The 144,179-nt window shown below is 43.8% G+C and overlaps 1 pseudogene; it reads right to left on the minus strand.

Moving 5' to 3' along the window:
* Nucleotides 1-13,290: 13,290 nt before the first annotated feature.
* LOC139580270 (general transcription factor II-I repeat domain-containing protein 2A-like) lies at nucleotides 13,291-76,133 on the minus strand (annotated as a pseudogene).
* Nucleotides 76,134-144,179: the final 68,046 nt, after the last annotated feature.

Raw genomic sequence — 144,179 nt, forward strand, 5'->3', positions numbered from 1 at the left:
TGGAGTCATATAGAACTGACCTATAGTAGTGGAGTCATATAGAACTGACTAATAGTAGTAGTGGAGTCATATAGAACTGACCTATAGTAGTGGAGTAATGGTGTAGAACTGACCTATAGTAGTGGAGTCATGGTATAGAACTGACCTATAGTAGTGGAGTCATATAGAACTGACCTATAGTAGTGGAGTCATATAGAACTGACCTATAGTAGTGGAGTCATGGTATAGAACTGACCTATAGTAGTGGAGTCATGGTATAGAACTGACCTATAGTAGTGGAGTCATATCAATCAATTTTATTTTATATAGCCCTTCGTACATCAGCTAATATCTCGAAGTGCTGTACAGACACCCAGCCTAAAACCCCAAACAGCTAGTAATGCAGGTGTAGAAGCACCTATAGTAGTGGAGTAGTGGAGTCATATAGAACTGACCTATATTAGTGGAGTCATGGTATAGAACTGACCTATAGTAGTGGAGTCATGGTATAGAACTGACCTATAGTAGTGGAGTCATGGTATAGAACTGACCTATAGTAGTGGTGTCATATAGAACTGACCTATAGTAGTGGAGTCATATAGAACTGACCTATAGTAGTGGAGTCATGGTATAGAACTGACCTATAGTAGTGGTGTCATATAGAACTGACCTATAGTAGTGGAGTCATGGTGTAGAACTGACCTATAGTAGTGGAGTCATGGTATAGAACTGACCTATAGTAGTGGAGTCATGGTATAGAACTGACCTATAGTAGTGGAGTCATATAGAACTGACCTATAGTAGTGGAGTCATGGTATAGAACTGACCTATAGTAGTGGAGTCATATAGAACTGACCTATAGTAGTGGAGTCATGGTATAGAACTGACCTATAGTAGTGGAGTCATATAGAACTGACCTATAGTAGTGGAGTTATGGTATAGAACTGACCTATAGTAGTGGAGTCATATAGAACTGACCTATAGTAGTGGAGTCTTGGTGTAGAACTGACCTATAGTAGTGGAGTCATGGTGTAGAACTGACCTATAGTAGTGGAGTCATGGTGTAGAACTGACCTATAGTAGTGGTATAATCCTAGTGTTTCCTAGTGTTTCCTAGTGTTTCATGTTCTAGTTTGTGTACTTGCTTCACAGCAGCTTCGCTGTGCCACAGGGCACAAATTAATTTGTCTCTGTGGTGGTGAAAGCTGTATCCATGGAAAGCAGTAACCATTAAGATGTGTCTGGCGGTCGTCCTAGTGTGTGACACATCGTTGGTGGTGTGTGTACTCGTGTGTCATATCTTTGACACCTCTCATGAGTCACGACTTCCTTTGTGTCGTTGGCCTTTACCGCGGCAGCCTCCAACTGTCATGCAGCTAGTCTTCCAGCGTTTTCTCTGCCTCTCTCTGGGCCCAGGAGGAGACTAGTTAGCGCTGTGTGATATACATACTCAACACTGCTCTCTCTGTTTAGGTGTTCCCCAGATGCATCATTACCACCGACATGCTGCTACAGCCACTGTACGAAACAGTTAGGGACTCCCTGAAATCTCACAGGACAGTGAGGAGAGGGGGAGCGGTCGAAGAGTGAGGAGAGAGAAGGGGAGGACATGGAGGGGGGGTGAGAGAGGGAGTGAGGAAGGGGATGATAGAAGGAGTGAGGACATACACTATAAAATGAGGGTTGCTCACGGGGTTCATTAGGAAGGGTGATGGTTCTATGTGGAACCATACTGACCCAAACAGCCCTATGAGTCCTTCAGTGGTTCGTTGTTGTTCAAAAAAATGGTTCCTTCCTCTTTGAGTGATTATTCAAATGTGGTGGGCGGTGGCTCATTCGAATATTTGGAGGCGTGGTTTGTTCACAGCTCTTTTAATGCACCCGTCCAGTTTATGTGAGGTTGTGTTATGCCATTACATGTTATATAGGACCATAACCAGGGATGGTGTCCTGTGAAAGTCTCACATATGGCCTGTGTTAAATGAGAACAGTTGACTAAGTTACTAGTTCTCTTTTCTCTCCTCAGGGACCCCCCCCCCTGCTGTTCCAGAGCCACCATACCTGATTCAACTAGTTAATAAACTATAGTAAAATCTATGGAATTGTATTAATGTAAAACTGTTAATAAACCATTAAAAAAACTATGTGATTCTTCAAAGAACCTTTGAGATTGAGGAAGCTTCTTTATAGAACCATTCTCCATAAAGGTTCTATAAAGAACCATTAAAAAGGGTTCTATAAGGCCCCCAAAAGGGTTGTAACCATAGCGGATCCCTGTTTTGGTGCTATATAAAATATATATTTTTTCTTTATAGAACCTTTATAGTTCTTTATAGAACCTAAGGAAATAGTTCTTTATAGCACCATACAGGTTCTGTTTAGAACCTTATGACCATGGTTCTTTATAGAACCTTCAAAAATATGTTCCATATAGAACCAACGAGGGTTCTGCTATGATTAAAAGCCAAAGAACCCTTATTAGGCACTATGTAGAACATTTTGTTTTTTATGTGTGTATGAAAATGGACAGAGGACTTAAAGATGCACTCTAAACCTTTGTATAATTTCAGACAGTAGTTTTGAAAGTGGTGCTCACGAGCCAGAAGTGGTCCCCCTGGTTTTTTGTTGTTGTGTAGTACGTCATGCAATATTGGTTTACTACATCATCCGTTTTGTGTGACATGTCACACATTTTCATAATCGTATGATATCATACGAATTTGCAATTTGTGTAATATGTTACAAATCCAATTTGTGCAGTATGTGATGATTGTGTTGTTCTTAGGATCCCAGAGCGCCTCTTTAAAGAATGAAGTGAATAGATGTCAAATGAAGTGCGTGGGAGTTGGAGAAAATATTAACTTGTTTAATATATAGTATTTTTCCTCGATATTTCTATGTATTTGCATACTGTACATTACAAATGAAGTGCTAAGACGAAATGTGAGAAAAGGTGAAGAAACATATGCTACTGTAAGTTATGTCTAGTTATGATGATGTTTTTTGGCATAGTTCACTGAGCACGGTATTGTTGTTCATCGCTACACATACGGTGTGTTTCAGCATACAGGTACATGTGAAATGACGGGCTTTAATGTAGGCCAGGGAAATCAGGAGACAATGTGTCCTTCTCCTCTCCTCCTCTCCTCTCCTCTCCTCTCCTCTCCTCTCCTCTCCTCTCCTCTCCTCTCCTCTCCTCTCCTCTCCTCTCCTCTCCTCTCCTCTCCTCTCCTCTCCTCTCCTCTTCCTCTCCTCTTCCTCTCCTCTTCCTCTCCTCTCCTCTTCCTCTCCTCTCCTCTCCTCTCCTTTCCTCTTCCTCTTCCTCTTCCTCTTCCCTTCCTCTTCCACTTCCTCTTCCTCTTCCTCTTCCTCTTCCTCTTCCTCTCCTCCTCTCTCCTCTCTCGGACACACATTAGCACCTGCCATACTTGACGGAAGAGCATACTTAGTGGTAATAATGGAGGCTGTAGTAGGCTGGTATCCATTGTGGTATCCAGTGTGATGCAGTTTCCCTGAGCCTTATTAAATGAAGCTACTTACAGTAGCTGAGACCATCTATACAACAGCTTTGGTTGTCATATATCATCAGCAATAATTCCACAGCCCTAAAAAAACTAAAAACAAGAACATGCAGTCCACAATCAATCAAAATGCATTTTATAAAGCTCTTTTTTCTTTCTTCACATCAGCAGTTGTCACAAAGTGATTTATAGATTTCTGACTCTTGTTTTTCCCCTTTTTTCACAGAGACAAAACTGCTCCTTTAAAACATTTTCAAGCATTTCCTCTTAGATCCTGAACCTGTACCCCCTAGTGTGCTGTACCTCCCACAGGCGTGACAAATAGACCACTTCACTAATCACAACAGACAGACAGACTGTCAACTCAGTGTGGTTCTGATGACTTCCAACCTGATCTGACCCACAGGGAATCAGTGCACAAGGTCTGAGGGCTGGAGGGGTGGATGGGTAGAGTGACTGATAGATGATAAGAGGGGTGGATGGGTAGAGTGACTGTTAGAGGAGGGGAGGGGTGGATGGGTAGAGTGACTGTTAGAGGAGGGGAGGGGTGGATGGGTAAGTGACTGTTAGAGGAGGGGAGGGGTGGATGGGTAGAGTGACTGTTAGAGGAGGGGAGGGGTGGATGGGTAGAGTGACTGTTAGAGGAGGGGAGGGGTGGATGGGTAGAGTGACTGTTAGAGGAGGGGAGGGGTGGATGGGTAGAGTGACTGGTAGAGGAGGGGAGGGGTGGATGGGGAGAGTGACTGTTAGAGGAGGGGAGGGGTGGATGGGTAGAGTGACTGTTAGAGGAGGGGAGAGGTGGATGGGTAGAGTGACTGTTAGAGGAGGGGAGGGGTGGATGGGTAGAGTGACTGTTAGAGGAGGGGAGGGGTGGATGGGTAGAGTGACTGTTAGAGGAGGGGAGGGGTGGATGGGTAGAGTGACTGTTAGAGGAGGGGAGGGGTGGATGGGTAGAGTGACTGATAGATGATAAGAGGGGTGGATGGGTAGAGTGACTGTTAGAGGAGGGGAGGGGTGGATGGGTAGAGTGACTGTTAGAAGAGGGGTGGATGGGTAGAGTGACTGTTAGAGGAGGGGAGGGGTGGATGGGTAGAGTGACTGATAGAAGAGGGGAGGGGTGGATGGGTAGAGTGACTGTTAGAGGAGGGGAGGGGTGGATGGGTAGAGTGACTGATAGATGATAAGAGGGGTGGATGGGTAGAATGACTGTTAGATGAGGGGAGGGGTGGATGGGTAGAGTGACTGATAGAAGAGGGGAGGGGTGGATGGGTAGAGTGACTGTTAGAAGAGAAGAGGGGTGGATGGGTAGAGTGACTGTTAGAAGCGGGGAGAGGTGGATGGGTAGAGTGACTGTTAGATGAGGGGAGGGGTGGATGGGTAGAGTGACTGATAGAAGAGGGGAGGGGTGGATGGGTAGAGTGACTGTTAGATGAGAAGATGGGTGGATGGGTAGAGTGACTGTTAGATGAGAAGAGGGGTGGATGGGTAGAGTGACTGTTAGATGAGAAGAGGGGTGGATGGGTAGAGTGACTGTTAGAGGAGGGGAGGGGTGGATGGGTAGAGTGACTGATAGATGATAAGAGGGGTGGATGGGTAGAGTGACTGTTAGAGGAGGGGAGGGGTGGATGGGTGGAGGAGGATTAGATTTCTAAGCCCCCCCCCCCCCACCCTACTGTTACTACAGACCAACCCTCCACCACCCTACTGTTACTACAGACCAACCCTCCACCACCCTATTGTTACTACAGACCAACCCTCCACCACCCCCTGTTACTGCAGACCAACCCTCCACCCCCCCCCCCCCCCGTTACTACAGACCAACCCTCCACCACCCCCCTGTTACTACAGACCAACCCTCCACCACCCTACTGTTACTACAGACCAACCCTCCACCACCCTACTGTTACTACAGACCAACCCTCCACCACCCTACTGTTACTACAGACCAACCCTCCACCACCCTACTGTTACTACAGACCAACCCTCCACCACCCCCCTGTTACTACAGACCAACCCTCCACCACCCCCCTGTTACTGCAGACCAACCCTCCACCACCCCCCTGTTACTACAGACCAACCCTCCACCACCCCCCTGTTACTACAGACCAACCCTCCACCACCCTACTGTTACTACAGACCAACCCTCCACCACCCCACTGTTACTACAGACCAACCCTCCACCACCCTACTGTTACTACAGACCAACCCTCCACCACCCCACTGTTACTACAGACCAACCCTCCACCACCCCACTGTTACTACAGACCAACCCTCCACCACCCTACTGTTACTGTAGACCAACCCTCCACCACCCTACTGTTACTACAGACCAACCCTCCACCACCCTACTGTTACTGTAGACCAACCCTCCACCACCCTACTGTTACTACAGACCAACCCTCCACCACCCTACTGTTACTACAGACCAACCCTCCACCACCCTACTGTTACTACAGACCAACCCTCCACCACCCTACTGTTACTACAGACCAACCCTCCACCACCCTACTGTTACTGTAGACCAACCCTCCACCACCCTACTGTTACTGTAGACCAACCCTCCACCACCCTACTGTTACTACAGACCAACCCTCCACCACCCCCCTGTTACTACAGACCAACCCTCCACCACCCTACTGTTACTACAGACCAACCCTCCACCACCCCCCTGTTACTACAGACCAACCCTCCACCACCCTACTGTTACTACAGACCAACCCTCCACCACCCTACTGTTACTACAGACCAACCCTCCACCACCCTACTGTTACTGTAGACCAACCCTCCACCACCCTACTGTTACTGCAGACCAACCCTCCACCACCCTACTGTTACTACAGACCAACCCTCCACCACCCCCCTGTTACTACAGACCAACCCTCCACCACCCTACTGTTACTACAGACCAACCCTCCACCACCCTACTGTTACTACAGACCAACCCTCCACCACCCCCTGTTACTACAGACCAACCCTCCACCACCCTACTGTTACTACAGACCAACCCTCCACCACCCCACTGTTACTACAGACCAACCCTCCACCACCCCACTGTTACTACAGACCAACCCTCCACCACCCTACTGTTACTACAGACCAACCCTCCACCACCCCCCTGTTACTACAGACCAACCCTCCACCACCCTACTGTTACTACAGACCAACCCTCCACCACCCTACTGTTACTACAGACCAACCCTCCACCACCCTACTGTTACTACAGACCAACCCTCCACCACCCTACTGTTACTGTAGACCAACCCTCCACCACCCTACTGTTACTGTAGACCAACCCTCCACCACCCCCCTGTTACTACAGACCAACCCTCCACCACCCTACTGTTACTACAGACCAACCCTCCACCACCCCCTGTTACTACAGACCAACCCTCCACCACCCTACTGTTACTACAGACCAACCCTCCACCACCCCCCTGTTACTACAGACCAACCCTCCACCACCCTACTGTTACTACAGACCAACCCTCCACCACCCTACTGTTACTACAGACCAACCCTCCACCACCCTACTGTTACTGTAGACCAACCCTCCACCACCCTACTGTTACTGCAGACCAACCCTCCACCACCCTACTGTTACTGTAGACCAACCCTCCACCACCCTACTGTTACTACAGACCAACCCTCCACCACCCTACTGTTACTGCAGACCAACCCTCCACCACCCTACTGTTACTACAGACCAACCCTCCACCACCCCCCTGTTACTACAGACCAACCCTCCACCACCCTACTGTTACTACAGACCAACCCTCCACCACCCTACTGTTACTACAGACCAACCCTCCACCACCCTATTGTTACTGCAGATCACTGAATGAAAGGAGATTGGGCCAAATTAGCAGATATGTAGAAAGCGAACAAGGAAGAGAGGTGCAGCTAGGATACAGACAAAGTGGATATTTCTAGATAAATTGCTCTTTGCTAAAGGGGTTAATTGGACCACAGTAGCAGATTTTGTGATTTGGGCAGACACCTGTCACGTGACGGCAGCAGAAACACTACTTACAGAGGAGGGAGGGAGAGAGGGAGAGAGGGAGAGAGAGGGATAGAGAGAGGGATAGAGAGAGGGAGAGAGAGAGGGAGAGAGAGAGAGGGAGAGCGAGGGGGGGAGGGAGAGAGGGAGAGAGGGAGGGAGAGAGGGAAGCAGAGGGATATTATGTCTAAGCTGTCATCTTCTGCAGTATGTGTGTGTGACTGATATGCTACATGTCTCTAGCCAACCTGACATGTTTCATGTTTCACGCCTTACGGTGGATCACAGGATCCTGTGTTGAGTTGCATGCTGGGATCACAGAATCCTGTGTTGAGTTGCATGCTGGGATCACAGAAACCTGTGTTTAGTTGTATTTTGGGATCACAGAAACCTGTGTTGAGTTGTATGTTGCGATCACAGAAACCCGTGTTGAGTTACATGCTGGGATCACTGAAACCTGCGTTGAGTTGCATGCTGGGATCACAGAAACCTGTGTTGAGTTGTATGTTGGGAATGCTGTAGCTTTGTTTAACATTGGCTGCTTCTGAAAGTCAACAATCAAATGAGCCTTCCTCATCCTTGCATTTTAAAAGGGATTTAAATGTATATTTGTAGGGTTATAGGTCTGTTAAATGTATATTTGTAGGGTTATAGGTCTGTTAAATGTATACATGTAGGGTTAAAGGTCTGTTAAATGTATATTTGTAGGATTATAGGTCTGTTAAATGTATTTTTGTAGGGTTATAGGTCTGGTGTGTATATTTGTAGGGTTATAGGTCTGTTAAATGTATTTATGGAGGGTTATAGGTCTGTTAAATGTATTTATGGAGGGTTATAGGTCTGTTAAATGTATATTTGTAGGATTATAGGTCTGTTGTGTATATTTGTGTAGGGTTATAGGTCTGTTGTGTATATTTGTAGGGTTATAGGTCTGTTAACTATATTTGTAGGGTTACAGGTCTGTTAAATGTATATTTGTAGGATTATAGGTCTGTTAAATGTATTTTTGTAGGGTTATAGGTCTGTTGTGTATATTTGTAGGGTTATAGGTCTATTAAATGTATATAGGTATGGTTATAGGTCTGTTAAATGTATATATGTAGGGTTATAGGTCTGTTAAATGTATATATGTATGGTTATAGGTCTGTTAAATGTATAGGGTTATGTCTTTGGCATCTGACTTTGTGTCCATTCAGTCATGTAATTGTGGTGTTTGAGTCTTTGTTAGCATGTCAATGTTTTTTAATGTGAAAAAAGTATAAAGTAGTATGTGTCTTTATCATGTGGTGTGTGTGTCTGCGTGTGTCTCATGTCTGGACATGTGTGTGTGTGTGTGTGTGTGTGTGTGTGTGTGTGTGTGTGTGTGTGTGTGTGTGTGTGTGTGTGTGTGTGTGTGTGTGTGTGTGTGTGTGTGTGTGTGTGTGTGTGTGTGTGTGTGTACGTACGTGTGTGTGTACGTGTGTGCGTACACACACAACCCTCTGAGAGAGAGAGAGAGAGAGAGAGAGAGAGAGAGAGAGAGAGAGAGAGAGAGAGAGAGAGAGAGAGAGAGAGAGAGAGAGAGAGAGAGAGAGAGAGAGAGAGAGAGAGAGAGAGAGAGAGAGAGAGAGAGAGAGAGAGAGAGAGAGAGAGAGAGAGAGAGAGAGAGAGATCAGCAGGCCTGCTCTGCATGCATCCTCTTTTTAAGTGCTGGTTGGTCATTTGGCATCCATCACCCAAAACCTAAATAGGCTTTTCGGGTTGCATCCCAAATGACATCCTATTTCCCTTTATAGTGCACTACTTTTGACCAGGACCCATTGGGCGATATAAGGGAAATAGGATGCTTTTTGTGACCCTCCTCAGAGTAGAGTAAACTCAGAATGGACATACACATTAGCCGTTGATAGCAGACTCAGTCTTCTCTCATTAATATTCACTTCCTCCTTTTAAATGATCTCGCTGGGCCACAGTAGAAATAGCTTTTCATAGTTTTAATAGTGCTGCTGTTTTACGAAGGAGTCATAGGAGGGGTCTTAAACTTGTATTATTTTTTATTATCTGTAATTGGGGATAGTGTTATAACTTCTCCTCTCCGCTGTGACGCAATTATAAAGAAGACACCAGGAATTGCGTTTTTTTGTGTCTGCTTGAAATGCCAGGCAAGCTCCATCAATCACAGCTGAAATATTTAAAAAAAATGAGTTTAAATAGTATTTAAACCCAGGTCTGACTCTGCAAATGTTAGCTAGAGTTGTTAGAAGATCAGAAGAGGTTCAAACAGCGAGGAGAAAGGTTATGTGTCGGAGTGGCTAGTTAACCCTTTTGCTTCCACCTCCCTCCCCTCTTTCCCTTTTGTCCTCCCTTGTGTCGGAGTGGCTAGTTAACCCTGTTGCTTCCACCTCCCTCCCCTCTTTCCCTTTTGTCCTCCCTTGTGTCGGAGTGGCTAGTTAACCCTTTTGCTTCAACCTCCCTCCCCTCTTTCCCTTTTGTCCTCCCTTGTGTCGGAGTGGCTAGTTAACCCTTTTGCTTCCACCTCCCTCCCCTCTTTCCCTTTTGTCCTCCCTTGTGGCTAGTTAACCCTTTTGCTTCCACCTCCCTCCCCTCTTTCCCTTTTGTCCTCCCTTGTTTTCTCCCCCTCCCTTACTTCTCCGTCCCCAGTCCCTCCTTTCTGCCTCTGCTACCTTTCCCAGACTCCACCTGCCTCGAACACACATGCACGCACGCGCACACACATACAGACACACACACACAAATATACACACAAACATGTTTTACTGCAGAGCTTTATGTTCCTGCATACATCTGTGTGGTTTAACCACCATTTAGAAGATCGGCTGTGCTGATTAGAAACGTAAAGCGGTGTGTGTCTGTGTCTGTGTCTGTGTCTGTGTGTGTGTCTGTGTGTGTGTCTGTGTCTGTGTCTGTGTCTGTGTCTGTGTCTGTGTGTGTGTGTGTGTGCGCGTGGGTGTGTGTGTGTGTGTGCGCGTGGGTTGGTGCATGCGTGTGTGTGCGTGTGTGTACGTGTGTGCGTGCGAATGCGTGTGTGTGTGTACGTGTGTGTGTGCGTGTGAGTGTGTACGTGCGTGCGTGTGTGTACGTGTGTGCGTGCGAATGCGTGTGTGTGTGTACGTGTGTGTGTGTGTGTGTGTGTGTGCGTGTGTACGTGCGTGTGACTGGCTGGGATTTGTGTGTGCAACAGTAGGATCTCGTCTAGCAGTTAATCTGTATCCTAGATGTTTGTGTTGTCTGAACATAATTCTCTAGATTAGGCTGAATCTCCAGTGGCGATGAATCAACCTAGTATTAGTCTACTTCCCTGATTATTTGTTCATAAACTGTGATGAATGATGGTGTCTAGTGGTGTCTGTTGCAGTCTGTCTGGAGCCCTGAATGAATACACATACCGTACGCGCACACACACGCACGCACGCACGCATGCACACACGCACCCACACACACACACACACAAACACACATAAGTGTTTCCTCTCCCATACTCCCACATACACAGATCAGCACCTTTCTATTTAGGAGGGAAGTTGTTAGAGTCCGTCCATACACCCTTCAAAACCTCTTTCACATTTCCAGGCCAGATGAATACCAACGGAGGCCAAAGGTCCTGCATTATCCTGGCCCCGGGGTTCACACAGATTGTTGGGAATGTTTTGTTAGACTTCAGTGCGGTTTTTACACAGTCTACTGCTGGAAAAATGTATGTGTTTTGGTTTTACACCCTCTGCCATATGGTGGATAAAGAGTTACGTACCTGCCTCTCCAACATAATCCAGGTAGAATCAGGAATTCCCCAGGGCAGCTGTCTAGGACCATAACCTTTTTCAATCTTTACTGAACAACATTCCACTGGCATTGAGTAAAGCCAGAGTTTCTATGTATGCAGATGACTCAACACTATACATGTCAGCTACTACAGCAACTGAAATGACTGCAGCACTTAACAAAGAGCTGCAGTTCATTTCAGAATGGGTGGCAAGGAACAAGTTAGTCCTAAATATTTCCAAAACTAAAAACATTGTATTTGGGACAAATCATTCACTAAAACCTAAACCTCAACTAAATCTTGTAATGAATAATGTGGAAATTGATCAAATTGAGGTGACTAAACTGCTTGGATTAACCCTGGATTGTAAACTGTCATTGTCAAAACATATTGATACAACAGTAGCTAAGATGGGGAGAAGTCTGTCCATAATAAAGCGCTGCTCTACATTCTTAACAACACTATCAACAAGGCAGGTCCTACAGGCCCTAGTTTCTACCTTCTTAACAGCACTATCAACAAGGCAGATCCTACAGGCCCTAGTTTCTACCTTCTTAACAACACTATCAACAAGGCAGGTCCTACAGGCCCTAGTCTCTACCTTCTTAACAGCACAATCAACAAGGCAGATCCTACAGGCCCTAGTTTCTACCTTCTTAACAGCACTATCAACAAGGCAGGTCCTACAGGCCCTAGTTTTGTCTCACCTGGACTACTGTTCAGTATTGTCAGGTGCCACAAAGAGGGACTTAGGAAAATTGCAATTGGCTCAGAACAGGGCGGCATCGCTGGCCCTTAAATGTACACGGAAAGCTAACATTAATAATATGCATGTCAATCTCTCATAGCTCAAAGTGGAGGAGAGATTGATTTAATCACTACTTGTTTTTGTAAGAAGTGTTGACAAGCTGAATGCACCGAGCTGTCTGTTTAAACTACTAGCACACAGATCAGACACCCATACATACCCCACAAGACATGCTACCAGAGAACTCTTCACAGTCCCCAAGTCAAGAACAGACTATGGGAGGTGCACAGTACTACATAGAGCCATGACTACACGGAACTCTATTCCACATCAGGTAACTGATTAAGCAGTAAAATGTAATTTAAAAAACAGATAAAAATACGCCTTATTGAACAGCGAGAGACACACACAGGTACAGACACACGCATACGTATACGCACACACAAACGCTAGCACTCTACATACACGTAGATTGAAATAACATTGTATGGTGTTATTATAGATGTTGTATTGTAGATATGTAGTGGTGAAATAATGTTATATGATGTACTGTTTTATATTTTGTTTTAAGTGTAATGTAAATGCATTGATGTTTTTAGACCCCAGGAAGAGTAGCTTCTGCCTTGGCAGGAACTAATGAGGATCCATAATAAACCCCAGGAAGAGTAGCTTCTGCCTTGGCAGGAACTAATGGGGATCCTTAATAAACCTCAGGAAGAGTAGCTTCTGCCTTGGCAGGAACTAATGGGGATCCATAATAAACCTCAGGAAGAGTAGCTGCTGCCTTGGCAGGAACTAATGGGGATCCATAATAAACCCCAGGAAGAGTAGCTTCTGCCTTGGCAGGAACTAATGGGGATCCATAATAAACCCCAGGAAGAGTAGCTGCTGCCTTGGCAGGAACTAATGGGGATCCATAATAAACCCCAGGAAGAGTAGCTGATGCCTTGGCAGGAACTAATGGGGATCCATAATAAACCCCAGCAAGAGTTGCTGCTGGCTTGGCAGGAACTAATGGGGATCCTTAATATATACAAATACAGGGGCCAGAGATCCTGACAGGGCAATTTTTTGTTCTTTCTCTGTGTTGGCAGTTGACAATAGCCCCCCTGCAGGGCGTCAGGTCCTCTGCAGGGGGGACCTGACGGCCTCTCACACCGCGCCCTCTCACACCGCAGGCCAGTGGTAGGGGTTAGCCCTGTGACCAGGTGGCGTTAGCCACGTTAGCCTGATGAGCGCTAATCTTGACTGGTCTTCCTTTAGAAGCTGTTTATCTCCAGGTTTATTACCGGGCTGAAACACAATTTAGAGAAGGTGAGGAGACTTGAGATTATGTCATAGTGTAAAGATAGGGAGTTTATGGTAGTGGAGTGGGGAGGGGTTAGCCCTGTGACCAGCGATGTTAGCCACGTTAGCTTGATGAGTGCTAGTTGGGGGGTTAAAGGCTAGGAGACGTGGGTTTGGTGGAGGCACTAGGCAGAAATAGGATAAGTCACGTTGACTGATATCCAATACTCCACCATGCTGTATAACGGATATCATTTACTGGGTCATAACAAGGGTTTAGTGACCCATGGAGCAAAAATATCTTTCTTTTTTTCTTACAACCTGTTTAACTTGTGCGTTAATGCCTATTTAGAGAGAAATGCACAATTCACTTAGCTATAATATAAGCGTCTAAAGGAACTGATCTACCGAATTATTACTATCCATCCATAAAACTTCTCGAAGTTGATCAACCCAACCATTTGATTTGATGTGGGCAGCAAGAGTTTTGTAACAGCAGGTAAAAGGATCCATGTTCACCGACATGTGAAGTTCACAGGTGACCCGTTTCAGGAAATGTCGCCGGTCACTACTTCACAGGAGAGCCGTTAGAACGTAAACTTAAAAAAAAAAAATCGAAATGCTTTTTTTTGGCACAAATGCCTTCTCGAACATGTGAACTTTCATTTGCCTTAATAACAAACCTGTATGCCATCTGTAAATATGAATACAATTGTTAAATTACGAGCCTAGTTGGTTAAGCCACAGAAAGATACAGCAACCTTCCCACTAGCCATGATTGGCTGAGATAATGAGTGGGCTGGACATGCAGAGAGATGAGTTTGGATTGGTCTGCCATATAGCTCTCTTCTGTCTATTTAGCTGGTCAGTATGTGTTGGTAATCCTGTCTAACGCTGTTTATAGTTAATCTGTATAAGTGTTGCTCTCCACTTTCTGGAAGACCAAGTTTTTATAACACTTTTATAACACTAACATATAACACTCCGGATTACATCTTCAAACTAAAGGCAACCATGGCATCCGTGACAGGAGACACGTACATCTATGATGTAAGATAGTCTAGCTAGCTACATTTTCAGATATTACACATTTCTAATTTTGACAGAAAGTGGTTTCATTTCAAGTTAAAGCGTACTGTTAACTAGCTAGCTAACGTTATCTAGCTGTCTCGCTAGCTAACGTCATGTGTATGATCTAGTTATAGCGTAATGTTAGCTAGCTAACGTCATGTGTATGATCTAGTTATAGCGTAATGTTAGTTAGCTAACATTACGTGTATGATCTATTTATAGCATAATGTTAGCTAGCTAACATTGAACCTGGTTAGCTAGCTACCTGCAGATTCATACAGGGTAGTAACGTTATGAGTTGGGATTATGGTTCATTGTTTAGGCTAGCTGACTAGTCAAATGTCTTAACAAAAGACTCCACTATGCAAGTAACCATTTCGGGTGCATTCGTAAATTCAGTCTGGCCATCTACTCCGATTTCAGAGCATTCTCATCTGAGTCAGACTAGTCAGCCAGAACGCAGAATAACTGATGAATTGACGACCGCTCAACATCCGTTGAATATGGCCGGTGTCAGTAAAAAGCGTAATTAAATTGTTGCCGGCAGCACAGTCACAGTCACCAACTCTCTGGATAACATGAAAACATCCTAACCAGCTCTGCTAGGGTGGGGGCTAAAGCTTAGGAGAGTGTTAACGATGTAAAATGGGTGTTGACAAAGAAGCTACCAAAAACATTCAAAGGCCATATTTTCAAAAGTGAGGTTACAAGTTTATCAACTTTCAAAGCAGAATTACTTTCCCCATTATTCCTCAAATGCAGTGTATGTTAATACCATTTTGTAACTCTGTGTCTCTGCTTTTATCCAATGTAAAAAACACCATTTCAAATGTTGCTTTTATCCATGTTGCTTCATAAGACTGGATCGAGCCGGTCATATAGGTCAATGTCAAATGAAAGCTAAAAGTCTATATTCCTCTCCTTCCAGTTTATACATACTATTTACATTTTACGGACACATTATACAATACAATAGTTATCTTTTGATTCTTCTTAGTCCCATCCTTCAGCTCCACTCAACCTCTCCCAACTATCTCTGAACACCATCCAGGTTTTATTTCTATTTGACACATATTGTAGATATCTGAAGATATCTTTGATGGAAAGAATACTATTTTTTCGTTCACGGAGCGATGCTGAATTTGAAACACTTACCCCACTCTATCCTACAGTAGAGTACAGTAGAGTACAGTAGACTGCAGTAGACTACAGTAGAGTACAGTAGACCACAGTAGACTACAGTAGAGTACAGTTGAGTACAGTACACCACAGTAGACCACAGTAGACCACAGTAGAGTACAGTAGTGTACAGTAGACCACAGTAGACTACAGTAGACCACAGTAGAGTAAAGTAGACCACAGTAGATCACAGTAGACCACAGTAGGCCACAGTAGACCACAGCAGAGTACAGGAGACAACAGTATACCACAGTAGAGTACAGTAGACCACAGTAGAGTACAGTAGACCACAGTAGACCAAAGCAGACCACAGTAGAGTACAGTAGACCACCGTAGATTACAGTAGACCACAGTAGAGTACAGTAGACCACAGTAGAGTACAGTAGACCACAGTAGACCACAGTAGAGTACAGTAGAGTACAGTATACCACAGTAGAGTATAGTAGAGTACAGTAGACCATAGTAGGCCACATTAGACCACAGTAGAGTACAGTAGACAACAGTATACCACAGTAGAGTACAGTTGACCACAGTAGACCACAGTAGACCAAAGTAGACCACAGTATAGTACAGTAGACCACAGTATACCATAGTAGAGTACAGTAGACCACAGTAGAGTACAGTAGACCACAGTATACCACAGTAGAGTATATGGCAAATATATGGCAATATATGGCAAAATTCGAAAACATAATGTTAATTTTCACTGCTATGCGGATGACACAGCTGTACATTTCAATGAAACATGGTGAAGCCCCAAAATTGCCCTCGCTAGAAGCCTGTGTTTCAGACATAAGGAAGTAGATGGCTGAAAACGTTCTACTTTTAAACTCGGACAAAACAGAGATGCTTGTTCTAGGTCCCAAGAAACAAAGAGATCTTCTGTTGAATCTGACAATTAATCTTGGTGGTTGTAAAGTCCTGTGTGAATTTAAGTATGCTCTCTCTAATTCTCTCTTTCTCTCTTTCTTTGTCTCTCTCAGAGGACCTGAGCCCTAGGACCATGCGTCAGGACGACCTGGCATGATGACTCCTTGCTGTCCCCAGTCCACCTGGGTGTGCTGCTGCTCCAGTTTCAACTGTTCTGCCTGCGGCTATGGAACCCTGACCTGTTCACCGGACGAGCTACCTGTCCCAGACCTGCTGTTTTCAACTCTCTAGAGACCGCAGGAGCGGTAGAGATACTCTTAATGATCGGCTATGAAAAGCCAACTGACATTTACTCCTGACGTGCTGACTTGCTGCACCCTCGACAACTACTGTGATTATTATTATTTGACCATGCTGGTCATTTATAATCTCCACCCGGCACAGCCAGAAGAGGACTGCCACTCCTCATAGCCTGGTTCCTCTCTAGGTTTCTTCCTAGGTTTTGGCCTTTCTAGGGAGTTTTTCCTAGTCACCGTGCTTCTACACCTGCATTGCTTGCTGTTTGGGGTTTTAGGCTGGATTTCTGTACAGCACTTTGAGATATCAGCTGATGTAAGAAGGGCTATATAAATACATTTGATTGTATTTGATTTAGAGTACAGTAGACCACAGTAGACCACAGTAGAGTACAGCAGACCAGAGTAGACCACAGTAGAGTACAGTAGACCACAGTAGACCACAGTAGAGTACAGTAGACCACAGTTGAGTACAGTATATCACAGTAGATTATAGTAGACCACTGTAGACCACAATAGAGTACAGTATACCACAGTAGACCACAGAAGACCACAGGAGAGTACAGTAGACCACAGTAGACCACAGTATACCACAGTAGACCCCAGCAGAGTACAGTAGACCACAGTAGAGTACAGTAGACCACAGTAGACCACAATAGAGTACAGTATACCACAGTAGACCCCAGCAGAGTACAGTAGACCACAGTAGACCACAGTAGAGTGCAGTAGACCACAGTAGAGTACAGTAGAGTGCATTAGACCATGGTAGATCACAGTAGAGTACAGTAGACCACAGTATAGTAGACCACAGTAGAGTACAGTACACCACAGTAGAGTACAGTAGACCATAGTAGACCTAAGTATACCACAGTAGACCCCAGCAGAGTACAGTAACCCACAGTAGAGTACAGTATACCACAGTAGACCACAGTAGAGTACAGTAGACCACAGTAGAGTACAGTAGAGTACAGTAGACCACAGTAGAGTATAGTACATTACAGTAAAGAAAAGTAGAGTTCACTCCTGTACAGTAGAGTAGAATAGATTGGGATAGAGTTCAATACAGTACATAATTTACTGTACTGAACTAATTCTACTGCGCTGTAATGCACTTTACTGAACTATACTGTACTACACTGTACTGAACGATATTATACTGCAGTGTACTGTACTATACTATACAGAACTATACTGTACTATACTGCACTGCACTATATTCTACTGTACTGTGCTATACTGTTCTGAACACTATTCTACTAAACTCTACTCAACTGTACTATACTATACTGCACTATACTATACTGTACTGCACTATATTTTACTGCACTGTACTATACTGAGCTGTACTGAGCTGTACTATATTGTACTGCACTATATTTTACTGCACTTTGCTATACTGTACTGTACTGAGCTGTACTATAATGTACTATAATGTACTGTACTGTACTGAGCTGTACTATAATGTACTATAATGTACTGTACTGTACTGAGCTGTACTATACAGTTCTGTATTGAAATCTACTCTACTGTTCTGTACTGTACTGTAATGTACTCTACTGTTCTGTAATGTACTGTAATGTACTCTACTGTTCTGTACTGTACTGTAATATACTCTACTGTACTGTACTGTAATCTACTCTACTGTACTGTACTGTACTGTAATGTACTCTACTGTTCTGTACTGTACTGTAATATACTCTACTGTACTGTACTGTAATCTAATCTACTGTTCTGTAATGTACTGTAATGTACTCTACTGTTCTGTACTGTACTGTAATATACTCTACTGTACTGTTCTGTACTGTAATATACTCTACTGTACTGTAATGTACTGTAATATACTCTACTGTTCATTGATGTAACATAGACGTCTATGATTGATTCAGACAAAATCTGAACCAAATTAAATCAAACTTTATTGGTCACTTACAAGTGTTCATTAGCAGATGTTATTGAGGGTGTAGCGAAATGCTTGTGTTTCTAGCTCCAACAGTGCAGTAATATCTAACAAGTAATATCAAACAATTTCACAACATATACCCAATACACACAAATCTAAGTGAAGTAATGGAATTAAGAATATATCAATATTTGGACGAGCAATGTCAGAGCGGCATAGACTAAGATACAGTAGAATAGGATAGAATACAGTATATATATATGAGATGTGTAATGCAAAATATGTAAACATTATTAAAGTGACTAGTGTTCCATTTATTAAAGTGGCCAGTGATTTCAAGTCTATGTATCTAGGCAGCAGCCTCTCTGAGTTAGTGATTGCTATTTAACAGTCTGATGGCCTTAATAAGATAGAAGCTATTTTTCAGTCTCTCGGTCCCAGCTTTGATGCACATGTACTGACCTCGCCTTCTGGATGATAGCGGGGTGAACAGGCAGTGGCTCGGGTGGTTGTTGTCCGTGAATATATTTTTGGCCTTCCTGTGACATCGGGTGCTGTCGGAGTCTTGGAGGGCAGGCAGTTTGTCCCTGGTGATATGTTGGGCAGACCGGACCACCCTCTGGATAGCCCTGCGGTTGAAGGAGGTGCAGTTGCAGTACCAGGCGGTGATACAGCCCAACAGGATGCTCTCGATTGTGCATCTGTAGAAGTTTGTGAGGGTTTTAGGTGCCAAGCCAAATTTCTTCAACCATCTGACGTTGAACCATTTTAGTTTATCAGTGATGTGTACGCTGAGCAACTTGAAGCTTTCCACCTTCTCCACTACTGTCCCGTTGATGTGGATAGGGGCGGGAGCTGCTCCCTCTGCTGTTTCCTGAAGTCCACGATCATTGGACTCCTTTGTTTTGTTGACGTTGAGTGAGAGGTTATTTTCCTGGCACCACACTCCCAGAGCCCTCACCTCCTCCCTGTAGGCTGTGTTGTCATTGTTGGTAATCAAGCCTGCTACTGTTTTGTCGTCTGCAAACTTGACGATTGAGTTGGAGGCGTGCATGGCCATGCAGTCATAGACGCCTATGTTTCACAAGTTTGGACATCAATGTACAGCACAGTAGAGCTCAGTAGAGCAGCCAACATTTGGTTAATTATTAAAATAATAGAGTGTAGAATAATAACAAAATATTCAAATGAGGATGTTTATTTAAGATACATCACCGTGAAGAGAATGACATTCTTAATTATTATTATCTATATAATTATGTATTTCTGTGTAGTACAGATCATGGACCCATGATGTCATTCCATCATTCTATTACTGGTGTTTAATCTCCTTCACTTACTGTAGTTCAATAACCAAAATATATATTTTTTCCAACAAAAGGTGTCATTTCATAGCGGCCACCCCATTATTTCTGAAGTAAATTGTTAAACGTAGTCCTTGTGGATAGAGTTGTACGGTTTGTTAAACTTTGAAGTCAATATTTTTAGTGTGGCATACATTTCAAGTGAACAAAATAAATTCCGTTATCGTAGAATTACCCACTGAGGCTTTTGGGTTGACCAATTATTATCTACGTCTCCCACCCATAAAACTGTGTCAAAGTTGATATACTTTGCTCTCTACACATCGGTGTGAGTTGATGTGGACGGCAAAAGTTAGAAACTGTAGCAGAACTATGTGGATATTGAAGGATTATAAATTAGTGCTAGAAAGGGTGCATCCCAAATGGGACCTTTACCCCCTGTGTACTACACTACTTTTGACCAAGAACCCATAGGGCTCTGGTAAAAAAGTAGTGCACTATATAGGGAATAGTGTGCTGGGATGAAGCCCAAATCCTCATGCTAAATGGAGTGGGTGTCTGTTTCTGCCCTTTATGACTGTGAAATGAATCAGCATGGACACAAATTATATTTAAGAGTAGTTCATTAATTAAACGTTCTACACAAAATAGATGTAATTGTTATAAAAAAAGTATCCCATGTTTTCTCTCTCTCTCTTTATCTCTCTTTCTCTCTCTCTTTCTTTCTTTATCTCTCTCTCTCTCTCTCTCACTCTCGGTCTTCCTCTCTCTATCTCTCTTTATCTATCTCTCTCTTTCTTTATCTCTCTTTATATCTCTCTCTCTCTCTCCTTCTCTCTTTCTATCTTTATCTCTCTCTCTCTCCTTCTTTGTAATTTAATGAAACTCTAATGTAACATTTCTGTAAGTTTCTATACATTTCTATAAAGTTCTATATTTTAATGAGATTATTGGGTTTAGAATGTAAGTAGTTGTGAGGACACTAAACAGATGTTGTCTCATTTTGATTCTAGATAAACAATTAATACCTGTTTAGAAACTAATATTAAAAACAGCTTGCAGGCAAATGTTTTATTATATGAATAAACTTCATTAGATGAACAGCAGGGTTAGGTGGGACATTATTAAATCCTATGGATCGTTATGATTCGCTTGATTGAAAATAACTAATGCTACATGGTTTGGGTCTTTTACTTTTGATTAAAATGTATGGGCAGCGGATCATTAGAATATTTTTTGGGGCGTGGTGCAAATGTGAATGAGAGTGTTATTCCAGTTTATCTAATCTGTTGAGTTACGCTGGTTACATGTTAAATATGATTATGGCCAGTGATAGTGACATGTAAAATAATCACGTATTGGCCTTGTGTCAAATGAGAACTGTTGACTAAGTCACTAGTTCTCTCTTCTCTCCTCAGGGACCCCCCAGCTGTTCCAGAGCAACCATACCTGATTCAACTAGTTAACAAACTAAAGCAAGTCGGTTAGGACATCTACTTTGTGCATGACACAAGTAATTTTTCCAACAGTTGTTTAGAGACATATTATTTAACTTATAATTCACTGTATCACAATTCCAGTGGGTCAGAAGTTTACACACACTAAGTTGGCTGTGCCTTTAAACAGCTTGGAAAATTCCAGACATGTTGTAATGGCTTTAGAAGATTCTGATAGGCTAATTGACATACTTTGAGTCAATTGGAGGTGTACCTGTGGATGTATTTCAAGGCCTACCTTCAAACTCAGTGCCTCTTCGCTTGACATCATGGGAAAATCAAAAAATTGCAGCCGTCATACAGCTCAGGAAGGAGACGCATTCTGTCTCCTAGAGATGAACGTACCTTGTTTGCGAAAAGTGCAAATAAATCCCAGAACAACAGCAAAGGACCTTGTGAAGATGCTGGAGGAAACAGGCACAAAAGTATCTATATCCACAGTAAAACGAGTCCTATATCGACATAACCTGAAAGTCCGCTCAGCAAGGAAGAAGCCACTGCTCCAAAACCGCCACAAAAAAGACAGACTACGGTTTGCAACTGCACATGGGGACAAGAGATCGTACTTTTTGGAGAAATGTCCTCTGGTCTGATGAAACAAAAATAGAACTCTTTGGCCATAATGTTCATTATGTTTGGAGGAAAAAGGGTGAGGCTTGCAAGCCAAGAACACCATCCCAACCGTGAAGCACGGGGGTGGCGGCATCATGTTGTGTGCGTGCTTTGCTGCAGGAGGGACTGGTGCACTTCACAAAATAAATGGTATCATGAGGGAGGAAAATTATGTAGACATATTGAAGCAACATCTCAATATAAGAAGTTAAAGCTTGGTTGCAAATGGGTCTTCCAAATGGACAATGACCCCAAGCATACTCCAAAGTTGTGGCAAAATGGCTTAAGGACAACAAAGTCAAGGTATTGGAGTGGCCATCACAAAGCCCTGATCTCAATCCCATAGAAAGTTGTGGTCAGAACTGAAAAAGCGTGTGCGAGCAAGGAGGCCTACAAACCTGACTCAGTTACACCAGCTCTGTCAGGAGGAATGGGCCAAAATTCACCCATCTTATTGTGGGAAGCTTGTGGAAGGCTCCCCGAAACATTTGACCCAAGTTAAACAATTTAAAGGCAATGCTACCAAATAGTAATTGAGTGTATGTAAACTTCTGACCCACTGGGAATGTGATGAAAGAAATAAAAGCTGAAATAAATAATTCTCTCTACTATTATTCTGACATTTCACATTCTTAAAATAAAGTGGTGATCCTAACTGACCTAAGACATGGAATTTTTTACGAGGATTGAATGTCAGTAATTGTGGAAAAATGTAGTTTAAATGTAATTGGCAAAGGTGTACGTAAACTTCCAACTTCAACTGTAGCTACTGAGACTGAGGTTAGAATCGTGTTTCTATGACGACCCAGTGGACGTGTTGGTGATAGATAGTCAGGGTTTTATTGACTAGTGTGGCTCGTCAGGACATTGGGTCTGTGGAGTTGGTCTCGTTCAAACATACAGTTCAATAGCAGACAATAGGAAACATTTTTGTAGAGGTAAGAATACTGTCCTTCATAAGAAACCAAAATATGTCTACCAAATCTGTAGTAGTACATCTGTAGTAGTACAAATCAAAATATGTTCCTATTTACCTGTTGTCATACTGTACAGTGGTGAGAGACCTTTGAACCTGTCCGTATTTCATATTCATGAAAAAATGCCACATTATGGCATTTATTGAACATCCGTATGGCTTTTATAGCAGAACCTCATGGCGTTCATAGAAGAACCACATGGCTTTTATAGCAGAACCTCATGGCGTTCATAGAAGAACCTAATGGCTTTTATAGCAGAACCTCATGGCGTTCATAGAAGAACCACATGGCTTTTATAGCAGAACCTCATGGCGTTCATAGAAGAACCTAATGGCTTTTATAGCAGAACCTCATGGCGTTCATAGAAGAACCTAATGGCTTTTATAGCAGAACATCATGGCGTTCATAGAAGAACCTCATGGCTTTTATAGCAGAACCTCATGGCGTTCATAGAAGAACCTAATGGCTTTTATAGCAGAACCTCATGGCGTTCATAGAAGAACCTAATGGCTTTTATAGCAGAACCTCATGGCGTTCATAGAAGAACCTAATGGCTTTTATAGCAGAACCTCATGGCGTTCATAGAATAACCTTATGGCTTTTATAGCAGAACCTCATGGCGTTCATAGAAGAACCTCATGGCTTTTATAGCAGAACCTCATGGCGTTCATAGAAGAACCTAATGGCTTTTATAGCAGAACCTCATGGCGTTCATAGAAGAACCTCATGGCTTTTATAGCAGAACCTCATGGCGTTCATAGAAGAACCTAATGGCTTTTATAGCAGAACCTCATGGCGTTCATAGAAGAACCTAATGGCTTTTATAGCAGAACCTCATGGCGTTCATAGAAGAACCTAATGGCTTTTATAGCAGAACCTCATGGCTTTTATATAAGAACCATATGGCTTTTTGTTACTCTTTTCCCTCCAATTCATCTAATATTGGAATTGATTAAAGTATTAAAATGGACCATTTAACCCTTCGACACGGCACATGTGTCCTAATATCATTATTAACACTGTCTGAATTCCAAATGGAACCCTATTCCCTACATAGTGCACTACTTTAGCTCAACAGGTCCTGGTCAAAAAGTAGTGCACTAAAAAAAAGAATGAAGTGCCATTTGGGACACTGACGGTGTGTGATAGTAACATCACCCTGCACATAACTCCCATATGGCGAGCAGGGCAGGCGAGAGGCGGTGGTTGGAATTGATCCCCCTTCAGCCATCAGGACAGTTTCAGTAGTGGTATGTGTGTGTGTGTTGTGTGTGGGGGGGGGGGGGGGGGGGGTTGTCAGGTTTTTAGTGGTGCTCTGCGCTCGTTCAAAGCCCAGTTTAATAAGGTAAACCAGTCATGAGCCGTTAAACCGGCAGAGAAAGAATAAATAAACAGATGTGCCCTGTCCCTAGTAACCCTTAAACAGAGATGCCCTGTCCCTAGTAACCCTTAAACCGAGATGGCCTATCCCTAGTAACCCTTAAACAGAGATGGCCTATCCCTAGTAACCCTTAAACAGAGGTGTCCTGTCCCTAGTAACCTTTAAAGAGAGGTGCCCTGTCCCTGGTAACCTTTAAAGAGAGGTGCCCTGTGTCATGTAAAAATCTTCCCAGCGTGAACTAGTTCCCAATCGCTCTGATCGTGTTCTGGATGTAATATCATGCTGTAAAATGTTCCCAGTTCAATAATTGCACGCTCATCTCTTTATGTGGATGGCTGAGCTCATCTCTTTATGTGGATGGCTGAGCTCATCTCTTTATGTGGATGGCTGAGCTCATCTCTTTATGTGGATGGCTGAGCTCATCTCTTTATGTGGATGGCTGAGCTCATCTCTTTATGTGGACGGCTGAGCTCATCTCTTTATGTGGACGGCTGAGCTCATCTCTTTATGTGGATGGCTGAGCTCATCTCTTTATGTGGATGGCTGAGCTCATCTCTTTATGTGGATAGCTGAGCTCATCTCTTTATGTGGATGGCTGAGCTCATCTCTTTATGTGGATGGCTGAGCTCATCTCTTTATGTGGATGGCTGAGCTCATCTCTTTATGTGGATGGCTGAGCTCATCTCTTTATGTGGATGGCTGACCTCATTTCTTTATGTGGATGGCTGAGCTCATCTCTTTATGTGGATGACTGAGCTCATCTCTTTATGTGGATGGCTGAGCTCATCTCTTTATGTGGATGGCTGAGCTCATCTCTTTATGTGGATGGCTGAGCTCATCTCTATATGTGGATGGCTGAGCTCATCTCTTTATGTGGATGGCTGAGCTCATGCGGATGATTCTCTCAAACCTTCCCTCGACCTTGAAAATCTGTTCTGTGGACGTGCGCATTTGCTTCACACATCTGCCAATCAATGGTAGCCAGGAGTATTGACTCTGACCAATCAAGGAGCTTGATGAGGTGTGAGGTCAGCGTATAAATACCAGGACTCGCTCGTCAAAGTGCTGAGGGTTGATTTGAGGAGAGATTTGTTTTTGCGATTGCAAAGACTTGGGTACTACGTATTTTTGATACTTAGTTGGTTAGTTATTTAGCTACAGAAACAAGTCAGAACGGCACACCTATGAGAATAAGCCATCTCGACCAGTTTACAACTAAGTATGCCAGTTAGCTAGCTAAATAAAGGGCAAGGGGGGGTGGTGTGAGAGAAACAACCACAGGAGCTCAGCCATCCACACAGACTCACGATGTGAAACATTTTACAACAAATTTATACAATGGGAAGATTTTTACATGACACCCTGTCCCTAGTAACCATTCAATAGAAGTGACCTGTCCCTGGTAACCATTAAAGAGAGGTGACCGGTCCCTGGTAACAAAGAGAGTTGCCCTGTCTCTGGTAACCATTAAAGAGAGGTGACCGGTCTCTAGTAACCATTAAAGAGAGGTGACCGGTCCCTAGTAACTGTTAGAGGGATTCGTTTCTATGAAGCAGTTGCCTGTAGCGGGCTGCAGAGAGCCAATGCGGTAAGTACTGTCGGCAAGCAAACGCTTGACAATCCTAACGGCCTTAAGACTTCTGCATGCTTCCCATCTGAAAGAGTTTGGCGTGTATATTATACATTTAGGTTTGTTTCGGTGTTCGGCTGTTCGTGCACATTGTTTTTTTTTCTCTGGAGCCGAAGTCTACGCCCCTTCGTCTGTGATTGGTCAACAGTAGAGATTCGTCAATAAAGTGTTTGTTGTCGTTCAACGATAGACGACTCGTTTTCATGCACATTTTTTCACTCTAGATATACTGCACCAAACATCTTAGTTAGATGTAAAATAGGGCGACTAAGATCACCTCGGCAAAAACGTCAACATTACAGATTTCTTAAATTATCTTAGATTAATTCAGACTATTTTATTGGAAGTGGCTACGGCGTCTCAAGAGGGAAAGTACAGTACTGTCGGCCCTTTTTTAAAGTTTTTCAAGCGAAGATCTTTTAAGGGGTAATGCGAGGCACAGACGTCCTCTTGGCCTAGCCGACTTCTGCTAGGAGAAAACTTGGCACAGGTCTGGCAAAACCTCTGTTGCCAGACTTTAAGGGTTACCGGGGACAGGGCACCTCTGTTGCCAGACTTTAAGGGTTACCGGGGGACAGGGAACCTCTGTTGCCAGACTTTAAGGGTTACCGGGGACAGGGCACCTCTGTTGCCAGACTTTAAGGGTTACCGGGGGACAGGGCACATCTTTTGCCAGACTTTAAGAAGTCCTGGGGACAGGGCACCTCTGTTACCAGACTTTAAGGGGTCCCGGGGACAGGGCACCTCTGTTGCCAGACTTTAAGGGTTCCCGGGGACAGGGCACCACTGTTGCCAGACTTTAAGGGTTCCCGGGGGACAGGTTGTTGTTTGATGTGGGTGTTTCTCGGTTGTGTCTATGCCACAATTATGACACACCCAATCTGTCAGAACCCCCCCCCCCAACCTACTCAATCACAACAACAAACATAACCTCCTACAGGTTGAGTTCAATAACTGCAGGCAGATGTACGGTGAGATGCCAGAAGAAGCGTTGAATATGTTGTAGTAACAGGTCCATGTAGTATACGCCAACCCTTTACATAACACCATAGAAGAAGTGTTCTGCTAATATACCAATGTGAACCTTTCATTGTCAATCCCAGCCGATACAGATACTGTGTCTATCAGCATGTTGTCTGGTGGTAACGGGGCTACCTTGGCCAACATGCTATAGATACAGTAGCTAGCTTAATTGCTGTCCTTCCTCCACAACCACCTTCAGATGAAACAATAGCCTACCTGTTGGTTGCTCGTTTTCTTTTTTTTTTTCTTTTTTTTTACCTTTATTTAACTAGGCAAGTCAGTTAAAGAACAAATTCTTATTTACAATGACGGCCTGGGAACAGTGGGTTACCTGGCTTGTTCAGAGGAAAAACTACATATTTTCACATTGTCAGCTCGGGGATTCGATCTTGCACCCTCTCAGTTACTAGTCCAACGCTCTAACCACTAGGCTACCTGTCTCTAACCATTAGGCTACCTGCTCTAACCACTAGGCTACATGTCTCTAACCACTAGGCTACCTGCTCTAACCACTAGGCTACCTGCTCTAACCACTAGGCTACCTGCTCTAACCACTAGGCTACATGTCTCTAACCACTAGGCTACCTGTTCTAACCATTAGGCTACCTGCCTCTAACCACTTTCAACTCTTAATGATCGGCTATGAAAAGCCAACTGATATTTATTCCTGATTATTATTTGACCATGCTTGTCATTTATGAACATTTTGAAAATCTTGGCTCTCTCTAATTCTCTCTTTCTTTCTCTCTCTCGGAGGACCTGAGCCCTAGGACCATACGTCAGGACTACCGGGCATGATGACTCCTTGCTGTCCCCAGTCCACCTGGCCTTGCTGCTATTCCAGTTTCAACTGTTCTGCCTGCGGTTATGGAACCGCCACCTGTCCCAGACCTGCTATTTTCAACTCTTAATGATCGGCTATGAAAAGCCAACTGAAAATTATTCATGATTATTATTTGACCATGCTTGTCACTTATGAATATTTTGAACATCTTGGCATAGTTCTGTTATAATCTCCACCCGGCACAGCCAGAAGAGGACTGGCCACCCCTCATAGCCTGGTTCCTCTCTAGGTTTCTTCCTAGGTTTTGGCCTTTCTAGGGAGTTTTTCCTAGCCACCGTGCTTCTACACCTGCATTGCTTGCTGTTTGGGGTTTTAGGCTGGGTTTCTGTACAGCACTTCGAGATATTAGCTGATGTACGAAGGGCTATATAAAATAAACTTGATTTGATTTGATTTAGGCTACCTGCTCTAACCACTAGGCTACCTGATCTAACCACTAGGCTACCTGCCTCTAACCACTAAGCTACCTTCTCTAACCACTAGGCTACCTGCTCTAACCACTAGGCTACCTGCCTCTAACCACTAAGCTACCTGTCTCTAACCACTAAGCTACCTGCTCTAACCATTAGGCTACCTGCTCTAACCACTAGGCTACCTGCCTCTAACCACTAAGCTACCTGTCTCTAACCACTAAGCTACCTGCTCTAACCATTAGGCTACCTGCTCTAACCACTAGGCTACCTGCTCTAACCATTAGGCTACCTGCTCTAACCACTAGGCTACCTGCTCTAACCATTAGGCTACCTGCTCTAACCACTAGGCTACCTGCCACCCCACTAGCCTACTAACCACTAGCCTACTAATCCCTTCTCATTTATCTAACTTTTAATTCCCTCATTTTATTCCATCTTGCATTACATTAGTGAACTCTCACTCCACTTGGTACACATTGATCCTCTTTGCAGCTTTGATTGTCCAACAAGTTATCGGTCGGCTACTGGTCTTTTTATGGGTGGGGCACACTGTGCACGTCATTAAAAAAAATACATTAAAACGTTTGTTTGATCATTTGAAATGTCATGGTATATCCTTGTAAGTAACAATGTCACATTTTCATTACATTTAGAAAAAGCCTTTTTCCTGTTTAACAGTGTTAAACTGACATGTTGTGTTGCTACCATGTTGTTGGGATAGGTCTCTCTTTATGTAGTGTTGTGTCTCTCTTGTCGTGATGTGTATTTTGTCCTACATATTCTTTTATTTTTATTGTTAATCCCAGCCCCCAAGCACACAGGAGGCCTTTCTCCTTTTGGTAGGCCGTCATTGTAAATAAGAATTTGTTCTTAATTGTTCTTAACTGACTTGCCTAGTTAAATAAAGGTTAAAAAAAAAAATATATATATATATTTTGGTATACTCACACAAGTATTCGAATTGAAACGTTCATTCGAAAATTCGGATAACCGTGCACATCACTATTTATGACAAAAATGTTCTTAATACACTTTGCAGTCAATTTTGACACAATCATAAATGTTTGACTAATATCGATGGCACATAGGCTGTTTTAAAGGGATTAGTTGGCTTTCAGGGTCAGTCGCTCTTTAACGGTTACCAGGGACAGGGCACCCCTCTTTAATGGTTACCAGGGACAGGGCACCCCTCTTTAATGGTTACCAGGGACAGGGCACCTCTCTTTAATGGTTACCAGGGACAGGACACCACTCTTTAATGGTTACTAGGGACAGGGCACCTCTCTTTAATGGTTACTAGGGACAGGGCACTTCTCTTTAACAGTTACCAGGGACAGGGCACCTCTCTTTAACAGTTACCAGGGACAGGGCACCTCTCTTTAATGGTTACTAGGGACAGGGCACCTTTCTTTAATGGTTACCAGGGACAGGGCACCTCTCTTTAATGGTTACTAGGGACAGGGCACCTTTCTTTAATGGTTACTAGGTACAGGGCACCCCTCTTTAACAGTTACTAGGGGCAGGGCACCTCTCTTTAATGGTTACCAGGGACAGGGCACCTCTCTTTAATGGTTACCAGGGATAGGGCAGCTCTCTTTAATGGTTACTAGGTACAGGGCACCTCTCTTTAATGGTTCCAGGGACAGGGCATCTCACTTTAATGGTTACTAGGTACAGGACAACTTTCTTTAATGGTTACCAGGGACAGGGCACCACTCTTTAATGGTTACTAGGGACAGGGCACCTCTCTTTAATGGTTACTAGGGACAGGGCACCTCTCTTTAACAGTTACCAGGGACAGGGCACCTCTCTTTAACAGTTACCAGGGACAGGGCACCTCTCTTTAATGGTTACTAGGGACAGGGCACCTCTCTTTAATGGTTACCAGGGACAGGGCATCTCTCTTCAATGGTTACCAGGGACAGGGCACCTCTCTTTAATGGTTACCAGGGACAGGGCAACTCTCTTTAATGGTTACCAGGGACAGGACACATCTCTTTAATGGTTACTAGGGACAGGGCACCTCTATTTAATGGTTACCAGGGACATGGCACCTCTCTGTAATGGTTACTAAGGACAGGGCACCTCTCTTTAACAGTTACTAGGGACAGGGCAACTCTCTTTAATGGTTACTAGGGACAGGGCATCACTCTTTAATGGTTACTAGGGACAGGGCACCTCTCTTTAATGGTTACCAGGGACAGGGCACCTCTCTTTAACAGTTACTAGGGACAGGGCACCTCTCTTTAATGGTTACTAGGGACAGGGCACCACTCTTTAATGGTTACCAGGGACAGGACACAACTCTTTAATGGTTACCAGGGACAGGGCACCTCTCTTTAACAGTTACCAGGGACAGGGCACCTCTCTTTAATGGTTACTAGGGACAGGGCACCTCTCTTTAACAGTTACCAGGGACAGGGCACCTCTCTTTAACAGTTACTTGGGACAGGGCACCTCTCTTTAACAGTTACCAGGGACAGGGCACCTCTCTTTAATGGTTACTAGGGACAGGGCACCTCTCTTTAACAGTTACCAGGGACAGGGCACCTCTCTTTAACAGTTACTTGGGACAGGGCACCTCTCTTTAATGGTTACCAGGGACAGAGAGAGAGAGAGAGAGAGAGAGACAGAGACAGAGACAGAGACAGAGACAGAGACAGAGAGATATGGAGGAATGGACAGACAGACGAGGAGCAGTGAAGGAAGCTAGTTGGTTGGGAATGTTTCCAGGATTATCTGAAATAGAATCATCCTAAATGCTCCCAGAAGCTGAAGGTAAACGCATCTCGTTGCCATAGCATTTTGAATTGGTGATCCGAACGGCAAAATACTGTGTACGTATTTCCTGTGTATTTACCAAACAGAATGATTATATTTCCAGTGTTCTATTTCCAATGATTAACTTGGTTTTCATGTCACCTTGCGTTGCCCATATATGAAGGAACATGCAACTATAGGGGGTCTAGGTATCCTGTTCTCCTATTCACCTTACATGATCACCCAGCAATTATGTTTTGAGCAATACATCCCTCTTCTCTTCCTGGTCTGAAAAAATAATTGAATGCATTAGTGTGAGAAACAAAACGAACCAGCGTCAAATGGAGCACTCTACTTTGATTATAGGCCTGCGTTCCACCCATCCTGTCTGTCTGTCTGTCTGTCTGTCTGTCTGTCTGTCTGTCTGTCTGTCTGTCTGTCTGTCTGTCTGTCTGTCTGTCTGTCTGTCTGTCTGTCTGTCTGTCTGTCTGTCTGTCTGTCTGTCTGTCTGTCTGTCTGTCTCTCTCTCTCTCTCTCTCTCTCTCTCTCTCTCTCTCTCTCTCTCTCTCTCTCTCTCTCTCTCTCTCTCTCTCTCTCTCTCTCTCTCTCTCTCTCTCTCTCTCTCTCTCTCTCTCTCTCTCTTTCTCTCTGCTCTATGTCTCTCTCTCTCTCTCTCTCTCTATCTCTCTCTCTCTCTCTGTCTCTCTCTCTCTCTCTGTCCCTCTCTCTCTCCTTTCTCTCTCTCTGTTTCTCTCTCTCTCTCTCTCTCTTTCAATCTCTCCTGTCTCTCTCTCTCTCTCTCTCTCTCTCTCTCTCTCTCTCTCTCTCTCTCTCCTTTCAATTCAATTCAATTAAATTTGCTTTATTGGCATGACTTAACGTTGTACATATTGACAATGCTTACTTTTACTTATATTTACCATACAAAAATAATAAGAATCAAAATTGTCAACGGGACAACAGTAACAACAATAACCAAGGATCAGAATAACCAGACATTCAACAATAACAATAAGCATACAGTAGAGGACATGTGCAGGTTGATTGGTCTGTCAGACACTGTCCCTCATCTTATGGCAGGCAGCAATCTAGTGCGCTGCCAACCCACAGCTCTCTGCATCCTCCCCCAACAGGACGGGTAGCCTACTCTCATCAGAGAGGTCTTTGAAACCTTGAATAAGGGTTTCAAATTTGGGGAAATGGCACTCTCTAATCATTTTATATTTTTGACATTTTTCAGGAAATGCACCTGTGATCAGGTTCTGCTGTTGTGCAGTGGTTACACAGCCTTTCCTCTACAGGGAGCCAGGTTTTCCTGTGTCTACCCTTCTCAATGGCAAGGCTGTGCTCACTGAGCCTGTACTTTGTCAAGCTTTTTCTAAGGTTTTGATCAGTAACCATAGTCAAATAGTTAGCCACGGTGTACTGTCGATTTAGGGCCAGATAGCACTGCATTTTACTTTGTGCTTGTGTTTCCCAATAAGCAATGTAGTTTTGTTTTGACTGTGTTGTAATTTGTTTTATTCTGATTGATTGGATGTTCTGGTCCTGAGGCTTCAGTGTGTTAGTAGAACAGGTTTGTGAACTCAGCCCCAGGACCAGCTGGATTAGGGGACTATTTCCTTTGCTCAGCTCTTGGCATTGCAGGGCTTGGTAATGATATGAGAGGGGGTCACTGTATTTTTGATGTTTCCAAAACTTAATTGCTCTTTTTTGAGTTTTTATTATTAGTGGATAATGGCCTAATTCTGCCCTGCATGCATTGTTTGTAGTTTTCCTCTGGACATGTAGGATAATCTTACAGAACTCTGCATGCAGGGTTTCAATGGGGTGTTTGTCCCATTTGGTGAAATCTTGTTTGCAAGTGGACCCCACACCTCGCTGCCATAAAGTGCAATTGGTTCAATGACACATTCAATTAGTTTTAGCCAAATTTGAATAGGTATTTCAATTTTTATTTGTTTATTAATGGCTTAGAATGCCCTGCTTGCTTTCTTTCTCAGTTCATTCACTGCCTCATTAACGTGTCCAGTTGAGCTTATTTTTAAACTTAGCTAATTTTTGTGTGTGCAGTACTCTATATATGTTGTACCAATTGAGAACTTTGGTCTAATTCCCTGAGATCTGAATCTTCTCTGGAAAATCATTATTTTAGTATTTTTGGGGTTTACTGCCAGGGCCCAGGTCTGGCAGTACTGCTCTAGCAGGTCCAGGCTCTGCTGTAGGCCATGTGCTGTGGGTGACAGCAGGCATAGTTCCTCTGCGAAGAGTAGGCATTTAACCTCTGAATTGTGGAGACTAACACCAGGGGCTGAGGATTTTTCTAAAATTGTGACCAATTCGTTGATGTAAATACTGAAGAGTGAAGGGCTCAGATTACAACCCTGGCGAAGGCCTCACCCCTGGTTAAATAATTATGTTATTTTTTTGCCAATTTTAATGCTGCACGTATTGCCAGTATACATTGATTTATTTATGTCATATGTTTAACCCCCCATACCACTTTCAATAACTTTGTAGAACAGTCCTGTATGTCAAATAGAATCAAATGCTTTTTGGAAGTCGATAAAGCAAGCATAAATGTTGGTATTATTTTGGTGGACATGTTTATCTATCAGGGTCTGTAGGGTGTAAATATGATCAGTGCTGTCACTGTTGTTTCTATGGGGGAGATTAAGACAGTTAGACACAGTATGGCCTGTAATAAAGCTGTCCCCTTGTGTGGTCGTTACATCAGGTAGTGTTCCTGTGAGCACATTTGTGTCCCCACAGATGAGGCCTGGGCCTGGAAATGGCATGTCTCTTCCTCAAGGATGGGGAAGATCTTCTCTAAGTAATATGGGGATTCTGGGGGGGGGGGGGGGTATATATTGGGTGGGGAAGATCTTCTCTAAGTAATATGGGGATTCTGGGGGGGGGGGGGGGTATATATTGGGTGGGGAAGATCTTCTCTAAGTAATATGGGGATTCTGGGGGGGGGGGGGGGGATATATATTGGGTGGGGAAGATCTTCTCTAAGTAATATGGGGATTCTGGGGGGGGGGGGGGGATATATATTGGGTGGGGAAGATCTTCTCTAAGTAATATGGGGATTCTGGGGGGGGGGGGGATATATATTGGGTGGGGAAGATCTTCTCTAAGTAATATGGGGATTCTGGGGGGGGGGGGATATATATTGGGTGGGGAAGATCTTCTCTAAGTAATATGGGGATTCTGGGGGGGGGGGATATATATTGCCCAAAGGAACACATATTTTTCTGTCAATACAATATCTTTTTTTCAGTTTTAATCAAATGTGATATTTACCAATTTTGAGGGGATCAATTAGGTTTTCTAGTTCGGCTTTGTACCAAATGATCAGTCCTCCAGAGTCTCTGCCTCTATTGACAGAGCTGTGTTTCGGTGATGGCACAATTACCTCTCTGTAGCCTGTGGGGCAGTGAGTGACAATGTCAGCCTTACACCATGTCTCCTGCAGAATGATGACGTCAACATCTTTAAGATTTTTGTTGAACTCCAGTGATAAACTCTTCAGTCTGTAGGTTGATGAGTTTAGGCCCTGAATGTTCCACATGCTAACTGATAGGTTGATGGGTTTAGGCCCTGAATGTTCCACATGATAACTGATAGGTTGATGAGTTTAGGCCCTGAATGTTCCACATGCTAACTGATAGGTTGATGAGTTTAGGCCCTGAATGTTCCACATGCTAACTGATAGGTTGATGAGTTTAGGCCCTGAATGTTCCACATGTTAACTGATAGTGATTTCATGTTGCAAAAAGAAAGAATAGCAGTCAGAAATACAGTAACATACTCCTTAGCCAAATACATTTAAACTCAGTTTTTCACAATTCCTGACATTTAATCCTAGTAAGAATTCCCTGTCTCAGGTCAGTTAGGATCACCACTTTATTTTAAGAATGTGAAATGTCAGAATAATATAATAATAATACCTCTACCCCCCTCCCCCTATCCCTCTATTCCCTCCCCCTATTCATCTATCTCCCTCCCCCTATCCCTCTATACCTCTATCCCCCTCCCCCTATCCCTATATCCCCTCCCCCTATTCCTATATCCTCCTCCCCCTATCCCTCTATCCCCCTCCCCTATACCTCTATACCTCTATCCCCCTCCCCCTATACCTCTATCCCCCTCCCCCTATCCCTATATCCCCTCCCCCTATTCCTCTATCCCCCTCCCCCTATCCCTATATCCCCTCCCCATATTCCTCTATCCCCCTCCCCTATACCTCTATACCTCTATCCCCCTCCCCCTATCCCTCTATCCCCCTCCCCCTATACCTCTATCCCCCTCCCCCTATCCCTCTATCCCCCTTCCCCTATACCTCTATCCCCCTCCCCCTATCCCTCTATCCCACTTCCCCTATTCATCTATCTCCCTCCCCCTATCCCTCTATCCCCTCCCCCTATCCCTCTATACCTCTATCCCCCTCCCCTATACCTCTATCCCCCTTCCCCTATCCCTCTATCCCCCTCCCCCTATCCCTCTATCCCCCTCCCCCTATACCTCTATCCCCCTCCCCCATCCCTATCCCACTTCCCCTATTCATCTATCTCCCTCCCCCTATCCCTCTATCCCCTCCCCCTATCCCTCTATCCCCCTCCCCCTATTCGTCTATCCCCCTCCCCCTATACCTCTATACCTCTAACCCCCTCCCCCATTCATCTATCCCCCTCCCCCTATACCCCTATACCTCTATCCCCCCCCTATCCCTCTATCCTCCTCCCCCTATACCTCTTTCCCTCTATCCCCCTCCCCCTATCCCTCTATCCCCCTCCCCCTATCCCTCTATCCCCCTCCCCCTATACCTCTACCCCCCTCCCCCTATACCTCTATACCTCTACCCCCCTCCCCCTATCCCTCTATCCCCCTCCCCCTATCCCTCTATCCCCCTCCCCCTATACCTCTACCCCCCTCCCCCTATACCTCTATACCTCTATCCCCCTCCCCCTATTCCTCTATCCCCCTCCCCCTATCCCTCTATCCCCATCCCCTATTTTTTTTATCTCTCTCCCCCTATACCTCTATCCCCCTCCCCCTATTCCTCTATCCCCCTCTCCCCCGCTTCCTCTATCTATTCCTATCTCCTCCTCTATTCCTATCTCCTCCTCTATTCCTATCTCCTCCTCTATTCATATCTCCTCCTCTATTCCTATCTCCTCCTCTATTCCTATCTCCTACCTCTATTCCTATCTCCTACCTCTATTCCTATCTCCTCCTCTATTCCTATCTCCTACCTCTATTCCTATCTCCTCCTCTATTCCTATCTCCTCCTCTATTCCATTCTCCTCCTCTATTCCTATCTCCTACCTCTATTCCTATCTCCTCCTCTATTCCTATCTCCTACCTCTATTCCTATCTCCTCCTCTATTCCTATCTCCTCCTCTATTCCATTCTCCTCCTCTATTCCTATCTCCTACCTCTATGCCTATCTCCTCCTCTATTCCTATCTCCTCCTCTATTCCTATCTCCTCCTCTATTCCTATCTCCTCCTCTATTCCTATCTCCTACCTCTATTCCTATCTCCTCCTCTATACATATCTCCTCCTCTATACCTATCTCCTCCTCTATTCCTATCTCCTCCTCTATTCCTATCTCCTCCTCTATTCCTATCTCCTCCTCTATTCCTATCTCCTCCTCTATTCCTATCTCCTCCTCTAATCCTATCTCTTCCTCTATTCCTATCTCCTCCTCTATTCATATCTCCTCCTCTATTCCAATCTCCTCCTCTAATTCTATCTCTTCCTCTATTCCTATCTCCTCCTCTATTCATATCTCCTCCTCTAATCCAATCTCCTCCTCTAATTCTATCTCCTCCTCTATTCCTATCTCCTCCTCTATTCATATCTCCTCCTCTATTCCTATCTCCTACCTCTATTCCTATCTCCTCCTCTATTCCTCTCTTCCTCTCTTCCTCTCCCGTTTATCTGGCTACACTGACCTGGACTGAAGCAGAGTGATTGCATGCTTTCAGCTTAGTAACAACGTCATGCAAAACACCATTACCCTGGAAGGGACACTCAAGCATTGCGAAGCAGGTCAAGTACTATTTTTGAGGGGGGGGTTTTAACGAAACCATTATACAAAACAACTACAGCCAGCCATGTTTTATTTATTTGTATGTCTCTTCAGTGGAACGCTTTAGAGAGAGGAGAACATGTGGCTTGAATAATGGCTGAATTAAGGGCTAGTTAAATTCCCTGGTAATTGCTGTTTTTATTTTAGAGTAGGACCACTTAATTTAAAAGCCTTGAAAAAGAAGGAGATCCTCTTCAACAGCTCTCTTCATCTCAGTCCCAAATGGCACCCTATTCCCTATGTAGTGCACTACTTTTGAGTAGGGCTCTGGTCAGAAGTAGTGCACTACATACGGAATAAGGGTGCCATTTGGGATGGATCCTCTTGCTTCTGTTCTGGTTTGTCTGAGATGATGTAAAACATAAAGAGGGTATTGTGATGGAGCGCTGTGTTTGCTCAGGTCTCTCTCTCTCTCTCTCTCTCTCTCTCTCTCTCTCTCTCTCTCTCTCTCTCTCTCTCTCTCTCTCTCTCTCTCTCTCTCTCTGAGGATAATGAAGGAACTCTTACAACCAGATGTTTCCTCTTCATCAAGAAGCATCTCGCAAGGACCCTCTCAGAGAGAAACAAAGACGGAGGGAGGGGCAGGGAGGGTTGAGAGAAAAATAAACAGGCTTTTTGTTAAAGAAAGTACTAGGCAGCCTACCAACAAACAGAGACCATTCTAGGGGCCTCTATAGGCACTAAGAACCAAGGACCATGACACTAGGTGTGGACAAGACAGATCCCTAACCTGACTAATGATAATCAAACAGCCATCTATCCCAGTTAATGCTTTAGCAGACACGTTGATGACTCAGACCTGCTGTGGGCCTGAAACTAACTCAGACCTACTGTGGGCCTGAAACTAACTCAGACCTACGGTGGGCCTGAAACTAACTCAGACCTACTGTGGCCTGAAACTAACTCAGACCTGCCGTGGGCCTGAAACTAACTCAGACCTGCTGTGGGCCTGAAACTAACTCAGACCTGCCGTGGGCCTGAAACTAACTCAGACCTGCCGTGGAACTGAAACTAACTCAGATCTACTGTGGGCCTGAAACTAACTCAGACCTCCTGTGGGCCTGAAACTAACTCAGACCTACTGTGGGCCTGAAACTAACTCAGACCTGCCATGGGCCTGAAACTAACTCAGATCTACTGTGGGCCTGAAACTAACTCAGACCTGCTGTGGGCCTGAATTCACTAACTCAGATCTGCTGCTTTTTAAGGATCCCCATTAGTTCCTGCCAAGGCAGCAGCTACTCTTCCTGGGGTTTATTATGGATCCCCATTAGTTCCTGCCAAGCCAGCAGCTACTCTTCCTGGGGTTTATTATGGATCCCCATTAGTTCCTGCCAAGGCAGCAGCCCACCCTGCATACCACTGTTGGCTTGCTTCTGAAGCTAAGCAGGGTCGGTCCTGGTCAGTCCCTGGATGGGAGACCAGATGCTGCTGGAAGTGGTGTTGGAGGGCCAGTAGGAGGCACTCTTTCCTCTGGTCTAAAAAATATCCCAATGCCCCAGGGCAGTGATTGGGGACACTGCCCTGTGTAGGGTGCCGTCTTTCGGATGGGACGTTAAACGGGTGTCCTGACTCTCTGAGGTCATTAAAGATCCCATGGCACTTATCGTAAGAGTAGGCGTGTTAACCCCGGTGTCCTGGCTAAATTCCCAATCTGGCCCTCAAACCATCATGGTCACCTAATAATCCCCAGTTTATAATTGGCTCATTCATCCCCCTCCTCTCCCCTGTAACTATTCCCCAGGTCGTTGCTGCAAATGAGAACGTGTTCTCAGTCAACTTACCTGGTAAAATAAAAAAATAAAAAAATAAAAACTCTTCCTGGGGTTTATTAAGGATCCACATTAGTTCCTGCCAAGGAAGCAGCTACTCTTCCTGCGGTCTGGAAAAATTAAGGCATTTATACAATTTTAAAAACATTACAATACATTCATAACATATTTCACAACACACTAAGTGTGTGCCCTCAGGCCCCTACTCCACTACCACATATCTACAACACAAAATCCATGTGTACGTGTTTGTAAAGTGTGTATGTTTTTCATGTGTGTGTATGCATTTGTCTGTGCCTGTGTTTGTGTTGCTTCACAGTCCCCGTTGTTCCACAAGGTGTTTTTGTATCTGTGTCGTCCCATAGTGTGTTCTGGACTTGGGGACTGTGAAGAGACCTCTTGTGGCATGTCTTGTGGGGTATGCATGGGTGTCTGAGCTGTGTACTAGTCGTTTAAACAGACAGCTTGGTGCTTTCAACATGTCAATACCTCTCACAAATACAAGTAGTGTTGAAGTCAATCTCTCCTCTACTTTGAGCCAGGAGAGATTGACATGCATATTATTAATATTAGCTCTCTGTGTACATCCGAGGGCCAGCCGTGCTGCCCTGTTCTGAGACAATTGCAATTTTCCTAAGTCCTCTTTGTGGCACCTGACCACACGACTGAATAGTAGTCCAGGTGCGCTAGGACCTGCCTTGTTGATAGTGTTATTAAGGCAGAGCAGCGCTTTTTCATGGACAGACTTCTTTCTCCCCATCTTAGCTACTACTGCATCAATATGTTTTGACCATGACAGTTTACAATCCAGGGTTACTCCAAGCAGTTTAGTCACCTCAACTTGCTCAATTTCCACATTATTTATCACAAGATTTCGTTGAGGTTTAGGGTTTAGTGAATGATTTGTCCCAAATAAAATGCTTTTAGTTTTTGAAATATTTAGCACTAACTTATTCCTTGCCACCCACTCTGAAACTAACTGCATCTCTTTGTTAAGTGTTGCAGTCATTTCAGTTGCTGTAGTAGCTGACATGTATAGTGTTGAGTAATCTGCATACATAGACACACTGGCTTTGCTCAAACCCAGTGGCATGACGTTAGTAAAGATTGAAAAATTGATGAGCCTAGAAAGCTGCCCTGGGGAATTCCTGATTCTACCTCGATTATATTGGAGAGGCTTCCATTAAAGAGCACCCTCTGTGTTCTGTTAAACAGGTAGCTCTTTATCCACAATATAGCAGGGGGTGTAAAGCCATAACACAAACGTTTTTCTTGCAACAGACTACAATCGATAATGTCAAAAGTCGCACTGAAGTCTAACAAAACAGCCCCCACAATCTTTTTTATCATAAATTTCTCTCAGCCAATCATCAGTCATTTGTGTAAGTTTGGAGCGAGTGGTCGCATTTCACATTTCCCTCCGCAGGTAGTATTACATTTCATTACAGTACAACGGTCTGATCTTAGCTAGCTACATAGCCGTCTTTGTATCAAAGATAATTGTGTAGTTTAGAGTAATTATCGTAATTACCGAGCTAGCCAGCTATTTTCATCCTAACGTAGTCAACGTAGTCAACACTGCTAGCTGCTAGCAGCTAGCCAGCTAGCCAACGTCTACCGTCTACCAAATAGCAGCACTGTAGGAACTTTTACATTACAACGGATTGTGTTAGCTAGCTACATAGTTGTCTTTGCTGTCTTGTATCCAAGATAATTGTGTAGCTTAGAGTAATTATCGTAATTACCGAGGTTAGCTAGCCAGCTATTTTCGTACTTCTAACGTAGGCAACACTGCTAGCTGGCCAGCAGCTAGCCAGCTAGCCAACGTCTACCGTCTACAGAATAGCAGCACTGTAGAAACTATTACATTACAACGGAACGACTTGATTAGTGTAGTGTTAGCTAGCTACATAGTTGTCTTTGCTGTCTTTGTATCCAAGATAATTGTGTAGTTTAGAGTAATTGTCAAGGTTACCTAGCCAGTTACCGAGGCTACCTAGCCAGCTACACTTTCAAACTAAGTCAACAACGCAGCCACTGCTAGCTAGCCTACTTCACCAGCCAGCAGCACTGTATCATTTTAGTCAATAAGATTTTTTGCAACGTAAGCTTAACTTTCTGAACATTCGAGACGTGTAGTCCACTTGTCATTCTATTCTCCTTTGCATTAGCGTAGCCTCTTCTGTAGCCTGTCAGCTATGTGTCTGTCTATCCCTCTTCTCTCCTCTCTGCACAGACCATACAAACGCTTCACACCGCGTGGCCGCCGCCACTCTAACCTGGTGGTCCCAGCGCGCACGACCCACGTGGAGTTCCAGGTCTCCGGCAGCCTCTGGAACTGCCGATCTGCGGCCAACAAGGCAGAGTTCATCTCAGCCTATGCTTCCCTCCAGTCCCTCGACTTCTTGGCACTGACGGAAACATGGATTACCACAGATAACACTGCTACTCCTACTGCTCTCTCCTCGTCTGCCCACGTGTTCTCGCACACCCCGAGAGCTTCTGGTCAGCGGGGTGGTGGCACTGGGATCCTCATCTCTCTCAAGTGGACATTCTCTCTTTCTCCCCTGACCCATCTGTCTATCGCCTCCTTTGAATTCCATGCTGTCACAGTTACCAGCCCTTTCAAGCTTAACATCCTTATCATTTATCGCCCCCCAGGTTCCCTTGGAGAGTTCATCAATGAGCTTGACGCCTTGATAAGTTCCTTTCCTGAGGATGGCTCACCTCTCACAGTTCTGGGTGACTTTAACCTCCCCACGTCTACCTTTGACTCATTCCTCTCTGCCTCCTTCTTTCCACTCCTCTCCTCTTTTGACCTCACCCTCTCACCTTCACCCCCCTACTCACAAGGCAGGCAATACACTTGACCTCATCTTTACTAGATGCTGTTCTTCCACTAATCTCATTGCAACTCCCCTCCAAGTCTCCGACCACTACCTTGTATCCTTTTCCCTCTCGCTCTCATCCAACACTTCCCACACTGCCCCTACTCGGATGGTATCGCGCCGTCCCAACCTTCGCTCTCTCTCCCCCGCTACTCTCTCCTCTTCCATCCTATCATCTCTTCCCTCTGCTCAAACCTTCTCCAACCTATCTCCTGATACTGCCTCCTCAACCCTCCTCTCCTCCCTTTCTGCATCCTTTAACCTTTTGTCAATAGGGGGAGCTGTTAGCATTATTTATTTCTTGACGTCTCCAAATTAAACTGCCTCATACTCAATTCTTGCTCGTACAATATGCATATTATTGTTATTATTGGATAGAAAACACTCTCTAGTTTCTATAGGCGTTTGAATTATGTCTCTGAGTGAAACAGAACTCATTCTACAGCACTTTTCCTGATATGGAGTCAGACATTTTGGCCTCTGGTCCCAGGTCAGTTTTAAAGTTTCTGTAATTCCTATGAGGATACAAACACTGCCCATGCCTTCCTCTAGATGTCAGTAAGAGGTGACAATTTGAATGGAGTCGATTGCGCAATCAGGGCCAGTATAAAAGAGAAAAGACCGGAAGGAGCTGTCTTTTCCCTGCTGCGTCTTGCGCGCGATGGACGTCGGATTTGCACTCTTTTCAAGCGTTGGTTTAGCCACTTATATATCGCCGGTCATGTTTTTACTCGTTCTAGGTGTTAAAAACATCATAAGGTAGTTAATTTAAACCGTTTTATAGCAATTTATATCCGTTTAGTGCGATTTTGAGGCATTGCTTTGTGATGCATATTGAAGCACCGGGCACGTTTCGGGGTCCCGGTCGAACGTTAGTGCTCATTTCGACGGACAAGAGGACAGCTTTCGACCAAAAGAAGATTAGACCCAAGAAAGGATACATTGCCCAAGATACTGATGGAAGAACAGCTCACAGTAAGAACTATTTATGATGATAAATCGTTGTTCTGTCGAAAAATTTAATACGCATATTCCGCCATTTTGTTTTGTGTAGCTTCGCTTGGCGAACCCTGTATTGCACAGTAAGGATAATTTTAGAAATGTTATTCAGCGATTGCATTAAGAACTAATTTGTCTTTCGATTGCTGTCCACCCTATATTTTTTAGTCAAGTTTACGATTAGTTATCGATTAGACTAGATCACTGTCCAAAATGGCCCCCGACATTTTCAGGCCAGTTTTGCTATTATTGTCATGTTATAACCACGTTTTTTTGTGGCTAAATATGCACATTTTCGAAAAACTGTATATGTATGTTGTAAAATGATGTTACAGGAGTGTCATCGGAAGAATTCTGAGGTTAGTGAAAAAATTTATACATTTTGGCGATGATTACGTTATCCCTCTCTTTGGCTTGTATCAATGCTCGGGTAACGTTTGCACATGTGGTATGCTAATATAACGATTTATTGTGTTTTCGCTGTAAAACGCTTAGAAAATCTGAAATATTGTCTGAATTCACAAGAACTGTGTCTTTCCATTGCTATGCTTTGTCTATTTTTATGAAATGTTTTATGATGAGTAAATTGGTAATACACGTTGCTCTCTGTAGTAATTCTAGTCGCTTTGGGGAGATTTGTGATGGTGGCTGCAATGGCAAACTATGATTTATACCTGAAATATGCACATTTTTCTAACAAAACCTATGCTATACAATAAATATGTTATCAGACTGTCACCTGATGAGGTTTTTTCTTGGTTAGTGGCTATTTATTTCTTTATTTGGTCGAATTGGTGATAGCTAGTGATGGAGTGGAAAAATAGTGGAGTAAAGAAAATGGTGTCTTTTGCTAACGTGGTTAGCTAATAGATTTACATATTGTGTCTTCCCTGTAAAACATTTTAAAAATCAGAAATGGTGGCTAGATTCACAAGACGTTTATCTTTCATCTGGTGTCTTGGACTTGTGATTTAATGATATTTAGATGCTACAATTTACTTGTGACGCTATGCTAGCTATGCTAGTCAGTGGGGGGTGGTGGGGGGGTGATCCCGGATCCGGGTTTCTGAGACAGTAAAAGTTAACTCTCTATGTCCCCTATCCTCCACGCCGGCTCGGTCCTCCCCTCCTGCTCCGTGGCTCGACGACTCATTGCGAGCTCACAGAACAGGGCTCCGGGCAGCCGAGCGGAAATGGAGGAAAACTCGCCTCCCTGCGGACCTGGCATCCTTTCACTCCCTCCTCTCTACATTCTCCTCTTCTGTCTCTGCTGCTAAAGCCACTTTCTACCACTCTAAATTCCAAGCATCTGCCTCTAACCCTAGGAAGCTCTTTGCCACCTTCTCCTCCCTCCTGAATCCTCCTCCCCCTCCTCCCCCCTCCTCCCTCTCTGCGGATGACTTCGTCAACCATTTTGAAAAGAAGGTCGACGACATCCGATCCTCATTTGCTAAGTCAAACGACACCGCTGGTTCTGCTCACACTGCCCTACCCTGTGCTTTGACCTCTTTCTCCCCTCTCTCTCCAGATGAAATCTCGCGTCTTGTGACGGCCGGCCGCCCAACAACCTGCCCGCTTGACCCTATCCCCTCCTCTCTTCTCCAGACCATTTCCGGAGACCTTCTCCCTTACCTCACCTCGCTCATCAACTCATCCTTGACCGCTGGCTACGTCCCTTCCGCCTTCAAGAGAGCGAGAGTTGCACCCCTTCTGAAAAAACCTACACTCGATCCCTCCGATGTCAACAACTACAGACCAGTATCCCTTCTTTCTTTTCTCTCCAAAACTCTTGAACGTGCCGTCCTTGGCCAGCTCTCCTGCTATCTCTCTCAGAATGACCTTCTTGATCCAAATCAGTCAGGTTTCAAGACTAGTCATTCAACTGAGACTGCTCTTCTCTGTGTCACGGAGGCGCTCCGCACTGCTAAAGCTAACTCTCTCTCCTCTGCTCTCATCCTTCTAGACCTATCGGCTGCCTTTGATACTGTGAACCATCAGATCCTCCTCTCCACCCTCTCCGAGTTGGGCATCTCCGGCGCGGCCCACGCTTGGATTGCATCCTACCTGACAGGTCGCTCCTACCAGGTGGCGTGGCGAGAATCTGTCTCCGCACCACGTGCTCTCACCACTGGTGTCCCCCAGGGCTCTGTTCTAGGCCCTCTCCTATTCTCGCTATACACCAAGTCACTTGGCTCTGTCATATCCTCACATGGTCTCTCCTATCATTGCTATGCAGACGACACACAATTAATCTTCTCCTTTCCCCCTTCTGATAACCAGGTGGCGAATCGCATCTCTGCATGTCTGGCAGACATATCAGTGTGGATGACGGATCACCACCTCATGCTGAACCTCGGCAAGACGGAGCTGCTCTTCCTCCCGGGGAAGGACTGCCCGTTCCATGATCTCGCCATCACGGTTGACAACTCCATTGTGTCCTCCTCCCAGAGTGCTAAGAACCTTGGCGTGATCCTGGACAACACCCTGTTGTTCTCAACTAACATCAAGGCGGTGACCCGTTCCTGTAGGTTCATGCTCTACAACATTCGCAGAGTACGACCCTGCCCCACACAGGAAGCGGCGCAGGTCCTAATCCAGGCACTTGTCATCTCCCGTCTGGATTACTGCAACTCGCTGTTGGCTGGGCTTCCTGCCTGTGCCATTAAACCCCTACAACTCATCCAGAACGCCGCAGCCCGTCTGGTGTTCAACCTTCCCAAGTTCTCTCACGTCACCCCGCTCCTCCGCTCTCTCCACTGGCTTCCAGTTGAAGCTCGCATCCGCTACAAGACCATGGTGCTTGCCTACGGAGCTGTGAGGGGAACGGCACCTCCGTACCTTCAGGCTCTGATCAGGCCGTACACCCAAACAAGGGCACTGCGTTCATCCACCTCTGGCCTGCTCGCCTCCCTACCTCTGAGGAAGTACAGCTCACGCTCAGCCCAGTCAAAACTGTTCGCTGCTCTGGCACCCCAATGGTGGAACAAACTCCCCCACGACGCCAGGTCAGCGGAGTCAATCACCACCTTCCGGAAACACCTGAAACACCACCTCTTTAAGGAATACCTAGGATAGGATAAAGTAATCATTCTAACCCCCCCCCCCTTAAAAGAGTTAGATGCACTATTGTAAAGTGGTTGTTCCACTGGATATCATAAGGTGAATGCACCAACTTGTAAGTCGCTCTGGATAAGAGCGTCTGCTAAATGACTTAAATGTAAATGTAAGTGCTGTGCATGTTGAACGTCCTTCCCTATAAGCGTGCTGAAAGTCTGTTGTCTATTTGTTTACAGAAAAATGGCCTTGTATCTGTTCAAAACATTTTTTTCCAAAAGTTTACTAAGGGTTGGTAACAGGCTGATTGGTGGGCTATTTGTGCCAATAAAGGGGGCTTTACTATTCTTGGGTAGCGGAATGACTTTAGCTTCCCTCCAGGCCTGAGGACACACGCTCTCTAGTAGGTTTAAATTGGAAATCTACCCATGTGGTCACTAGGTCATTTGACTGCAGGAAAGGGTTACACAAACACATGCACACACACATGCACAGACACACGCACAGACACACGCACAGACACACGCACAGACATAGTATAGGGTTTTATATTAAGCAGAGAATTACCCTCGTTGTTTTTCTGTGTTTTATGAACAGGTTCAAATGGGAAAAATATAAATTTCCATGATCTGAAACAGGCAATCGGCAATGAAGTATTGTTCTTCTTTTACGTGCACTGACACACCTAAACACACAGACACATGGACATAAAATGGAGGGTTCTGTAGCTTGGTGAGTAGAGCAGCATGGTGTTCTGTAGCTTGGTGAGCAGAGCAGCATGGTGTTCTGTAGCTTGGTGAGTAGAGCAGCATGGTGTTCTGTAGCTTGGTGAGTAGAGCAGCATGGTGTTCTGTAGCTTGGTGAGTAGAGCAGCATGGTGTTCTGTAGCTTGGTGAGTAGAGCAGCATGGTGTTCTGTAGCTTGGTGAGTAGAGCAGCATGGTGTTCTGTAGCTTGGTGAGTAGAGCAGCATGGTGTTCTGTAGCTTGGTGAGTAGAGCAGCATGGTGTTCTGTAGCTTGGTGAGTAGAGCAGCATGGTGTTCTGTAGCTTGGTGAGTAGAGCAGCATGGTGTTCTGTAGCTTGGTGAGTAGAGCAGCATGGTGTTCTGTAGCTTGGTGAGTAGAGCAGCATGGTGTTCTGTAGCTTGGTGAGTAGAGCAGCATGGTGTTCTGTAGCTTGGTGAGTAGAGCAGCATGGTGTTCTGTAGCTTGGTGAGCAGAGCAGCATGGTGTTCTGTAGCTTGGTGAGTAGAGCAGCATGGTGTTCTGTAGCTTGGTGAGCAGAGCAGCATGGTGTTCTGTAGCTTGGTGAGCAGAGCAGCATGGTGTTCTGTAGCTTGGTGAGAAGAGCAGCATAGTGTTACTGTAGCTTGGTGAGCAGAGCAGCATAGTGTTCTGTAGCTTGGTGAGCAGAGCAGCATAGTGTTCTGTAGCTTGGTGAGCAGAGCAGCATGGTGTTCTGTAGCTTGGTGAGCATAGCAGCATAGTGTTACTGTAGCTTGGTGAGTAGAGCAGCATGGTGTTCTGTAGCTTGGTGAGCAGAGCAGCATGGTGTTCTGTAGCTTAGTGAGCAGAGCAGCATAGTGTTCTGTAGCTTGGTGAGCAGAGCAGCATAGTGTTCTGTAGCTTGGTGAGTAGAGCAGCATGGTGTTCTGTAGCTTGGTGAGTAGAGCAGCATAGTGTTCTGTAGCTTAGTGAGCAGAGCAGCATAGTGTTCTGTAGCTTGGTGAGCAGAGCAGCATAGTGTTCTGTAGCTTGGTGAGTAGAGCAGCATAGTGTTCTGTAGCTTGGTGAGCAGAGCAGCATGGTGTTCTTTAGCTTAGTGAGTAGAGCAGCATGGTGTTCTTTAGCTTGGTGAGTAGAGCAGCATAGTGTTACTGTAGCTTGGTGAGTAGAGCAGCATGGTGTTCTGTAGCTTGGTGAGCAGAGCAGCATGGTGTTCTGTAGCTTGGTGAGTAGAGCAGCATAGTGTTCTGTAGCTTGGTGAGCAGAGCAGCATAGTGTTGTGTAGCTTGGTGAGCAGAGCAGCATGGTGTTCTGTAGCTTGGTGAGTAGAGCAGCATAGTGTTCTGTAGCTTGGTGAGCAGAGCAGCATGGTGTTCTGTAGCTTAGTGAGCAGAGCAGCATAGTGTTCTGTAGCTTGGTGAGCAGAGCAGCATAGTGTTCTGTAGCTTGGTGAGTAGAGCAGCATAGTGTTCTGTAGCTTGGTGAGCAGAGCAGCATGGTGTTCTGTAGCTTAGTGAGTAGAGCAGCATGGTGTTCTTTAGCTTGGTGAGTAGAGCAGCATAGTGTTACTGTAGCTTGGTGAGTAGAGCAGCATAGTGTTCTGTAGCTTGGTGAGCAGAGCAGCATGGTGTTCTGTAGCTTGGTGAGTAGAGCAGCATAGTGTTCTGTAGCTTGGTGAGCAGAGCAGCATAGTGTTCTGTAGCTTGGTGAGCAGAGCAGCATAGTGTTCTGTAGCTTGGTGAGCAGAGCAGCATGGTGTTCTGTAGCTTGGTGAGTAGAGCAGCATAGTGTTCTGTAGCTTGGTGAGCAGAGCAGCATAGTGTTCTGTAGCTTGGTGAGTAGAGCAGCATGGTGTTCTGTAGCTTGGTGAGCAGAGCAGCATGGTGTTCTGTAGCTTGGTGAGTAGAGCAGCATAGTGTTCTGTAGCTTGGTGAGCAGAGCAGCATAGTGTTCTGTAGCTTGGTGAGCAGAGCAGCATAGTGTTCTGTAGCTTGGTGAGCAGAGCAGCATGGTGTTCTGTAGCTTGGTGAGCAGAGCAGCATAGTGTTCTGTAGCTTGGTGAGCAGAGCAGCATGGTGTTCTGTAGCTTGGTGAGCAGAGCAGCATAGTGTTCTGTAGCTTGGTGAGCAGAGCAGCATAGTGTTCTGTAGCTTGGTGAGCAGAGCAGCATGGTGTTCTGTAGCTTGGTGAGTAGAGCAGCATAGTGTTCTGTAGCTTGGTGAGCAGAGCAGCATAGTGTTCTGTAGCTTGGTGAGCAGAGCAGCATTGTGTTCTGTAGCTTGGTGAGTAGAGCAGCATAGTGTTCTGTAGCTTGGTGAGCAGAGCAGCATAGTGTTCTGTAGCTTGGTGAGCAGAGCAGCATGGTGTTCTGTAGCTTAGTGAGTAGAGCAGCATGGTGTTCTGTAGCTTAGTGAGTAGAGCAGCATAGTGTTCTTTAGCTTGGTGAGTAGAGCAGCATAGTGTTACTGTAGCTTGGTGAGCAGAGCAGCATGGTGTTCTGTAGCTTGGTGAGCAGAGCAGCATGGTGTTCTTTAGCTTGGTGAGTAGAGCAGCATAGTGTTACTGTAGCTTGGTGAGCAGAGCAGCATGGTGTTCTGTAGCTTGGTGAGCAGAGCAGCATGGTGTTCTGTAGCTTGGTGAGCAGAGCAGCATAGTGTACTTTTCCAGGAGTGTGTTTATTAGTTATGGGTCACCTAGGAGCCTAGGAAGACAGATGGAGAAAAACAACAAGCAAACGCAACACACACACACACACACACACACACACACACACACACACACACACACACACACACACACACACACACACACACACACACACACACACAGACACACAGACACACAGACACACAGACACACAGACACACACACACAAAGACACAATCGTTAACAGAGCCAATAAGGAATTGGAAGGAGTGGAAGGTTGAGAGGGTAATCCCTGATGTAGCAGGAAATCTATCAAAGGAAATGATTCCTTTCCTCCTGGAGGTCATCGGAGTCCGTTTATAATACTGGAAGCAGTCTGCTCCTGGGGATCTATAAGATAGACCTACTCTAGCCTGGAATCCACACTGAACGAATAATAAATCAAAGCACTCTCTTACGAAGGCCATGCTGCCGAAACGTGTCAGAGTTTTTAAAATCTTTGTTCCCTTGAATATGCCTTTTAAAACAAAAGCATTTTAATTAATTATGTGAAGAGTGACTTGGTCCTCCTTTCTTTTTGATGACCAATACCCCTTTACCGAAGGTCACCTTCCCTCTACATATATCTACTATTGTGTACCCTAGTAGCACTTCCTTTTGTCTCTACAAGTGAAACAAAGCGATCTAGTTTGGTTCCAGATGAACCCTACACATCTGAACACAGTCAAACGAATACTCTCCTTCTTTCCCACCTCTTTGTTTTTATTTTCTCCTGAATGTTTTACACATTTACAGTCAAGTATTGAATTGGTTTTAAGCCAAGGCTAGACCGAGTTTCCATCATATTTCTTACACCAGTACTCTCCTTTTAAAGTGAACAAGACCACACGGAGGTAGTGGAAGATAAGAGAATTTGGATGAAAAAGTGATAAAAGTTAAGACAGAGAGAGAAAAAGACAGAAACCAATATATAAGTCAAATCAAATGAATTTTATTTGGTCACATGCACATGGTTAGCAATAGATAGACTTCAGACTACAGCCCACACAGAAAGACTTCAGACTACAGCCCCACACAGACAAACTATAGACTACAGCCCCACACAGACAGACTACAGCCTATACAGACAGACTTCAGGCTATAGCCCACACAGACAGACTACAGCCTATACAGACAGACTTCAGGCTATAGCCCACACAGACAGACTACAGCCATGCAGATAGAGTACAGACTACAGCCCCACACAGACAGACTTCAGACTACAGCCCACACAGACAAACTTCAGACTACAGCCCACACAGACAGACTTCAGACTACAGCCCACACAGACAGACTCCAGACTACAGCCCCACAGATACAGACTACAGCCCACACTGACAAACTTCAGACCACAGCCCACACAGACAGACTTCAGACAACAGCCCAAACAGACAGACTCCAGACTACAGCCCCACAGATACAGACTACAGTCCCCACAGACAGACTACAGACTACAGCCCACACAGACAGACTCCAGACTACAGTCCACACAGACAGACTCCAGACTACAGCCCACACAGACAGACTCCAGACTAGAGCCCCACACAGACAGACTCCAGACTACAGCCCACACAGACAGACTACAGCCCCACACAGACAGACTACAGCCCACACAGACAGACTCCAGACTACAGCCCACACAGACAGACTCCAGACTACAGTCCACACAGACAGACTCCAGTCTACAGTCCACACAGACAGACTCCAGACTACAGCCCACACAGACAGACTCCAGACTACAGTCCACACATACAGACTCCAGACTACAGTCCACACAGACAGACTCCAGACTACAGTCCACACAGACAGACTCCAGACTCCAGTCCACACAGACAGACTCCAGACTACAGACCATACAGACATACTCCAGACTACAGTCCACACAGACAGACTCCAGACTACAGCCCACACAGACAGACTCCAGACTACAGCCCACACAGACAGACTCCAGACTACAGCCCACACAGACAGACTCCAGACTAGAGCCCCACACAGACAGACTCCAGACTAGAGCCCCACACAGACAGACTCCAGACTAGAGCCCCACACAGACAGACTCCAGACTAGAGCCCCACACAGACAGACTCCAGACTACAGCCCACACAGACAGACTCCAGACTACAGTCCACACAGACAGACTCCAGACTACAGCCCACACAGACAGACTCCAGACTACAGCCCACACAGACAGACTCCAGACTACAGCCCACACAGACAGACTCCAGACTACAGCCCACACAGACAGACTCCAGACTACAGCCCACACAGACAGACTCCAGACTACAGCCCACACAGACAGACTCCAGACTACAGCCCCACACAGACAGACAGTAATGGTGCTATAAAGGCGTCAGCATGTTTCAGTTTGACTGGCGCCTAGTCAAACTTGGTTAGGCGAACCGAACGAGTGTGCTCACATACCCGTTTAAAAGACCTTTGCTTGAAAAAATAGACAGACGCCGTAGCCAGTATTTATTTTATTTTAATTTTTTTTATTTCAGCTTTATTTAACCAGGTAGGCAAATTGAGAACACGTTCTCATTTACAATTGCGACCTGGCCAAGATAAAGCAAAGCAGTTCGACACATACAACAACACATGGTTACACATGGAGTAAAACAAACATACAGTCAATAATACAGTGAAAAATAAGTCTATATACAATGTGAGCAAGTGAGGTAAGGGAGGTGAAAGGCAAACAAATATATATATAAATAAATAAAAATATAAAAAGGCCATGGTGGCGAAGTAAATACAATATAGCAAGTAAAAAAAAAAAAACACTGGAATGGTTGGTTTGCAGTGGAAGAAAGTGCAAAGTAGAGATAGAAATAATGGGGTGCAAAGGAGCAAAATAAATAAATACAGTAGGGGGAGAGGTAGTTGTTTGGGCTAAATTATAGATGGGCTATGTACAGGTGCAGTAATCTGTGAGCTGCTCTGATAGCTGGTGCTTAAAGCTAGTGAGGGAGATAAGTGTTTCCAGTTTCAGAGATTTTTGTAGTTCGTTCCAGTCATTGGCAGCAGAGAACTGGAAGGAGAGGCGGCCAAAGGAAGAATTGGTTTTGGGGGTGACCAGAGAGACCACACTTCCTCAAAATATTCAGAATTAATGCAAGACACCTCAATAAATAAATGTTGCCTTTGAGATCTTAGTCGGACACTTTTACGTCTAACTAAGATGTTCGGTGCAGTATTTATATTTTTTAAAAGTGAAACGTTATGCCCGAGAACAGGTATATCTCGTTGAATGACAACAAAAACTTAATTAAAGAATCCCTACTGTTGACCAATCACCGGCGAAGGAGCGTAGACTCCTGGCTAATGACGTCGGCTACCGACTTAGGGGCCTGCCTTGAGAAAAAACTGTTGTCCACGAACAGCCCCCCAAAAAATCCTTACCGAAGACCAAAACAAACAAAAACATCACAAAATGTATTTTTAACGAACTGTTCCAAAAAATGTCATATGGGAAGCGTGCCTTAGAATGGCCCTCTAACATAAAGCACTAAGCACCATGGGAAACTACATTCTGTGGGTAAGTGGGTAAGTGGATTCAGATACAAGAATGATGAAAGTTTTCTGCGTAAAGTGGAAGTAGCCTCTTCCTCCTTTGGAAAACGTCTTCGTCTTCCTGTTTTTTAAAGACATATTTTGAGGTGAATGATGTTCCTGCCCACTGAGCACACACTGGTTGAATCAACGCTGGTTCCACGTCATTTCAACAAAATCACGTTCAACCCACGTGGAATAGACGTTACATTGGAGTCTGTGCCCAGTGGCTGGTCTGTTCAGCCTATAGGCTACGTGGCTATGCCATGCACGTGAAATCAATGTATATTTACTGTAGAGAGAAACCGGCTGATAGCGGCCACTGGTCCTCTTCTCTCTACCTTCTGAACACTAAGTTACTGTAGAGAGAAACCGGCTGATAGCAGCCACTGGTCCTCTTCTCTCTACCTTCTGAACACAACACTAAGTTACTGTAGAGAGAAACCGGCTGATAGCGGCCACTGGTCCTCTTCTCTCTACCTTCTGAACACTAAGTTACTGTAGAGAGAAACCGGCTGATAGCTGCCACTGGTCCTCTTCTCTCTACCTTCTGAACACTAAGTTACTGTAGAGAGAAACCGGCTGATAGCAGCCACTGGTCCTCTTCTCTCTACCTTCTGAACACTAAGTTACTGTAGAGAGAAACCGGCTGATAGCAGCCACTGGTCCTCTTCTCTCTACCTTCTGAACACTAAGTTACTGTAGAGAGAAACCGGCTGATAGCAGCCACTGGTCCTCTTCTCTCTACCTTCTGAACACTAAGTTACTGTAGAGAGAAACCGGCTGATAGCGGCCACTGGTCCTCTTCTCTCTACCTTCTGAACACTAAGTTACTGTAGAGAGAAACCGGCTGATAGCGGCCACTGGTCCTCTTCTCTCTACCTTCTGAACACTAAGTTACTGTAGAGAGAAACCGGCTGATAGCTGCCACTGGTCCTCTTCTCTCTACCTTCTGAACACTAAGTTACTGTAGAGAGAAACCGGCTTATAGCTGCCACTGGTCCTCTTCTCTCTACCTTCTGAACACTAAGTTACTGTAGAGAGAAACCGGCTGATACCAGCCACTGGTCCTCTTCTCTCTACCTTCTGAACACTAAGTTACTGTAGAGAGAAACCGGCTGATACCAGCCACTGGTCCTCTTCTCTCTACCTTCTGAACACAACACTAAGTTACTGTAGAGAGAAACCGGCTGATAGCAGCCGCTGGTCCTCTTCTCTCTACCTTCTGAACACTAAGTTACTGTAGAGAGAAACCGGCTGATAGCAGCCACTGGCCCTCTTCTCGCTACCTTCTGAACACTAAGTTACTGTAGAGAGAATCCGGCTGATTGCTGCCACTGGTCCTCTTCTCTCTACCTTCTGAACACTAAGTTACTGTAGAGAGAAACCGGCTGATAGCAGCCACTGGTCCTCTTCTCTCTACCTTCTGAACAACACTAAGTTACTGTAGAGAGAAACCGGCTGATAGCAGCCACTGGTCCTCTTCTCTCTACCTTCTGAACACTAAGTTACTGTAGAGAGAAACCGGCTGATAGCAGCCACTTGTCCTCTTCTCTCTACCTTCTGAACACTAAGTTACTGTAGAGAGAAACCGGCTTATAGCTGCCACTGGTCCTCTTCTCTCTACCTTCTGAACACTAAGTTACTGTAGAGAGAAACCGGCTGATACCAGCCACTGGTCCTCTTCTCTCTACCTTCTGAACACAACACTAAGTTACTGTAGAGAGAAACCGGCTGATACCAGCCACTGGTCCTCTTCTCTCTACCTTCTGAACACAACACTAAGTTACTGTAGAGAGAAACCGGCTGATAGCAGCCGCTGGTCCTCTTCTCTCTACCTTCTGAACACTAAGTTACTGTAGAGAGAAACCGGCTGATAGCAGCCACTGGTCCTCTTCTCTCTACCTTCTGAACACTAAGTTACTGTAGAGAGAAACCGGCTGATAGCGGCCACTGGTCCTCTTCTCTCTACCTTCTGAACACTAAGTTACTGTAGAGAGAAACCGGCTGATAGCAGCCACTGGTCCTCTTCTCTCTACCTTCTGAACACAACACTAAGTTACTGTAGAGAGAAACCGGCTGATAGCGGCCACTGGTCCTCTTCTCTCTACCTTCTGAACACTAAGTTACTGTAGAGAGAAACCGGCTGATAGCTGCCACTGGTCCTCTTCTCTCTACCTTCTGAACACTAAGTTACTGTAGAGAGAAACCGGCTGATAGCAGCCACTGGTCCTCTTCTCTCTACCTTCTGAACACTAAGTTACTGTAGAGAGAAACCGGCTGATAGCAGCCACTGGTCCTCTTCTCTCTACCTTCTGAACACTAAGTTACTGTAGAGAGAAACCGGCTGATAGCAGCCACTGGTCCTCTTCTCTCTACCTTCTGAACACTAAGTTACTGTAGAGAGAAACCGGCTGATACCAGCCACTGGTCCTCTTCTCTCTACCTTCTGAACACTAAGTTACTGTAGAGAGAAACCGGCTGATACCAGCCACTGGTCCTCTTCTCTCTACCTTCTGAACACAACACTAAGTTACTGTAGAGAGAAACCGGCTGATAGCAGCCGCTGGTCCTCTTCTCTCTACCTTCTGAACACTAAGTTACTGTAGAGAGAAACCGGCTGATAGCAGCCACTGGTCCTCTTCTCTCTACCTTCTGAACACTAAGTTACTGTAGAGAGAAACCGGCTGATAGCGGCCACTGGTCCTCTTCTCTCTACCTTCTGAACACTAAGTTACTGTAGAGAGAAACCGGCTGATAGCAGCCACTGGTCCTCTTCTCTCTACCTTCTGAACACAACACTAAGTTACTGTAGAGAGAAACCGGCTGATAGCGGCCACTGGTCCTCTTCTCTCTACCTTCTGAACACTAAGTTACTGTAGAGAGAAACCGGCTGATAGCTGCCACTGGTCCTCTTCTCTCTACCTTCTGAACACTAAGTTACTGTAGAGAGAAACCGGCTGATAGCAGCCACTGGTCCTCTTCTCTCTACCTTCTGAACACTAAGTTACTGTAGAGAGAAACCGGCTGATAGCAGCCACTGGTCCTCTTCTCTCTACCTTCTGAACACTAAGTTACTGTAGAGAGAAACCGGCTGATAGCAGCCACTGGTCCTCTTCTCTCTACCTTCTGAACACTAAGTTACTGTAGAGAGAAACCGGCTGATAGCGGCCACTGGTCCTCTTCTCTCTACCTTCTGAACACTAAGTTACTGTAGAGAGAAACCGGCTGATAGCGGCCACTGGTCCTCTTCTCTCTACCTTCTGAACACTAAGTTACTGTAGAGAGAAACCGGCTGATAGCTGCCACTGGTCCTCTTCTCTCTACCTTCTGAACACTAAGTTACTGTAGAGAGAAACCGGCTGATAGCTGCCACTGGTCCTCTTCTCTCTACCTTCTGAACACTAAGTTACTGTAGAGAGAAACCGGCTGATACCAGCCACTGGTCCTCTTCTCTCTACCTTCTGAACACAACACTAAGTTACTGGTCCTCTTCTCTCTACCTTCTGAACACTAAGTTACTGTAGAGAGAAACCGGCTGATACCAGCCACTGGTCCTCTTCTCTACCTTCTGAACACAACACTAACTGTAGAGAGAAAACCGGCTGAAGCAGCCGCTGGTCCTCTTCTCTCTACCTTCTGAACACTAAGTTACTGTAGAGAGAAACCGGCTGATAGCAGCCACTGGCCCTCTTCTCGCTACCTTCTGAACACTAAGTTACTGTAGAGAGAATCCGGCTGATTGCTGCCACTGGTCCTCTTCTCTCTACCTTCTGAACACTAAGTTACTGTAGAGAGAAACCGGCTGATAGCAGCCACTGGTCCTCTTCTCTCTACCTTCTGAACAACACTAAGTTACTGTAGAGAGAAACCGGCTGATAGCAACCACTGGTCCTCTTCTCTCTACCTTCTGAACACTAAGTTACTGTAGAGAGAAACCGGCTGATAGCAGCCACTTGTCCTCTTCTCTCTACCTTCTGAACACTAAGTTACTGTAGAGAGAAAACGGCTGATAGCGGCCACTGGTCCTCTTCTCTCTACCTTCTGAACACTAAGTTACTGTAGAGAGAAACCGGCTGATAGCTGCCACTGGTCCTCTTCTCTCTACCTTCTGAACACAACACTAAGTTACTGTAGAGAGAAACCGGCTGATACCAGCCACTGGTCCTCTTCTCTCTACCTTCTGAACACAACACTAAGTTACTGTAGAGAGAAACCGGCTGATAGCAGCCGCTGGTCCTCTTCTCTCTACCTTCTGAACACTAAGTTACTGTAGAGAGAAACCGGCTGATAGCAGCCACTGGTCCTCTTCTCTCTACCTTCTGAACACTAAGTTACTGTAGAGAGAAACCGGCTGATAGCGGCCACTGGTCCTCTTCTCTCTACCTTCTGAACACTAAGTTACTGTAGAGAGAAACCGGCTGATAGCAGCCACTGGTCCTCTTCTCTCTACCTTCTGAACAACACTAAGTTACTGTAGAGAGAAACCGGCTGATAGCGGCCACTGGTCCTCTTCTCTCTACCTTCTGAACACTAAGTTACTGTAGAGAGAAACCGGCTGATAGCAGCCACTGGTCCTCTTCTCTCTACCTTCTGAACAACACTAAGTTACTGTAGAGAGAAACCGACTGATAGCGGCCACTGGTCCTCTTCTCTCTACCTTCTGAACACTAAGTTACTGTAGAGAGAAACTGGCTGATAGCAGCCGCTGGTCCTCTTCTCTCTACCTTCTGAACACTAAGTTACTGAAGAGAGAAACCGGCTGATAGCAGCAGCTGGTCCTCTTCTCTCTACCTTCTGAACATTAAGTTACTGTAGAGAGAAACCGGCTGATAGCAGCCACTGGTCCTCTTCTCTCTACCTTCTGAACACTAAGTTACTGTAGAGAGAAACCGGCTAATAGCAGCCACTGGTCCTCTTCTCTCTACCTTCTGAACACTAAGTTACTGAAGAGAGAAACCGGCTGATAGCAGCCACTGGTCCTCTTCTCTCTACCTTCTGAACAACACTAAGTTACTGTAGAGAGAAACCGGCTGATAGCGGCCACTGGTCCTCTTCTCTCTACCTTCTGAACACTAAGTTACTGTAGAGAGAAACCGGCTGATAGCTTCCACTGGTCCTCTTCTCTCTACCTTCTGAACACTAAGTTACTGTAGAGAGAAACCGGCTGATAGCTGCCACTGGTCCTCTTCTCTCTACCTTCTGAACACAACACTAAGTTACTGTAGAGAGAAACCGGCTGATAGCTGCCACTGGTCCTCTTCTCTCTACCTTCTGAACACTAAGTTACTGTAGAGAGAAACCGGCTGATAGCTGCCACTGGTCCTCTTCTCTCTACCTTCTGAACACTAAGTTACTGTAGAGAGAAACCGGCTAATAGCAGCCACTGGTCCTCTTCTCTCTACCTTCTGAACACTAAGTTACTGAAGAGAGAAACCGGCTGATAGCAGCCACTGGTCCTCTTCTCTCTACCTTCTGAACAACACTAAGTTACTGTAGAGAGAAACCGGCTGATAGCGGCCACTGGTCCTCTTCTCTCTACCTTCTGAACACTAAGTTACTGTAGAGAGAAACCGGCTGATAGCTTCCACTGGTCCTCTTCTCTCTACCTTCTGAACACTAAGTTACTGTAGAGAGAAACCGGCTGATAGCAGCCACTGGTCCTCTTCTCTCTACCTTCTGAACACAACACTATGTTACTGTAGAGAGAAACCGGCTGATAGCGGCCACTGGTCCTCTTCGGGCTGTTGAGGAACACAAATATATTACAAAATGGCTCAACCATGTGCATCTGAGCCGAAATTAAAGAAATTAGATCAAATCAAATCAAATTGTATTGGTCACATACACATGATTAGCAGATGTTAATGCGAGTGTAGCTAAATGCTTGTGCTTCTAGTTCCGACAGTGCAGTAAAATCGAACAAGTAATATCTAACAATTCCCCAACAACTACCTAATACACACAACATAAAGGGGTGAATGAGAATATGTACATGTAAGTATATGGATGAGCAATGTCTGAGCGGCATAGGCTAGGTGCAGTAGATGGTATAGAGTACAGTATATATACATGTGATATGAGTAATGTAAGATATGTAAACATTATTAAAGTGGCATTATTTAAAGTAGCATTGTTTAAAGTGGCATTGTTTAAAGTGGCATTGTTTAAAGTGACTAGTGATCCATTTATTAAAGTGGCCAGTGATTGGGTCTCAATGTTGGCAGCAGCCTTTCTGAGTTAGTGATGGCTGTTCAGCAGTCTGATGGCCTTGAGATAGAAGCTGTTTTTCAGTCTCTTGGTCCCAGCTTTGATGCACCTGTACTGACCTGGCCTTCTGGGTGGTAGCGGTGTGAACAGGCAGTGGCTCGGGTGGTTGTTGTCCTTGATTATCTTTTTGGCCTTCCTGTGACATCGGGTGGTGTAGGTGTCATGGAGGCCAGGTAGTTTGCCCCCGGTGATACGTTGTGCAGACCTCACTACCCTCTGGAGAGCCCTGCGGTTGCGGGGAGTGCAGTTGCCATACCAGGCGGTGATACAGCCCGACAGGGTGCTCTCGATTGTGCATCTGTAAAAGTTTGTCAGGGTTTTGGGTGACAGGCCGAACTTCTTCAGCCTCCTGAGGTTGAAAAGGCGCTGTTGTGTGGGTGGACCATTTCAGTTTGTCTGTGATGTGTACGTCGAGGAACTTAAAACTTTCCAACTTCTCCACTGATGTCCAGTCGATGTGGATAGGGGGGTGCTCCCTCTGCTGTTTCCTGAAATCCATGATCATCTAATTTGTTCTGTTGACGTTGAGTGAGAGGTTGTTTTCCTGACACCACACTCCGAGTGCCCTCTCCTCCTCCCTTGTAGGCTGTCTCGTCGTTGTTGGTAATCAGGCTCACTGTTGTTGTGTCGTCTGCAAACTCGATGATTGATTTGGAGGCGTGCGTGGCCACGCAGTCGTGGGTGAACACCATTACAAAGGGAAGTGAAAGGTTCATTGCTGCAGGGCACGTCCCCACTTTGACATCGAAATAAAAGCACAGAGAAGACAACCCCTACCTTTTTAAAAGGAAACAAAAGTAGAGTTAGTTAGTTAGTTAGATACCAGACAATATCTGATCTGATATCTGATGTCTCATCTGATGAGCATCACTGCAGCAACTAGCAGTTGTAAATGCAGGGTTATATTCATTCGATGCCCAGCTTCGATGCACATTTACTATACGATGACAATAACACCTGCTCCTTTCACACAAACACATCCGTTGTTTTTGCTCGTTTGCTTACGAGTATTACAGTATTTCTCACATGTTGGTATTTTGAGTTTGTCTCTATAATTATATTGTTTATATTTTTTAAGTATTGTTTGTGTTTTGCCAGTCAGGGGTGCCAGTAATTTTGGAGCCCACTGTATATATATATATATATTTTTAATAATGACAATTACAACAATACTGAATGAAAACTTTTATTTTAAGTAACTTAATATAATACATAAATAAAATCATTTTAGTCTCAAATAAATAATGAAACATGTTCAATTTGGTTTAAATAATGCACAAACAAAGTGTTGGAGAAGAAAGTAAAAGTGCAATACGTGCCATGTAAAAAAGCTAACGTTTAAGTTCCTTGCTCAGAACATGACAACATATGAAAGCTGGTGGTTCCTTTTACCTTTTAACATGAGTCTTCATTATTCCCAGGTAAGAAGTTTTAGGTTGTAGTTATCATAGTAATTATAGGACTATATCTCTCTATACCATTTCTATTTCATATACCCTTTGACTATTGGATATTCTTATAGGCACTATAGTATTGCCAGTCTAATCTCGGTAGTTGATTGGCTTGAAGTCATAAACAGTGCAATGCTTGAAGCACAGCGAAGAGCTGCTGGCAAACACAGGAAAGTGCTGTTTGAATGAATGCTTACGAGCCTGCTGCTGCCTACCACCGCTCAGTCAGACTGCTCTATCAAATATCAAATCATAGACGTAATTATAATATAATAAACACACAGAAATACGAGACTTAGGTCATTAATATGGTCAAATCCGGAAACTATAATTTCGAAAACAAAACGTTTTTTCTTTCAGTGAAATCCGGAACCCGTATTTTTGAAAATATTATTTATTTTTATTTATTTTATTTATATAAAATATATGTCATAGTTTCCTTTTTCATGATCACAATCTTGTGAAACTCGAACCCTCCAAGATCCCTCCACAGTTCCCCAATAGCTGTCCCTCAACCATTCGAGACCCCTCCCACAGTCCCCCCCAAGAACCCCCCAATGCACCAACAACCAAGAGAATGAACCGCCACCGCCAAGAACCCCCCAATGCACAAACAACCAAGAGAAGAACTAAAGAGAAAAAAGGAAAAGACAGAAGAAAACAGCAAACAACAATGCAAAAAATAAAACAAAATTATAAATGTAAAACAAAAGACATCAAGGACAACTGAAATCATAACAGCAATGTCTACTTAATATGTTTGTGTGCATGTCTGGCCCTATTACAGGTATGTGTGTGTTCTTGTATGTGTTTATTTGAAAGAGAGTGTGTGTATACGCATGTGTACAAACACCTGCACGGCATCAGCCTCAGGCAAACATGCATTAGTTGTAAAAACACTGCCACTTAGTGTCATTCAAATGTACTTTTATTATGTTTTATTTTGACTTTTTTTCCCTTTATCTTTTGACCATCATTTTCTCTCTCACACAGAAACTCCACTCCCACTTGTCTCCAATTCCACATACCAACCCTCAGCTTCTGTCACGATCGTCGTAATGATGAGACCAAGGCTCAGCGTGAGTAGAGTTCCACCGTAACTTGAAATCGGCCGTAATTAATCGGCCATGCCGATTAATCGGTCGACCTCTAACACAGACACACACACACACACACACACACACACACACACACACACACACACACACACACACACACACACACACACACACACACACACACACACACACACACACACACACACACACACACACACACACACACACACACACACACACACATACATACACACACATCATACAGACACACAGACAGACAGACAGACAGACAGACAGACAGACAGACAGACAGACAGACAGACAGACAGACAGACAGACAGACAGACAGACAGACAGACAGACAGACAGACAGACAGACAGACAGACAGACAGACAGACAGACAGACACACACACGCAGACACACACACGCACACACACACACACACACACACACACACACACACACACACACACACACACACACACACACACATACATACACACAGACACACAGACACACAGACACACAGACAGACACACAGACACACAGACACACAGACACACAGACAGACAGACAGACAGACAGACAGACAGACAGACAGACAGACAGACAGACAGACAGACAGACAGACAGACAGACAGACAGACAGACAGACAGACAGACAGACAGACAGACAGACAGACAGACAGACAGACAGACAGACACACAGACACACAGACACACAGACACACAGACACACACGCAGACACACACACGCAGACACACACGCAGACACACACACGCAGACACACACACGCAGACACACACACGCAGACACACACACGCAGACACACACACGCAGACACACGCACAGACGCACAGACACACACACACACACACACACACACACATACACACATACACACACACGTACACAGACACAGACAGACACACACACACAGACAGAAACACAAACACAGACACACACAGACAGACATAGAAAAAGACAGACACATACATACACACACACATACATACACACACACATTAGGTCATACATTCCTACCCCTTCAGACATTAGCATTTTCCATTTAAATGAGACAAGGCCTCAGACATTCATTAGCATATCCATTTAAATGAGACAAGGCCTCAGACTTTAGACTTAAAGACGCATTCTGTGATTGCTACAGGCATTTTTAGACATTTAAATTCATGTTACTGTATATAGCCATTGAGTCTTGACGAATATAACTTAAAAAATGCGTCATGAGCCGAACCCCGAAAATATAGGTTTTGATATCTTGGATGGTCAGTCCTTGCATCCGTAGCTCTGTCTATGATTTCACAGTGGCAGGGTGTCTGCTTTGTTATTTTTTGAACTTCAGATTGTCCCTTTAAAGGACATAACATTAGTAGTTTTTGTTTTTCAACTCCAGCGTTTTTTTTTTCTGGCCCAGTGATGAACAAGATTACAGATGTTTGGTGAAGCAAGACTATCAACCGACTAACCACAACTAATTGTCCCTCTTCCTCATCTGACTTGCATTAAGAGGCATAGGAAATACACCACAGATAATGCTAGTGGTTTGACATGCGATTCCAATGAATATAAATCATGTTAATTATCCTTGCGGGGAGATCCATTGTGATCCATTGTGTGGTGATCCATGGCGATCTGTTCAGGGGTGAAACAAGGTTGTAGTGGTCAACCTCTGACTCCATAGGTCAGTCTGTGGTTCTCACTTAGGTCCTCCCCATGGGCAGACAACCAATCATAAGGGTCAGTGAAAAGGTCTCTCCTTTTCTCCCTCCATTTGTTTCTATGTAATGCGAATGGCTGAATGTGTCTGTTTAATAACTGGGAGAGGATAAGTAAATGAAAGTTACCAGCCTCAGAAATTGCAACCCAAACAAATGCTTCACAGAGTTCAAGTAAGAGACACATCTCAACAACAAGTGTTCAGAGGAGTCTGCATGAATCAGGCCTTCATAGTCGAATTTCTGCAAAGAAACCACTACTAAACGACACCAATAAGAAGAAGAGACTTGCTTGGACCAAGAAACACGAGCAATGAACATTAGACCGGTGGAAATGTGTCCATTGGTCTGATGAGTCCAAATTTGAGATTTATGGTTCCAAACGCCGTGTAGGTAAGGTGAGTAGGTGAACGTATCTCTGCATGTGTGGTTCCCAACGTGAAGCATGGAGGAGGAGGTGTGATGGTGTGGGGGTGCTCATAAATATAGATATAATATATTCCATTTAGCATATATTTAGCATGACAATCCTGATGTTGAATAGTGTCTGGGTTGTATCCATGTGACTGTGGTTATACAGGTGAATAACACAACCCTTTATGTTCAACATGGAATAATTTGGTTATAATTGTATTTGGGGGAAGGGGGGGGGGTTGTAACAATCACATGTAGGGCTTAATTCATGCTTTTGCATTACCTGGAATGGAGACCAGAGACTAGAACAATTTGACCTGGAATGGAGACCGGAGACTAGAACAATTTGACCTGGAATGGAGACCAGAGACTAGAACAATTTGACCTGGAATGGAGACCAGAGACTAGAACAGATTGACCTGGAATGGAGACCAGAGACTAGAACAGTTTAACCTGGAATGGAGACCAGAGACTAGAACAAATTGACCTGGAATGGAGACCGGAGACTAGAACAGATTGACCTGGAATGGAGACCAGAGACTAGAACAGATTGACCTGGAATGGAGACCAGAGACTAGAACAGATTGACCTGGAATGGAGACCGGAGACTAGAACAGATTGACCTGGAATGGAGACCAGAGACTAGAACAGATTAACCTGGAATGGAGACCAGAGACTAGAACAGATTAACCTGGAATGGAGACCAGAGACTAGAACAGATTGACCTGGAATGGAGACCAGAGACTAGAACAGATTGACCTGGAATGGAGACCGGAGACTAGAACAGATTGACCTGGAATGGAGACCAGAGACTAGAACAGATTAACCTGGATTGGAGACCAGAGACTAGAACAGATTGACCTGGAATGGAGACCGGAGACTAGAACAGATTGACCTGGAATGGAGACCAGAGACTAGAACAGATTGACCTGGAATGGAGACCAGAGACTAGATCAGATTGACCTGGAATGGAGACCAGAGACTAGAACAGATTGACCTGGAATGCGGTTTTAATTTGTATGGGTTTTAAACAGTGAGTTATTTGGATAATACTGTTTAGCAAAAAAATTGAGGATTTTAGAGGAACTCTTAACAGCTTTAACTTGTTGTTTTATCCGTTCTCAAGGGGTGAGACAATTGTCTGCTGAATCAGGATTTAAAGAAGATTACAGATGACAAAAGGATGACAGACAGAGATTAGGGAGGGAGGGAGGGAGAGCGAGAGATGGAGAGAGAGAGTAGGAGGAGTGACAGGATGAGTCAGAGTGGTCAATATATCTACTGTCCAGTCTCTCCATCAGCTTGTATGTGCCCATTTCATCTGAAACTTGATTCCACATTTCCCTGTACATCATGTATTATTTGAGATATAATGACAATGCTTTTAACAATACAGTATGGCCAAAACCCTATATTTTTTAGAGACCCTTCCCTTCAGTCTCAAAAGGGGGACAACATCCCATCTCCACTTCCAAAAACCTCCCTCTAGAAAATCTAATAAAAAAAAACGAGTTTCTCTCTGTTCAGAATGACTTCAGAGCTCAATTCATTCATTAACTCGATTATATCTGCTGTCCCTGTAGAATGGTTCTGGTCCTTCATAGAACCCTATTAGGTTCCGGGTAGAACCTTTTTTGGTTCCTGTGGGAATCTCACCCGCCCATATTACACTCAATGGACTAGTCTTGGGTGTTGTGTGCTGGTCATCACCTTCACACAGAGATGGCATCTTGAGCTGAAACTCATCATTTCTTTTTAAGCCTTTTCATTTAACTTGTTTCTGAGGCCACCAAACCAATAAACCAATTCACCTGGAAGTCTGAGTGTTTAAACTACTGATCAATGAGGGGATGTTTGTCTGTGCCTCTCTGCCTGCTGCAGAGAGAGGTAGAGTTAGGAGAGTTCACACTGCAACCATAGCAACATGACATGACTGGGGTTATCTGTTAGAAACTACCACACCAGAGCGTCTCTCGTGGACTCCGTATCCATTTTATCATTTGCCGTTTTTCCTTCATTTCTTCTCAACCAGGTGGAGAAAGAAAATCATTAGAGAACAGGGAAAATAGATATGAGTGTGAGATTAATGACACGTTGGGTTGTTTGTTTGTTGTGTGTGATTTCCAAATACGAGTTTGGTAGGACGCAGATGATCAGGATGCTAGGTTTGATGATGGGTTTGAATGTATTGTTTAGTAGAATAAGTAGAAGTAGTAGTAGTAGTAATAGTAGTACTAGTAGTAGTAGTAGTATTAGTAGTACTAGTAGAAAATAATAATTATTAGTAGTAGTTGTAGTAGAATAATTAGTAGTAGTAGTAGTAGTTGTAGTAGTAGTAGTAGAAAATAATAATAATTATTATTATTAGTTGTAGTAGTAGTTGTAGTAGTAGTGGTAGTAGTAGTAGTATAATAATTAGTAGTAGTAGTTGTAGTAGTAGTGGTTGTAGTACAACAATTATTATTATTATTATTAGTAGTAGTAGTAGAGGTAGTAGAATAATTAGTAGTGGTAGTTGTAGTGGTAGTGGAATAATTAGTAGGAGTAGTAGTAGTAGTAGTAGTAGTAGTAGTAGTTGTAGTAGAATAATTAGTAGTATTAGTAGAGGTAGTAGAATAATTAGTAGTAGAATAATTAGTAGTAGTAGTAGCGGAATAATTAGTAGGAGTAATAGTAGTAGAATAATTAGTAGTAGAATAATTAGTAGTAGTGGAATAATTAGTAGGAGTAGTGGTAGTAGTAGTAGTAGTAGTAGTAGTAGTTGTAGTATAATAATTAGTAGTAGTAGTAGTAGAATAATTATTATTAGTAGTTGTAGTAGGATAATTAGTAGTAGTAATAGTAGTAGAATAATTAGTAACATAATAAGTATTAGTAGTAGTTGTAGAAATACTAAAAGTATTATTATTAGTAGTAGAATAATTAGTAGTGGTAGTAGTAGTAGTTGTAGCAGTAACAGTAATATTATTATACAGTTATTAGTATTATTATTATTAGTAGTAGTAGTAGAATAATTAGAAGTAGTAGTAGAAATACTACAATCATTATTATTATTATTAGTAGTAATAGTAGTAGAACAATTAGTAGTAGTAGTATAATATTTAGTAGAAGTAGTTGCAGCAGTAGTAGTGGTAGTAGTAGTAGCAGTAGTAGTAGTAGTAGTGGTAGTGGTAGTGGTACTAGAAGTAGTATTAGTATTAGTAGTAGGAGTAGTAATAATTTGTTTGTGGTGTGTGATTTCAAAATAAGAGTTTGGTAGGATGATAGGTTTGATGCTGGGTTTGAATTGATTGATTGTGTAGTAGAATAATTAGTAATAGTACTAGTAGTACTAGTAGTACTAGTAGTACTAGTAGTACTAGTAGTACTAGTAGTAGTAGTAGTAGTAGAATAATTATTAGTAGTATTAGTAGAAATACTACAATTATTATTAGTGGTAGTAGTAGTTGTATAATTATTATTATTATTAGTAGAATAATTAGTAGTAGTAGTAGTAGTAGTAGTAGTAGAAATACTACAATAATCATTATTATTATTAGTTGTAGTATAATAATTATTAGTATTAGTGGTAGTGGTACTAGAAGGAGTATTAATAGTATTAGTAGTATTGGTAATAGTGCTATTAGTAGTAATAGTGCTATTAGTAGTAGTATTAGTTGTAGTATTAGAGGTGGTAGTAGTAGTTGCATTGGTAGTGGAACTAGAAGTACTAGACATACTATTAGTAGTGGCTGTAGTAGTAGTAGAAGTTATAGTAGTAGTAGTAGTAGTAGTAGTAGTAGTAGTATAAGTAGTAGCAGTAGTAGTAGTAGTAGTAGTAGTAGAATTTAATAAAAAAAAAAAAGTGAAACACTAAAAAAGTTATCCTTTTAAGATAAAACTATACTAAATACAATATATATACAAAAGTATTTGGACACCCATTCAAATTAGTGGATTTGGCTATTTCAGCCACACCCGTTATTAACAGGTGTATAAAATCGAGCAAACAGCCATGCAATCTCCATAGACAAACATTGGCAGTAGAATGGTGTTACTGAAGAGCTCGGTGACTTTCAACGTTGCACTGTCATGATGCCACCTTTCCAACAAGTCAGTTCATCAAATGTCTTCCCTGCTAGGGCTTCCCCGGTCAACTGTAAGTATTGCCAACTGTAAAGTTTGGTGGAGGAGGAATAATGATCTGGGGCTGTTTTTCATGGTTCGGGCCACTTAGTTCCAGTGAAGGGAAATCTTAACGCTACAGCACAAAATTGTATTCTAGACGATTCTGTGCTTCCAACTTTGTGGCAATAGTTTGGGGAAGGCCCTTTCCTGCTTTTCTTGGCATGACAATGTCCCCGTGCACAAAGCAAGGCCCATACAAAAATGGTTTGTCGAGATCGGTGAGGAAGAACTTGACTGGCCTGCATAGAGCCCTGACCTGAACCCCATTGAACACCTTTGGGATGAATTGGAATGACGATTGCGAGCCAGGTCTAATCGCCCAACATCAGTGCCCGACCTCACACATTATCTTGTGGCTGAATGTAGTTGTTACATGTTACAACATCTAGTTGTAAGTCTTCCCAGAAGAGTGGACGCTGTTATAGCAGCAAAGGGGGCAGTTATAGCAGCAAAGGGGGGACCAACTCCATATTAATGCCCATAATTTTGGATAAGATTGAATAAGAAACACTGTTTTCAATGAAGGTCTACAGTAGCCTCAACAGCACTCTGTAGGTTAGCACCATGGTATATCTGTAGGACAGCTAGCTTCTGTCCTCCTCTGGGTACATTGATTTCAATACAAAACCTAGGAGGCTCATGGTTCTCACTACCTTCCATAGACTTACACAGTAATTATTACATCTTCCGGAGGACGTCCTCCAACCTATCAGAGCTTTTGCAGCATGAACTGACATGTCCACCCAATCAAAGGATCAGAGAATTAGTCTAGTGCTGAAAGCATAAGCTACAGCTGCTTACACTGCGGTGCATAACATGTGGTGAGTAGTTGACTCAAAGAGAGAGAACGACAATAGTAAAAAAAATGTAGCAAATTAATTTCTTCAAAGTGGAAGGAGAAGCAAGAGAGACAGAGAAAGCTAGCTTATTTTGTAGTATTTTTTTTCACTTTAACTTACTTAGCTAGTAAATGCAGCTAGCTAGTTTAGCCTACTCAAACACCTTGCTCAAACAGAGAGGGATGCTATGTTAGCTAGCTGCCTATGGCTATCCAACACTGGAACTTTTCCACGTCAAGGTAAGCTTTTGGTTTTAATAATTGAGTTACAGTTTGTAATTGAGTTACATAATGAGTTACATCATGAGTTACATTGTGAGTTACAACATGAGTTACATCATGAGTCACATCATGAGTTACATCATGAGTTACAACATGAGTTACATCATGAGTTACAACATGAGTTACATCATGAGTTACATCATGAGTTACACCATGAGTTACATCATGAGTTACATCATGAGTTACATCATGAGTTACATCATGCGTTACATCATGAGTTACATCATGAGTCACAACATGAGTTACATCATGAGTTACATCATGAGTTACAACATGAGTTACAACATGAGTTACATCATGAGTTACATCATGAGTTACATCATGAGTTACATCATGAGTTACATCATGAGTTACATCATGAGTTACACCATGAGTTACATCATGAGTTACATCATGAGTTACATCATGAGTTACATCATGCGTTACATCATGAGTTACATCATGAGTCACAACATGAGTTACATCATGAGTTACATCATGAGTCACATCATGAGTTACATCATGAGTTACATAATGAGTTACAACATGAGTTACATCATGAGTTACAACATGAGTTACATCATGAGTTACAACATGAGTTACATCATGAGTTACAACATGAGTTACAACATGAGTTACAACATGAGTTACAACATGCGTTACATCATGAGTTACACCATGAGTTACATCATGAGTTACAACATGAGTTACAACATGCGTTACATCATGAGTTACATCATGAGTCACAACATGAGTTACATCGTGAGTTACATCGTGAGTTACATCATGAGTCACAACATGAGTCACAACATGAGTTACATCATGAGTTACATCATGAGTTACATCATGAGTTACATCATGAGTTACAACATGAGTTACATCATGAGTTACATAATGAGTTACATCGTGAGTTACATCGTGAGTTACATCATGAGTCACAACATGAGTCACAACATGAGTTACATCATGAGTCACATCATGAGTTACATCATGAGTTACATAATGAGTTACATCGTGAGTTACATCGTGAGTTACATCATGAGTCACAACATGAGTCACAACATGAGTTACATAATGAGTTACATCGTGAGTTACATCATGAGTCACAACATGAGTTACAACATGAGTCACATCATGAGTTACATCATGAGTTGTAACATCATGAGTTACATAATGAGTTACATCGTGAGTTACATCATGAGTTACAACATGAGTTACAACATGAGTCACATCATGAGTTACATCATGAGTTACATCATGAGTTACAATGGGACCAACAACAACAACATATGCAATTTCATCACATGTAATTAATGAACTCCTAATCTGTTCCTTCATGTCATCAACACGTCTGCAGATTATCGTAGTCAGTAGATTAAATAGAAATAAAGCAATCCGACCTTCTTAACAGGGTGTAGGAGAATCATCAGATTAACGCCCAGACAGATTGTTTGTGTTGTGTGTGTGTGTGTGTGCGCCCGTGTGTGTGTGTGTGTGTCAGACAGACTGACATCTTCCTTTTATTTATTCTTTGCACATTGAATGTCCGTCATTGACTGTGTATTGTCTCTGTCAAATATAAACCCATGAATGCATCTGTCATGGCGATATGAGACTGTTTGTGTGGTGTAGCCACCGATCATCGCAGTTTGGTCGACCGTATTTCTTCAAACATCAAGTTCCCCAATCATTTACAGTTGGCTTTTTTAAATTTAACTAGGCAATTCAGTTAAGAACACATTCTTGGGCAGAACGACAGATTTTTACCATGTCAGCTCAGGGATTTGATCTAGAAACCTTTCGGTTACAGGTCCAACGCTCTAACGACTAGGCTACGTGCCTCTTTCCTAACTGTAGTGTGCTCCAATCATAAATAGTATTTTTTTATCAGTATTTATTTATTTAACGAGGCAAGTCAGTTAAGAACATATTCTTATTTACAATTATGGCCTACCCCTTTTTAGACAGTAGGCTTTACTACCTGCCGATTTCTCTGGGGAAAAACAAGTTCAGATCAAAAGCTATAGTTTGTAGAGACTGGTAGATTCAACAACAAGGTCTTCACTCCCAAATGGCTCCCTGATCATTGCAGCCCATAGGGCTCTGGTCTAAATTAGTACACTATAAAGGGAATAGGGTGTCATTTGGGAATAGTTTATCTACTTTCATGCTTATGTTAATAATTATAATCATCTTACTATCATTAGTCTCCCTCGGGAATTAAGAAGCACCTTGTTCTTTGTTTGCATTCAATTCACAGGAGAAGTTGTCATCTAAAAATGTAAAGGAAAACTTCTATTGCGTTAGTTTATGATTATTTTCAAAACAGGAGGATATTTCACATCAGAAAATATCACAATAATAACATGTGTTTGTTTTTAATGTCTCCAGGAATGCTGGCCTTCTAGAGTTCCTCTGTCTGTGTTCTTTTGCCCTTTTTTTATTGACCAGTCTGAGATATGGCTTTTTCTTTGCAGCTCTGCCTAGAAGGCCAGCATCCCGGAGTCGCCTCTTCACTGTTGACGTTGAGACTGGTGTTTTGCGGGTACTATTTAATGAAGCTGCCAGTTGAGGACTTGTGAGGCGTCTGTTTCCCAAACCAGACACTCTAATGTACTTGTCTTCTTGCTCAGTTGTGCACCGGGGCCTCCCACTCCTCTTTCTATTCTGGTTAGAGACAGTTAGAGCTGTTCTGTGAAGGGAGTAGTACGCAGCGTTGTACGAGATCTTCAGTTTCTTGGCAATTCCTCGCATGGAATAGCCTTCATTTCTCAGAACAAGAATAGACTGACGAGTTTCAGAAGAAAGTTCTTTGTATCTGGGTATTTTGAGCCTGTAATCAAATCCACAAATGCTGATGCTCCAGATTCTCAACTAGTCTAAAGAAGGCCAGTTGTATTGCTTCTTTATTCAGAACAATAGTTTTCAGCTGTGCTAACATAATTGCAAAAGGGTTTTCTAATGATCAATTAGCCTTTTAAGATTATAAACTAGGATTAGCTAAAACAACGTGCCATTGGAACACAGGACTGATGGTTGCTGATATTGTAGTAGATATTCCTTTTAAAAAATCTGACGTTTCCAGCTACAATAGTCATTTACAACATTAACAATGTCTACACTGTATTTCTGATCAATTTCATGTTATTTTAATGGACAAAAATTTAGTTTTTCTTTCAAAAACAAGGACATTTCTATGTGACCCCAAACTTTTGAACGGTAGTGTACTTAAGTATCAAAAGTAAAAGTATAAATCATTTCCAATTCCACATTTTCAGTTTTTTAAATGTATTTACGGATAGCCAGGGGTACACTCCAACACTCAGACATAATTTAGAAATTAAACATGTTTTTAGTGAGTCCACCAGATCAGAGGCAGTAGGGGTGACCATTGATGTTCTCTTGATAAGTGAGTGAATTAGACCATTTTCCTGTCTTGCTAAGCATTCAAAACGTAACGAGTACTTTTGAGTGTCAGGGAAAGTAGAAGTAAAAGTGAAAGTAGTCAAATATATATATAGTAAAGTACAGATACCCCAAAAAACTACTTAAGTAGTACTTTGAAGTATTTTTAAGGACTTTACACCACTGATAATAACCAAAAGTGAAATAACCAATAAAAGATGTACTGTAAACTTTACACTCACAAAAGTAACAAAAGAGTAAAGACAATTAAAATGTCAAATGATGTCTATTTACAGTGTTGTAATGATGTACAAAAGTGAAAATAAATAAAGATAAATATATGTTGTATTTACAATGGTGTTTGTTCTTCACTGGTTGCCCTTTTCTCGTGGCAAAATGTCCCAAATCTTGCTGCTCTGATGGCACACGATGGTATTTCACCCAATAGATATGGGAGTTTATCAAAATTGGATTTGTTTTCAAATTGGTTGTGGATCTGTGTAATCTGAGGGAAATATGTGTCTCCAATATGGTCATACACTTGGCAGGAGGTTAGGAAGTGCAGCTCAGTTTTCACCTCATTTTGTGGGCAGTGTGCACATAGCCTGGCTTCTCTTGAGAGCTTGTTCTGCCTTCGGCAGCCTTTCTCAATAGCAAGGCTATGCTCACTGAGTCTGTACATAGTCAAAGCTTTCCTTAAGTTTGGGTCAGTCACAGTGGTCAGGTATTCTGCCACTGTGTACTCTCTGTTTAGGGTCAAACAGCATACTAGTTTGCTCTGTTTTTTATGTATATTCTTTCCAATGTGTCAAGTAATTATCTTTTTGTTCTCTCATGATTTGGTTGGGTGTAATTGTGTTGCTGTCCTGGGGCTCTGAGGGGTCTGTTTGTGCTCTCTCTCTCTCTCTCTCTCTCTCTCTCTCTCTCTTTCTCTCTCTCTCTCTCTCTCTCTCTCTCTCTCTCTCTCTCTCTCTCTCTCTCTCTCTCTCTCTTATATATTTATATATATATATAAATATTTATATATATATATATATATATATATACAGTATATGTCTGAACATGGGACCCAAGCCCAGGGTGAGATGGGATAAGGATAGGGATGGGGCCCTTCAATGACATGGATGAATGAGAGCTTGACCAGGCGTTTCCAGCATTATGGTCCTTCTCCTCAGCTGCCACTCACAGAGTCAGCTCTTGACAGGAGACCGGATTACCTTCACAGATCAGACAGATCAACCTTACACCTCACAGATCCACCCGATGTTGCTGTGACCAAGCAACTTCATACTATCACGGTCGGACAAGGCATCTTTTAACATCACCTGGATATCAGCGTTGAGGAGAGAGGAGAGACAATGAAAAAACACTTAATCAGGATAATGTACATACCTGTAGATTGTATTATTATACTATACATTGTTGGGGGGGTTAAAACAGGTCAGATGTTTACTAGAGTCACATTGAGACTACTGTTGGCTTGAGAGAATACAATGAAACATTAGGAGAAATTAAATATGCAAGATAGGTGGCAGGTATTTTCTTTCCATCTACATATACAGAGTTGAAAAGAACTACATAGTGAAAGTGAAAATGCAGTGTCAGTATATTAAAGCTAGTCTTCCACAGAGGGAGACTAATCTACTTAATTAAAAGGACCGGCAGTAACGGACCGGAATCAAGATGTATAATTATAACACAGCCATTAATGCTAATCCTGGACTCCTGTCGGGACCTGGGGCAGTGGCCACGGTCTGAGGGACTAGAGCAGACCTGGGGCAGTGGCCACGGTCTGAGGGACTAGAGCAGACCTGGGGCAGTGGCCACGGTCTGAGGGACTAGAGCAGACCTGGGGCAGTGGCCACGGTCTGAGGGACTAGAGCAGACCTGGGCAATTATCTTCCGTGGAGGGCCACATTCGACTATATTTTTGCCATCGCGGGCCAGAATCATATTACAGGATTACATATCATGTGTATGAATGTGTTGATAGATATATCTACTGTAAATCATGTCCAGATATGCTACTTATTTTACTGTTTTTAACACGCACAGAAATAAACCACATCCATGTTCTCCTTTTGGTAGGTATTTTAATTATTAAACATGCAATGAACGACACGGAGGGAAAAGTACACTGTGCATTCAGCACCACGGACAGAGCTCTTGTTAACGGGCACAAGAAACACAAGAAAGAGAGAGAGCTCAACATTACATTTAAACTACTCAATCAGTGTGAGGAGTGAAGTCTCTGATGGGCATTGACCAGAGCAGTGAAGTCAGGTATAGTTTCTGACGTCGCTATGAGCAGGATTGCTGAGAGGTGAGAGTCAGTAAGCCTTGACTTGTTATATTTCATCACTGAAAATGTCTGTTCACATACATAGGTTGACCCAAACAGTACACACATCTTCTGAGCATGACTCCTAATCTTTTGAAAGTTTTGCTAATCGAGAGATGCATAGAACCTCATCATTGACATTGTTTTGAATAGTTCTCCAATCACTGCATCAGAATGAAAATCGATAAGCTAAAGTTGCTGGTCAGTGGCAATGTTATCCAAATTGAATATAGCCTCGTTATTGTTATTTTATTGTGTTACTTTATTGTTATTTTTATTATTTTCTGAACTCTTCTTGCACTGCACTGTTGGATAAGGGCTTGTAAGTAATCATTTCACGGTAAGGTCTATACTTGTTGTATTCGGCGCATGTGACAAATAACCTTTGATTTGATTTGATTGAAGGTGATAGGAGAGGAAACCAACAGCATGTCATTTTCTAAACCCTTTGAAATCCTCAATATGATGAGAAAACTCACCGTTCAAAGCACGCAGCCGCGATGTATAGTTCTCCCGCTGGTCATCTGAACAGACCAGTAGTGTCAGAAGGTGGGTGAGATTGTTGGCTTCTACTTGGCGGGTCGGGAGGAGTAATTTTGCCTTGAAGGCTTTGACAAGGCTGTACATCTGATGTGCAAAAAGGCCCTTCCCTTGTAGTTTGGAATTCAGTTCATTCATGAGGGCCATGATGTCCACGGTGATGGCAAAACCAGCCAACCATTCTTTACCTTGCAGTTGAGGGAAATCCACATATTTTCATTTCACTTGCAAAAACTCAGCAATCTCTGACTTCAAGTCTCACACCTTCTTAAGCATCTTCCCCAAACTCAGCTATCTCACTTTTGTGTGGTAGGGGAGATCAGCATGACCCGACTCTACCAACAGTGAGACAAACTGCCTGTGGTTTAAAGATTTTGCTCTTATGAAGTTTATCACTTTAGTGACTGTATCCACAAGATGGCTCATTTTCAGAACACATTTACAGTGCACCTCCTGATGAATAATGCAATGCAGGAAAATAATTTCCTTATCTGGGTTCAACTCCTTGATTTTGTATCCTTTTCAAAAGGCCATCGTTTTTTCCTGTCAAGTTTAGGCACCCATCAGTGGTCACACTGGATAACTTTTGAATACTCAGTCCCAGCTTTGCCACACACACTTATTAACCTCCTCCAATAAATCTTTCCCTGTGTTTGTGCTCTTCATTGACTGCACTGAAGCAAGCTCCTCTGTAATTTCAAAGTCTGGGGTTATGACCTCGTAAGAATATCAACAACCTCGCTGTGTCACGTGCATCACTGCTCTCATCCAGGGCCAAGGAGAAATAGGTGAAATCCTTTACCTTGTCTTTCAACTTTTGTTCCATATTCTCTGCAATGTCCTCAACACGCCATGTCACTGTTCGTCTTGACAGGGAAACATTTTCAAACAGCTCTTTCTTGTCGGGGCAAAGTATTGCTTCAGAGTCAATTTAACATACTTTAATGAATTCGCCCTCAGCGAATGGCTTGCTATGTTTAGTAATTTTGTGGGACAGTACATAGCTAGCTCTCGCAATTCTGACGTTTGCTGAATGCAGTTATGTGAAAAGTCCTTGCTGCTTTTGCAACTGAGAAAGCCACTCTTTCGATGCCCTTGCCCTCTGCTCAGAAGACAAATTCCTATATTTCTCTGCACGCTTTGTCTAGAAGTATCGGGACAAGTTGTAGTCTTTCAAGACAGCGATGCTCTCTTTGTACACTAAGCACACATCTTTCCCTCATACCGCAACAAAGAAATATTTCGATGTCCACTCTTGCTGGAACACCCTACATGTCACGAATTCCGTTTCCTGAGTCGTTTTTTTGCCTGTGTTCTGTCCTGGAGTGTTTTTTCCGGCGTCCTGGAACGCACCCTGTCTGGTTGCCGGGCGATGTAGCCAGTTGGGAGTTCTGATTACCCGCACCTGTATCCCATCAGCTATCTGCACACCTGGTCCTGATCATCATCTCTCCTCTTCATAAGCCCGGACCTGACATCCATTCCCTGCCGGATCGTTAGCCATGAACAGTATGTTGTGCCATAGTATCAGCCTCAAGTTGGATAGAATTTGTTTTGTTGTTTTTTACGTATTGCTTGCCTTAAAACTTCTTGAGAATACAGGGGGTGCTATTTTTCCATTAGCATAATTTGCTCTACAGATTAAACTGCCTCTTATTCAATTATTGCTCTTACTATATGCATATAAATAATACCATTGGAAAGAAAACAATCTCTAGTTTCTAAAACCGTTTCAATTTTGTCTCTGAGTGATACAGAAGTCATTTGACAGCACTTTCCATGACCAAGAAGAAAAAAGCAAGATGTGTATGCCAGCTTCAACGCTCTGCCTATATATGGTCGTGCCCCCTATGACCCGAAACACACCTCATTGGCCTTCCTCTGGGTGTCAAGAGGACGTCAGAGGAAAAATATCTTGTTTATCTGGGACTGACGTGAAATGAGAGCTAATTCTTTGGCGTGACCGACAACTTCCGGTTGTCTAAATCGTGCGAATTGTAGCTGCGATTGTCTTCTGTTGTGCGGCCATTATGGATGAAAACTATCTCCGTCTCGAAGTTTGTTTGATACATGTGACCAGATCATCGTAATGTATGTTTTTTCAATATAGTTTAATCAGATTATTTGAATTTTTTCGGGAGTTTTGTGGTGTTCCGTTGTCTGAATTTTTTTACGTTTGAGAGATCCGTGCCACTCGACCGGTACCTGTGCTAAATGGAGTGGGAAAGGAACAATTCTGAACGGAACCAACGACTCATCTTGACAAAGGACACTTTGATCAACATTCTGATGAAAGATCAGCCATAGTAAGACCCAATTTACGATGTTATATCATATCTGTTGTGCATGTGAACTGGCCGTGGGCGCCTAGCCGAATCTGCCTGGTATAGCTATGCTAATTTAGCGCTACATTTTGTTTTCGTTATAAAACATTTCATAAATCTGAAATATTGTTTGGATTCACCAGATGTTGGGCTTTCAATATCTGTACGCTGTGTATTTTTCTGAAATGTTTTAAGATGAGTAATTCGTTATATGACGTTGGTCTCTGTAATTGTTCTGGCTGGGTCAGCACTATTTCAGATTGCAGCTGCAATGTAGAACTGTGATTTATACCTGAAAAATGCAAATTTTTCCCAAAAAAAACTATGCTATACCATAAATATGTTATCAGACTGTCATCTTATGAAGTTGTTTCTTGGTTAGTGGCTATATATATTTTTATTTAGTCGAATTAGTGATAGCTACTGACGCAGGAAAAAGCTGTTGGGAGTAAAAATATCGTGTCCTTCGCTAACGTGGTTAGCTAATAGATTTACATATTGTGTCTTCCCTGTAAAACATTTTAAAAATCTGAAATGGTGGCTTTATTCACAAGACCTGTATCTTTCATCTGGTGTCTTAGACTTGTGATTTAATGATATTTAGATGCTACGAGTTACTTGTGACGCTATGCTAGCTATGCTACTCAGTGGGGTGGGGGGTGGGGGGTGCTACCGGATCAGGGTTGGTGACTCGTGAGAAGTTAAACTTACCTCAGTTTGTTTTGTCTTCAGTTACTCACCCGGATCATTTACCCCATTCCCGCCTGGTCGTCGGAGGATTCCGCTACCCCATTGGATTCACCTATTTACTCCCATCAACTCACCACCGCTGCCCGCTACGTCACCTGGATATATCTACCCATTCACATTCACTTGTAAATAAATACTCACCTTCTTCCTACGCTCCTTGTCCTGGTCTGCTTCTGGGTTCGATTTTGAAAGAAAGTGACACTACATTCATTGTCTACTTTCCTTTTCTTAGAAATCTTTGAAAACCTCATTTTTTTTGCACAATTTCTAGCTAGCTACTATTTGTAACTCTTACAGTGAAATGCTGAATACATCAGGTGTAGTAGACCTTGCAGTGAAATGCTGAATACATCAGGTGTAGTAGACCTCACAGTGAAATGCTGAATACAACAGGTGTAGTAGACCTTACAGTGAAATGCTGAATACAACAGGTGTAGTAGACCTCACAGTGAAATGCTGAATACATCAGGTGTAGACCTTACAGTGAAATGCTGAATACATCAGGTGTAGACCTTACAGTGAAATACTGAATACAACAGGTGTAGTAGACCTTACAATGAAATGCTGAATACAACAGGTGCAGTAGACCTTACAGTGAAATGCTGAATACAACAGGTGTAGTAGACCTTACAGTGAAATGCTGAATACAACAGGTGTAGTAGGCCTTACAGTGAAATGCTGAATACAACAGGTGTAGTAGACCTTACAGTGAAATGCTGAATGCAACAGCTGTAGTAAACCTCACAGTGAAATGCTGAATACAACAGGTGTAGGTAGACCTTACAGTGAAATGCTGAATACAACAGGTGTAGTAGACCTTACAGTGAAATACTGAATACAACAGGTGTAGTAGACCTCACAGTGAAATGCTGAATACAACAGGTGTAGTAGACCTCACAGTGAAATGCTGAATACAACAGGTGTAGTAGACCTTACAGTGAAATGCTGAATACAACAGGTGTAGTAGACCTTACAGTGAAATGCTGAATACAACAGGTGTAGTAGACCTCACAGTGAAATGCTGAATACAACAGGTGTAGTAGACCTCACAGTGAAATGCCGGATACAACAGGTGTAGTAGACCTCACAGTGAAATGCTGAATACAACAGGTGTAGTAGACCTTACAGTGAAATGCTGAATACAACAGGTGTAGTAGACCTTACAGTGAAATGCTGAATACAACAGGTGTAGTAGACCTCACAGTGAAATGCTGAATACAACAGGTGTAGTAGACCTTACAGTGAAATGCTAAATATGACAGGTGTAGTAGACCTTACAGTGGAATGCTGAATACAACAGGTGTAGTAGACCTCACAGTGAAATGCTGAATACAACAGGTGTAGTAGACCTCACAGTGAAATGCTGAATACAACAGGTGTAGTAGACCTTACAGTGACATGCTGAATACAACAGGTGTAGTAGACCTCACAGTGAAATGCTGAATACAACAGGTGTAGTAGACCTCACAGTGAAATGCTGAATACAACAGGTGTAGTAGACCTTACAGTGAAATGCTGAATACAACAGGTGTAGTAGACCTCACAGTGAAATGCTGAATACAACAGGTGTAGTAGACCTCACAGTGAAATGCTGAATACAACAGGTGTAGTAGACCTCACAGTGACATGCTGAATACAACAGGTGTAGTAGACCTCACAGTGAAATGCTGAATACAACAGGTGTAGTAGACCTCACAGTGACATGCTGAATACAACAGGTGTAGTAGACCTTACAGTGAAATGCAGAATACAACAGGTGTAGTTGACCTCACAGTGAAATGCTGAATACAAAGGTGTAGTAGACCTTACAGTGAAATGCAGAATACAACAGGTGTAGTAGACCTTACAGTGAAATGCTGAATACAACAGGTGTAGTACCCCTTACAGTGAAATGCTGAATACAACAGGTGTAGTAGACCTCACAGTGAAATGCTGAATACAACAGGTTTAGTAGACCTTACAGTGAAATGTTGAATACAACAGGTGTAGTAGACCTCACAGTGAAATGCTGAATACAACAGGTGTAATAGACCTTACAGTGAAATGCTGAATACAACAGGTGTAGTAGACCTCACAGTGAAATGCTGAATACAACAGGTGTTGTAGACCTCACAGTGAAATGCTGAATACAACAGGTGTAGTAGACCTCACAGTGAAATGCTGAATACAACAGGTGTAGTAGACCTCACAGTGAAATGCTGAATACAACAGGTGTAGTAGACCTTACAGTGAAATGCTGAATACAACAGGTGTAGTAGACCTCACAGTGAAATGCTGAATACAACAGGTGTAGTAGACCTTACAGTGAAATGCTAAATACAACAGGTCTAGTAGACCTCACAGTGAAATGCTGAATACAACAGGTGTAGTAGACCTCACAGTGAAATGCCGAGTACAACAGGTGTAGTAGACCTCACAGTGAAATGCTGAATACAACAGGTGTAGTAGACCTTACAGTGAAATGCCGAATACAACAGGTGTAGTAGACCTTACAGTGAGATGCGTACTTAACAGCCCTTAACCAACAATGCAGTTAAAAAACAATATATGGATAAGAATAAGAGATAAAAGTAACAAGTAATTAAAGAGCAGCAGTAAAATAATAACAATATGTACACAATATGTACACTGTACATGACTCTGTACCGGGGGGTGCCGGTACAGAGTCAGTGTGCGGGGGCACCGGTTAGTTGAGGTAGTATGTACATGTAGGTAGAGTTAAACGATGGGTAGTAAGAGGGAAGAGAGGGAGGAAGGACATAAACACTGTAGTATATTCATTCACAGAGTTAGAAGAGGGAAACTATAGGTATTTTACAGAGAACCTAACAAGGTAACACATGTTGTTGTGTTGCTGTCCACAGAGCCGTAGTCTGTCAGGGACAAACATGTTTACTTACTTAGTTGGGTTTTTCATAGTAATGCTCTCACACTGAGGGGCTTGACACTCTCCTGTTATTACACACAAATATCTCACTGTCTCACACTGAGGGGCTTGACACTCTCCTGTTATTACACACAAATATCTCACTGTCTCACATTGAGGCGCTTGACACTCTCCTGTTATTACACACAAATATCTCACTGTCACACACTGAGGCGCTTGACACTCTCCTGTCTTTACACACAAATATCTCACTGTCTCACACTGAGGCGCTTGACACTCTCCTGTTATTACACACAAATATCTCACTGTCTCACACTGAGGGGCTTGACACTCTCCTGTTAATACACACAAATATCTCACTGTCTCACACTGAGGCGCTTGACACTCTCCTGTTATTACACACAAATATCTCACTGTCTCACACTGAGGCGCTTGACACTCTCCTGTTATTACACACAAATATCTCACTGTCTCACACTGAGGCGCTTGACACTCTCCTGTTATTACACACAAATATCTCACTGTCTCACACTGAGGGGCTTGACACTCTCCTGTTATTACACACAAATATCTCACTGTCTCACACTGAGGCGCTTGACACTCTCCTGTTATTACACACAAATATCTCACTGTCTCACACTGAGGCGCTTGACACTCTCCTGTCTTTACACACAAATATCTCACTGTCTCACACTGAGGCGCTTGACACTCTCCTGTTATTACACACAAATATCTCACTGTCTCACACTGAGGGGCTTGACACTCTCCTGTTATTACACACAAATATCTCACTGTCTCACACTGAGGCGCTTGACACTCTCCTGTTATTACACACAAATATCTCACTGTCTCACACTGAGGCGCTTGACACTCTCCTGTTATTACACACAAATATCTCACTGTCTCACATTGAGGCGCTTGACACTCTCCTGTTATTACACACAAATATCTCACTGTCTCACACTGAGGCGCTTGACACTCTCCTGTTATTACACACAAATATCTCACTGTCTCACACTGAGGGGCTTGACACTCTCCTGTTATTACACGCAAATATCTCACTGTCTCACACTGAGGGGCTTGACACTCTCCTGTTATTACACATAAATATCTCACTGTCTCACACTGAGGCGCTTGACACTCTCCTGTCTTTACACACAAATATCTCACTGTCTCACACTGAGGCGCTTGACACTCTCCTGTCTTTACACACAAATATCTCACTGTCACACATTTTGTGAGGATTGTTTTGGTTCATTAAACCAGGCAGTAGAATTTGAACCCAGGTCTGTTAGTCTCTGACTGGTTGTTTTGGTTCATTAAACCAGGCAGTAGTATTTGAACCCAGGTCTGTTAGTCCCTGACTGGTTGTTTTGGGTCATTAAACCAGGCAGTAGTATTTGAACCCAGGTCTGTTAGTCTCTGACTGGTTGTTTTGGTTCATTAAACCAGGCAGTAGTATTTGAACCCAGGTCTGGAGGGCGACTGGACTGTAGACACAGAAAGGCTTTTAGTCAGTACCACATTGGTGTCAGCGAGTAAAAAAAAAAAAGAGACTTTAGAACAGTATTAAGAGTCAGGAGGTTTATGTTTTTACATTTTTAATATTACTTAAATAAAAATTAGGTTGGTTGCGTAATTATTTACATTTATCACCTACTTGATACAAACAACAATATGTTACGCTATGTCATATGTACTAAAATATTACATAGTGTAACAGTTTTGTTAGGTAAACAGCTTGAAAGATAAAACCAAATTTAAATCACTTCCTGGTTTTCACACCTTTTCACAATTTGTTTTCATAGTTTTCTTCTAATCACCTTGTTAACAATTTCAGCCACAATGACAATGTTATAATCACCTGCAGAATAGGAATTATATAATCACTGCCTTAACAAGAAAACCCACTCTTTGGCTCATTAGGATAGTATTGTTCAGCGGCTTAGGCATGCATCCCAAATCGCATCATACAGTGCACTACTTCAGAGCCCTATGGGTAGTGCACTAGTTTTAACCAGAGCCCTATGGGTAGTGCACTAGTTTTAACCAGAGCCCTATGGGTAGTACACTAGTTTTAACCAGAGCCCTATGGGTAGTACACTAGTTTTAACCAGAGCCCTATGGGTAGTGCACTAGTTTTGACCAGAGCTCTATGGGTAGTGCACTAGTTTTAACCAGAGCCCTATGGGTAGTGCACTAGTTTTGACCAGAGCAATATGGGTAGTGCACTAGTTATAACGAGAGCCCTATGGGTAGTGCACTAGTTTTGACCAGAGCAATATGGGTAGTGCACTAGTTTTAACCAGAGCCCTATGGGTAGTGCACTAGTTTTGACCAGAACCCTATGGGTAGTGCACTCGTTTTAACCAGAGCCCTATGTGTAGTGCACTAGTTTTGACCAGAACCCTATGGGTAGTGCACTAGTTTTAACCAGAGCCCTATGGGTAGTGCACTAGTTTTGACCAGAGCAATATGGGTAGTGCACTAGTTTTAACCAGAGCCCTATGGGTAGTGCACTAGTTTTAACCAGAGCCCTATGGGTAGTGCACTAGTTTTAACCAGAGCCCTATGGGTAGTGCACTAGTTTTGACCAGAGCCCTATGGGTAGTGCACTAGTTTTAACCAGAGCCCTATGGGTAGTGCACTAGTTTTGACCAGAGCAATATGGGTAGTGCACTAGTTTTGACCAGAGCAATATGGGTAGTGCACTAGTTTTAACCAGAGCCCTATGGGTAGTACACTAGTTTTAACCAGAGCCCTATGGGTAGTGCACTAGTTTTAACCAGAGCCCTATGGGTAGTGCACTAGTTTTATCCAGAACCCTATGGGTAGTACACTAGTTTTAACCAGAGCCCTATGGGTAGTACACTAGTTTTGACCAGAGCCCTATGGGTAGTACACTAGTTTTGACCAGAGCCCTATGTGTAGAGCACAAGTTTTGACCAGAGCCCTATGGGTAGTGCACTAGTTTTAACCAGAGCCCTATGGGTAGTACACTAGTTTTAACCAGAGCCCTATGGGTAGTGCACTAGTTTTAACCAGAGCCCTATGGGTAGTGCACTAGTTTTAACCAGACCCCTATGGGTAGTGCACTAGTTTTAACCAGAGCCCTATGGGTAGTGCACTAGTTTTAACCAGAGCCCTATGGGTAGTACACTAGTTTTAACCAGAGCCCTATGGGTAGTACACTAGTTTTAACCAGAGCCCTATGGGTAGTGCACTAGTTTTAACCAGAGCCCTATGGGTAGTACACTAGTTTTGACCAGAGCCCTATGGGTAGTACACTAGTTTTGACCAGAGCCCTATGTGTAGTGCACTAGTTTTAACCAGAGCCCTATGGGTAGTACACTAGTTTTAACCAGAGCCCTATGGGTAGTGCACTAGTTTTGACCAGAGCCCTATGTGTAGTGCACTAGTTTTGACCAGAGCCCTGTGGGTAGTACACTAGTTTTAACCAGAACCCTATGGGTAGTGCACTAGTTTTAACCAGAGCCCTGTGGGTAGTGCACCAGTTTTAACCAGAACCCTATGGGTAGTACACTAGTTTTAACCAGAACCCTATGGGTAGTGCACTAGTTTTATCCAGAACCCTATGGGTAGTGCACTAGTTTTAACCAGAGCCCTATGGGTAGTACACTAGTTTAGACCAGAGCCCTATGGGTAGTGCACTAGTTTTAACCAGAGCCCTATGGGTAGTGCACTAGTTTTAACCAGAACCCTATGGGTAGTACACTAGTTTTAACCAGAGCCCTATGGGTAGTGCACTAGTTTTGACCAGAGCCCTATGGGTAGTGAACTAGTTTTAACCAGAGCCCTATGGGTAGTACACTAGTTTTAACCAGAGCCCTATGTGTAGTACACTAGTTTTAACCAGAGCCCTATGGGTAGTACACTAGTTTTGACCAGAGCCCTATGGGTAGTTCACTAGTTTTGACCAGAGCCCTATGTGTAGTGCACTAGTTTTAACCAGAGCCCTATGGGTAGTGCACTAGTTTTAACCAGAGCCATATGGGTAGTACACTCGTTTTAACCAGAGCCCTATGGGTAGTACACTAGTTTTAACCAGAGCCCTATGGGTAGTGCACTAGTTTTAACCAGAGCCCTATGGGTAGTGCACTAGTTTTAACCAGAGCCCTATGGGTAGTGCACTAGTTTTAACCAGAGCCCTATGGGTAGTGCACTAGTTTTAACCAGAGCCCTATGGGTAGTGCACTAGTTTTAACCAGAGCCCTATGGGTAGTGCACTAGTTTTGACCAGAGCCCTATGGGTAGTGCACTAGTTTTGACCATAGCCCTATGGGTAGTGCACTAGTTTTAACCAGAGCCCTATGGGTAGTGCACTAGTTTTGACTAGAGCCCTATGGGTAGTGAACTAGTTTTAACCAGAGCCCTATGGGTAGTGCCCTAGTTTTAACCAGAGCCCTATGGGTAGTGAACTAGTTTTAACCAGAGCCCTATGGGTAGTACACTAGTTTTAACCAGAGCCCTATGGGTAGTGCACTAGTTTTAACCAGAGCCCTATGGGTAGTACACTAGTTTTAACCAGAGCCCTATGGGTAGTACACTAGTTTTAACCAGAGCCCTATGGGTAGTGCAGTAGTTTTGACCAGAGCCCTATGGGTAGTGCACTAGTTTTGACCATAGCCCTATGGGTAGTGCACTAGTTTTAACCAGAGCCCTATGGGTAGTACACTAGTTTTGACCAGTGCCCTATGGGTAGTGCACTAGTTTTGACTAGAGCCCTATGGTTAGTACACTAGTTTTAACCAGAGCCCTATGGGTAGTGAACTAGTTTTAACCAGAGCCCTATGGGTAGTGCACTAGTTTTAACCAGAGCCCTATGGGTAGTACACTAGTTTTAACCAGAGCCCTATGGGTAGTACACTCGTTTTGACCAGAGCCCTATGGGTAGTGCCCTAGTTTTGACAAGAGCCCTATGGGTAGTACACTAGTTTTAACCAGAGCCCTATGGGTAGTGCCCTAGTTTTAACCAGAGCCCTATGGGTAGTGCACTAGTTTTAACCAGAGCCCTATGGGTAGTGCACTAGTTTTAACCAGAGCCCTATGTGTAGTACACTAGTTTTCACCAGAGCTCTATGGGTAGTGCCCTAGTTTTGACCAGAGCCCTATGGGTAGTACACTAGTTTTAACCAGAACCCTATGGGTAGTACACTAGTTTTAACCAGAACCCTATGGGTAGTGCACTAGTTTTAACCAGAGCCCTATGGGTAGTGCACTAGTTTTAACCAGAGCCCTATGGGTAGTACACTAGTTTTAACCAGAGCCCTATGCGTAGTGCACTAGTTTTAACCAGAGCCCTATGGGTAGTGCACTAGTTTTAACCAGAGCCCTATGGGTAGTGCACTAGTTTTAACCAGAGCCCTATGGGTAGTGCACTAGTTTTAACCAGAGCCCTATGGGTAGTCTACTAGTTTTAACCAGAGCCCTATGGGTAGTCCACTAGTTTTAACCAGAGCCCTATGGGTAGTACACTAGTTTTAACCAGAGCCCTATGGGTAGTGCACTAGTTTTAACCAGAGCCCTATGGGTAGTACACTAGTTTTAACCAGAGCCCTATGGGTAGTGCACTAGTTTTAACCAGAGCCCTATGGGTAGTACACTAGTTTTGACCAGAGCCCTATGGGTAGTGAACTCGTTTTAACCAGAGCCCTATGGGTAGTGAACTAGTTTTAACCAGAGCCCTATGCGTAGTGCACTAGTTTTAACCAGAGCCCTATGGGTAGTGCACTAGTTTTAACCAGAGCCCTATGGGTAGTGCACTAGTTTTAACCAGAACCCTATGGGTAGTCCACTAGTTTTAACCAGAGCCCTATGGGTAGTGAACTAGTTTTAACCAGAGCCCTATGTGTAGTACACTAGCTTTAACCAGAGCCCTATGGGTAGTACACTAGTTTTAACCAGAACCCTATGGGTAGTGCACTAGTTTTAACCAGAGCCCTATGGGTAGTGCACTAGTTTTAACCAGAGCCCTATGTGTAGTGCACTAGTTTTAACCAGAACCCTATGGGTAGTGAACTAGTTTTAACCAGAGCCCTGTGGGTAGTACACTAGTTTTAACCAGAACCCTATGGGTAGTGAACTAGTTTTAACCAGAGCCCTATGGGTAGTGCACTAGTTTTAACCAGAACCCTATGGGTAGTGCACTAGTTTTAACCAGAGCCCTGTGGGTAGTACACTAGTTTTAACCAGAGCCCTATGGGTAGTGCACTAGTTTTAACCAGAGCCCTATGGGTAGTACACTAGTTTTAACCAGAGCCCTATGGGTAGTGCACTAGTTTTGACCAGAGCCCTATGGGTAGTGAACTAGTTTTAACCAGAGCCCTATGGGTAGTCCACTAGTTTTAACCAGAGCCCTATGGGTAGTGCACTAGTTTTAACCAGAGCCCTATGTGTAGTACACTAGTTTTAACCAGAGCCCTATGGGTAGTACACTCGTTTTGACCAGAGCCCTATGGGTAGTGCACTAGTTTTGACCAGAGCCCTATGGGTAGTACACTAGTTTTAACCAGAGCCCTATGGGTAGTGCACTAGTTTTAACCAGATCCCTATGGGTAGTACACTCGTTTTGACCAGAGCCCTATGGGTAGTGCCCTAGTTTTAACCAGAGCCCTATGGGTAGTGCACTAGTTTTAACCAGAGCCCTATGGGTAGTGCACTAGTTTTAACCAGAGCCCTATGGGTAGTGCACTAGTTTTAACCAGAGCCCTATGGGTAGTCTACTAGTTTTAACCAGAGCCCTATGGGTAGTCCACTAGTTTTAACCAGAGCCCTATGGGTAGTGCACTAGTTTTAACCAGAGCCCTATGGGTAGTGCACTAGTTTTAACCAGAGCCCTATGGGTAGTCTACTAGTTTTAACCAGAGCCCTATGGGTAGTCCACTAGTTTTAACCAGAGCCCTATGGGTAGTACACTAGTTTTAACCAGAGCCCTATGGGTAGTGCACTAGTTTTAACCAGAGCCCTATGGGTAGTACACTAGTTTTAACCAGAGCCCTATGGGTAGTGCACTAGTTTTAACCAGAGCCCTATGGGTAGTACACTAGTTTTGACCAGAGCCCTATGGGTAGTGAACTCGTTTTAACCAGAGCCCTATGGGTAGTGAACTAGTTTTAACCAGAGCCCTATGCGTAGTGCACTAGTTTTAACCAGAGCCCTATGGGTAGTGCACTAGTTTTAACCAGAGCCCTATGGGTAGTGCACTAGTTTTAACCAGAACCCTATGGGTAGTCCACTAGTTTTAACCAGAGCCCTATGGGTAGTGAACTAGTTTTAACCAGAGCCCTATGTGTAGTACACTAGCTTTAACCAGAGCCCTATGGGTAGTACACTAGTTTTAACCAGAACCCTATGGGTAGTGCACTAGTTTTAACCAGAGCCCTATGGGTAGTGCACTAGTTTTAACCAGAGCCCTATGTGTAGTGCACTAGTTTTAACCAGAACCCTATGGGTAGTGAACTAGTTTTAACCAGAGCCCTGTGGGTAGTACACTAGTTTTAACCAGAACCCTATGGGTAGTGAACTAGTTTTAACCAGAGCCCTATGGGTAGTGCACTAGTTTTAACCAGAACCCTATGGGTAGTGCACTAGTTTTAACCAGAGCCCTGTGGGTAGTACACTAGTTTTAACCAGAGCCCTATGGGTAGTGCACTAGTTTTAACCAGAGCCCTATGGGTAGTACACTAGTTTTAACCAGAGCCCTATGGGTAGTGCACTAGTTTTGACCAGAGCCCTATGGGTAGTGAACTAGTTTTAACCAGAGCCCTATGGGTAGTCCACTAGTTTTAACCAGAGCCCTATGGGTAGTGCACTAGTTTTAACCAGAGCCCTATGTGTAGTACACTAGTTTTAACCAGAGCCCTATGGGTAGTACACTCGTTTTGACCAGAGCCCTATGGGTAGTGCACTAGTTTTGACCAGAGCCCTATGGGTAGTACACTAGTTTTAACCAGAGCCCTATGGGTAGTGCACTAGTTTTAACCAGATCCCTATGGGTAGTACACTAGTTTTAACCAGAGCCCTATGGGTAGTGCACTAGTTTTAACCAGAGCCCTATGGGTAGTACACTAGTTTTAACCAGAGCCCTATGGGTAGTGCACTAGTTTTAACCAGAGCCCTATGGGTAGTGCACTAGTTTTAACCAGAACCCTATGGGTAGTACATTAGTTTTAACCAGAACCCTATGGGTAGTACACTAGTTTTAACCAGAGCCCTATGGGTAGTGAACTAGTTTTAACCAGAGCCCTATGGGTAGTGCACTAGTTTTAACCAGAGCCCTATGGGTAGTCCACTAGTTTCAACCAGAGCCCTATGGGTAGTACACTAGTTTTAACCAGAGCCCTATGGGTAGTGCACTAGTTTTAACCAGAGCCCTATGGGTAGTGCACTAGTTTTAACCAGAGCCCTATGTGTAGTACACTAGTTTTAACCAGAGCCCTATGGGTAGTGCACTAGTTTTAACCAGAGCCCTATGGGTAGTGCACTAGTTTTAACCAGAGCCCTATGGGTAGTGCACTAGTTTTAACCAGAGCCCTATGGGTAGTACACTAGTTTTAACCAGAGCCCTATGGGTAGTGCACTAGTTTTAACCAGAGCCCTATGGGTAGTACACTAGTTTTAACCAGAGCCCTATGGGTAGTGCACTAGTTTTAACCAGAGCCCTATGTGTAGTACACTAGTTTTAACCAGAGCCCTATGTGTAGTACACTAGTTTTAACCAGAGCCCTATGGGTAGTGTACTAGTTTTAACCAGAGCCCTATGGGTAGTGCACTAGTTTTGACTAGAGCCCTATGGGTAGTGCACTAGTTTTAACCAGAGCCCTATGGGTAGTGCACTAGTTTTAACCAGAGCCCTATGGGTAGTACACTAGTTTTAACCAGAGCCCTATGGGTAGTGCACTAGTTTTAACCAGAGCCCTATGGGTAGTGCGCTAGTTTTAACCAGAGCCCTATGGGTAGTACACTGGTTTTAACCAGAGCCCTACGTGTAGTGCACTAGTTTTAACCAGAGCCCTATGGGTAGTGCACTAGTTTTAACCAGAGCCCTATGGGTAGTGCACTAGTTTTAACCAGAGCCCTATGTGTAGTACACTAGTTTTAACCAGAGCCCTATGTGTAGTACACTAGTTTTAACCAGAGCCCTATGGGTAGTGTACTAGTTTTAACCAGAGCCCTATGGGTAGTGCACTAGTTTTGACTAGAGCCCTATGGGTAGTGCACTAGTTTTAACCAGAGCCCTATGGGTAGTGCACTAGTTTTAACCAGAGCCCTATGGGTAGTACACTAGTTTTAACCAGAGCCCTATGGGTAGTGCACTAGTTTTAACCAGAGCCCTATGGGTAGTGCGCTAGTTTTAACCAGAGCCCTATGGGTAGTACACTGGTTTTAACCAGAGCCCTACGTGTAGTGCACTAGTTTTAACCAGAGCCCTATGGGTAGTGCACTAGTTTTAACCAGAGCCCTATGGGTAGTACACTAGTTTTAACCAGAGCCCTATGGGTAGTGCACTAGTTTTAACCAGAGCCCTATGGGTAGTGCACTAGTTTTAACCAGAGCCCTATGGGTAGTACACTAGTTTTGACCAGAGCCCTATGGGTAGTGAACTCGTTTTAACCAGAGCCCTATGGGTAGTGAACTAGTTTTAACCAGAGCCCTATGCGTAGTGCACTAGTTTTAACCAGAGCCCTATGGGTAGTGCACTAGTTTTAACCAGAGCCCTATGGGTAGTGCACTAGTTTTAACCAGAACCCTATGGGTAGTCCACTAGTTTTAACCAGAGCCCTATGGGTAGTGAACTAGTTTTAACCAGAGCCCTATGTGTAGTACACTAGCTTTAACCAGAGCCCTATGGGTAGTACACTAGTTTTAACCAGAACCCTATGGGTAGTGCACTAGTTTTAACCAGAGCCCTATGGGTAGTGCACTAGTTTTAACCAGAGCCCTATGTGTAGTGCACTAGTTTTAACCAGAACCCTATGGGTAGTGAACTAGTTTTAACCAGAGCCCTGTGGGTAGTACACTAGTTTTAACCAGAACCCTATGGGTAGTGACCTAGTTTTAACCAGAGCCCTATGGGTAGTGCACTAGTTTTAACCAGAACCCTATGGGTAGTGCACTAGTTTTAACCAGAGCCCTGTGGGTAGTACACTAGTTTTAACCAGAGCCCTATGGGTAGTGCACTAGTTTTAACCAGAGCCCTATGGGTAGTACACTAGTTTTAACCAGAGCCCTATGGGTAGTGCACTAGTTTTAACCAGAGCCCTATGGGTAGTGCACTAGTTTTAACCAGAACCCTATGGGTAGTACACTAGTTTTAACCAGAGCCCTATGGGTAGTGCACTAGTTTTGACCAGAGCCCTATGGGTAGTGAACTAGTTTTAACCAGAGCCCTATGGGTAGTCCACTAGTTTTAACCAGAGCCCTATGGGTAGTGCACTAGTTTTAACCAGAGCCCTATGTGTAGTACACTAGTTTTAACCAGAGCCCTATGGGTAGTACACTCGTTTTGACCAGAGCCCTATGGGTAGTGCACTAGTTTTGACCAGAGCCCTATGGGTAGTACACTAGTTTTAACCAGAGCCCTATGGGTAGTGCACTAGTTTTAACCAGATCCCTATGGGTAGTACACTAGTTTTAACCAGAGCCCTATGGGTAGTGCACTAGTTTTAACCAGAGCCCTATGGGTAGTACACTAGTTTTAACCAGAGCACTATGGGTAGTGCACTAGTTTTAACCAGAGCCCTATGGGTAGTGCACTAGTTTTAACCAGAACCCTATGGGTAGTACATTAGTTTTAACCAGAACCCTATGGGTAGTACACTAGTTTTAACCAGAGCCCTATGGGTAGTGAACTAGTTTTAACCAGAGCCCTATGGGTAGTGCACTAGTTTTAACCAGAGCCCTATGGGTAGTCCACTAGTTTTAACCAGAGCCCTATGGGTAGTACACTAGTTTTAACCAGAGCCCTATGGGTAGTGCACTAGTTTTAACCAGAGCCCTATGGGTAGTGCACTAGTTTTAACCAGAGCCCTATGTGTAGTACACTAGTTTTAACCAGAGCCATATGGGTAGTGCACTAGTTTTAACCAGAGCCCTATGGGTAGTGCACTAGTTTTAACCAGAGCCCTATGGGTAGTGCACTAGTTTTAACCAGAGCCCTATGGGTAGTGCACTAGTTTTAACCAGAGCCCTATGGGTAGTACACTAGTTTTAACCAGAGCCCTATGGGTAGTGCACTAGTTTTAACCAGAGCCCTATGGGTAGTACACTAGTTTTAACCAGAGCCCTATGGGTAGTGCACTAGTTTTAACCAGAGCCCTATGTGTAGTACACTAGTTTTAACCAGAGCCCTATGTGTAGTACACTAGTTTTAACCAGAGCCCTATGGGTAGTGTACTAGTTTTAACCAGAGCCCTATGGGTAGTGCACTAGTTTTAACCAGAGCCCTATGGGTAGTGCACTAGTTTTAACCAGAGCCCTATGTGTAGTACACTAGTTTTAACCAGAGCCCTATGGGTAGTGCACTAGTTTTAACCAGAGCCCTATGGGTAGTGCACTAGTTTTAACCAGAGCCCTATGGGTAGTGCACTAGTTTTAACCAGAGCCCTATGGGTAGTACACTAGTTTTAACCAGAGCCCTATGGGTAGTGCACTAGTTTTAACCAGAGCCCTATGGGTAGTACACTAGTTTTAACCAGAGCCCTATGGGTAGTGCACTAGTTTTAACCAGAGCCCTATGTGTAGTACACTAGTTTTAACCAGAGCCCTATGTGTAGTACACTAGTTTTAACCAGAGCCCTATGGGTAGTGTACTAGTTTTAACCAGAGCCCTATGGGTAGTGCACTAGTTTTGACTAGAGCCCTATGGGTAGTGCACTAGTTTTAACCAGAGCCCTATGGGTAGTGCACTAGTTTTAACCAGAGCCCTATGGGTAGTACACTAGTTTTAACCAGAGCCCTATGGGTAGTGCACTAGTTTTAACCAGAGCCCTATGGGTAGTGCGCTAGTTTTAACCAGAGCCCTATGGGTAGTACACTGGTTTTAACCAGAGCCCTACGTGTAGTGCACTAGTTTTAACCAGAGCCCTATGGGTAGTGCACTAGTTTTAACCAGAGCCCTATGGGTAGTGCACTAGTTTTAACCAGAGCCCTATGTGTAGTACACTAGTTTTAACCAGAGCCCTATGTGTAGTACACTAGTTTTAACCAGAGCCCTATGGGTAGTGTACTAGTTTTAACCAGAGCCCTATGGGTAGTGCACTAGTTTTGACTAGAGCCCTATGGGTAGTGCACTAGTTTTAACCAGAGCCCTATGGGTAGTGCACTAGTTTTAACCAGAGCCCTATGGGTAGTACACTAGTTTTAACCAGAGCCCTATGGGTAGTGCACTAGTTTTAACCAGAGCCCTATGGGTAGTGCGCTAGTTTTAACCAGAGCCCTATGGGTAGTACACTGGTTTTAACCAGAGCCCTACGTGTAGTGCACTAGTTTTAACCAGAGCCCTATGGGTAGTGCACTAGTTTTAACCAGAGCCCTATGGGTAGTGCACTAGTTTTAACCAGAGCCCTATGGGTAGTGCACTAGTTTTAACCAGAGCCCTATGGGTAGTACACTAGTTTTAACCAGAGCCCTATGGGTAGTGCACTAGTTTTAACCAGAGCCCTATGGGTAGTGCACTAGTTTTAACCAGAGCCCTATGGGTAGTACACTAGTTTTGACCAGAGCCCTATGGGTAGTGAACTCGTTTTAACCAGAGCCCTATGGGTAGTGAACTAGTTTTAACCAGAGCCCTATGCGTAGTGCACTAGTTTTAACCAGAGCCCTATGGGTAGTGCACTAGTTTTAACCAGAGCCCTATGGGTAGTGCACTAGTTTTAACCAGAACCCTATGGGTAGTCCACTAGTTTTAACCAGAGCCCTATGGGTAGTGAACTAGTTTTAACCAGAGCCCTATGTGTAGTACACTAGCTTTAACCAGAGCCCTATGGGTAGTACACTAGTTTTAACCAGAACCCTATGGGTAGTGCACTAGTTTTAACCAGAGCCCTATGGGTAGTGCACTAGTTTTAACCAGAGCCCTATGTGTAGTGCACTAGTTTTAACCAGAACCCTATGGGTAGTGAACTAGTTTTAACCAGAGCCCTGTGGGTAGTACACTAGTTTTAACCAGAACCCTATGGGTAGTGAACTAGTTTTAACCAGAGCCCTATGGGTAGTGCACTAGTTTTAACCAGAACCCTATGGGTAGTGCACTAGTTTTAACCAGAGCCCTGTGGGTAGTACACTAGTTTTAACCAGAGCCCTATGGGTAGTGCACTAGTTTTAACCAGAGCCCTATGGGTAGTACACTAGTTTTAACCAGAGCCCTATGGGTAGTGCACTAGTTTTAACCAGAGCCCTATGGGTAGTGCACTAGTTTTAACCAGAACCCTATGGGTAGTACACTAGTTTTAACCAGAGCCCTATGGGTAGTGCACTAGTTTTGACCAGAGCCCTATGGGTAGTGAACTAGTTTTAACCAGAGCCCTATGGGTAGTCCACTAGTTTTAACCAGAGCCCTATGGGTAGTGCACTAGTTTTAACCAGAGCCCTATGTGTAGTACACTAGTTTTAACCAGAGCCCTATGGGTAGTACACTCGTTTTGACCAGAGCCCTATGGGTAGTGCACTAGTTTTGACCAGAGCCCTATGGGTAGTACACTAGTTTTAACCAGAGCCCTATGGGTAGTGCACTAGTTTTAACCAGATCCCTATGGGTAGTACACTAGTTTTAACCAGAGCCCTATGGGTAGTGCACTAGTTTTAACCAGAGCCCTATGGGTAGTACACTAGTTTTAACCAGAGCACTATGGGTAGTGCACTAGTTTTAACCAGAGCCCTATGGGTAGTGCACTAGTTTTAACCAGAACCCTATGGGTAGTACATTAGTTTTAACCAGAACCCTATGGGTAGTACACTAGTTTTAACCAGAGCCCTATGGGTAGTGAACTAGTTTTAACCAGAGCCCTATGGGTAGTGCACTAGTTTTAACCAGAGCCCTATGGGTAGTCCACTAGTTTTAACCAGAGCCCTATGGGTAGTACACTAGTTTTAACCAGAGCCCTATGGGTAGTGCACTAGTTTTAACCAGAGCCCTATGGGTAGTGCACTAGTTTTAACCAGAGCCCTATGTGTAGTACACTAGTTTTAACCAGAGCCATATGGGTAGTGCACTAGTTTTAACCAGAGCCCTATGGGTAGTGCACTAGTTTTAACCAGAGCCCTATGGGTAGTGCACTAGTTTTAACCAGAGCCCTATGGGTAGTGCACTAGTTTTAACCAGAGCCCTATGGGTAGTACACTAGTTTTAACCAGAGCCCTATGGGTAGTGCACTAGTTTTAACCAGAGCCCTATGGGTAGTACACTAGTTTTAACCAGAGCCCTATGGGTAGTGCACTAGTTTTAACCAGAGCCCTATGTGTAGTACACTAGTTTTAACCAGAGCCCTATGTGTAGTACACTAGTTTTAACCAGAGCCCTATGGGTAGTGTACTAGTTTTAACCAGAGCCCTATGGGTAGTGCACTAGTTTTGACTAGAGCCCTATGGGTAGTGCACTAGTTTTAACCAGAGCCCTATGGGTAGTGCACTAGTTTTAACCAGAGCCCTATGGGTAGTACACTAGTTTTAACCAGAGCCCTATGGGTAGTGCACTAGTTTTGACCAGAGCCCTATGGGTAGTGCACTAGTTTTAACCAGAGCCCTATGGGTAGTACACTAGTTTTAACCAGAGCCCTACGTGTAGTGCACTAGTTTTAACCAGAGCCCTATGGGTAGTGCACTAGTTTTAACCAGAGCCCTATGGGTAGTGCACTAGTTTTAACCAGAGCCCTATGGGTAGTGCACTAGTTTTGACTAGAGCCCTATGTGTAGTGCACTAGTTTTAACCAGAGCCCTATGGGTAGTGCACTAGTTTTAACCAGAGCCCTATGGGTAGTGCACTAGTTTTAACCAGAGCCCTATGGGTAGTGCACTAGTTTTAACCAGAGCCCTATGGGTAGTGCACTAGTTTTGACCAGTGCCCTATGTGTAGTACACTTGTTTTAACCAGAGCCCTATGGGTAGTGCACTAGTTTTAACCAGAGCCCTATGGGTAGTGCACTAGTTTTAACCAGAGCCATGTGGGTAGTGCACTAGTTTTAACCAGAGCCCTATGGGTAGTGCACTAGTTTTAACCAGAGCCCTGTGGGTAGTGCACTAGTTTTAACCAGAGCCCTATGGGTTGTGGTTGGGATGCAGTTGAAATGGTTATTTACTCATATGAGTGTTTTTCCCTGGAAGACTTCCTGGTCATACTGTACTTAAACTTGGTAACATGGCAGCTGTTTATAATAAGATTAACTAACATGTGAAATCAAGTCATTCCTTCTCAAGGCTCGGAAACACGAAATTGATCGCACGCACGCAAACACAAACACACACACACACATTTTGATAATTGACTGTGCTTTATTGCCAGGATCTCATACATATTTGAACCTTTTTGCCAGGATGTAGTAGAACTCAGTGCACTCTATAGGGGAAGAGCATTGTCTTTTCAGACCCACCGTGTGTCTAACAGCAGCAGCTACTCTGATAATCAGATAAGGGGACTAGATGTAACAGCAGTTGATATTCAGGTAAAGAAACGGGCTGTAATAGCAGTTGATATTCAGGTAAAGAGACTGGCTGTAACAGCAGTTGATGATCAGGTAAAGAGACTGGCTGTAACAGCAGTTGATGATCAGGTAAAGAGACTGGCTGTAACAGCAGTTGATGATCAGGTAAAGAGACTGGCTGTAACAGCAGTTGATGATCAGGTAAAGAGACTGGCTGTAACAGCAGTTGATGATCAGGTAAGGAGACTGGCTGTAACAGCAGTTGATGATCAGATAAGGTGAAACGCTGTACCAAAATGAAGGAATAGCTGGAAATCGTGCAATTGCGAATTAGATGATCCATTCTCAGCATGGATGAACCTAGTGTGTATATATTTGTTACTTACTGCATATATTTATACTAAACGGTAAGTTCTAAATAGTATGTAGTATGATTAGTACACAATATGTCGTTTTAGTAAAATGTATTTGGGACACGACCACAGACTCGGAATACTATTTACAGACTCGGAATACTGTTTACAGACTCAAAATACTGTTTACAGACTCGGAATACTGTTTAAAGACTCAGAATACCGTTTACAGACTCGAAAAACTGTTTACAGACTCGGAATGCTGTTTACAGACTCAGAATACCGTTTACAGACTCAGAATACCGTTTACAGACTCAGAATACTATTTACAGACTCAGAATACTGTTTACAGACTCAGAATACCGTTTACAGACTCGGAATACTGTTTACAGACTCGGAATGCTGTTTACAGACTCTGAATACCGTTTACAGACTCGGAATACTGTTTACAGACTCGGAATGCTGTTTACAGACTCATAATGCTGTTTACAGACTCATAATGATGTTTAAAGACTCTGAATGCTGTTTACAGACTCATAATGCTGTTTACAGACTCTGAATACTGTTTCCTTTTCAGGAAGCCAAAAACCAGATTAAAGCGGCAATTAAGAGATAGCTGTGGCTTTAGCTGTTATCACTCCCAGGGATTTAGGCTCAAACGCTCAACATCGTCGGCATACTGTAATAACGCAAACGCTTAAGCCCCTCGACCCTCACTGTGTGTCCCAAATGACACCATATTCCCTTTATAGTGCACTACTTTTGACCAGAGCCCTATGGGTTTCCCTATGGGCCCTGGTCAAAAGAAGACCACTATATAGGGAATAGGGTGCCATTTTGGGATGGAATGTCTGTATTAATTTATGACCGCTGTGAGTAAGCCAGCTGACACTCTCCGGGGCTGCCAGCGGGCAGAGCAGCAACAGCTGATTGTGTCTGTGTCTGTAGCTGATTCTTCAATGTCAACATTAAACTCTCTGGAGCTTTTAGGTTTTGAGTACTCACTTGAAAAAAAGATGTTCTAAGTCAGTTGACTTCCCAGAACCCCCTCAGAGCCTGGTTCCTCTCTTGGTTTCTTCCTTAGGTTTCCGCCCTTTCTAAGGGAGTTTTTTTCCTAGCCACCGTGCTTCTACATCTGCATTGCTTGCTGTTTGGGGGTTTTAGGCTCGGTTTCTGTACAGCACTTTGTGACATCGGTTGACATAAAGAGGGCTTTATAAATACATTTGATTGATCGATCGATTGATTGATTGATCAGTTACAGCATATAAAGTCTCTGGAGCCCCATCTCCACACCATCCCTTCTCCATTATATGAGCTCACTAGAAAAATACATGTTGATCCCTGGTTAGAAGAAAATAAAAAATAGATTAATTACAATGAGCTTTCTACTCAACCTGAGCTTTCTTCTCGACCAGCTACTATTCCTGGGGTCCACACAAAACATGAAGCGTGACATAATACAGCACATTAATAGACAACAACAGCTCAAGGACAGAACTACATACATTTAAAAAAGGCACACGTAGCCTACATATTAATGCATACACACAAACTATCTAGGTCCAATAGGGGAGAGGCGTTGTGCCGTGAGGTGTTGCTTTATCTGTTTTTTGGAACCAGGTTTGCTGTTTAATTGAGCAAAATGAGATGGAAGGAAGTTCCATGCAATAAGGGTTCTATATAATTCTGTACGCTTTCTTGAATTTGTTCTGGATTTGGGGACTGTGAAAAGACCCCTGGTGGCATGTCTGGTGGGATAAGTGTGTTGCAGAGCTTTCTTTAAGTTGACTATGTAAAATATTTGGATTTTTCAACACATGAATGTTTCTTATAAAAAGAAGAAGTGATGCAGTCAGTCTCTCCTCAACTATTAGCCAAGAGAGACTGGCATGCATAGTATTTATATCAGCCCTCTGATTACAATGAAGAGCAAAACGTGCCGCTCTGTTCTGGGCCAGCTGCAGCCTAACTAGGTATTTCCTTCCAGCACTGGACCACACGACCTGAAAATAATAAAGATAAGACTAGAGCCTGCAGGACTTGCTTTGTGGAGTTTGGTGTCAATAAAGCAGAGCATCTCTTTATTACAGACAGACTAGACCTCTCTCCATCTTTACAACCACTGAATCCAAATGTTTTGACCATGACAGTTTACAAGTCATTTAATTAATGACAGCTAACTGAATAGATGAATGTCATATCCTACTGTTCAACCGTATTCCACTTCAATGTGTCCTTGTATGTTAGTCCACTACTAAGTGTGCTGTATAGCATCTGAGTGTGAGTTCAGTACAGTCTCGAGGCCTTGCTGCGGATACACTAGCCAGCCAGTTCCCCACAACGGCAGCGGATGTGTTAGTGCCTTTTACTCCAAAAGGCTTCTTTCTTTTGAATGGTTTCATCTTTCGTCGTTTCCTTAACTACAGTTCAGTATATAGCGTGGTCTGTGTGTGAGATCCCAGCTGCAGTAGTCTGCAGCTCCAGACATTTTTTACTTTTCGTCTCACCACCACCAGCAGCAGACAAACACACACACACACGCATGCACGCACGCACGCACACACGCACGCACGCACACACGCACACACACACACATGCACGCCCGCACGCACACAAACACACACACACACACACACACACACACACACACACACACACACACACACACACACACACACACACACACACACACACACACACACACACACACACACACACACACACACACACACACACACACACACACACACACACACACACACACGCATGCACGCACGCACGCACACACGCACGCACGCACACACGCACACACACACACATGCACGCCCGCACGCACACAAACACACACACACACACACACACACACACACACACACACACACACACACACACACACACACACACACACACACACACACACACACACACACACGACAGCCTCTGAGAGTACTGCCTGGTCTGAGATTACTGCCTGGTCTGAGAGTACTGCCTGGTCTGAGATTACTGCCTGGTCTGAGAGTACCGTCTAGTCTGAGAGTACCGTCTAGTCTGAGAGTACTGCCTGGTCTGAGAGTACCGTCTAGTCTGAGAGTACTGCCTGGTCTGAGAGTACTGCCTGGTCTGAGGTTACTGTCTAGTCTGAGAGTACTGCCTGGTCTGAGGTTACTGTCTAGTCTGAGAGTACTGCCTGGTCTGAGGTTACTGTCTGGTCTGAGAGTACTGCCTGGTCTGAGATTACTGTCTGGTCTGAGATTACTGTCTAGTCTGAGAGTACTGCCTGGTCTGAGAGTACCGCCTGGTCTGAGATCACTGCCTAGTCTGAAAGTACCGTCTAGTCTGAGAGTACTGCCTGGTCTGAGATTACTGCCTGGTTTGAGAGTACTGCCTGGTCTGAGATTACTGCCTGGTCTGAGAGTACTGCCTGGTCTGAGATTACTGTCTGGTCTGAGAGTACCGTCTAGTCTGAGATTACTGTCTGGTCTGAGAGTACTGCCTGGTCTGAGAGTACTGCCTGGTCTGAGAGTACTGCCTGGTCTGAGAGTACTGTCTGTTCTGAGAGTACTGCCTGGTCTGAGAGTACTGCCTGGTCTGAGAGTACTGTCTGTTCTGAGAGTACTTGGATCATGAAGGAGTTACACTGAAAGTGTTTGGGTGTGTGGGTGTGTGTGATTGTGCGATAAAGGGAGCCTTTCATTGGGGTAAAAAAACGGTGTCATTATTTCTAATTCAGATTCTCTCTGAACTTATGATCTCTAGTCACTGATCTCATCATCTCTAGTCTCTGATCTCATGATCTCTAGTCATTGATCTCATCATCTCTAGTCTCTGATCTCATGATCTCTAGTCTCTAATCTCATCATCTCTAGTCTCTGATCTCATCATCTCTAGTCTCTGATCTCGTGATCTCTAGTCTCTGATCTCATGATCACTAGTCTCTGATCTCATGATCTCTAGTCTCTGATCTCATGATCGCTAGTCTCTGATCTCATCATCTATAGTCTCTGATCCCGTGATCTCTAGTCTCTGATCTCATCATCTCATCATCTATAGTCTCTGATCTCATGATCTCTAGTCTCTGATCTCATCATCTCTAGTCTCTGATCTCGTGATCTCTAGTCTCTGAACTCATGATCTCTCTGATCTCATCATCTCTAGTCTCTGATCTCATGATCTCTAGTCTCTGATCTCATCATCTCTAGTCTCTGATCTCATGATCTATAGTCTCTGATCTCATGATCTCATCATCTATATTCTCTGATCTCATGATCTCTAGTCTCTGATCTCATCATCTATAGTCTCTGATCTCATCATCTCTAGTCTCTGATCTCGTGATCTCTAGTCACTGATCTCATCATCTCTAGTCACTGATCTCATGATCTGTAGTCTCTGATCTCATCATCTCTAGTCTCTGATCTCATCATCTCTCTGATCTCATCATCTCTAGTCTCTGATCTCATCATCTCTAGTCTCTGATCTCATCATCTATAGTCTCTGATCTCATGATCTATAGTCTCTGATCTCATGATCTCTAGTCTCTGATCTCATCATCTCTAGTCTCTGATCTGATGATCTCTAGTCTCTGATCTCATCATCTCTAGTCTCTGATCTCATCATCTCTAGTCTCTGATCTCATCATCTCTAGTCTCTGATCTCATCATCTCTAGTCTCTGATCTCATCATCTATAGTCTCTGATCTCATGATCTTTAGTCTCTGATCTCATCATCTATAGTCTCTGATCTCATCATCTCTAGTCTCTGATCTCGTGATCTCTAGTCACTGATCTCATCATCTCTAGTCACTGATCTCATTATCTGTAGTCTCTGATCTCATCATCTCTAGTCTCTGATCTCATCATCTCTCTGATCTCATCATCTCTAGTCTCTGATCTCATCATCTCTAGTCTCTGATCTCATCATCTATAGTCTCTGATCTCATGATCTATAGTCTCTGATCTCATGATCTCTAGTCTCTGATCTCATCATCTCTAGTCTCTGATCTGATGATCTCTAGTCTCTGATCTCATCATCTCTAGTCTCTGATCTCATCATCTCTAGTCTCTGATCTCATCATCTCTAGTCTCTGATCTCATCATCTCTAGTCTCTGATCTCATCATCTATAGTCTCTGATCTCATGATCTATAGTCTCTGATCTCATGATCTCTAGTCTCTGATCTCATCATCTCTAGTCTCTGATCTCATGATCTCTAGTCTCTGATCTCATCATCTCTAGTCTCTGATCTCATGATCTCTAGACTCTGATCTCATCATCTCTAGTCTCTGATCTCATCATCTATAGTCTCTGATCTCATGATCTCTAGTATCTGATCTCATCATCTCTAGTCTCTGATCTCATGATCTCTAGACTCTGATCTCATGATCTCTAGTCTCTGATCTCATCATCTATAGTCTCTGATCTCATGATCTCTAGTCTCTGATCTCATCATCTCTAGTCTCTGATCTCATGATCTCTAGACTCTGATCTCATGATCTCTAGTCTCTGATCTCATCATCTATAGTCTCTGATCTCATGATCTCTAGTCTCTGATCTCATCATCTCTAGTCTCTGATCTCATGATCTCTAGACTCTGATATCATGATCTCTAGTCTCTGATCTCATCATCTATAGTCTCTGATCTCATGATCTCTAGTATCTGATCTCATCATCTCTAGTCACTGATCTCATCATCTCTAGTCACTGATCTCATGATCTATAGTCTCTGATCTCGTGATCTCTAGTCTCTGATCTCATGATCTTTAGTCACTGATCTCATGATCTTTAGTCACTGATCTCATGATCTCTAGTCTCTGATCTCATCATCTCTAGTCTCTGATCTCATGATCTCTAGTCTCTGATCTCATCATCTCTAGTCTCTGATCTCATGATCTCTAGTCACTGATCTCATCATCTCTAGTCTCTGATCTCATCATCTCTAGTCTCTGATCTCATGATCTCTAGTCTCTGATCTCATCATCTCTAGTCTCATATCTCATGATCTCTAGTCTCTGATCTCATGAGCTCTAGTCTCTGATCTCATCATCTATAGTCTCCGATCTCATGATCTCTAGTATCTGATCTCATCATCTCTATTAACTGATCTCATCATCTCTAGTCACTGATCTCATGATCTCTAGTCTCTGATCTCATGATCTTTAGTCACTGATGTCATGATCTCTAGTCTCTGATCTCATCATCTCTAGTCTCTGATCTCATGATCTCTAGTCTCTGATCTCATCATCTCTAGTCTCTGCTCTCATGATCTCTAGTCACTGATCTCATCATCTCTAGTCTCTGATCTCATGATCTCTAGTCTCTAATCTCATCATCTCTAGTCTCTGATCTCATCATCTCTAGTCTCCGATCTCGTGATCTCTAGTCTCTGATCTCATGATCACTAGTCTCTGATCTCATGATCTCTAGTCTCTGATCTCATGATCGCTAGTCTCTGATCTCATCATCTATAGTCTCTGATCCCGTGATCTCTAGTCTCTGATCTCATCATCTCATCATCTATAGTCTCTGATCTCATGATCTCTAGTCTCTGATCTCATCATCTCTAGTCTCTGATCTCGTGATCTCTAGTCTCTGATCTCATGATCTCTCTGATCTCATCATCTCTAGTCTCTGATCTCATGATCTCTAGTCTCTGATCTCATCATCTCTAGTCTCTGATCTCATGATCTATAGTCTCTGATCTCATGATCTCATCATCTATAGTCTCTGATCTCATGATCTCTAGTCTCTGATCTCATCATCTATAGTCTCTGATCTCATCATCTCTAGTCTCTGATCTCGTGATCTCTAGTCACTGATCTCATCATCTCTAGTCACTGATCTCATGATCTGTAGTCTCTGATCTCATCATCTCTAGTCTCTGATCTCATCATCTCTCTGATCTCATCATCTCTCTGATCTCATCATCTCTAGTCTCTGATCTCATCATCTATAGTCTCTGATCTCATGATCTATAGTCTCTGATCTCATGATCTCTAGTCTCTGATCTCATCATCTCTAGTCTCTGATCTGATGATCTCTAGTCTCTGATCTCATCATCTCTAGTCTCTGATCTCATCATCTCTAGTCTCTGATCTCATCATCTCTAGTCTCTGATCTCATCATCTCTAGTCTCTGATCTCATCATCTATAGTCTCTGATCTCATGATCTATAGTCTCTGATCTCATGATCTCTATTCTCTGATCTCATCATCTCTAGTCTCTGATCTCATGATCTCTAGACTCTGATCTCATGATCTCTAGTCTCTGATCTCATCATCTCTAGTCTCTGATCTCATGATCTCTAGTATCTGATCTCATGATCTCTAGTCTCTGATCTCATCATCTATAGTCTCCGATCTCATGATCTCTAGTATCTGATCTCATCATCTCTATTAACTGATCTCATCATCTCTAGTCACTGATCTCATGATCTCTCTGATCTCATGATCTTTAGTCACTGATCTCATGATCTCTAGTCTCTGATCTCATCATCTCTAGTCTCTGATCTCATGATCTCTAGTCTCTGATCTCATCATCTCTAGTCTCTGATCTCATGATCTCTAGTCACTGATCTCATCATCTCTAGTCTCTGATCTCATGATCTCTAGTCATTGATCTCATCATCTCTAGTCTCTGATCTCATGATCTCTAGTCTCTAATCTCATCATCTCTCTGATCTCATCATCTCTAGTCTCTGATCTCGTGATCTCTAGTCTCTGATCTCATGATCACTAGTCTCTGATCTCATGATCTCTAGTCTCTGATCTCATGATCGCTAGTCTCTGATCTCATCATCTATAGTCTCTGATCCCGTGATCTCTAGTCTCTGATCTCATCATCTCATTATCTATAGTCTCTGATCTCATGATCTCTAGTCTCTGATCTCATCATCTCTAGTCTCTGATCTCGTGATCTCTAGTCTCTGATCTCATGATCTCTCTGATCTCATCATCTCTAGTCTCTGATCTCATGATCTCTAGTCTCTGATCTCATGATCTATAGTCTCTGATCTCATGATCTCATCATCTATAGTCTCTGATCTCATGATCTCTAGTCTCTGATCTCATCATCTATAGTCTCTGATCTCATCATCTCTAGTCTCTGATCTCGTGATCTCTAGTCACTGATCTCATCATCTCTAGTCACTGATCTCATGATCTGTAGTCTCTGATCTCATCATCTCTAGTCTCTGATCTCATCATCTCTCTGATCTCATCATCTCTAGTCTCTGATCTCATCATCTCTAGTCTCTGATCTCATCATCTATAGTCTCTGATCTCATGATCTCTAGTCTCTGATCTCATGATCTATAGTCTCTGATCTCATGATCTCATCATCTATAGTCTCTGATCTCATGATCTCTAGTGTCTGATCTCATCATCTATAGTCTCTGATCTCATCATCTCTAGTCTCTGATCTCGTGATCTCTAGTCACTGATCTCATCATCTCTAGTCACTGATCTCATGATCTGTAGTCTCTGATCTCATCATCTCTAGTCTCTGATCTCATCATCTATAGTCTCTGATCTCATCATCTCTAGTCTCTGATCTCATGATCTCATCATCTATAGTCTCTGATCTCATGATCTCTAGTCTCTGATCTCATCATCTATAGTCTCTGATCTCATCATCTCTAGTCTCTGATCTCGTGATCTCTAGTCACTGATCTCATCATCTCTAGTCACTGATCTCATGATCTGTAGTCTCTGATCTCATCATCTCTAGTCTCTGATCTCATCATCTCTCTGATCTCATCATCTCTAGTCTCTGATCTCATCATCTCTAGTCTCTGATCTCATCATCTATAGTCTCTGATCTCATGATCTATAGTCTCTGATCTCATGATCTATAGTCTCTGATCTCATGATCTCATCATCTATAGTCTCTGATCTCATGATCTGTAGTCTCTGATCTCATCATCTCTAGTCTCTGATCTCATCATCTCTCTGATCTCATCATCTCTAGTCTCTGATCTCATCATCTATAGTCTCTGATCTCATGATCTATAGTCTCTGATCTCATGATCTCTATCTCTGATCTCATCATCTCTAGTCTCTGATCTCATGATCTGTAGTCTCTGATCTCATCATCTCTAGTCTCTGATCTCATGATCTCTAGACTCTGATCTCATCATCTATAGTCTCTGATCTCATCATCTATAGTCTCCGATCTCATGATCTCTAGTATCTGATCTCATCATCTCTAGTCACTGATCTCATCATCTCTAGTCACTGATCTCATGATCTATAGTCTCTGATCTCGTGATCTCTAGCCTCTGATCTCATGATCTTTAGTCACTGATCTCATGATCTCTAGTCTCTGATCTCATCATCTCTAGTCTCTGATCTCATGATCTCTAGTCTCTGATCTCGTGATCTCTAGTCTCTGATCTCATGATCTTTAGTCACTGATCTCACGATCTTTAGTCACTGATCTCATGATCTCTAGTCTCTGATCTCATCATCTCTAGTCTCTGATCTCATGATCTCTAGTCTCTGATCTCATGATCTCTAGTCTCTGATCTCATCATCTCTAGTCTCTGATCTCATGATCTCTAGTCTCTGATCTCATCATCTCTAGTCTCTGATCTCATCATCTCTAGTCTCTGATCTCATGATCTCTAGTCTCTGATCTCATCATCTATAGTCTCCGATCTCATGATCTCTAGTATCTGATCTCATCATCTCTATTAACTGATCTCATCATCTCTAGTCACTGATCTCATGATCTCTAGTCTCTGATCTCATGATCTTTAGTCACTGATCTCATGATCTCTAGTCTCTGATCTCATCATCTCTAGTCTCTGATCTCATCATCTCTAGTCTCTGATCTCATCATCTCTAGTCTCTGATCTCATCATCTCTAGTCTCTGATCTCATCATCTATAGTCTCTGATCTCATGATCTATAGTCTCTGATCTCATGATCTCTAGTCTCTGATCTCATCATCTCTAGTCACTGATCTCATGATCTGTAGTCTCTGATCTCATCATCTCTAGTCTCTGATCTCATCATCTCTCTGATCTCATCATCTCTAGTCTCTGATCTCATCATCTATAGTCTCTGATCTCATGATCTATAGTCTCTGATCTCATGATCTCTAGTCTCTGATCTCATCATCTCTAGTCTCTGATCTCATGATCTCTAGTCTCTGATCTCATCATCTCTAGTCTCTGATCTCATGATCTCTAGACCCTGATCTCATCATCTATAGTCTCTGATCTCATCATCTATAGTCTCCGATCTCATGATCTCTAGTATCTGATCTCATCATCTCTAGTCACTGATCTCATCATCTCTAGTCACTGATCTCATGATCTATAGTCTCTGATCTCGTGATCTCTAGTCTCTGATCTCATGATCTTTAGTCACTGATCTCATGATCTCTAGTCTCTGATCTCATCATCTCTAGTCTCTGATCTCATGATCTCTAGTCTCTGATCTCGTGATCTCTAGTCTCTGATCTCATGATCTTTAGTCACTGATCTCACGATCTTTAGTCACTGATCTCATGATCTCTAGTCTCTGATCTCATCATCTCTAGTCTCTGATCTCATGATCTCTAGTCTCTGATCTCATGATCTCTAGTCTCTGATCTCATCATCTCTAGTCTCTGATCTCATGATCTCTAGTCTCTGATCTCATCATCTCTAGTCTCTGATCTCATCATCTCTAGTCTCTGATCTCATGATCTCTAGTCTCTGATCTCATCATCTATAGTCTCCGATCTCATGATCTCTAGTATCTGATCTCATCATCTCTATTAACTGATCTCATCATCTCTAGTCACTGATCTCATGATCTCTAGTCTCTGATCTCATGATCTTTAGTCACTGATCTCATGATCTCTAGTCTCTGATCTCATCATCTCTAGTCTCTGATCTCATCATCTCTAGTATCTGATCTCATCATCTCTAGTCTCTGATCTCATCATCTATAGTCTCTGATCTCATGATCTATAGTCTCTGATCTCATGATCTCTAGTCTCTGATCTCATCATCTCTAGTCTCTGATCTCATGATCTCTAGTCTCTGATCTCATCATCTCTAGTCTCTGATCTCATGATCTCTAGACTCTGATCTCATGATCTCTAGTCTCTGATCTCATCATCTATAGTCTCCGATCTCATGATCTCTAGTATCTGATCTCATCATCTCTAGTCACTGATCTCATCATCTCTAGTCACTGATCTCATGATCTATAGTCTCTGATCTCGTGATCTCTAGTCTCTGATCTCATGATCTTTAGTCACTGATCTCATGATTTCTAGTCTCTGATCTCATCATCTCTAGTCTCTGATCTCATGATCTCTAGTCTCTGATCTCATCATCTCTAGTCTCTGATCTCATGATCTCTAGTCTCTGATCTCATCATCTCTAGTCTCTGCTCTCATGATCTCTAGTCACTGATCTCATCATCTCTAGTCTCTGATCTCATGATCTCTAGTCTCTAATCTCATCATCTCTAGTCTCTGATCTCATCATCTCTAGTCTCCGATCTCGTGATCTCTAGTCTCTGATCTCATGATCACTAGTCTCTGATCTCATGATCTCTAGTCTCTGATCTCATGATCGCTAGTCTCTGATCTCATCATCTATAGTCTCTGATCCCGTGATCTCTAGTCTCTGATCTCATCATCTCATCATCTATAGTCTCTGATCTCATGATCTCTAGTCTCTGATCTCATCATCTCTAGTCTCTGATCTCGTGATCTCTAGTCTCTGATCTCATGATCTCTCTGATCTCATCATCTCTAGTCTCTGATCTCATGATCTCTAGTCTCTGATCTCATCATCTCTAGTCTCTGATCTCATGATCTATAGTCTCTGATCTCATGATCTCATCATCTATAGTCTCTGATCTCATGATCTCTAGTCTCTGATCTCATCATCTATAGTCTCTGATCTCATCATCTCTAGTCTCTGATCTCGTGATCTCTAGTCACTGATCTCATCATCTCTAGTCACTGATCTCATGATCTGTAGTCTCTGATCTCATCATCTCTAGTCTCTGATCTCATCATCTCTCTGATCTCATCATCTCTCTGATCTCATCATCTCTAGTCTCTGATCTCATCATCTATAGTCTCTGATCTCATGATCTATAGTCTCTGATCTCATGATCTCTAGTCTCTGATCTCATCATCTCTAGTCTCTGATCTGATGATCTCTAGTCTCTGATCTCATCATCTCTAGTCTCTGATCTCATCATCTCTAGTCTCTGATCTCATCATCTCTAGTCTCTGATCTCATCATCTCTAGTCTCTGATCTCATCATCTATAGTCTCTGATCTCATGATCTATAGTCTCTGATCTCATGATCTCTATTCTCTGATCTCATCATCTCTAGTCTCTGATCTCATGATCTCTAGACTCTGATCTCATGATCTCTAGTCTCTGATCTCATCATCTCTAGTCTCTGATCTCATGATCTCTAGTATCTGATCTCATGATCTCTAGTCTCTGATCTCATCATCTATAGTCTCCGATCTCATGATCTCTAGTATCTGATCTCATCATCTCTATTAACTGATCTCATCATCTCTAGTCACTGATCTCATGATCTCTCTGATCTCATGATCTTTAGTCACTGATCTCATGATCTCTAGTCTCTGATCTCATCATCTCTAGTCTCTGATCTCATGATCTCTAGTCTCTGATCTCATCATCTCTAGTCTCTGATCTCATGATCTCTAGTCACTGATCTCATCATCTCTAGTCTCTGATCTCATGATCTCTAGTCATTGATCTCATCATCTCTAGTCTCTGATCTCATGATCTCTAGTCTCTAATCTCATCATCTCTCTGATCTCATCATCTCTAGTCTCTGATCTCGTGATCTCTAGTCTCTGATCTCATGATCACTAGTCTCTGATCTCATGATCTCTAGTCTCTGATCTCATGATCGCTAGTCTCTGATCTCATCATCTATAGTCTCTGATCCCGTGATCTCTAGTCTCTGATCTCATCATCTCATTATCTATAGTCTCTGATCTCATGATCTCTAGTCTCTGATCTCATCATCTCTAGTCTCTGATCTCGTGATCTCTAGTCTCTGATCTCATGATCTCTCTGATCTCATCATCTCTAGTCTCTGATCTCATGATCTCTAGTCTCTGATCTCATGATCTATAGTCTCTGATCTCATGATCTCATCATCTATAGTCTCTGATCTCATGATCTCTAGTCTCTGATCTCATCATCTATAGTCTCTGATCTCATCATCTCTAGTCTCTGATCTCGTGATCTCTAGTCACTGATCTCATCATCTCTAGTCACTGATCTCATGATCTGTAGTCTCTGATCTCATCATCTCTAGTCTCTGATCTCATCATCTCTCTGATCTCATCATCTCTAGTCTCTGATCTCATCATCTCTAGTCTCTGATCTCATCATCTATAGTCTCTGATCTCATGATCTCTAGTCTCTGATCTCATGATCTATAGTCTCTGATCTCATGATCTCATCATCTATAGTCTCTGATCTCATGATCTCTAGTGTCTGATCTCATCATCTATAGTCTCTGATCTCATCATCTCTAGTCTCTGATCTCGTGATCTCTAGTCACTGATCTCATCATCTCTAGTCACTGATCTCATGATCTGTAGTCTCTGATCTCATCATCTCTAGTCTCTGATCTCATCATCTATAGTCTCTGATCTCATCATCTCTAGTCTCTGATCTCATGATCTCATCATCTATAGTCTCTGATCTCATGATCTCTAGTCTCTGATCTCATCATCTATAGTCTCTGATCTCATCATCTCTAGTCTCTGATCTCGTGATCTCTAGTCACTGATCTCATCATCTCTAGTCACTGATCTCATGATCTGTAGTCTCTGATCTCATCATCTCTAGTCTCTGATCTCATCATCTCTCTGATCTCATCATCTCTAGTCTCTGATCTCATCATCTCTAGTCTCTGATCTCATCATCTATAGTCTCTGATCTCATGATCTATAGTCTCTGATCTCATGATCTATAGTCTCTGATCTCATGATCTCATCATCTATAGTCTCTGATCTCATGATCTGTAGTCTCTGATCTCATCATCTCTAGTCTCTGATCTCATCATCTCTCTGATCTCATCATCTCTAGTCTCTGATCTCATCATCTATAGTCTCTGATCTCATGATCTATAGTCTCTGATCTCATGATCTCTATCTCTGATCTCATCATCTCTAGTCACTGATCTCATGATCTGTAGTCTCTGATCTCATCATCTCTAGTCTCTGATCTCATCATCTCTCTGATCTCATCATCTCTAGTCTCTGATCTCATCATCTATAGTCTCTGATCTCATGATCTATAGTCTCTGATCTCATGATCTCTAGTCTCTGATCTCATCATCTCTAGTCTCTGATCTCATGATCTCTAGTCTCTGATCTCATCATCTCTAGTCTCTGATCTCATGATCTCTAGACCCTGATCTCATCATCTATAGTCTCTGATCTCATCATCTATAGTCTCCGATCTCATGATCTCTAGTATCTGATCTCATCATCTCTAGTCACTGATCTCATCATCTCTAGTCACTGATCTCATGATCTATAGTCTCTGATCTCGTGATCTCTAGTCTCTGATCTCATGATCTTTAGTCACTGATCTCATGATCTCTAGTCTCTGATCTCATCATCTCTAGTCTCTGATCTCATGATCTCTAGTCTCTGATCTCGTGATCTCTAGTCTCTGATCTCATGATCTTTAGTCACTGATCTCACGATCTTTAGTCACTGATCTCATGATCTCTAGTCTCTGATCTCATCATCTCTAGTCTCTGATCTCATGATCTCTAGTCTCTGATCTCATGATCTCTAGTCTCTGATCTCATCATCTCTAGTCTCTGATCTCATGATCTCTAGTCTCTGATCTCATCATCTCTAGTCTCTGATCTCATCATCTCTAGTCTCTGATCTCATGATCTCTAGTCTCTGATCTCATCATCTATAGTCTCCGATCTCATGATCTCTAGTATCTGATCTCATCATCTCTATTAACTGATCTCATCATCTCTAGTCACTGATCTCATGATCTCTAGTCTCTGATCTCATGATCTTTAGTCACTGATCTCATGATCTCTAGTCTCTGATCTCATCATCTCTAGTCTCTGATCTCATCATCTCTAGTATCTGATCTCATCATCTCTAGTCTCTGATCTCATCATCTATAGTCTCTGATCTCATGATCTATAGTCTCTGATCTCATGATCTCTAGTCTCTGATCTCATCATCTCTAGTCTCTGATCTCATGATCTCTAGTCTCTGATCTCATCATCTCTAGTCTCTGATCTCATGATCTCTAGACTCTGATCTCATGATCTCTAGTCTCTGATCTCATCATCTATAGTCTCCGATCTCATGATCTCTAGTATCTGATCTCATCATCTCTAGTCACTGATCTCATCATCTCTAGTCACTGATCTCATGATCTATAGTCTCTGATCTCGTGATCTCTAGTCTCTGATCTCATGATCTTTAGTCACTGATCTCATGATTTCTAGTCTCTGATCTCATCATCTCTAGTCTCTGATCTCATGATCTCTAGTCTCTGATCTCATCATCTCACGTCTCTGATCTCATGATCTCTAGTCACTGATCTCATCATCTCTAGTCTCTGATCTCATCATCTCTAGTCTCTGATCTCATCATCTCTAGTCTCTGATCTCATGATCTATAGTCTCTGATCTCATGATCTCTAGTCTCTGATCTCATCATCTCTAGTCTCTGATCTCATGATCTCTAGTCTCTGATCTCATCATCTCTCTGATCTCATCATCTCTAGTCTCTGATCTCATGATCTCTAGTCTCTGATCTCATCATCTATAGTCTCCGATCTCATGATCTCTAGTATCTGATCTCATCATCTCTATTAACTGATCTCATCATCTCTAGTCACTGATCTCATGATCTCTAGTCTCTGATCTCATGATCTTTAGTCACTGATCTCATGATCTCTAGTCTCTGATCTCATCACCTCTAGTCTCTGATCTCATGATCTCTAGTCTCTGATTTCATCATCTCTAGTCTCTGATCTCATGATCTCTAGTCACTGATCGCATCATCTCTAGTCTCTGATCTCATGATCTCTAGTCTCTGATCTCATGATCTTTAGTCACTGATCTCATGATCTCTAGTCTCTGATCTCATCACCTCTAGTCTCTGATCTCATGATCTCTAGTCTCTGATTTCATCATCTCTAGTCTCTGATTTCATCATATCTAGTCTCTGATCTCATGATCTCTAGTCTCTGATCTCATCATCTATGGTCCAGTTAGTTAGAAGTGTCAAAGTACTCTCCTCTAGTCTTATTGGTCTGCATCCTAATGATTCGACATTTAACTCGGTCTCCTTTAGTTCGGATGTTCCCTCTGATACCAGCTGATCTCCCTACCCGAACTCTCCCCTGCTGTGTGTGTCACAAGGTGCATCCTGATTGTCATGTACGCTGTCTTTTGCTGAGACGTACAGCCACATGTCTCCTCCTCTGATGAGCCTGTATCTGTAGGTTTGCCAACCAAATGGTACCCTATTCCCTTTATCAGGTACGTATATAGTACACTATGTAGGGAATGTTTATTATCTATGCATAGTCACTTTACAAATTACAAATGACCTCGACTAACTTGTACCCACACACATTGACTCGTACCAGTACCCCCTGTATATAGCCTCCACATTGACTCGGTACCGGTACCCCCTGTATATAGCCTCCACATTGACTCGGTACCGGTACCCCCTGTATATAGCCTCCACATTGACTCTGTACCGTAACACCCTGTATATAGCCTCCACATTGACTCTGTACCAGTACCCCCTGTATATAGCCTCCACATTGACTCTGTACCGGTACCCCCTGTATATAGCCTCCACATTGACTCTGTACCGGTACCCCTGTATATAGCCTCCACATTGACTCTGTACCGGTACCCCCTGTATATAGCCTCCACATTGACTCTGTACCGGTACCCCTGTATATAGCCTCCACATTGACTCTGTACCGGTACCCCCTGTATATAGCCTCCACATTGACTCTGTACCGGTACCCCTGTATATAGCCTCCACATTGACTCTGTACCGGTACCCCCTGTATATAGCCTCCACATTGACTCGGTACCGGTACCCCTGTATATAGCCTCCACATTGACTCTGTACCAGTACCCCCTGTATATAGCCTCCACATTGACTCTGTACCGGTACCCCCTGTATATAGCCTCCACATTGACTCTGTACCGGTACCCCTGTATATAGCCTCCACATTGACTCGGTACCGGTACCCCCTGTATATAGCCTCCACATTGACTCGGTACCGGTACCCCTGTATATAGCCTCCACATTGACTCGGTACCAGTACCCCCTGTATATAGCCTCCACATTGACTCGGTACCGGTACCCCTGTATATAGCCTCCACATTGACTCGGTACCGGTACCCCTGTATATAGCCTCCACATTGACTCGGTACCGGTACCCCCTGTATATAGCCTCCACATTGACTCGGTACCGGTACCCCCTGTATATAGCCTCCACATTGACTCGGTACCGGTACCCCTGTATATAGCCTCCACATTGACTCGGTACCGGTACCCCCTGTATATAGCCTCCACATTGACTCTGTACCGGTACCCCCTGTATATAGCCTCCACATTGACTCGGTACCAGTACCCCCTGTATATAGCCTCCACATTGACTCGGTACCGGTACCCCTGTATATAGCCTCCACATTGACTCGGTACCGGTACCCCTGTATATAGCCTCCACATTGACTCGGTACCGGTACCCCCTGTATATAGCCTCCACATTGACTCTGTACCGGTACCCCCTGTATATAGCCTCCACATTGACTCTGTACCGGTACCCCTGTATATAGCCTCCACATTGACTCGGTACCGGTACCCCCTGTATATAGCCTCCACATTGACTCGGTACCGGTACCCCTGTATATAGCCTCCACATTGACTCGGTACCAGTACCCCCTGTATATAGCCTCCACATTGACTCGGTACCGGTACCCCTGTATATAGCCTCCACATTGACTCTGTACCGGTACCCCCTGTATATAGCCTCCACATTGACTCGGTACCAGTACCCCCTGTATATAGCCTCCACATTGACTCGGTACCGGTACCCCTGTATATAGCCTCCACATTGACTCGGTACCGGTACCCCCTGTATATAGCCTCCACATTGACTCGGTACCGGTACCCCCTGTATATAGCCTCCACATTGACTCGGTACCGGTACCCCTGTATATAGCCTCCACATTGACTCGGTACCGGTACCCCCTGTATATAGCCTCCACATTGACTCTGTACCGGTACCCCCTGTATATAGCCTCCACATTGACTCTGTACCGGTACCCCCTGTATATAGCCTCCACATTGACTCGGTACCGGTACCCCCTGTATATAGCCTCCACATTGACTCTGTACCAGTACCCCCTGTATATAGCCTCCACATTGACTCGGTACCGGTACCCCCTGTATATAGCCTCCACATTGACTCTGTACCAGTACCCCCTGTATATAGCCTCCATATTGACTCTGTACCGGTACCCCCTGTATATAGCCTCCACATTGACTCTGTACCGGTACTCCCTGTATATAGCCTCCACATTGACTCGGTACCGGTACCCCCTGTATATAGCCTCCACATTGACTCTGTACCGGTACCCCCTGTATATAGCCTCCACATTGACTCTGTACCAGTACCCCCTGTATATAGCCTCCATATTGACTCTGTACCAGTACCCCCTGTATATAGCCTCCACATTGACTCTGTACCGGTACCCCCTGTATATAGCCTCCACATTGACTCTGTACCAGTACCCCCTGTATATAGCCTCCACATTGACTCTGTACCGGTACCCCCTGTATATAGCCTCCACATTGACTCTGTACCGGTACCCCCTGTATATAGCCTCCACATTGACTCTGTACCGGTACCCCCTGTATATAGCCTCCACATTGACTCTGTACCGGTACCCCTGTATATAGCCTCCACATTGACTCGGTACCGGTACCCCCTGTATATAGCCTCCACATTGACTCTGTACCAGTACCCCCTGTATATAGCCTCCACATTGACTCGGTACCGGTACCCCCTGTATATAGCCTCCACATTGACTCGGTACCGGTACCCCCTGTATATAGCCTCCACATTGACTCGGTACCGGTACCCCCTGTATATAGCCTCCACATTGACTCGGTACCGGTACCCCTGTATAAAGCCTAGTTATTGTTATGTAAATATCTTGTGTTACATTTGGAATTTTTACAGATTATTTTACTTTAGTTTATTTAGTAAATATTTTCTTAACTCTATTTCTTGAACTGCATTGTTGGTTAAAGGTTTGTAAATAAGCATTTCACGGTAAGGTCTACACCCGTTGTGTTCGGCGCATGTGACAAATAAAATTGTACTTTATTTAATTTCAATAGAGTGGCCTTTTTGGGGAAATACCCTGATCTTTGATGTCTGACTGGGTTACAGCCTGAATTGATAGCCAAGTTATTGTTGTTGTTATTGTGTGTCAGATGTTTCTGAAATATGTTGATTCTATAAACCACCAGAAGACTAACAAGTTAAATGTGTCTTGTTGCATTAATTGAATGTAATGAGGAAAGGTTATGAACAGGATCTTCCTGAATGGCAAATTGTAATATTGACAGCAGTTTGAGATGCTGCTGGGATACTGGCAAGCACAGTATAACACAGTGTAAAGATTCACACCTCCCTGTCTTCCTGGGAGTAGCACATGTAACCTGGGAGATAATGGCCATTGCTTTATAATAACAAACTCTATGACGAGTCAAACGTGAAAAATGACTGTGATATTGGCAGTGGAAACAAAGGTGAAATATGTGTGGGTGTGTGTGTGGGGGCATGTGTGTGTGTGTGTGTGTTTGTATCTGTGTCAGAGTTAAAATAGTGATGTGTGTAGTTGTAACAGTGGGGTGGTAAATTCACACTCAGAAAATAAAAGAACAGGTTTGCAGACCAAGACGAAGTGTCACCAGACTGGTACAGTGGAGGCGCCACAACATGAAGCATAGCTTTGATGTGAGATAAAGGAGGAGGAGAGAGGTACTAGAACGCAGAGCACGGAGACTTTACAATGAGCCGTCTAGGACAGACCGGCTCCGCTGTGCCTCCGACTGGCATTGTTGTAAAAACAAACTGTGACAATTAAAACAACGTCCAGTCCATGATGTATTGTCCCAGGGAGATGTCTCTGCAATGTCTCTGCACCGTTGGGGGTCTCAACGTCCAGTCCATGATGTATTGTCCCAGGGAGATGTCTCTGCACCGCTGGGGGTCTCAACGTCCATTCCATGATGTATTGTCCAGGGAGATGTCTCTGCAATGTCTCTGCACCGTTGGGGGTCTCAACGTCCAGTCCATGATGTATTGTCCCAGGGAGATGTCTCTGCACCGCTGGGGGTCTCAACGTCCAGTCCATGATGTATTGTCCAGGGAGAGGTCACTGCACCCTTGGGGGTCTCAACGTCCAGTCCATGATGTATTGTCCAGGGAGAGGTCACTGCACCGCTGGGGGTCTCAACGTCCAGTTCATGATGTATTGTCCAGGGAGAGGTCTCTGCACCGTTGGGGGTCTGTCACCGAACCGTCCACAGCTGTTATAGGGAGAGGAGGGAGCCCCACACACACACAAACACACACACACACACACACACACACACACACACACACACACACACACACACACACACACACACACACACACACACACACACACACACACACACACACACACACACACACACACACACACACACACACACACAGCAGGGCTATATCAGTGTCAGTAACCTAATCTGCATGGTCTAGAAGCACTTTTACAACCCTAGGTACGACCCCCAGTCCACACTGGGAAATGCCTGTCCTCTCTGTGTATGTGTGTGTGTGTGTGTGTGTGTGTGTGTGTGTGTGTGTGTGTGTGTGTGTGTGTGTGTGTGTGTGTGTGTGTGTGTGTGTGTGTGTGTGTGTGTGTGTGTGTGTGTGTGTGTGTGTGTGTGTGTGTTTACCCATATTCTAACCAATGGCAGGTAGCCTAGTGGTTAAGAGCGTTGGGTCAGTAACCCCCGTCTAACCAATGGCAGGTAGCTTCGTGGTTAAGAGCGTTGAGCCAGTAACCCCCTTCTAACCAATGGCAGGTAGCCTAGTGGTTAAGAGCGTTGGGCCAGTAACCCCCTACTAACCAATGGCAGGTAGCCTAGTGGTTAAGAGCGTTGGGCCAGTAACCCCCTTCTAACCAATGGCAGGTAGCATAGTGGTTAAGAGTGTTGGGCCAGTAACCCCCTTCTAACCAATGGCAGGGAGCCTAGTGGTTAAGAGCGTTGGGCCAGTAACTCCCTTCTAACCAATGGCAGGTAGCCTAGTGGTTAAGAGCGTTGGGCCAGTAACCCCCTTCTAACCAATGGCAGGTAGCCTAGTGGTTAAGAGCGTTGGGCCAGTAACCCCATTCTAACCAATGGCAGGGCGCCTAGTGGTTAAGAGCGTTGGGCCAGTAACCCCCTTCTAACCAATGGCAGGGAGCCTAGTGGTTAAGAGCGTTGGGCCAGTAACCCCCTTCTAACCAATGGCAGGGAGCCTAGTGGTTAAGAGCGTTGGGCCAGTAACCCCCTTCTAACCAATGGCAGATAGCCTAGTGGTTAAGAGCGTTGGGCCAGTAAGCCCCTTCTAACCAATGGCAGGTAGCCTAGTGGTTAAGAGCGTTGGGCCAGTAACCCCCTTCTAACCAATGGCAGGTAGCCTAGTGGTTAAGAGCGTTGGGCCAGTAACCCCCTTCTAACCAATGGCAGGTAGCCTAGTGGTTAAGAGCGTCGGGCCAGTAACCCCCTTCTAACCAATGGCAGGTAGCCTAGTGGTTAAGAGCGTTGGGCCAGTAACCCCCGTCTAACCAATGGCAGGTAGCCTAGTGGTTAAGAGCGTTGGGCCAGTAACCCCCTTCTAACCAATGGCAGGTAGCCTAGTGGTTAAGAGCGTTGGGCCAGTAACCCCCTTCTAACCAATGGCAGGTAGCCTAGTGGTTAAGAGCGTTGGGCCAGTAACCCCCTTCTAACCAATGGCAGGTAGCCTAGTGGTTAAGAGCGTTGGGCCAGTAATCCCCGTCTAACCAATGGCAGGTAGCCTAGTGGTTAAGAGCATTGGGCCAGTAACCGAAAAGCCATTGATTTCAATCCACGAGCCGCCAAGTTGGAAAAATCTGCAGTTGTGCTCTTGAGCAAGTCAACCCCCAACAACAACTGCTCCCCGTGGCGACGTTGACGTCCCCCGTACCTCATCATGACATGTGTTATAAAAAGTCTTACAATGATACATTATGTGCCTCCTGTCCCACCCTCCCCCCTCCTCCCCCCTCCCCCTCATACCCTCCTCCTCCCCTCCCCCCTCCTCCACCTCCCCCGCCTCCCCTCCTCCTCCCCTCCCCTCCTCCCCACTCCTCCTCCGCTCCTCATTTGACCACCCCCTGTTTTATTTCCAGGACTGGCAGGTTCTGAAGCAACAATGCTTGAACACATGTCTGGTCAGAGAGAAACTCAAGAGGCATGAGCTATGCAATAAGTCCTGTACATAGCAGTTGTCATAGTGCTAGCAGTTGTCATAGTGTGTCATAAGCAGTGCAAACATCCCTATTCACACACCAGTGTCCTACCCAAACCTCTCCTATTCACACACCAGTGTCCTTCCCAAACCTCCCCTATTCACACACCAGTGTCCTTCCCAAACATCCCCTATTCACACACCAGTGTCCTTCCCAAACCTCCCCTATTCACACACCAGTGTCCTTCCCAAACCTCCTCTATTCACACACCAGTGTCCTTCCCAAACCTCCCCTATTCACACACCAGTGTCCTTCCCAAACCTCCTCTATTCACACACCAGTGTCCTTCCCAAACCTCCTCTATTCACACACCAGTTCCAGGGTCAGTAGCTATATACCGGGTCAGTTCCAGGGTCAGTAGCTATATACAGGGTCAGTTCCAGGGTCAGTAGTTATATACAGGGTCAGTAGTTATATACATGGTCAGTTCCAGGGTCAGTAGTTATATACAGGATCAGTTCCAGGGTCAGTAGTTATATACAGGGTCAGTTCCAGGGTAAGTAGCTATATATACAGGGACAGTTCCAGGGTCAGTAGCTATATACAGGGTCAGTAGTTATATACAGGGTCAGTTCCAGGGTCAGGAGTTATATACAGGGTCAGTTCCAGGGTCAGTAGTTATATACAGGGTCAGTTCCAGGGTCAGTAGCTATATACAGGGTCAGTTTCAGGGTCAGTAGCTATATACAGGGTCAGTTCCAGGGTCAGTAGCTATATACAGGGTCAGTTCCAGGGTCAGTAGCTATATACAGGGTCAGTAGCTATATACAGGATCTGTTCCAGGGTCAGTAGCTATATACAGGGACAGTTCCAGGGTCAGTAGCTATATACAGGGACAGTTCCAGGGTCAGTAGCTATATACAGGGTCAGTAGCTATATACAGGATCTGTTCCAGGGTCAGTAGCTATATACAGGGTCAGTAGCTATATACAGGGTCAGTAGCTATATACAGGATCTGTTCCAGGGTCAGTAGCTATATACAGGGACAGTTCCAGGAGTTTCTAACTCATCCTGTGGTATTTCATGTCACTGTTGAGTTAGTCTGTGTCCCAGATGGCACCCTATTCCCTATATAGTATGACCAGCAGAGCCCTGGTTAAAAGTAATGCACTTGGTTGAGAATGTAATTTGGGACGCAGCCTGACATCTGTAACAACGGTATTGCATGTGGATGGCAATTCTGATTATTTTAGTTCTGATTCGTTGTGGGGAACTTTGCTACAACAGTTTTGTGTTTCTTTTCAAATCGGTTTAAATTAGGCAACATCATAATCCGAAACCACATGAGAATATATGTTAATGAGATGGTGGAACAGTCTTCTATATGACAATTAGTTCAGGCAGCCAAGCCACTAACTAAAACACACACACACGCACGCAGCACGCACGCACGCACGCACGCACGCACTCACACACACAGTGCCTGGATGTGTGATTGGCACTTGATTAGGAACTAATCCTTGTCATTATCTCCCTCAGTGAAATTAGTTGACTAGAACAATAATGGTGTCATAAATCATAGAGGTGGTATAAAGGAGGGGAGGGAGGGAGAGAGAGAGATGAGAAAGAGATGAGAGAGAGAGGGGAAAGGAGGGAGAGAGAGAGGAAAGGACAGAGAGAGAGGAAAGGGCAAAGAGAGAGAAAGAGGAACGGACAGAGAGAGATGAGAGAGGGGGGAAAGGAGGGAGAGATAGGAAAGGAGGGAGAGAGAGAGAGGAAAGGAGAGAGAGATGGATGAGAGAGGATAGGAAAGAGAGTGAGAGGGAGAGAGGAAGAGAGAGAGAGGGAGAGAGGAAGAGAGAGAGTGAGAGAGGAAGAGAGAGAGTGAGAGAGGAAGAGAGAGAGTGAGGGAGGGGGGAAAGGAGAGAGAGAGAGATGAGAGAGAAATAGGGTAAAGGAGAGAGAGAGAGGGGAAAGGAGGGAGAGAGAGAGAGAGAGACGAAAGGAGAGAGAGATGGACGAGAGAGAGAGGAAAGAGTGAGAGAGGGAGAGAGAGAGGAAAGGAGAGAGAAAGAGTGATGAGACAGAGAGAGACACAGGGGGACAAACACCTACTTGGAGGTGACAGCATTCCCTCCCCCATATGCCCCCATAGACACAACTACGACAACATAACCAACAAAAACAACTCGTGTCACCAGCTGAGTATGTAGAGTACATAGTCAATGGTAGACTTCGAGTGGACTCCTATGGTAGGTACATCTATAGCTCATCTCTTGGCAGTAGTACTGTCGACTGCTTTGTCACTGACCTCAACTCAGAGTCTCTCAGAGCATTCAGTCAGCCCACTGACACCCCTATCAGATCACAGCTAAATCACAGTCTACTTGAACAGAGCAGTACTCAAACATGAGGCATCAAGGCCAAAGCAACTGAATAATAATAAGAAATTCTATAGATTGAAAGAAAGTAGTGTAGAAACAAACCAAAAAACAATAATGCAACAACACGTTCAATCATTTCTATGCAACTTCCTGGACAAAACGTTCCACTGTAATAGTGAAGGTGTAAACTTAGCAGTAAAAACCTAAACAGTACGTTTGACATCTCAGCTTCCCTATCAAATCTAAAAACGTCAAGCAGACAACCTATGAAAATGAACAACAATGACAAACCAAGGAAAGAAATTGAGAAACCTGTATAACCAAAAACATAGACGCACAGAAAACCTCAGCCTATGCCTTCACTATATACAGGGTCAGTAGCTATATACAGGATCTGTTCCAGGGTCAGTAGCTATCTGTTCGCTGCTCTGGCCCCCCAATGGTGGAACAAACTCCCTCACGACGCCAGGACAGCGGAGTCAATCACCACCTTCCGGAGACACCTGAAACCCCACCTCTTTAAGGAATACCTAGGATAGGATAAAGTAATCCTTCTCACTCCCCCCCCCTTAAAAGATTTAGATGCACTATTGTAAAGTGGCCGTTCCACTGGATGTCATAAGGTGAATGCACCAATTTGTAAGTCGCTCTGGATAAGAGCGTCTGCTAAATGACTTAAATGTAAATGTAAAATGTACTATGGTGAATGACTGAAACAATACAGAAATACACTACGGAAAAAGAAGAAACAGCACGTCAGAAATCAGATCAATGTAATTGAATAATCCATAGAATCTAACCACTTCGGGGAAAATTGGAAAACTCTAAGCAAACAACCACATGAAGAGTTATCTATCCAAAATGGAGATGAGGGGTAAACCACTTCACCAATCTGTTTGGCTCTATAACAAAGAACAAACAGCAAAGACATACACATGATCAATTACAAATCTTAGAATCAGCTATTAAAGACTATCAGAACCCATTAGATTCTCCAATTACATTGAATGAACTACAGGACAAAATACAAACCCTCCAAACCAAAAAGGCCTGTGGGGCTGATGGTATCCTTAAATTAAATGATAAAATATACAGACCACATTCCAATTAGCTATACTTAAACTCTTTAACATAATCCTCAGCTCTGGCATCTTCCCAAATATTTGGAACCAAGGATTGATCACTCCAATCCACAAGTGGAGACACATTTGACCCAATTAACTACCGTGGGATATGAGTCAACCTCAACCTTGGGAAAATCCTCTGCATTGTCATTAACAGCAGAGCTGTACATTTCCTCAGTGAAAACAATGTACTTTTTTTTTCAAATTACACCCTAATTTGACTCGATTTGGCATGATTGATGGAAAGCGGTGTTGGGGGAAAAAATACAACATCGCTAAAACTGGCAAAAATACACACTTTTCTTTCCACAGAGCCGGGGGGTGAGATTGGGATGCAGCCCTCTTCAACATATGTATCAATGAATTGGCGAGGGCACTAGAACAGTCTGCAGCACCCGGCCTCACTTTGCTAGAATCTGAAGTCAAATGTCTACTGTTTGCTGATGATCTGGTGATTGTCCCCAACCAAGGAGGGCCTACAGCAACAGCTAGATCTTCTGCACAGATTCTGCCAGACCTGACAGTTCATCTCAGTGAGACCAAAATAATGGTGTTAAAAAAAAAGGTCCAGTTGCCAGGACCACGAATACAAATTCTATCTAGACACCGTTGCCCTAGCTATTCCCAAACTGGGGTAGGCGTAATGCCACCTGGGGTACGCGTAATGCCGTCTGGGGTACGCCAAATAAAAATGTGATTCACATGAAACATTTTTTTATAAATAAAATAAATCTTAACGTTTTCAAAAAGTCCATTTATATTTTCCAACAGGGCTATACTGTGAGAGTGGATTCTCGGTCCTCACTAGCATGAAAACTAAATATAGGCACAAACTGTGTGTGGAAAATGATTTAAGACTGAGCCTCTCTCCAATATAACCCAACATTGCAGAGTTATGTGCGTCCTTTCAAGCACACCCTTCTCATTAAAACTTCTTGATGCTAGGGGTCAGATTTTTAATAAAAACATAAAATAACTTTCCCAAGGTAAACAGACTATTTCTCAGGTCCAGATCGTAGAATATGCATATCATTTACAGATTAGGATAGAAAACACTCCAAAGTTTCCAAAACTGTCAAAATATTGTCTGTGAGTATAACAAAACTGATTCTGCAGGCGAAAACCTGAGAAAATATATCCCAGAACTTATATTTCTTTTTAAGAAATCTGTGTTTTCTGGCCAGTCTTTCTTCCATTTAAAGGGGTATCAACCAGATTCCTTTTCCAATGGCTTCCTCAGGCTGTGACCAGGCTTTAGACATAGTTTCAGGCTTTTATTCTGAAAAATGAACAAGATTTTTCAAAAGTAGTCAGGTGTCCTCTGAATAGTTCCTGTTCGCGAGAGGGGTAGCTCTCCCTTTTCTTTCTCTTTTATTGAATAGGTTACGGTCCGGTTGAAATATTATCGATTATGTTTGTTAAAAACAACCTGAGGATTGATTATAAAAAGCATTTGACATGTTTCTACGACCATTACGGATACTTTTTGGAATTTTCGTTGAACGGAAATTTTCTCAACATAACGTGCAACCCAAATGGCGTTTTTTTGTTATGAAAGTAATATTTATCGAACAAAAATAACATTTATTGTGTAACTGGGAGTCTCGTGAATGCAAACATCCGAAGATTATCAAAGGTAAGCGATTCATTTTATTGCTTTTCTGACTTTCGTGACCAAGCTTACCAAGCTAATATAAGGCTAACTGTTCTAGCATTGATTGATACACTCACAAAAGCTTAGATTGCTTTCGTTGCAAAGCATATCTTCAACATCTGACATGGTAGGTGGATACATTTTCTCAATACAGGGGGTGCTGTTTCCACTTTGGAAAATATCGTCTCCAAATTAAACTGCCTCATACTCAATTCTTGCTCGTACAATATGCATATTATTATTACTATTGGATAGAAAACAATCTCTAGTTTCTAAAACCGTTTGAATTATGTCTGTGGGTGAACCAGAACTCTTTCTACAGCGAAAATCATGACAGGACATGCGAAGGTCAGAAAAATAGTCTCTGTTCTCAGATCAGTTTAAAGCTCTGTGTGTGCCCTATGGATCGAAATGAACTGCACCCGCCTTCCCCTGGATGTCAGTAACCAATGAGAAGTGGAATGGAGTCTCTACTTATTTCTCAGAGTTTATAAAAGGCAATGGAGTGACATGTCCGTTCTTTTGGACGCTCGCCAAGGCGCAAGAGAGGACATCAGAATGGCATGTTGAAAAGCTCTTGTTATCGGCCTAAGATATATCCGTCTGTGATTTAATTCGATATAGGTGTTAGAAACATCATAACGAAGTTATTTGAAACCGATTTATATCAGTTTATGCGAGTATATTGCTATTTTCGGAATTTTCGTAGTATTGCGTTTGAGGATTTGGACATGTGTGTGCCACGTAGCTATTGTTAGCTGCTAGTTCCGAAGTTGAAGAGGACGTTTTACAACAAAGCAACGATTCTTTTGGACAAAGGACACCTTGCCCAAGATACTGATGGAAGCTCGTCCAAAAGTAAGAGCTATTTATGATTTTATTCCGTATTCATGTGGAAAAATGTAAACGCATTTGTCGGCCATTGTTGCGGCACTAGTCTGGCTGTAACGCACACTGTATGTCTAGTAACGTTAATTTTAAAAATCTAACTCAGCGGTTGCATTAATAACTAATGCATCTTTCATTAGCTGTCCAACCTGTATTTTTTTTGTCAATCTAATCGATAAATAATCGTAAACTTAGGTGCCTTTCCAAGATGGCGCCGGCCAGAATGCATGCCATGTTTTGACAGATTACATTGCATAACCACGATTTGTGATGCTAAATATGCACATTTTCGAACAAAATCTATATGCATTGTGTAATATGATGTTACAGGACTGTCATCTGAAGAATTCTGAGAAGGTTAGTGAAAAAATTAATATATTTTGGTGGTGATAACGTTATCGCGCTTTTTGCCTTGAATCAATGCTGGGGTGATGTTAGCTCATGTGGTATGCTAATATAACGATATATTGTGTTTTCGCTGTAAAACACTTAGAAAATCTGAAATATTGTCTGGATTCACAAGATCTGTGTATTTCAATTGCTGTACGCTGTGTATTTTTAAGAAATGTTTTATGATGATTAATTAGGTAATACACGTTGCTCTCTGTAGTTATTCTAGTCGCTTTGGTGAGTTTTGTGATAGTGGCTGCAATGGTAAACTATGATTTATACCTGAAAAATGCAAATTTTTCTAAAAAAACATATGCTATACCATAAATATGTTAGCAGACTGTCATCTTATGAAGTTGTTTCTTGGTTAGTGGCTATATATATCTTTATTTAGTCGAATTAGTGATAGCTACTGATGGAGTAAAAAACTGGTGGAGTAAAAAAAGTGGTGTCTTTTGCTAACGTGGTTAGCTAATAGATTTACATATTGTGTCTTCCCTGTAAAACATTTTAAAAATTTAGAAATGATGGCTGGATTCACAAGATGTTGGTCTTTCATTTGCTGTATGCTGTGTATTTTTCAGAAATGTTTTAGGATGAGTATTTTGGTAATTGACGTCGGTCTCTGTAATTATTCCGGCTGCTTCCAACGCTATTTCAGATTGCAGCTGCAATGTAGAACTGTGATTTATACCTGAAATATGCAAATTTTTCTAAAAAAACATATGCTATACCATACATATGTTATCAGACTGTCATCTTATGAAGTTGTTTCTTGGTTAGTGGCTATATATATCTTTATTTAGTCGAAATTGTGATAGCTGCCCATGCAGGAAAAAAATGGTGGAGAAAAAAAAGTTGTGTCTTTTGCTATCGTGGTTAGCTAATAGATTTACATATTGTGTCTTCCCTGTAAAACATTTAAAAAATCAGAAATTATGGCTGGATTCACAAGATCTGTATCTTTCATCTGGTGTCTTGGACTTGTGATTTAATGATATTTAGATGCTAGTATTTACTTGTGACGCTATGCTAGGCTATGCTTGTCAGCTTTTTTACTGTGGGGGGTGCTCCCGGATCCGGGATTGGGAGGAACTAGAAGTTAACAACAAGCTAAGCTGTGTTTTGGTATATTTCACATGTGATTGCATGAATATGAATATTTTTTGTAATATTTTTATATCTGATACGTTTAGGAATTTTCTTCTGCCTTTCAGCACTGGAACGAGGCTTTGGTTTTCTCAACATAACGCGCAACCCAAATGGCGTTTTATTTGTTATATAAGTAATATTTATCGAACAAAAATAACATTGTGTAACTGGGAGTCTCGTGAGTGCAAACATCCAAAGATTATCAAAGGTAAGCGATTAATTTTATTGCTTTTCTGACTTTCGTGACCATGCCAATTTGGGGCTAGCTGTTGTATCATTGATTGATACACTCACAAAAGCTTGGATTTCTTTCTCTGTAAAGCATATTTTCAAAATCTGACACGATAGGTGGATTAACAACGAGCTAAGCTGTGTTTTGGTATATTTCACTTGTGATTGCATGATTATAAATACTTTTAGTAATATTTTTGAATTTGGCGCCCTGCAATTCAGCGGTTTTAGGGAAATGATCCCGTAATCGGGATCTGTGCGCAGAAAGGTTAACCTGTTGTTCACTATTTTCGATTAAAAAATAAGGTTTTATGTATATACAAAATTACTGATTATTATTATATTTTTATTTGTGCCCTGGTCCTATAAGAGCTCTTTGGGTTGTGAAAAAAACTCACACTCATTCTTATGTTTAATAAATGTATTGCGTAGTGTGTGTGTGGAAAAATCAACATGTGAGAGTGCGCTGACCTGGTGCTAGAGGGGGTACGCAGCTGGAGGTTGAATGGTTGAAGGGGTACGGGACTAGAAAAAGTTTGGGAACCACTGCCCTAGAGCACACAAAAAACGATTTATACCTCGACGTTAACATCAGCTACCACAGGTAACTTCCACAAAGCTGTGAACGATTTGAGACACAAGGCAAGAAGGGCCTTCTACGGCATCAAAAATAACATAACATTCGACATACCAGTTACGATTTGGTGAAAAGTACTTGAATCAGTTATAAAACGCATTGCCTTTTATGAATGCGAGGTCTGGGGTCCGCTCACCAACCAGGAATTCACAAAATGGGACAAACACCAAATTGAGACACTGCATGCAGAATTCTGCAAAAATATCCTCATTGTACAACGTAAAACACCAAATAATGCATGCAGAGCAGAATTAGTCCGATATCCCTTAAAATAAAGCAATTCCCAAACCTTCCACAAAAAAACAATCACCTCCAGATGAATCTGGAGAAGAGTCCCCTAAGCAAGCTGGTCCTGGGGCTCTGTTCACAAACACAAAGAGACCCCACAGAGCCCCGGAACAGCAACACAATTAGAGCCAACCAAATCATGATAAAACAAAAATATAATTACTTGACACAATGGAAAGAATCTACAAAAAAACAGAGCAAACTAGAATGCTATTTGGCCCTAAACAGAGATTACACAGTGGCAGAATACCTGACCACTGTGACTGACCCAACATTTAGGAAAGCTTTGACTATGTGAGCATAGCCTTGCTATTGTGAGGCCACCATTGGCAGACCTGGCTCAACGTGTTTGGGATAGGTGGCAGCATTTTCACTTTTGCATGAAATGCGTGCCCAGAGTAAACTGCCTGCTACTCTGTCCCAGATGCTAATATATGCATATTATTAGTATTATTGGATAAAAACCACTCTGACGTTTCTAAAACTGTTTGAATGATGTCTGTGAGTATAACATAACTCATATGGCAGGCGAAAACCTCACCTGTCCAGTCAGTTCAGAACCCCCACCTCTCATTGTCTCCTCCAGCTCACCTGTCCAGTCAGTTCAGAACCTCCACCTCTCATTGTCTCCTCCAGCTCACCTGTCCAGTCAGTTCAGAACCCCCACCTCTCATTGTCTCCTCCAGCTCACCTGTCCAGTCAGTTCAGAACCCCCAACTCTCAGAGGAACAGAGAAATAATTAGGAGAGAAGATTGAACCTGACACCATTTCTGAATAGCAGGGTAGCAGGATAGAGTTGAGGAGAGCAGGCTATTGTAGTAAGAACAGAGCACAGGGATTATTTGAACTCCCCTGGTTGTCCAGTCAGTCTGTGTGTGAGAGACGAGACGAGCCGAGGGAGGAAGGGAGAGAGATAGACTGACTCCAATGCATGAGTGGACAGGATGCTGTGAGGAGGAACAGAGTGGACAGGATGCTGTGAGGAGGAACAGAGAGGACAGGATGCTGTGAGGAGGAACAGACTGGACAGGATGCTGTGAGGAGGAACAGAGTGGACAGGATGCTGTGAGGAGGAACAGACTGGACAGGATGCTGAGAGGAGCAACAGAGTGGACATGATGCTGTGAGGAGCAACAGAGTGGACAGGATACTGTGAGGAGGAACAGAGTGGACAGGATGCTGTGAGGAGGAACAGAGTGGACAGGATGCTGTGAGGAGGAACAGAGAGGACAGGATGCTCTGAGGAGGAACAGAGAGGACAGGATGCTCTGAGGAGGAACAGAGAGGACAGGATGCTGTGAGGAGGAACAGAGTGGACAGGATGCTGTGAGGAGGAACAGAGTGGACAGGATACTGTGAGGAGGAACAGAGTGGACAGGATGCTGTGAGGAGGAACAGAGAGGACAGGATGCTGTGAGGAAGAACAGAGAGGACAGGATGCTGTGAGGAGGAACAGAGAGGACAGGATGCTGCGAGGAGGAACAGGGTGGACAGGATGCTGTGAGGAGGAACAGGGAAGAGTTGTCCCCTTCCTCAGCACGCTGGCACCAATGTTACCACATAGTGAAACCACACTCATAATCTCTCTCTGTTTTTGCCTCTCTCTTTTCTCTTCTCCTCTCTTCTCTTTCTCTCTCATTTAATTTCTTTCTCGTTCTCTTTCCCTCTTGTTCTCTTTCTCTCTCTCTTTCTCTTTCTCTTTCTCTAGTCTTACTGTGGTCCGACACATAACAAAAAATACATTACAGACAAAAGTCTTTACAATTTACATACATTTAAAAATATTGACATTTAGTGTATGTATCTTATAAAAACAAAAAGTGATGCAGTCAGTCTCTCCTCAACTATTAGCCAAGAGAGACTGGCATGCAAAGTATTTATATCAGCACTCTGATTACAATGAAGAGCAAGACGTGCTGCTCTGTTCTGGGCCAGCTGCAGCTTAACCAGGTCTTTCTCAGCACTTCACCAAATGACTGGACATTAATAAAGATAAGATAAAACTAGAGCCTGCAGGACTTTCTTTGTGGAGTGTGGTGTCAAAACAGCAGAGCATCTCTTTATTACAGATAGACATCTCCCCATCTTTACAACCATTGAATCTATATGTTTTGACCATGACAGTTTACAATATAAGGTAACACCAAGTCATTTTGTCTTTTGAACTTGTTCAACAGTCACACCATTCATTACCAGATTCAATTGAGGTCTACAACTTAGGGAATGATTTGTATAAAATACAATACTCTTAGTTTTAGAGATGTTCAGGACCAGTTTATTACTGGCAACCCATTCCAAAACAGACTGCAACTCTTTGTTAAGGGTTTCAGTGACTTCATTGGCTGTGGTTGCTGATGCGTGTATGGTTGAGTTACCAGCATACATGGACACACGTACTGTGTTTAAAGCCAGCGGCAAATCATTGGTAGAAATAAGAAACAGTAGAGGGCCTAGAGAGCTGCCCTGCGGTACACCACACTTTACACGTTTGACATTAGAGAAGCTTCCATTAGAGAAGCTTCCTTCGAGTTCTATTAGATAGATAGCTCTGATTCCACGACATGGCAGAGGTTGACAAACCATAACGCATAACTTTTCTCAACAAGGTTATGGTCAATTATATTAATAAAGGCTGCACTGAAATCAGTACAGCTCCCACAATCTTCTTATTATCAATTTATTTCAACCAATCATCAGTCATTTTTGTCAGTGCAGTATAAGCATGCTGAAAGTCTGTTGTTAATTTCTTTACAGAGAAACATCATTGTTTGCTAAAATCTGGCAGCAAGCTGATAGGTCTGCTGTTAGAACTAGTAAAGGCCAATGTACCACTCTTGGGTAGCGGAATGACTTTGGCCTCCCTCCAGGCCTGAGGACAAAGACTTTCCTCTAGGCTCAGATTAAAAATATGACAGATATGAGTGGCTATAGAGGCAGCTACCATAGCTTTTCTTCTAAGTTGTCAATGCCAGAAGGTTTGTCATTAATGATAGATAACAACAACAAAAAACACCTCTCCCACAGTAACTTTTACGAAATTAAAATGCATTGCTTTTCTTTCATTATTCGTTTTTTTAATGCATGAATACGATGGCTCACTGTTCATTGTTGGCATTTCCTGCCTAAGTTTGCCCACTTTGCCAATGAAGTAATCATTAAAATAATTGGCAACATCAAATGGTTTCGTGATGAATAAACCATCTGATCCTATGATTGTTGATCTTGGCTTCATAATACAGTTTCTTCTTCTTTTTGTTGAGTTTAGTCACATCATTTCTCAAATTGCAGGAAGTCATCAAGTCAGATGTACAACCAGACTTATTTGCCACTCTTGTTGCCCCATCTATTTCAACCATACAGTTTTTCAATTCCTCTTAACTTCTCTAGGGTAGGGGGCAGCATTTTCACGTTTGGATGAAAAGCATACCCAAATCCAACTGCCAGTTACTCATCCCCAGGATATAAGATATGCATAGTATTAGTAGATTTGGATAGAAAACACTCTGAAGTTTCTAAAACTGTTTGAATCATGTCTGTGAGTATAACATAACTTATTTAGCAGGCGAAACCCCGAGGACAAACCATTCAGATTTTTTGTTGTTGTTGAGGTCACCGTCTATTCAATGAGATTTCATTGGGAAACCAGATTTCTAAGCAAATTGCTTGCAGTTCCTACGGCTTCCACTAGATGTCAACAGTCATGAGAAATAGGTTGAGGTTATTCCTTTGTGTAATGAAGAAATACGGCCATCTTGAAGTCGAGGCACTCCAGGTGTCCTGTACATGCGCTTCAATCAAACAGAAGGCATGCAACATTTCGTTTTAGTCCTGTATTGAACACAGATCATCCCGTCTTCAATTTTATCGATTATTAACGTAAAGAAATACCGAAAGTTATATTACAAAAGTAGTTTGACAAAATTTTGGGCAAGGTTTTCAGGTAATCTTTGAGATATTTTGTCGTCATGTTTGAGCAAGTTGGAACCGGTGTTTTTCTGGATCAACGCGCCAAATAAATGGACATTTTGGATATATATCGACGGAATTAATCAAACAAAAGGACCATTTGTGATGTTTATGGGACATATTGGAGTGCCAACAACAGAAGCTCGTCAAAGGTAAGGCATGAATTATATTTTTATTTCTGCGTTTTGTGTCGCGCCTGCAGGGTTGAAATGTTTTCTCTCTTTTGTTTACCATAATTTCTATGCTCAGATAATAGCATCGTATGCTTTCGCTGAAAAGCCTATTTTAATTCTGACATGTTGGCTGGATTCACAACCAGTGTAGCTTTAATTTGGTATCTTTCATGTGTGATTTAATGAAAGTTTGATTTTATAGTAATTTTCATAGTAAATATTTTAAATTTGGCGCTCTGTATTTTCTCAGGCTTTTTGCCAAGTGAGACAGTAGCGTCCCGCCTAAACTCTGATCTTTGGATATAAATATGAACTTTACCGAACAAAAAATACATGTATTGTGTAACATGAAGTCCTATGAGTGTCATCTGATGAAGATTCTCAAAGGTTAGTGATTCATTTTATCTCTATTTCTGCTTTTTGTTAATGCTCTCTTTAGCTCTTTTTCTGTGACTTGGCTCATACCTAACATAATCGTTTGGTGTGCTTTCGTCGTTAAACCTTTTTGAAATCGGACACTTTGGCTGGATTTACAACAAGTGTAGTTTAAAATGGTGTAAAATACTTGTATGCTTGAGGAAATTAAATTATGGGATTTCTGTTGTTTTGAATTTGGCGCCCTGCAGTTTCACTGGCTGTTGACGAGATGGGACGCTACCGTCCCACATACCCTAGAGAGGTTAACAAACCATGCTATTTTGTTTGTATTTTCGTGTTGTTCGTAATTTGTTTTGTACATAATCTTGCTGCTACCGTCTCTTATGACCGAAAAGAGCTTCTGGACATCAGAACTGGGATTACAAACCTAAAGTTGGATGAGTTCTTCTTCAATGAGTCGGACGCGAAGGATACTACGGACGCACCCAAAAAGCTCAAATCGCCGTGATTAGCTTGAAAAGGAAACGTACGTTTCGCGGAAAGAGATCGGGATGCCTTATGAGGATCAAGCGACAAGTGGCTAATCTGCCCTTGCCTTCAATTCTGCTAGCTAATGTTCAATCGCTGGAAAATAAATGGGATGAACTGAAAGCACGAATATCCTACCAACGGGACATTAAAATCTGTAATATCTTATGTTTCACCGAGTCGAGGATGAACGACGACATTAAGAACATACAGCTGGCGGGTTGTACGCTGTATCGGCAAGACAGAACAGCAGCCTCTGGTAAAACACGGGGTGGTGGGTTATACACTCTATCTATTAAGAACATACAGCTGGCGGGTTATACGCTGTATCGGCAAGACAGAACAGCAGCCTCTGGTAAAACACGGGGTGGTGGGTTATACACTCTATCTATTAAGAACATACAGCTGGCGGGTTATACGCTGTATCGGTAGGATAGAACAGCAGCCTCTGGTAAAACACGGGGTGGTGGGTTATACACTCTATCTATTAAGAACATACAGCTGGCGGGTTATACGCTGTATCGGTAGGATAGAACAGCAGCCTCTGGTAAGACATGGGGCGGGGGCCTATGCATTTATGTAAGCAACAGCTGGTGCACGATATCTAAGGACGTCTCAAGGTTTTGCTCGCCTGAGGTAGAATATGTCATGATAAGCTGTAGACCACACTATCTACCTAGAGAGTTTTCATCTGTATTTTTCATAGCTGTCTACATACCACCACAGACCGATGCTGGCACTAAGACCGCACTCAATGAGCTGTATATCGCCATAAGCAAACAGGAAAACGCTCTTCCAGAGGCGGCGCTCCTAGTGGCCGGGGGCTTTAATGCAGGGAAACTTAAATCTGTTTTACCTCATTTCTATCAGCATATTAAATGTGCAACCAGAGGGGAAAAAAAATCTAGACCACCTTTACTCCACACACAGAGATGCGTACAAAGCTCTCCCTCACCCTCCATTTGGCAAATCTGATCATAATTCTATCCTCCTGATTCCTGCTTACAAGCAGAAATTAAAGCAGGACGCACCAGTTACTCGGTCTATAAAAAAGTGGTCAGAAGAAGCAGATGCTAAACTACAGGACTGTTTTGCTAGCACAGACTGGAATATGTTCCGGGATTCCCTTGATGGCATTGAGGAGTACACCACATCAGTCACTGGCTTTATCAATAAGTGCATCGAGGACATCGTCCCCACAGTGACTGTACATACATACCCCAACCAGAAGCCATGGATTACAGGCAAAGGGTAGAGCTTCCGCTTTCAAGGACCAGGACTCTAACCTGGAAGCTTATAAGAAATTCTGCTATGCCCTCCGACGAACCATCAAACAGGCTAAACGTCAATACGGGATAAGATCGAATCGTACTACACCGGCTCTGACGCTCGTCGGATGTGGCAGGGCTTGCAAACTATTACAGAATACAAAGGAGACACGAGCCTACCAGACAAGCTAAATAACTTATATGCTCGCTTTGAGGCAAAACATTTTTTAACACCTTTCAACAGGTCTACATTCACAAGGTCGCTGGGCCAGACGGATTACCAGGACGTGTACGCCGAGCATGCTCCGACCAACTGGCAAGTTTCTTCACTGACATTTTCAACCTCTCCCTGTCTGAGTCTGTAATACCAGCATGTTTCAAGCAGACCACCATAGTCCCTGTGCCCAAGAACACTAAGGTAACCTGCCTAAATGACTACTGACCCGGAGCACTCACGTCTGTAGCCATGAAATGCCTTGAAAGGCTGGTCATGGCTCACATCAACACAGTGACTAAGTTCAGGGCAGGGTATTGGGCAGAGGCCGGCTAGTGGTGACTATTCAACAGTCTGATGGCCTGGAGACTGAAAAACAGCTTCTGTCTCTCTATCCCAGCTTTGATGCACCTGATACAGGATGCTCACAATGGTGCATCTGTAGAAGTTCATGAGAGTCTTAGGGCTACTGCGCCTTCTTCACCACACTGAATGTGTTACTGGACCATTTCACGCCAAAAAAATTGAAGCGTTACACCTTCTCCACTGTGGCCTCGTCCATGAGGATTCTGGCGTGCTCTCTCTGCTGTCTCCTGAAGTCCACAATCAGCTCCGTAATTTTGTTGACATTGAGGGAGAGGTTATTTTCCAGGCACCACTCTGCCAGGGCCATCACCTCCATGTAGGCTGTCTCGTCATTTTTGGTAATCAGACCTAATACTGTTATGTGGTCTGCAAACTTGATGATTGAGTTGGAGACGTGCGTGGCCACGCAGTCATGGGTGAACAGGAAGTACAGGAGGGGGCTGAGCATGCACCCTTGTGGGGCCCCAGTGTTGAGGATCAGCGGGGTGGAGGTGTTGTTTCCTACCTTCACCACCTGGGGGCGGCCTGTCAGGATGTCTAGGACCCAGTTGCACAGGGTGTGGTTCAGACCCACGGCCCTGAGCTTAGTGATGAGCTTGGAGGGCACTATGGTGTTGAAGGCTGAGCTCATGAACAGGATTCTTACATAAGTATTCTTCTTGTACAGATGGGATAGGGCAGTGTGATGGCGATTGCGTCATCAGTGGATCTGTTGGGCCAGTGTGCAAATTGAAGTGGGTCTAGGGTGTCAGGTAAGGTGGAGGTGAAATGATCCTTGACTAGCCTCTCAAAGCACTTCATGATGAAAGAAGTGGGTGCTGTGGGGCGATAGTCATTTAGTTGAGTTATCCTTTGCTTTATTGGGTACAGGAAAAATGGTGGACATCTTGAAACAAGTGGGGACTACAGACTGGGAGAGATTGAGTATGCCTGTGAGCACTCTGCTCTGAGGATGTGGCTTGGGTCTGGACTGACAGCCTTGCGAGGGTCAACACACTTAAATGTCTAACTCATGTTTTTTTTTAGATGTTATTTGTTTTATGACTGCTGAACGATTAATTGCCTGACATGAACGTGAACGCTGACATGAACGTTTTCTGAATCATGTTGGCCAAGGAGAACAAGAGCTCACAGTCCTGCCACATACGTCTCGTGTCTGAGCCATTGAATTGCAACTACACTTTGTCCCTGTACTGTTGTTTTGCCTCTTTGATTTCCTTACGGAGTGCATATCTGGTCTGTTTGTACATATCTGTAATGTAGGCACAGGTAGTCAGGAAAAAAGTGTAGTTAGTGAGTCCGGGCCAGGGGGGACGGACCTAAGGGCCAGGAACGGGCCGGTCCGGACGGCGAAGGTGGAAATCTAGGATGATGTTGGGATGTAGAATGTCATCCAGTGGACCCCAACACCGCTCCTCTGGACCGTACCCTTCCCAGTCCAACAGGTACTTTTAGTTTAGTTTATTCATTCGACCATTTAAAAAAAACAAGCACACATAAAACCATTTCCATTGTGATCCTCTTCAGCCGACCCTCACGACGTCGGGAGTCCAGGAGGGATCTGACGGTATAGTCGGGGCTTCCCTCTATGTCCAGGGGAGATGGAGGGGTGTCATGGAGGGACGACATCAGCCAGGGCATCAGGAACCACCAGCCTAAGGAGGGAAACATGAAAAGATGGTGAGATCCGGTAGTTAGTGGGAAGTTGTAATCTGTAAATTACCTCATTTATTCTCCGGAGGACCTTGAACGGCCCCACAAACCGCGGCCTCAGCTTCTTACAGGGCGCAATCACTAGGATAGAAAACGGGAGCCTCACTGTGGTGGCGATCCGCCTGCTCCTTCTGGTGGCGGATGGCGTGCTGGAGCCTCACATGGGAATATTTCCAGTAGCTTCTCCACGAATGCTCTTCACACCCGTGACGTGAATTGGAGACCACGGTCGGAGATGATGTCCTCTGGAAGGCAATAGTGTCAGAAGACCTGCTGGAGCATTGCCTCAGCGACCTGGAGGGCGATAGGGAGACCAGAGAGAGGGAGAAAATGGCAGGATTTAGAAAATCTATCCACAACAACCGTTGACGAAATCCATGGACAGATGGGACCAAGGCCTCTGAGGCACAAGAAAGGTAATAGTTTCCCTGCTGGAGCGTGTCGAAGAGATTTTGTTTGGGCACAGATGAAGCATACATTAACATAATGGGCAGCGTCCTGTGCCAAGGTAGGCCACCAGTACTTAGAGGAGATGGATTGACTGCAGGTGATACCTGGGTGTCCGGCGGCGAGGGATTTGCACACCCAGTTCAACAGCCGATCCCTCACCCCCGTGGGGACGTAGATGTGCTCAGGTAGCAGGTGCGGGCTCCCTCTCCAGGTTGATGTGAGGGTGAGTGGTGATGTAATGTGCATGATGGTGCCAGATCCCAATGGTTGTTTATCCAGGACCAGGAAAAGGAGAGGAGACGAGGGTACGTGATGATGTTCAGGAAGGAGAGGAGGGACTGGTTGATAAAATGCCCCTGGTCAGTGAGCGTTGGAAGAAGCCCCAGTAAACAGAGTGTTTCTCTGTGACCTTATTAACCTTCTAACATCTTAAGATGAGCTATGTTAAGTCAGGTTTTTATTTTGTTTATCGCATTGTCTGAAATCATTCAAAATACACTGAACAAAAAAAGACATAAAATATTACAGCTAAAAACAAAACATGTGATGTCTCTCTTGGTCGAATGGTCAAGATGTTTGTCTCTCTAGTGGGAATAAGTTATATTATCAGAAATGTTGGAAACCACCAGGTGTCTGAGTCATGTGAAAAATGTACTTGTGAAAACGTAAAACCACATGTCAGACAGACAGACAGACAGACAGAGTCTCTCACCTCACAGCGTCTCCCAAGAGAAGAGGGGTCTTTACAGGAGAGAGAGCACAGACCATCGCTGGGGGAGAAGAGGGGTTTTCACAGGAGAGAGAGAGAGAGAGAACAGTCCATCACTAGGGGAGAAGAGGGGTTTTCACAGGAGAGAGAGAACAGTCCATCACTAGGGGAGAAGAGGGGTTTTCACAGGAGAGAGAGAACAGTCCATCACTAGGGGAGAAGAGGGGTTTTCACAAGAGAGAGAACAGTCCATCACTAGGGGAGAAGAGGGGTTTTCACAGGACAGAGAGAGAGAACAGTCCATCATTAGAGGAGAAGAGGGGTCTTCACAAGAGAGAGAACAGTCCATCACTAGGGGAGAAGAGGGGTTTTCACAGGAGAGAGAACAGTCCATCACTAGGGTAGAAGAGGGGTTTTCACAAGAGAGAGAACAGTCCATCACTAGGGGAGAAGAGGGGTTTTCACAGGAGAGAGAGAACAGTCCATCACTAGGGGAGAAGAGGGGTTTTCACAGGAGAGAGAGAACAGTCCATCACTAGGGTAGAAGAGGGGTTTTCACAAGAGAGAGAACAGTCCATCACTAGGGGAGAAGAGGGGTTTTCACAGGAGAGAGAGAACAGTCCATCACTAGGGGAGAAGAGGGGTTTTCACAGGAGAGAGAGAACAGTCCATCACTAGGGGAGAAGAGGGGTCTTGATCCTGGATTCCTGCTGTCAGTGAAGTTCTCTGGCCTGTTGTTGTTGATGAGAGAGAGAGGAAAGAGAAGAGCGAGAGAGAGGAGAGAGAGAGAGAGGAGAGAGAGATGTGTCTGAGGAGAGGGGCCTTGGGGGAAGAGGGGAGCTGGAGAGGCTGGCTCCTGGCTTTACCCTGTATGAAACACAGTTCACTGTACGTCTGTTCAAGGTGAGACATGAAGAAGCATGGAGACCTGCTTCGTTATGAGAAGCGATCTCACCTGTCCAATACAACTTTGAAGGAAAGTTGTATGGACTTAAGATTCAACTTCACTGTTTTTCACGTAGCATGTACATTGGAAAGGTGCTGTGTGTATCTGGGAGAGGGGAGGGAATGTGTCCAGGAGAGATAGAGGTGTCCATGAGGCATAGAGGTGTCCAGGGTAGATAGAGGTCTCCAGGAGAGATAGAGGTGTCCAGGAGAGATAGAGGTGTCCAGGGTAGATAGAGGTGTCCAGGAGAGATAGAGGTGTCCAGGGTAGATAGAGGTGTCCAGGGTAGATAGAGGTGTCCAGGGTAGATAGAGGTGTCCAGGGTAGATAGAGGTGTCCAGGGTAGATAGAGGTGTCCAGGAGAGATAGAGGTGTCCAGGAGAGATAGAGGTGTCCAGGGTAGATAGAGGTGTCCAGGAGAGATAGATGTGTCCAAGAGAGATAGAGGTGTCCAGGAGAGGGGATGTGTCCAGGAGAGATAGATGTGTCCAGGGTAGATACAGGTGTCCAGGAGAGATAGATGTGTCCAGGGTAGATAGAGGTATCCAGGAGAGATAGAGGTGTCCAGGGTAGATAGAGGTGTCCAGGAGGCATAGAGGTGTCCAGGGTAGATAGAGGTGTGCAGGGGAGGGGAGGTGTCCAGGAGAGATAGAGGTGTCCAGGAGAGATATATGTGTCCAGGGGAGGGGAGGTGTCCAGGAGAGATAGAGGTATCCAGGAGAGATAGATGTGTCCAGGGTAGATAGATGTGTCCAGGAGAGATATATGTGTCCAGGGGAGGGGAGGTGTCCAGGACAGATAGATGTGTCCAGGAGAGATAGATGTGTCCAGGGTAGATAGATGTGTCCAGGAGAGATAGATGTGTCCAGGGTAGATAGATGTGTCCAGGGTAGATAGAGGTGTCCAGGAGAGATAGAGGTGTCCAGGAGAGATAGAGGTGTCCAGGAGAGATAGAGGTGTCCAGGGTAGATAGAGGTGTCCCGGGTAGATAGATGTGTCCAGGAGAGATAGATGTGTCCAGGGTAGATAGATGTGTCCAGGGTAGATAGAGGTGTCCAGGGTAGATAGAGGTGTCCAGGGTAGATAGAGGTGTCCAGGAGAGATAGAGGTGTCCAGGGGAGGGGAGGTGTCCATGGTAGATAGAGGTGTCCAGGGTAGATAGAGGTGTCCAGGGTAGATAGATGTGTCCAGGGTAGATAGAGGTGTCCAGGAGAGATAGAGGTGTCCAGGGGAGGGGAAGTGTCCAGGGTAGATAGAGGTGTCCAGGGTAGATAGAGGTGTCCAGGGTAGATAGAGGTGTCCAGGAGAGATAGAGGTGTCCAGGGGAGGGGAGGTGTCCATGGTAGATAGAGGTGTCCAGGGTAGATAGAGGTGTCCAGGGTAGATAGATGTGTCCAGGGTAGATAGAGGTGTCCAGGAGAGATAGAGGTGTCCAGGGTAGATAGAGGTGTCCAGGAGAGATAGAGGTGTCCAGGGGAGGGGAGGTGTCCAGGGGAGGGGAGGTGTCCATGGTAGATAGAGGTGTCCAGGGTAGATAGAGGTGTCCAGGGTAGATAGAGGTGTCCAGGGTAGATAGAGGTGTCCAGGGTAGATAGAGGTGTCCAGGGTAGATAGAGGTGTCCAGGAGATGGGATGTGTCCAGGGTAGATAGAGGTGTCCAGGAGAGATAGAGATGTCCAGGGGAGGGGAGGTGTCCAGGGTAGATAGAGGTGTCCAGGGTAGATAGAGGTGTCCAGGGTAGATAGAGGTGTCCAGGGTAGATAGAGGTGTCCAGGAGAGATAGAGGTGTCCAGGGGAGGGGAGGTGTCCATGGTAGATAGAGGTGTCCAGGGTAGATAGAGGTGTCCAGGGTAGATAGATGTGTCCAGGGTAGATAGAGGTGTCCAGGAGAGATAGAGGTGTCCAGGGTAGATAGAGGTGTCCAGGAGAGATAGAGGTGTCCAGGGGAGGGGAGGTGTCCAGGGGAGGGGAGGTGTCCATGGTAGATAGAGGTGTCCAGGGTAGATAGAGGTGTCCAGGGTAGATAGAGGTGTCCAGGGTAGATAGAGGTGTCCAGGGTAGATAGAGGTGTCCAGGTGATGGGATGTGTCCAGGGTAGATAGCGGTGTCCAGGGTAGATAGAGGTGTCAAGGGTATGAATGTTCTGTCATGTTTTTGTCATGTATTTTGTCATGTGTCTGTCAGGTGTGAAGTGGTATGTTATGTCATATATTTGTCATGTGTTTGTCATGCATTTGTCATGTGTTTGTCATGTGTGTAGTGGTATGTTTTGTATTGTATTTGTCATGTGTTTGTCATGTGTTTGTCATGCATTTGTCATGTGTTTCTCATGTGTGTAGTGGTATGTTTTGTATTGTATTTGTCATGTGTTTGTCATGTGTTTGTAATGAATTTGTCAAGTATTTGTCATGTGTGTAGTGATATGTTTTGTAATGTATTTGTCATGTGTGTAGTGATATGCTTTGTAATGTATTTGTTCAGTTTCAATGGGTTCACTTTCAGTGTATAGACTGCTTCCCAAATTAAATCATATTCCCTACCTAGAGCCCTATGGGTTCTGGTCAAAAGTAGTGCACTACATAGGGAGTATGGTGCAATTCGGGACACAGTAATACAGTATATATTGTGAATCATCCTCAACAAGTGGTAAGGATTGGAAACATTTTCTACGAGTATTTTTAATTTAACAAAAATATGTGTATTAAAAAATGAAAAACAACTTCTAAAAGGTGTTTAGTTACAAGGACTCTGCAACATGTGGGTGTACTACAAACAAACTCTCCAACCTAACACATCTATGATATGCTTGATGATGAACATGTACTATATAGTGAGATTTCCAGGTCGTTTTTTTTTCTCAATTTGAATTTGTTTAGTTCCGTCCTTCAACTGCCATCACGCTGATCCCCGTGGATTACACAACACAGACAGTAGAAGAGATAAAACGTTTTAAGAATTAATTAATAAGCAGTTATTATGGAAATTACTTCCTAATAACAAAGACTCTCATTTTGAAAGATGTCTGTTTAATTCTGTATAGTGCTGACTGGTCCCTCTGCATTATTAAATGTTATCTGGCCATCTATGTGATGGTAACACTGAGGTCGGACTCTACTCTGTCCCAGCTCTGATACCATCTAGTGACTCTCCTCCGTCCCAGCTCTGATACCATCTAGTGACTCTCCTCCGTCCCAGCTCTGATACCATCTAGTGACTCTCCTCTGTCCCAGCTCTGATACCATCTAGTGACTCCTCGGTCCCAGCTCTGATACCATCTAGTGACTCCTCGGTCCCAGCTCTGATACCATCTAGTGACTCCTCGGTCCCAGCTCTGATACCATCTAGTGACTCCTCGGTCCCAGCTCAGATACCATCTAGTGACTCTCCTGTCCCAGCTCAGATAACATCTAGTGACTCTCCTGTCCCAGATCTGATACCATCTAGTGACTCTCCTCCGTCACAGATCTGATACCATCTAGTGACTCTCCTCCGTCACAGATCTGATACCATCTAGTGACTCTCCTTTCCCAGATCTGATACCATCTAGTGACTCTCCTGTCCCAGATCTGATACCATCTAGTGACTCTCCTCCGTCCCAGCTCAGATAACATCTAGTGACTCTCCTCCGTCCCAGATCTGATACCATCTAGTGACTCTCCTGTCCCAGCTCAGATAACATCTAGTGACTCTCCTGTCCCAGATCTGATACCATCTAGTGACTCTCCTGTCCCAGCTCAGATAACATCTAGTGACTCTCCTGTCCCAGATCTGATACCATCTAGTGACTCTCCTCTGTCACAGCTCAGATACCATCTAGTGACTCTCCTCCGTCCCAGATCTGATAACATCTAGTGACTCTCCTCCGTCCCAGATCTGATACCATCTAGTGACTCTCCTCCGTCCCAGCTCAGATAACATCTAGTGACTCTCCTCTGTCCCAGATCTGATAACATCTAGTGACTCTCCTGTCCCAGCTCAGATACCATCTAGTGACTCTCCTCTGTCCCAGATCTGATAACATCTAGTGACTCTCCTCAGTCCCAGCTCAGATACCATCTAGTGACTCTCCTCTGTCCCAGATCAGATACCATCTAGTGACTCTACTCTGTCCCAGATCAGATACCATCTAGTGACTCTACTCCGTCACAGCTCAGATACCATCTAGTGACTCTACTCCGTCACAGCTCAGATACCATCTAGTGACTCTACTCCGTCACAGCTCAGATACCATCTTGGTGCCATCTGAATGCTCCAGTTTAGTGCAGATTAATGGACAGAGCAAAAAAGGTCTTACAGAGATTTAAACAACATAAAGAAAAACATAATATGTCTGTGTGTTTGTCCTTCTCCTCCTCCTCCTCCTCTCTCTCCCCCTCCATCCTCCTCTCTGCTCCTCCTTCACCCCTCTCTGCTCCTCCAGTGTGTTAAACCACAGTAAATATCTTTCTGTTTTTCCTTCTCTCCTCCTCTCTCTGCTCCTCATATCTCTGCTCATCCTCCTCCTCCTCCTCTCTGTGCTCCTCCTCCTCCTCTCTCTGCTCATACTCCTCCTCCTCCCCCCTATGCTCCTCCTCTCTCTGCTCCTCCATTGTGTTAAACCACAGTAAATATATCTCTGTTTTTTCATCCCTCCTCTCTCTGTTCCTCCTCCTCTCTCTCCCCCTCATCCTCCTCTCTCTGCTCCTCCTCCTCTCTCTGTTCCTCCTCCTCCTCTCTCTGTTCCTCCTCCTCCTCTCTCTGCTCCTCCTTCTCCTCTCTGCTCCTCCAGTGTGTTAAAATACAGTAAATACATCTCTGTTTTTTCTTCCCTCCTACTCTCTCTCCTCCTCCTCCTCTCTCTCCTCCTCCTCCTCTCTCTGCTCCTCCTCCTCTCTCTCCCCCTCC

The sequence above is a fragment of the Salvelinus alpinus genome, chromosome 7, assembly GCF_045679555.1.
Source record: "Salvelinus alpinus chromosome 7, SLU_Salpinus.1, whole genome shotgun sequence".
NCBI lineage: Eukaryota > Metazoa > Chordata > Actinopteri > Salmoniformes > Salmonidae > Salvelinus > Salvelinus alpinus.